General features: G+C 43.1%; 5 protein-coding genes and 1 pseudogene across 6 annotated transcripts; 4 read left to right on the top strand and 2 right to left on the bottom strand.

The window, feature by feature from the left end:
• The first annotated feature begins 109 nt into the window (after positions 1–109).
• LOC135563715 (protein mono-ADP-ribosyltransferase PARP4-like) lies at positions 110–11,632 on the top strand. Its single transcript, XM_065006830.1, has 4 exons — positions 110–172; positions 6,030–6,845; positions 11,355–11,451; positions 11,616–11,632. Exons 1-4 carry the CDS (start codon positions 110–112, stop codon positions 11,630–11,632), a joined length of 993 nt encoding a protein of 330 aa, XP_064862902.1.
• Positions 11,633–19,843: 8,211 nt separating this feature from the next.
• LOC115104811 (neuropeptide FF receptor 1-like) lies at positions 19,844–23,197 on the top strand. Its single transcript, XM_029626141.2, has 3 exons — positions 19,844–20,204; positions 21,668–21,767; positions 22,240–23,197. Exons 1-3 carry the CDS (start codon positions 19,844–19,846, stop codon positions 23,195–23,197), a joined length of 1,419 nt encoding a protein of 472 aa, XP_029482001.2.
• A 15,142-nt stretch (positions 23,198–38,339) lies between these two features.
• Positions 38,340–40,946, top strand: LOC115105858 (bone morphogenetic protein 10-like). 2 transcript variants are annotated; one of them, XM_029628302.2, is made up of 2 exons: positions 38,340–38,698; positions 39,445–40,946. In XM_029628302.2, the coding sequence occupies exons 1-2, from the start codon at positions 38,506–38,508 to the stop codon at positions 40,506–40,508; spliced, it is 1,257 nt and encodes a 418-aa protein (XP_029484162.1). In that variant the 5' UTR covers positions 38,340–38,505; the 3' UTR covers positions 40,509–40,946. The 2 variants fall into 2 exon arrangements, with proteins under 2 accessions (XP_029484162.1, XP_029484161.1); XM_029628301.2 differs by having other exon boundaries at positions 38,340–38,863.
• Positions 40,947–43,896: 2,950 nt separating this feature from the next.
• Positions 43,897–63,428, top strand: LOC115105857 (mothers against decapentaplegic homolog 4-like; annotated as a pseudogene).
• A 646-nt stretch (positions 63,429–64,074) lies between these two features.
• LOC115105856 (transcription factor RFX3-like) lies at positions 64,075–101,079 on the bottom strand. The gene is given in 18 exon segments (XM_029628300.2): positions 64,075–70,369; positions 71,915–71,957; positions 72,102–72,255; positions 72,407–72,615; positions 72,852–73,001; positions 73,156–73,253; positions 73,362–73,516; positions 75,843–75,958; positions 76,349–76,464; positions 77,328–77,452; positions 77,852–77,971; positions 78,745–78,926; positions 79,891–79,965; positions 81,216–81,346; positions 81,349–81,482; positions 82,823–82,914; positions 83,025–83,125; positions 100,933–101,079. Coding segments are annotated over 17 exon segments (2,289 nt in total). The 5' UTR covers positions 83,121–83,125; positions 100,933–101,079; the 3' UTR covers positions 64,075–70,076.
• A 906-nt stretch (positions 101,080–101,985) lies between these two features.
• Positions 101,986–142,028, bottom strand: LOC115105855 (zinc finger protein GLIS3-like). The gene is made up of 10 exons (XM_029628297.2): positions 141,595–142,028; positions 135,405–135,600; positions 134,077–135,244; positions 124,689–124,850; positions 113,185–113,295; positions 112,511–112,652; positions 111,020–111,152; positions 104,125–104,282; positions 102,884–103,066; positions 101,986–102,778 (listed from the first exon to the last, which is right to left on the bottom strand). The coding sequence occupies exons 2-10, from the start codon at positions 135,575–135,577 to the stop codon at positions 102,645–102,647; spliced, it is 2,364 nt and encodes a 787-aa protein (XP_029484157.2). The 5' UTR covers positions 135,578–135,600; positions 141,595–142,028; the 3' UTR covers positions 101,986–102,644.
• Positions 142,029–144,179: the final 2,151 nt, after the last annotated feature.

The raw sequence follows: 144,179 nt of genomic DNA, 5'->3' as shown, positions 1-144,179 counted from the left end.
TTCACATTTATCTGGTGAGGACTTTAAATAATCTATTGGCTAGCTACAGCAGCTAGACAATCTAACTTAATAGATGTCTATTTGTACATTTAAACCTGTTTATTCAATCATGCAGGAGAAGGGCCATCTACAGCCCCCCCTCAGACCACTGCCCTTGTCCCACCGGGCCTCGGTAGCAAGTACCCCCTGCTCTCTCAGCTAAGACAAAGATGTGGATGCCAGTGCAAGAGACCTGGAAAGGAGAACCTTATGATAAGCCTTTGCTCAAATACACCACAGACCTCCCTATTGGTAGGCGCCACTGTAGACTTTGTCCAATAAAACGACCCATCCCCAACCCGACTGATAAGAGTGGTTCAAACATCCAGAGGCCACACTCTGTTTAATCTCAGTGAGGCCAGACTTAGAGAAGCTCACCAGGCAGAGAACCCTCCCTGGTGGTCAGCTGGTTAGGCCAGTGACTCAGACCAGAGCCCACCAAGCAACCCCCCTCTGGAGACCAGAGCCCCCTTGACGTTTTCCTCTCACAGATCCCTTGTTAAGGTGCATGCTGCTGGAGGTGAGGACAGGGGAGGGAGAGGAGATGGTGGCTCCCTATCCCGTTCTCAGGGATCTTTGAGCCTCTGTTCTGATGCACCACCCCTGCTTTCCTCATCCACCGCTATCAGAATAGTTTGAAATGGTATCAGGCCGTGCGCAATGAGAAGACCAAACATCATAAGAAGAAGCTTGAGCAGCTTTGTGATAAAGTAATCCCTATGCTCAGTATTTGCTCAATCCATCCATTTTAAAGGTGTTTTTAAAAAGTTCCAGGCTAACAGGGTATATGAGAGGAAGTGGGGTTGTCAACAAAATCGGAATATTGGCTCTCATAAGCAATATTACTGTTTTCTCTCACTTTTCCCCCCATTATGAGACATCAGAAGGGCCTCATGCTGAAAGAGGTAGGGACTTTATTCTACAACATTTGAGACATAAAAAAAGAATCATAGTCATTCTAATGCAATGTCAATGGTTACTGAATTTATTCCCTTCTATGAATGTGATTCTCTTTTGCAAGATACCCTCTACTAATGATTGTAATTAGGGTTACAAAATTATGGGAAATTTCAATAAATTCCCTGGTTTTCCAGAAATCCCAGTTGGAGGATTCACCCTCCAACCAAGATTTCTGGAAAACTAAGGAATTTATTGAAAGTTCCCATAATTGTGCAACCCTAATTGTAATGACCTATTCCCGGTCCTACCATTTGTTAGCAGGACCCTCTGGTATCCAAGCAAGACCTACCACCACTCTGGATGCTGGGGAGGGGATGTCTGTCTTTAAACCCTGCCCAGGAGTGAAGTTAAAATGGCACCGGAAGAAGTTCACTGACATTTTAAACATGTCCCTGATAGAGTCTAATACCAACATGTTTCAAGCAGACCACCATAGTCCCTGTGCCCAAGAACACAAAGGCAACCTGGTTAAATGACTACAGACCCGTAGCACTCACGTCCGTAGCAATGAAGTGCTTTGAAAGGTTGGTAATGGCTCACATCAACACCATTATCCCATAAACCCTGGTCCCGCTCCAATTTGCATACCACTCAAACAGATCCACAGATGATGCAATCTCTATTGCACTCCACACTGCCCTTTCTCACCTGGACAAAAGGAACACTTATGTGAGAATGCTATTCATCGACTACAGCTCAGCGTTCATCACCAAAGTGCGTTCAACACCATAGTAACCTCAAAGCTCTTCACTAAGCTAAGGATCCTGGGACTAAACACCTCCCTCTGCAACTGGATCCTGGACTTCCTGACGGGCTGCCCCCAGGTGGTGAGGGTGGGTAGCAACACATCTGCCATGCTGATCCTCAACACTGGAGCTCCACAGGGGTGCGTGCTCAGTCCCCTCCTGTACTCCCTGTTCACCCACGACTGCACGACTCCAACACCATCATTATGTTTGCAGACAACACAACAGTGGTAGGCCTGATCACAGACAACGAGACAGCCTATAGGGAGGTCAGAGACCTGGCCGTGTGGTGCCAGAATAACAACCTATCCCTCAACGTAGCCAAGACTAAGGAGATGATTGTGGACTACAGGAAAAGGTGGACCGAGCACGCCCCCCTTGCTCGGCCTCTGACCGCAAGGCACTACAGAGGGTCGTGCGTACGGCCCAGTACATCACAGGGCCTAAGCTGCCTGCCATCCAGGACCTCTACACCAGGCGGTGTCAGAGGAAGGCCCTAAAAAGTGTCAAAGACCCCAGCCACCCTAGTCATAGACTGTTCTCTCTACTACCGCATGGCAAGCGGTACCGGAGTGCCAAGTCTAGGACAAAAAGGCTTCTCAACAGTCACTTTAACTATACATTCATGTACATACTACCTCAATTGGGCCGACCAACCAGTGCTCCCGCACATTGGCTAACCGGGCTATCTGCATTGTATCCCACCACCCACCAACCCCTCTTTTACACTACTGCTACTCTCTGTTCATCATATATGCATAGTCACTTTAACCATATGTACATACTACCTCAATCAGCCTGACTAACCGGTGTCTGCATGTAGCCTCGCTACTTTTATAGCCTCGTTACTATATATAGCCTCGTTACTATATATAGCCTGTCTTTTTACTGTCGTTTTATTTCTTTACTTACCTATTGTTCCCCTAACACCTTTTTTTTGCACTATTGGTTAGAGCCTGTAAGTAAGCATTTCACTGTAAGGTCTACACCTGTTGTATTCGGCGCACGTGACAAATAAACTTTGATTTGAAGAGGAAAAGGAGCCCGTCCCCTGTCACCCAGCTGGGCGAGGAGATGGGGCTGCCAGTCATGGCGCCGGCAGCAGTGCCTCAGACTCCCCAGCATCTAATGCGAGTGTCATGCTCAGCCCACCCTACACCCACTCCTCCCCCACAGATACCAGCGTTCCTCCTTACCCTGCTCCTCTTTCTAGCACATCTCTCAACACCCCAATACTTTCCCCTTCCTTCTCTCTCAGTATGTCTTCCAGTGCCCTTAGCACCCCATTACGCACACTGTTATTCACCTCAAAAGCACCTTGTACCCCGACAACATGGGACTTTTCGCAGGGAGTCAATGCTCCACACCAGGAGCGACATCTCAGGAAATAGGACTACACGTTGTGGGCTGGAGAGCTGTCCACCAGCAGCTAAAGGGACAGTAACTGTGCCAACCCTAAAGACTCTGTAACCATCCCTAAAGCTAGATGTCAAGCAGCTAGATGTCACACTCCATGCCCAGACATGTTCAATGTTATAGAGGATACAGCGAAGCTGATTCTGATATGATAAGGAGCAGTGAAATGAAGAAGACTTCAACACCAAAGAAAATAACTGAGAAATGTTCTCCTGCCATAGCTAAGACTTCCGTATCATCACATGCCAGTCCCACTCTGAAAGAATCTTAAGATTCCACCAGCTGACCCACGACTACAGAAACCAATGAAACCACCAGCCTCACCTGATGTTTCGTCAACTGAGCTAGACCTTGGGACACCGAGCCCAGGCAGTAAGCCAACACTCACCTTCATTTTTTTGATTATTAACCAATGATATTAGGCCAATCTTGGTCATGATTACAGACACCTGTGTCTTTTGACACTATAAAAGAGTCATCCCGCAGTGTTTGTGATTATACCCTGATGAAGACAGCTTGGCTGTCGAAACGTTGGTAATTACATTTTTACATCTGAGCTCCTAGAGTGTGCGGCTCTCTTTTATTTTCAAAAAGTCCTAAGTTGCCATGTAAGTCATCTCCTCAGTCAACTACAGATCAGCAGGAACAAGTCTCCTCAAGATAAGAAAAGTCCTAAAACCAAGACCTCTGATTCACCTAAATTAACACCTGCACAATCTTCATCAGAGAAGCTGACAGACAAAACTGAGTGTCATTTCAATACATCACCTCAGAGTGTTGTCAGTAGGAAGGCAGGCTGGAGGGAGACGGTTGTTACGCACGCCTGTATGAAGAGGGAACGCAACACCCTTCTACAACTCAATTATCTGTGAAATGAAAGAGGTATGGGACTGTAGATGTGAGTAAGAATGACAAAGGCAGAGAGAGTGGTACCGTTTACAAGGAATTTATTCCGTCACACGGTAATATGGGGGAAAGGGGCTGGACGGAACCAAAGCAAAGAAAATAAATCTCAAAGCCCCCTCTGCTACCTTACCTGCCTACCCACTACTTACCTAATTTAGCACCACCTGGTGTCCTAACCAAAATACAGGGGGTGTTCCACCCAGGTCTTACCTAGTGTGCCTAGACAGTGAATATACTATGGGTATATGTATGCCCGCGGGCCTCTTGCCTAAACACTCCCTAGGTGCCTTCCCCCCTGGGAACAAATGAGACAGAATATTAAACAATTTCACAAAAACTAAGAAACAAAAGGACATCAAATAAGCTCTATCTGATAATGCAACAAACTAACACAGTACATTCCAACTGCCTGTATCACTCTCAGAAACAACAAACATAATATGACCATCAGCCATCAGCCTCCTCTCCTCAGCCATCAGCCTCCTCTCTCAGCCATCAGCCTCCTCTCTCAGCCATCAGCCTCCTCTCTCAGCCATCAGCCTCCTCTCTCAGCCATGATCTTTCTGCAATGACCTCCCAGCAATGATCTCTCTACTGAACAACAGAATACTGGCTTTTATAACTGGAGAAGGAGTCTAATGGGATACAGCTGTAACTTGACGAGGGGGCGGGGTCAGCTCCAATTAGTCGTGGAGTCGACCCATCAGCTGCTTGGGGAGAATTCAGGAAGCCGTCTCCTGAAACACACTCAAATACACAAGCTCCAACACAGAAACTGGGGAACTTAACAACGGTCAACCAATAAGAGTTTTCCTCCCAGTGACATTCGTCTTAATACTTAAGGTTCTACAATCACAGCTTGTGAGCTAAAGTCAAAGGAGGACAGTGGGAGGAAAGAGAGACCTTCCCTTCCTAGCCTTAGAGACATGAAGGAGACATGTATAGCCCTTTGACAGCCTGTAGTAGCTAAACTCTCCAGCGGATTGTCTAGGGCTCCGACTGACACACAGAGGCTGTTCCCCTTCCCCTCACCCAAGATTCAGAGTAGAGGTCTTCACGGATCTACCCAGGATCAGAGGATCCAAGAGCCGATCCAGGATCAGAGCTCGTCTATGCGGCCCACCTCCAGCACAACCAACAACCCAGAAAGGAGACCTGCAGCATCAAACCTGTTCGGTGCAGCCCCAATCCTGTTCAGAGCAAAAAAAATGGTTTCTAGACACCGGACAAACCCAGGCCAAATAGCTACCCCCCTCAAAAAAAAAATCCCTGAATTATAGAGGTACTGGTACTCCTTTCCGGGGAAGTGAGGGGAATTTAACAACTACCCCTACCTCTAGGGGCCTGGCAACCTCCCATGACTGTCCATCTCAGAGTAAAGCCTCATATTCTGCCACACTACCACAGGGGGGAAAGAGAGAAAGAGAGAGAGAGGTGTCCACCCTCACCCAGAAGGCTTTAGAAAGAAAACAAGACTGCTAGAGGACAGGAGGACTTTAGAACTAAAGTCAAAATACAATGCACCAACTCAAAAACCCTTTGTGGTAGTGTGGAGAGGCCTGTAATTGTCATCATAGGTACACTTCAACTATGACAGACAAAATGAGAAAAAAAATCCAGAGAATCACATGGTAGGATGAAAATTACAGGCCTCTCTCATCTTTTTAAGTGGGAGAACTTGCACAATTGGTGGCTGACTAAATACTTTTTTGTCCCACTGTATGTCCTCTGTTAACTCCATACTGTAGCTAAAGTACCAGGAGAGAAGACAGGCTTTCAGAATATCAGATCCCCCCCCCCTGCCCCACAGCAGGTACCTCAGGAGCCAGTGTCCCCTCTCCTGTCCCCCTGCTACAGACCTAGCCCCAGTAGTCCAGAGCCCATGGCACTCAATGACATGGATAAGCTATCTGCTTGGTGTGCCACCCACCTCCACCCTTGGCCTCTGCCCTTCACCTGAAGACCCTGGTACATCCTCCACCCCTGGCCTCTGCCCTTCACCTGAAGACCCTGGTACACCCTCCACCCCTGGCCTCTGCCCTTCACCTGAAGACCCTGGTACATCCTCCACCCCTGGCCTCTGCCCTTCACCTGAAGACCCTGGTACAGCCTCCACCCCTGGCCTCTGCCCTTCACCTGAAGACCCTGGTACATCCTCCACCCCTGGCCTCTGCCCTTCACCTGAAGACCCTGGTACATCCTCCACCCCTGGCCTCTGCCCTTCACCTGAAGACCCTGGTACACCCTCCACCCCTGGCCTCTGCCCTTCACCTGAAGACCCTGGTACATCCTCCACCCCTGGCCTCTGCCCTTCACCTGAAGACCCTGGTACAGCCTCCACCCCTGGCCTCTGCCCTTCACCTGAAGACCCCGGTACAGCCTCCACCCCTGGCCTCTGCCCTTCACCCGAAGACCCCGGTACAGCCTCCACCCCTGGCCTCTGCCCTTCACCTGAAGACCCTGGTACAGCCTCCACCCCTGGCCTCTGCCCTTCACCTGAAGACCCCGGTACAGCCTCCACCCCTGGCCTCTGCCCTTCACCTGAAGACCCTGGTACATCCTCCACCCCTGGCCTCTGCCCTTCACCTGAAGACCCTGGTATATCCTCCACCCCTGGCCTCTGCCCTTCACCTGAAGACCCTGGTACAGCCTCCACCCCTGGCCTCTGCCCTTCACCTGAAGACCCTGGTATATCCTCCACCACTGACTCATCTTTTCATTTGGACCCTGGCCAGCCCCCATGGACTGAAGAACTACAACTCCTCCGGCAAAGACTCAGTAGGCCTAAGGGTTCAACCCTTAGTTTCCCAACCACACCCAACTACCCTCCAGACTAGACGACACACACAGGACAGGTGAAAGAAGGCATTTAGTGATTATGCTTGTTTCGCTCACTCTTTTTTCTGCTCTAATGTAGATTTTGTTTTAACCCCGAATGTCCTTACGTTGAAATGAATCATTTGACAGTGTGCTTTCACATTGATCCTCCTCTATACAGAGGGAAGAGACATCTACACAATCAATGGCACCACCACTGAAAAATAATACAAAGATGTGAGTCACACATGCTGCCTTTTAGCTGCACAAAACATGTTTACACACACACACACACACACACACACACACACACACACACACACACACACACACACACACACACACACACACACACACACACACACACACACACACACACACACAGCCACCCCTGGCTGTAAGATATTTCCCTGGTGTAGTACATGCAGACCCACACGGTATAGACTATGAACCCTGTGTTCACCATAGCTTTATTTCATCTTTTGGGGAGTATTGTCTTTGTGAATTCCCAGGTGAGAGAGGTTAGGATGAAGATAAGACTACAACATGCTGCACTGCGGAGCTGCAAGGAGTCAGAAAGCAGCTGTTCAGAGACAGGACTTGCCTGACTAACTGGTGGAAACAGAAGAAGTTCACTTCAACAGGCTGAACATCTGCTCATACACCTGGGTTGCGTTTCTAACCTGTTCTCTGATATGTATTTGGATAGAATAATTGAATAAGTACAGAGTCAAATATGTTTTGTAATTATATATTTTCCACTGGACTGGTTGTTTATCACCTTGAATGTATGCTTTTAATGCTTGTGATACTGCTTTAGTTTGAGATCGGATTTGATCTTGCTTTCATTTTAACAAGCAGTCTGAAGAGTATACTGTTTTATTTCCTGTCCTCAAAATACAGTACACTGGGCATGCTGAATGTGACCACACGAGGGCAGTCTTATGCCAACCTAAAGATGTCATGACCTAGTCATAATGAAACGGGAAAAAGGAAATCAGATGTACAAAACACTGATTTTTTATCATTTCTATGTGAATATTGAACATCAATAAAACTTTTGACTTATTGAGGACCCTAAATCTATGCAACATTCTGTTTAGATTTGTTTGCTTGCATGATAAGTTACCACATGACAAGCTTCTGATGTGCTTTACCCTACAGCACAGACAGACTCTTGTCAGAGGTTCCTTTATTAACCATTCAGTCATGAGTCCACTGCATTTCCTTATGTCAGATAGCGCAATGGACACACACACACCACACGGGTTCTGCTTTGTCTTTATTGAATGTCCAAACCATTCCCTCTGGCCTCTTACAGTTTCTCTCAATCACTTTGGCACATTTTTCAGATGTCAGTGCTATATTTTCAAAACTCAACACAAAGCTCATTACTGATAATGAACCATGTCTTATGTTGAGCGCCTTTGATTGTGCATACATTGGAGTTGAACACATCTTTCACCTCCGAGTCATTCAAGTTTGACATACCATGACAACATTTTGTTAGCAAGAAATCATTTTCATAATGGATCATTTTGAAGTGCTAAATAGGAATAATAAAGGGTAAATACAATTTTCCATACAGTATTTAGCCATGTACCGGTATGTACCAATTTTCCATACAGTATTTAGCCATGTACCGGTATGTACCAATTTTCCATACAGTATTTAGCCATGTACCGGTATGTACCAATTTTCAAGTTGATTGCAAACGAGTTAATTTGAATCCTAAAAGCCCAACAGGGGTACATTTTGACCTTCTGAAATTGTAGGAATTTGTCAAGCCACTAGTTACTGACAAGAAACAATTTACGATGATTTTTGTGTTACTACGGAGGAATGAAAAATCACCTCTCTTGTATATATTAGTGGTGTGCTGCTAAGCGAGAAATGTTGACTCAATGGTTTACTTTGTGATAAAAGCACCACATTTTGCACAGAGGTAGATGTACAGTTGAAGTTGGAAGTTTACATACACCTTAGCCAAATACATTAAAACTCTTGTTTTTCACAATTCCTGACATTTAATCAGAGTAAAAATTCCCTGTCTTTCAGGTTGTCGATATAGGCCTCGTTTTTACTGTGGATATAGATACTTTTGTACCCGTTTCCTTCAGCATCTTCACAAGGTCCTTTGATGTTGTTCTAGGATTGATTTGCATTTTTTGCACCAAAGTACATTCATCTCTAGGAGACAGAACGCGTTTCCTTCCTGAGCGGTATGACATCTTGCGTACTATTGTTTGTACAGATGAACGTGGTAGCTTCAGGCATTTGGAAATTGCTCCCAAGGATGAACCAGACTTGTGGTCTACGATTTTTTTCTGAGGTCTTGGCTGATTTCTTTGGATTTTCCCATGATGTCAAGTAAAGAGGCACTGAGTTTGAAGGTAGGCCTTGAAATACATCCACAGCTACACCTCCAATTGACTCAAGTGATGTCAATTAGCCTATCAGAAGCTTCTAAAGCCATGGCATAATTTTCTGGAATTTTTCAAGCTGTTTAAAGGCACAGTCAACTTAGTGTATGTAAACTTCTGACCCACTGGAATTGTGATACAGTGAATTATAAGTTTAATTATCTGTTTGTAAACAATTGTTGGAAAAATTACTTGTGTCATGCACAAAGTAGATGTCCTAACTGACTTGCCAAAACTATAGTTTGTTAACAAGGTATTTGTGGAGTGGTTGAAAAACAAGTTTTAATTACTCTAACCTAAGTGTATGTAAACTTCCGACTTCAACTGTATGTACCCTGAAAATATATTTATATGGAGCCACCCACGATTTGACCCTTAGGCAGCCACTTTAACAAAATAATTACTTTAAAATGTAAATACATATTTAGATTCCAGTCAATGTCTCTATACCAAGTCTAGAGTCACTTAGGGGTGTACTCACTTTTGTTGCCAGTGCTTTAGACATTAATGGCTGTGTGTTGAGTTATTTTGAGGGATCAGCAAATTTGCACTGTTATACAAGCTGTACACTCACTACTTTACATTGTAGCAAAGTGTCATTTCTTCAGTGTTGTCACATGAAAAGATATACTCAAATATTCACAAAAATGTGAGGGGTGTACTCACTTTTGTGATATACTGTATGTATGCAAAGTTTTGACCATGTTGTGAAAAATGCTAGTCTTCTTTCTCTTGTTATTGTACTGCTAGATATTGCTGCGCTGTTAGAGCTAGAAACATAAGCGTTTTGCTGCACCTGCAAAACTGTGTAGGCAACCCATAAACTTTTATTATATTTTATTTAATAAATCAATCATATATTTCCATACATATATGTTTCATATCAATATAATTAACTTTTTCTCATAATAGCAGAAACAAGTGTCATTAATATTAACAATGGACGATTCCACCCTTTCATTGAAAGTAATGCTGCAGCAATGAGGCACTTTCAGAGCAGGGAAGAGAAAACAAATAAGAAAAAAAAAAAAGTCCGAAAAATTACCACAGTTAACACATTTCTTTTGTAAAAAGACAGTGCCGCTGATAATACTTCAATCATCAGCGAGGCAGAGGACATAAGTCACAAAGGCGACGAGGCCAGAGACAGTCCCAGGCCTAGCTAGAACTTCAATAACCACTAGTATTAGCCTGGCTTGCACTTCAACCAGTAGCATGACGTGGCATATTCTAATCAAGTGAGAGAGACTTTGTCATTTCTTCAAACAATTATCTTAATTTAATATTGATTAATTATTGCCATAATGAGACTGGTCGACCCCACACTCTTGAGTGTTGGACCGAGAGCCTAACCTTTACAGAAAATATTGCGGACACTAAAAATGCTTAGTTATGGCTGGTTCCACCCCACCCATACAGATCGGGGGCATCATAAGCAACTTTGGGTTAATATTGTGGTTATCTGCACCTGGTGTTGTTTTAACTCCCACCCGGCTTAGTCTCCCAGATTCAAGGATGATTTTGAGACAATGAAGGATTTTTCTTCTCCTAAACTATCTCTAATAAAACCTATTCTTGACTATATGCCCAGATTAGCTGCAGGGAGCTAGAGTAGAGACCATAAAAACACAGCATTAGTAGAACAGAAATGTCTTACTATTGTTAAATATATAATTGTTAAATATCAAACAAATCAGCGAAATATGTATTTTTTCTCTCACATTCATTAGTGCCTTTGTTGCATCATCATTAGTAGCGGCTAGCACTAGCAGCAGCGTGTTCAGTCAAGGTGGAGGGATGGAGAACTTTCAGCTAGATGGGGAGACACACCTGCATTGCTATGATGAACCAGGACCATTACCCAGTGAAATTGGGCATCAACTCAGACCTGAGCTCCACAGTAAGTACACAGTTATTTTGTTCCCACTACCTGGTATAAAAAGTAAAAAAAATACTTAATATTTTTCATAAACATTCTTTCCAATTCATCTGATCTCTCCTCTTCTCCATTTTCTCCCTGCCTCTTTTTTCTTCCCTCTCTCTGCAGATTGTTCAGATGCAGTATGATTTCAGCATGTCTGTGTTCCTCCCCGATGAGGTCACTGCCAACATGTCCCTAATGGAGGAGAGCCTGATGGCTGAAAGTTTGTCTAGGACCTCTCCCTCACATTGCCTTCCTAGAGTTGAGCTACTCTGCTTACCTCTGCTCACTGACCAGGGTGAGTATTCATTCATTCAACCTCATCCTGTCTTCATGGTTGTCTTGGTTGTCTTCCTCCTCCTCTACCCCTCTCTTCTAAACCCTTAGGACCAATAAAACTTTAGAGTAAAGTAAAAATAACTATTTCTTAAAAAAATATGATGGAAGATAATATGTGTAAGGTCAGGTGTATATAATGAGTTAATGTCAAAAGTGGAGGGAATCATCTCAGTTTCTAACCTGTCAAGTACATGGTGCCTTCTCCCTCTCTCCAGGTCTATCTGATTGGCGGACACAGACATGATGAAGATCACCAATCAGGCAGCAAAGCACAGCAACCTCATTCACAAGGTGGCACACACACACACACACACACACACACACACACACACACACACACACACACACACACACACACACACACACACACACACACACACACACACACACACACACACACACACACACACACACACACACACACACAGAGAGAGACTTAGCAGGTCCTAAGAGGGGACCAGGAAATAAATATAATATTTATTCATCTAAAGCTATCCCTTTAAATATGGTGTACCTTTAATTAGAATTTTCTCGACAGACTCACTAGAATATATATCGAGAGACAGGTTCAGAATAGGCATCAAGGAAAGAAAGCCATCTAAATACGTGCATATTCGACTCAATTTCAGGACCAATTGCTAGATTAAAAAATGATCTAATCTTGTAGATTACTTAGGGTTAAGAAAGTATGTACGAATCATATATGATCAGGGTGGGAGATCCTCTAAGCACAAAATGAATTGAAGGAATCAAAAAACACTGCGTTTTGATTCATCCTGAAAGTTGCCATATTCAATTGTTCAAGCCATGAAATATTGAAAGGTTAGAAATGTGTACAATAGGGGTTGAATAATAGTCCTATATATATCTACCCTAATCCTCATTAATCACGGAACTGTGATGACAATGGTCCAGTTGTCATGAACCGTGCTCCAGGCTCACGGTTTAATCTGCTGCATGTATGGTCTGCCTTCCATAATGATTCAAATAGGCTACATGTCTCAAATGATTGGTCATCACTGCCGCAAAGTCATAATAATGGCTAAACCCAGCCTATTTCAGCAATTGTTCTTCTTAAAATCTGATTTTAAACCAAACCCTACCCTCAACCACACTGCTAACCTTATGCCTAACCCTAACCTAAATTAAGACCAACGAACACATTTTGGTTTTCATGAGTTGTTACGATATAGCTATTCAAGTCCATTTGAACCTCTAAATAGCCTAATATGATCTACTACTATTATTTCTAGTGACCATCAGGAACAACCACATGGACGTGACAGAGGAAAGAAAGGTGGGTACCGATAGTGAGTTAGTATGCATGTGGGTATTACTGACGGTGGGTACCGATAGTGAGTTAGTATGTATGTGGGTATTACTGACGGTGGGTACCGATAGTGAGTTAGTATGTATGTGGGTATTACTGACGGTGGGTACCGATAGTGAGTTAGTATGTATGTGGGTATTACTGACGGTGGGTACCGATAGTGAGTTAGTATGTATGTGGGTATTACTGACGGTGGGTACCGATAGTGAGTTATTATGTATGTGGGTATTACTGACGGTGGGTACCGATAGTGAGTTATTATGTATGTGGGTATTACTGACGGTGGGTACCGATAGTGAGTTAGTATGTATGTGGGTATTACTGACGGTGGGTACCGATAGTGAGTTATTATGTATGTGGGTATTACTGACGGTGGGTACCGATAGTGAGTTATTATGTATGTGGGTATTACTGACGGTGGGTACCGATAGTGAGTTAGTATGCATGTGGGTATTACTGACGGTGGGTACCGATAGTGAGTTAGTATGTATGTGGGTATTACTGACGGTGGGTACCGATAGTGAGTTAGTATGTATGTGGGTATTACTGACGGTGGGTACCGATAGTGAGTTAGTATGTATGTGGGTATTACTGACGGTGGGTACCGATAGTGAGTTAGTATGTATGTGGGTATTACTGACGGTGGGTACCGATAGTGAGTTATTATGTATGTGGGTATTACTGACGGTGGGTACCGATAGTGAGTTATTATGTATGTGGGTATTACTGACGGTGGGTACCGATAGTGAGTTAGTATGTATGTGGGTATTACTGACGGTGGGTACCGATAGTGAGTTATTATGTATGTGGGTATTACTGACGGTGGGTACCGATAGTGAGTTATTATGTATGTGGGTATTACTGACGGTGGGTACCGATAGTGAGTTATTATGTATGTGGGTATTACTGACGGTGGGTACCGATAGTGAGTTATTATGTATGTGGGTATTACTGACGGTGGGTACCGATAGTGGCTAATATTTGACATGTTTTTTTTTAAAGGAAAAGTCTGGTCATATTTTTAAACATTATACAGTGCGTGAATAAACTCGGTAGGTTAGGTGCTACTATCAGTGTGCTACTATCAGTGCGCTACTATCAGTGCACAGGGATTTCCATAGGCTACAGCCTAGGCTTGTGTCTCCAAATGTCACCCTCGCAAATTATGAAACCATAGTCCTACAATAAAGACACAGCTATTTCTACGTCACTGTGGAAAAGAGACCGAAATACCTGTCATTTTGACATGCTCTTATCAAATTATAAATGACAGTGCATGGAGATTGGTGTTATTTTTATTTGGAAAAAATTAAGTTGAGCTTTTCCACAAGTTGAGCTTGATCCATTTCCCACTTATTCATCATGGTTTCCTGGGCTTAAATGTTATGGAATTCTGAGGGAATTAAGTCAAGGTCAAAATACAGTTTATCTGTAGACACATCTCTGCCACACCTCAATCATAATGATCTCCACCCCAAACGAATAGCTGGCTGGCATGTGCTTTACAACATGCTCAAATTGAAGGTCAGAATAAGGGTAGAGAAAAGGGTGCATAAAAAGGGAATTAAGTTGTGTGCATTACTCAGGTCTGAATTCCCCTTGAAGAATAGCCCACACAACTGTTTTTCTCATTTGGAAACTAATGGCTACATGTATTTGAACAACTTTCATCACCCAGTCATACTATGTATGGCAGTCCGTTCTTAAAACCGGCTGCACGCATGCGCCATCGTGCGCTATCGTGCGTACATTTATTTTGTCCCCCTCTACACCAAACGCGAACACCACACGTAGGTTAAATATCAAAACAAACTCTGAACCAATTACATTAATTTGGGGACGAGCAGTGTGGGTGCAATAATTGAATAACATGGATTTTTATTGTATTTTGCGATGTGTCCGGTCTCGTCAGCATGTTACTGTGCCTTTATGCGTGACGCCTACACTGAAGCTGTTTGTGCAATAGACATTGATATAGGCTATGAGTTGATGATAGGGCGGCAGGTAGCTTAGCAGTTAGAGTGCTGGGCCAGTAACCGAAGGGTTGGTTGCTGATTTGAATAACTGAGATAAGGTGAAGAATCTGTCTATGTGCCTTTGAGTAAGGCACTTAACCCACATTTGCGCCAGGGGTGCAGCACTATTATGGCTGACCCTATAAAACAGCACATTTCACTGCACAGATCTGGTGTATGTGACAATAATATATATATTTCTATATGCACAAAGTATGTAGACACACTATTTCAGCCACACCTGTTGCTAGCAGGTGTATACAATTAAACACACTGCCATGCAATCTCCATAGACAAACATTGGCAGTAGAATGGCTTTACTGAAAAGCTCAGTGACTTTAAACGTAGCATTGTCATAGGATGCCACTTTTCCAACAAGTCAGTTAGTCAAATTCCTGCCCTGCTAGAGCTGCCCCGGTAAACTGTAAGTGCTGTTATTGTGAAGTGGAAACATCTAGGAGCAACGATGGTGAAGTGGTAGGCTACACAAGCTCACAGAACGGGACCTCTGAGCGTCCTCGTTTGCAACACTCACTACCGAGTTACAAACTGCCTCTGGAAACAACGTCAGCACAATAACTGTTTGTTGGGAGCTTCATGAAATGGGTTTCGTTACCTGCCCCAACGCATAGTGCAAACTGTAAAGTTTGGTGAAGGAGGAATAATGTCCTGTTTTTCATGGTTTGGGCTAGGCCCCTTAGTTCCAGTAAAGGGAAATCTTAATGCTAAGGCATACAATAACATTCTAGACAATTATGTGCTTCCAACATTGTGGCAACAGTTTGGGTGTCACGTTCGTCATAGTGAGGAGACCAAGGCGCAGCGTGATTAGAATACATTATTTTTTAAATAAACGAACAACGCTTGACAAACTATACAAAACAAAACAACAAAACTATCGTGCCGCTATGCACGAGTGCTGACACAGACAACTTTACATAGACAATAACCCACAAACTATCCAAGGCATATGGCTACCTAAATATGGTCCCCTATCAGAGACAACGAAAAACAGCTGCCTCTGATTGAGAACCAATCTAGGCAAACATAGACCTAAAAACACCTATACTGGAAAACCCCCATAAACATACTAGACAGGACAAAAACACATATATCACCCTCGTCACACCCTGACCTAACCAAAATAATAAAGAAAACAAAGATAACTAAGGTCAGGGCGTGACATTGGGGAAGGCCCTTTCTTGTTTCAGGATGACAATGCCCCCACGCACAAAGCGAGGTCCATATAGAAATGGTTTGTCGAGATCAGTGTGGAAGAACTTGACTGGCCTGCACATGGCCCTGACCTCAACCCCATCGAACACATTTGGAATGAATTGGAACGTCGATTGTGTGCCAGGCCTAATCGCCCAACATCAGTGCCTGACCTCACTAATGCTATTGTTGCTGAATGGAAGCAAGTCTCTGCAGTAATGTTCCAACATCTAGTGGAAATCATTCACATAAGAGTGGAGGCTGTTATAGCAGCAAAGGGGGGACCATCTCCATATTAATGCCTATGATTTGGAATAAGATGTTCGACGAGCAGCTGTCCACATACTTTTCATGTAGTGTATATACAGTGCCATCGGAAAGTAGTCAGATCCCTTGACTTTTTCTACATTTTGATACTTTACAGCCTTATTCTAAAATTGATTAAATAAATAAAAAATCCTCAGCCATCTACACACAATACCCCATAAGTATTCAGACCCTGTGCTATGAGACTCGGAATTGAGTTCAGGTGCATCCTGTTTCCATTGATCATCCATGAGATGTCTCTACAACTTGATTGGAGTCCACCTGTAGTAAATTCAATTGATTGGACATGATTTGGAAAGGCACACATTTGTCTATATAAGGTCCCACAGTTGACAGTGCATGTCAGAGTAAAAATTGTCTGTAGAGCGCCGAGACAGGATTGTGTCGAATTTTTGCAACATTGAAGGTCCCAAAGAACACAGTGGCCTCCATCATTCTTAAATGGTAAGAAGTTTGGAACCACCAAGCCTCTTCCTAGAGCTAGCCGCCCGGCCAAACTGAGCAATTGGGGGAGAAGGGCCTTGGTCAGGGAGGTGACCAAGAACCCGATGGTCACTCTGACAGAGCTCTTCCAGGAGGACAACCATCTCTGCAGCACTCCACCAATCAGGCCTTTATGGTAGAGTGGCCAGACGGAAGCCATTCCTCAGTAAAAGGCACACAACAGGCTACTTGGAATTTGCCATGAGGCACCTAAAGACTCTCAGACTATGAGAAACAAGATTCTCTGGTCTGATGAACCAAGATTGAACTCTTTGGCCTGATTGCCAAGTGTCTGGAGGAAACCTGGCACCATCCCTATGGTGAAGCATAGTGGTGGCATCATCATGCTGTGGGGATGTTTTTCAGTGGCAGGGACTGGGAGACTAGTCAGGATCGAGGGAAAGATGAACTGAGCAAAGTACAGAGAGATTCTTGATGAAAACCTGCTCCAGAGCGCTCAGGACCTCAAACTGGGGCAAACCTTCCGACCCTAAGCACACAGCCAAGACAACGCAGGTGTGATTTCGGACAAGTCTCCAAATGTCCTTGAGTGGCCCAGCCAGAGCCCGGACTTGAACCCGATCAAACATCTCTGAAGAGACCTGTAAATAGCTGTGCAGCAACACTCCCTATACAACCTGACAGAGCTTTAGAGGCTCTGCAGAGAAGAATGGGAGAAACTCCCCAAATATGGGTGTGCCAAGCTTGTAGCATCATACCCAAGAAAGACTTGAGGCTATAATCGCTGCCAAAGGTGCTTCAACAAAGTACTGAGTAAAGGGTCTGAATACTTATGTGAATGTGATATTTCCATTTTTAATAAATTAACAAAAATTTTCAAAAACCTGTTTCTGCTTTGTCGTTATGGGGTATTATGTGTATATTGATCAGAAATCAATTTTAGAATAAGGCTGTAACCTAACAAAATATGGAAAAAGTCAAGGGGCTGAATACTTTATGTATATATGATCTCATGGTAATCAATTGCCTTGGGTTTCATGGGGAAAGGGGGATCTTAGTTGGATGTAGAAAGGGTTTTAGGCTAAGACTAGCTCTTAAAAGTGCAACCACAAGTAGCAGCAGACTATCACTTGTCATGGGTCATGGCTAGGGTCACAGCTAAGGTAAAAAACTAAATATAGTATCAGTGTTGACTTGTGACCCCTATTGATGCTGACAGTGGAGTAAACCCTGTATGCCTAACTAACACAATTAATTCCTTCTGTGAAGCAATCTTTATAGGCCTACAGTATTCTGACATGGTAGGCTGATTTCATTGTTGGGATTTATTGGTATTGTCAAGTAAAGTAATAATCTAGATCCTAGATTTTCGAAAACACATGAGTATGAGATCTCTAGAATGTCTCCATGTGGAGCACGCGCGACTGCCGCTGTAGCTAGAAAACCAGTTCATTGCGCACGGTGCACGCCTCTTCATTCACCGGATGCGTAGACCGGTATGGATCCGATGTGAGAATGAAACAAACAAGCTAAATAGTATTTGAAGGTCTTTTAGTGCATTGGGAAAAGTTCAGTCGCTTTCTCTGTATCTATTTCATAATTTCGTGTGGGGACTATCTGAGATTTTGTTGTCTTTTTTCTTATTTCACCGCACACGTGGAGGTCTTTAAAAAGGCACGTAAGGTATGGGCTTTCTTCTACAAATCTACGTATTACAATTTGTCTTTATAGGGATTTCTTTCTCAACTGAATGACATTGATAAGATAGAGAGATCGCCTTCACTTTATTTCGGGAAATGTAACGTTAATGAAATAATAAAGAGTATGAAAGAACTCTGTAAGATTCTCGTTATTGGAATGTCAAATTTATATTCGAATAAAATTATTTAGGATGTTTAAAAAAAATCCCATTCCATTTAAAAGTTCAATTGAAATTGACTTGAGATTCATTCCTATCAGAACATCTCTGTGAATACTTGTTTCGATAATGTGTTAATAAATAACCCCAAATAATGATATTGTATATCTTTTATGCATTTTTTAAATTATAACGTGAGAAATAATTAATTTTATAATTTATTGTTTGATTTAAATTAAATGCTTTTGCATGATAGTATAGGGTGTACAAAAAAAGTACAAAACCGCCCTATTTAATAAGGTTTAACATTGGCTGTGTATGTTTAGAAATCTTTATACACATTATAAGCATATCATAAACATGATAGTATAGTTATAAAGAGCATTATCAAAGCTGAATGAATAAGAGATATCAGAACTAACTGGAGTTGTTGAATGTAAAACATCTTTGTTGACAGTGCTTTCAAAGAGGATGAAAGATGTTTGTGACAGTCATTGGTATTACTTATGACAATCTTTGGCATTGGGATATTATCATAATGCCAATGACTGTCACAAACATCTCTCATCCCATTTGAAAAACAGAATATATTCAGGCAAATAGAATGGTTGTTGAGCGCTCCAAGCTGAGTGGTTGTCATAGAGAAGTTCTGATATTCATTAATCGACATTCACCATCTTGCTATACTTACAACAACATTGTCACCTCACTACCCATAATTAATTGTAATGCTTCTTATGCATATCATTGTCGCTTCATGGAGACCGCTAACAAACATACCTTTTTTGGTGGTACTGAAACATACTGTACACAGGATCATGAGGTTCCTACAGTGGATTGGCCTAAACCATACACTGCATTCTCAATTGATCTCCTGGACAACCATATATATCTACCAGAAGTCGATAAAACAAGTCAACAAAAAATATAATTGACCAAAGTGACGAAAGACTAAATGTGATTTAGCTTTTTTTTTTTAAAGACGCCAAATATTTGTAATGATTTACTCCCGTGTAATAAATATGTTATTGTTTTTTGGGGTATTTTTAGCCTGACTGTTCTCCTGGTCTAATAAGAGGAGTTCAAGATGGAGGACACATTGGAACTTCAATTGACCACTACTCATTACATGACCTCTGACCTTATTCTCTCAACAAACCTCACCAACCTGACCGACTGCACCAACACCAACTCCAGCTGCACTGTCTCTAGCGTCAAGCTCTCCCCTTACTACCAACACTCTTTGGCTATAGCAGCCAGCTTTACCCTAGCCTACCTGTTCATCTTCATGCCATGCATGGTGGGTAATTGCCTGGTGTGCCTCATTGTGGTTAAGAACCGTCACATGCGGACAGTTACCAACCTCTTCATCCTCAACCTGGCTATCAGTGACCTGCTGGTGGGCATCTTCTGCATCCCGACTACGCTGGTGGACAACCTCATCACAGGTACAGTAATACCTTATAGAAGCATGGCAAATATCTTGTACATCGAGCTGCCTCACACTACAGAGACAAGTACACCCACTGGACAGGAGGCTAGTATATCGCAGGGCCTTACCTCCAATCCATCTCATTAATGCTGAGTGTCAAGCAGAGGCATAGAGTCCTACCATTTTTAGAGTCTTTTTGGTATGACCTTCCAATCTCAGGGAGGAAACTCTAACCACAAAGCCACTGAGTTGGTTTTACCCTACTGCTATAATGATTCTGTAAATTAATAAAACACGATACTCTGTATTCATTGCTGTTAGCTTTGATGAAAAGAATGATGCAACCTTTAGAAAAAGACAGTTATTTCTATAACTGATTTGCCAGTTTCCTTTAGCTATTGATTACAAACAATTATTAGGATAAACTGATCTTGTGCCTTGAAAGAAACATAATTCTAGCTATCCCCAGTAGTCATTCACATGTATTGTATGAGTCTGTTTCAGCAGGGGTCTTATATATGTCTGAAGTTGCACATGCTCCAGCCTAGCCAGCTCTGCAATGGTTTAGATAAGTTCAATTCATTCTCACAGTAATACATCTTCACACATCTCACAAGCTGAACTGCCAGCCTGTTATTGAATTGTATTATTTTAATTTGTACTATTATTAATAGCAAGCCTTTTTAACATTGTCTTGAAAAAAAAGCCTTTGGTGAACTAACAATCGCACATGACTCTTTTCAAACTTACTAGCTCGGACTTTGCTGATAGCTACTTTATTGAGGAAAATGTACCTACCATGACTGTGCTATGTGGTTGTCCCACCTAGTTATCTTAAGATGAATGCACTAACTGTAAGTCATTCTGGATAAGAGCATCTGCTAAATGACAAAAATGTAAATGTAAATTGGATATTGCAGATTCATGTTTGAATAGTTCAGAACTGAGAGAAAAATAGTAGGTCTGAACATGATGATTTCAGCTGTCTTTCATTTGACAGCCTGATGAATAGCTTTACATTTTTAGACAGTTCTTCACAATCTCTTCATCTCTTCAATACAGACATTAGTTGAGTCCAGGCAGTAAAAGTGCTTTTAGAAAACCCCAAATGTACAAAAGTGGAAATAATCATTGCCATAAAATCACTCATGCGGGAAGTCTTAACTTACAGTAATGACTTTTTCAAAACACACCTTTTGTTGACTACATATTCACGCTGGGTAGGTATAAATACTTGATCCACTCTTGTGCAAAAAGGTATTTTGGCATCTTTCATGCAGGTTTTAAATGTACAGTACTCCTGAAGTTGTTTATTATTTGTGATCAAATCATGTGTACCAAACTAACGCACGTGTACCAAACTAACTCATGTGTACCAAAAATGCCCAAAACACCTGTTCACAGTATGGCTATTGACTCTCATTGACATGTCTGGCAGCTCACCAATAAAGTGGTATTGTTGCTATTGTTGTTTGGCAGGCTGGCCCTTTAGCAATGCAGTGTGTAAGTTAAGTGGCCTGGTACAGGGGATATCAGTGGCTGCATCTGTCTTCACCTTGGTTGCCATCGCCGTGGACAGGTAAGTCCCCCACCTCTTCCCTCCCCCATTGTCTCCTTTAGGAATGCAGGGTACTTGTTAGTATCTGCACATGTGAATTGGAAGGGGAAAGAAACGCTTTCATGTATGCATGTTAAACACTTCGTGTTTTACAGTAAATTGTTTAATCTACAGATTTAGGATCTTAATTTGAGCCGGTTTGCTACAGCAGAAAAATAATCCTGCAGCAACAGGAAATATGAATTATAATTAATCAACATTTTTTGTTGATAGATTTTTCATTAGGGAAAATCAAGTCTGAAATGTTAAAGTAGTAATTACAAACTTTAGAAGCCATTTAACCCTTGAATACACTAGAGGTTTGCATTTCCTGCTCAGCAACAAAATAGTGATCAAATGAAGATCCTACATCTGTATGCGGCAAGAATCCTTAGTGAAATGAATCGCTTCATCACTTCTCACCTATCTCTCCTCTCTCTCTCTCTCCCATTAGATTCCGCTGTATTGTTTACCCCTTTAAGCCCAAGCTAACCCTTCTTGTTGCTAAGGCAACTATAGGGCTGGTGTGGGCTCTTGCACTGGTGATCATGCTTCCGTCGGCTGTGATGCTGACGGTGGATCAAGAGAAGGGTCACTTCATGGTATCCAGTGACAACAAAATCTACCCTCTCTACTACTGCTATGAGACCTGGCCTGACCCTGAGATGAGGAAAGTTTACACCATGGTCCTGTTTACACACATCTACCTGATGCCCTTAGCTCTTATCATGATCATGTATGGCTGCATCGGAGCCAAGCTTTCTGCTACAGCTGTTCTATCCAACAGTGGGCACCCAGATATTAAGTCCCCTATCTCCCAGAGGAAGGTCAAGGTAGTTAAAATGCTAATCGTGGTGGCTCTCCTCTTCATGCTGTCCTGGCTGCCACTCTGGACCCTGATGCTCCTCACAGACTACGCCAGACCTGAAGGGGACCAGCTGGACCTTCTGACAGGCTACATCTTCCCTTTCTCCCACTGGCTGGCCTTCTCCAACTCCAGCATCAACCCCATCATCTATGGCTACTTCAATGAAAACTTTAAGAAGGGCTTCCAGGCTGCCTGTCGTCCTGGATCCTGTTGCAGCGTGGTCCCCCAGGAGCAGGCGGTGAGCAAGGATCATCAGGGGTGCAAGGCCAGAACCACCCGGGACACAGCCCTCAGTGCCAACCCTCTCACCATCCGGGGGGTGAGAAACCGCATCCACACCGACAGCGACCTGACGGGCTGCGTGTGTCTAGAGATGGAGCAGAGGAAGGCAGAGTGCTCGGCTGAGGCAGGAGGCTGGCGGGGCTCAGAGGCAGAGGGAAGTAACAGTAACGGTGGAGTGTCAATAAAAAGGGGTGTTCATGCGGAGGATGTCGATGGACTCTCTCCAATGGGGGTTGCTGTGTGTCAGGCGTGGGAGCATTGAAAGGCAGTGGGGTGGACATCAACAGTGGGGTGGACAACGACAGTGGGGTGGACAACAACAGTGGGGTGGACAACGACAGTGGGGTGGACAACAACAGTGAGGTGGACAACAACAGTGAGGTGGACAACGACAGTGGGGTGGACAACGACAGTGGGGTGGACAACGACAGTGGGGTGGACAACAACAGTGGGGTGGACAACAACAGTGAGGTGGACAACAACAGTGAGGTGGACAACAACAGTGAGGTGGACAACAACAGTGGGGTGGACAATGACAGTGGGGTGGACTACAACAGTGGGGTGGACAACAGTGGGGTGGACAGCAACAGTGGGGTGGACGACAACAACAGTGGGGTGGACAACAGTGGGGTGGACAACAGTGGGGTAGACAACAACAGTGAGGTGGACAACAACAGTGGGGTGGACAACAACAGTGAGGTGGGCAACAACAGTGGGGTGGACAACAGTGGGGTGGACAACAGTGGGGTGGACAACAGTGGGGTGAACAACAACAGTGAGGTGGACAACAACAGTGGGGTGGACAACAACAGTGGGGTGGACAACAACAGTGAGGTGGACAACAACAGTGAGGTGGACAACAACAGTGGGGTGGACAACAACAGTGGGGTGGACAACAGTGGAGTGGACAACAGTGGGGTGGACAACAACAGTGGGGTGGACAACAACAGTGAGGTGGGCAACAACAGTGGGGTGGACAACAGTGGGGTGGACAATGACAGTGGGGTGGACAACAGTGGGGCGGACAACAACAGTGGGGTGGACAACAACAGTGGGGTAGACAACAACAGTGGGGCGGACAACAACAGTGGGGCGGACAACAACAGTGGGGTGGACAACAACAGTGAGGTGGACAACAACAGTGAGGTGGACAACAGTGGGGTGGACAACAACAGTGGGGCGGACAACAACAGTGGGGCGGACAACAACAGTGAGGTGGACAACAACAGTGGGGCGGACAACAACAGTGGGGCGGACAACAACAGTGGGGCGGACAACAACAGTGGGGCGGACAACAACAGTGAGGTGGACAACAACAGTGGGGCGGACAACAACAGTGAGGTGGACAACAACAGTGGGGTGGACAACAGTGGGGTGGACAATGACAGTGGGGTGGACAACAGTGGAGCGGACAACAACAGTGGGGTGGACAACAACAGTGGGGTAGACAACAACAGTGGGGCGGACAACAACAGTGGGGCGGACAACAACAGTGGGGCGGACAACAACAGTGGGGTGGACAACAACAGTGAGGTGGACAACAACAGTGGGGTGGACAACAGTGGGGCGGACAACAACAGTGGGGTGGACAACAACAGTGGGGCGGACAACAACAGTGGGGCGGACAACAACAGTGGGGCGGACAACAACAGTGGGGCGGACAACAACAGTGGGGTGGACAACAACAGTGGGGCGGACAACAACAGTGGGGCGGACAACAACAGTGGGGCGGACAACAACAGTGGGGTGGACAACAACAGTGGGGTGGACAACAACAGTGGGGCGGACAACAACAGTGGGGTGGACAACAACAGTGAGGTGGCAACAACAGTGGGGTGGACAACAGTGGGGTGGACAACAACAGCGAGGTGGACAACAACAGTGGGGTGGACAACAGTGGGGCGGACAACAACAGTGGGGCGGACAACAACAGTGAGTTGGACAACAACAGTGAGGTGGACAACAACAGTGAAGTGGACAACAACAGTGGGGTGGACAACAACAGTGGGGTGGACAACAACAGTGGGGTAGACAACAACAGTGGGGTGGACAAGAACAGTGAGGTTGACAACAACAGTGGGGTGGACAACAACAGTGAGGTGGACAACAACAGTGGGGTGGACAACAGTGGGGCGGACAACAACAGTGGGGTGGACAACAACAGTGAGGTGGACAGCAACAGTGAGGTGGACAACAGTGGGGTGGACAACAACAGTGAGGTGGACAACAACAGTGAGGTGGACAACAACAGTGAGGTGGACAACAGTGGGGTGGACAACAACAGTGGGGTGGACAACAACAGTGGGGTGGACAACAGTGGGGTGAACAACAACAGTGGGGTGGACAACAACAGTGGGGTGGACAACAACAGTGGGGTGGACAACAACAGTGGGGTGAACAACAACAGTGGGGTGGACAACAACAGTGGGGTGGACAACAGTGGGGTGGACAACAACAGTGGGGTGGACAACAACAGTGGGGTGGACAACAACAGTGGGGTGGACAACAGTGGGGTGGACAACAACAGTGAGGTGGACAACAACAGTGGGGTGGACAACAGTGGGGCGGACAACAACAGTGGGGTGGACAACAACAGTGAGGTGGACAACAACAGTGAGGTGGACAACAGTGGGGTGGACAACAACAGTGAGGTGGACAACAACAGTGAGGTGGACAACAACAGTGAGGTGGACAACAGTGGGGTGGACAACAGTGGGGTGGACAACAACAGTGGGGTGGACAACAACAGTGGGGTGGACAACAGTGGGGTGAACAACAACAGTGGGGTGGACAACAACAGTGGGGTGGACAACAACAGTGGGGTGGACAACATCAGTGGGGTGGACAACAACAGTGGGGTGAACAACAACAGTGGGGTGGACAACAGTGGGGTGGACAACAACAGTGGGGTGGACAACAACAGTGGGGTGGACAACAACAGTGGGGTGGACAACAACAGTGGGGTGGACAACAACAGTGGGGTGGACAACAGTGGGGTGGACAACAACAGTGGGGTGGACAACAACAGTGGGGCGGACAACAACAGTGGGGCGGACAACAACAGTGGGGCGGACAACAACAGTGGGGCGGACAACAACAGTGGGGCGGACAACAACAGTGGGGCGGACAACAACAGTGAGGTGGACAACAACAGTGGGGTAGACAACAACAGTGGGGCGGACAACAACAGTGGGGCGGACAACAACAGTGGGGCGGACAACAACAGTGGGGTGGACAACAACAGTGGGTGGACAACAACAGTGGGTGGACAACAACAGTGGGGGGACAACAACAGTGACAACAGTGGGGTGGACAACAGTGGGGTGGACAACAACAGTGAGGTGGACAACAACAGTGGGGTGGACAACAGTGGGGCGGACAACAACAGTGGGGCGGACAACAACAGTGAGTTGGACAACAACAGTGAGGTGGACAACAACAGTGAGGTGGACAACAACAGTGAGGTGGACAACAGTGGGGTGGACAACAACAGTGGGGTGGACAACAACAGTGGGGTGGACAACAACAGTGGGGTGGACAACAACAGTGGGGCGGACAACAACAGTGGAGTGGACAACAACAGTGGGGTGGACAACAACAGTGGGGTGGACAACAGTGGGGTGGACAACAACAGTGGGGTGGACAACAACAGTGGGGTGGACAACAGTGGGGTGAACAACAACAGTGGGGTGGACAACAACAGTGGGGTGGACAACAGTGGGGTGGACAACAACAGTGGGGTGGACAACAACAGTGGGGTGGACAACAGTGGGGTGGACAACAACAGTGGGGTGGACAACAGTGGGGTGGACAACAGTGGGGTGGACAACAACAGTGGGGTGAACAACAACAGTGGGGTGGACAACAACAGTGGGGTGGACAACAGTGGGGTGGACAACAACAGTGGGGTGGACAACAGTGGGGTGGACAACAACAGTGGGGTGGACAACAACAGTGGGGTGGACAACAGTGGGGTGGACAACAACAGTGGGGTGGACAACAGTGGGGTGGACAACAGTGGGGTGGACAACAACAGTGGGGTGGACAACAGTGGGGTGGACAACAGTGGGGTGGACAACAACAGTGGGGTGGACAACAACAGTGGGGTGTATACATGGTGAGGTTGGATAATGAACAGTTTGGGGATAAGAGGGTTTTGTCATGACATTTTACTGTGAAAGAGCTCTTTCCACCTGACTGTAATGCTAGATGTGTCCTATACAGGAGCCCTCAAATCAACTGTCATTACAGAGACCCATCATAATATAATACATGTGAGGGAATAATAAAGTGAACCACCTCCATTTCTGTCCTCCAGCTCAGTTTACTGTCCTCCAGCTCAGTTTACTGTCCTCCAGCTCAGCTTACTGTCCTCCAGCTCAGCTTACTGTCCTCCAGCTCAGCTTACTGTCCTCCAGCTCAGTTTACTGTCCTCCAGCTCAGCTTACTGTCCTCCAGCTCAGCTGACTGTCCTCCAGCTCAGTTTACTGTCCTCCAGCTCAGTTTGCTGTCCTCCAGCTCAGCTTACTGTCCTCCAGCTCAGCTTACTGTCCTCCAGCTCAGCTTACTGTCCTCCAGCTCAGCTTACTGTCCTCCAGCTCAGTTTACTGTCCTCCAGCTCAGCTTACTGTCCTCCAGCTCAGCTTACTGTCCTCCAGCTCAGCTTACTGTCCTCCAGCTCAGCGTACTGTCCTCCAGCTCAGTTTACTGTCCTCCAGCTCAGCTTACTGTCCTCCAGCTCAGCTTACTGTCCTCCAGCTCAGCTTACTGTCCTCCAGCTACAGAGTTGTTCGCTACAGGTTGCTTAGATAAATAATGGTCTAGGGAAATCTTTAGGTAATGTAGGAGGACATTCATATGTTACTACTAACTGGGTATTACTGACATTCATTAACCATTTGAGTTGACCTTATGGCTGATATCCAATACACTACCCCAGAGAGCCAAGAAAGAGTTGGCCACAAAAAAAGACAATGGAGATCACGTTTCACATGCAAATAGCACGTTGTTTGATTTCTTCTGGTCAAGGAATGACATTCCATGATAGCAACATTTCTTTGAGTTAAACTATACAAATTCTGTTCACAATGTTTGCTGTTACTTACTGCATGAATATTGATGTGTTGTGAACCATATATGAGCCTATTCCAGATGGTAGAATGCAGAGCAGATATGATGCCGAGAAAGTAACTGAAATCAACTGGCAACGGTAATGCAATTGTGTGTTTTCTTGGTGTAACCTTACATGCTCTAATACAGGGGTTCTCAAAGTGGGGGCCACAGGCAGTGGAGGCTGCTGAGGGGAGGGCGGCTCATAATATTGGCTGGAATGGAGCAAATGGAATGGCATCAAACACATGAAAACCATGTATTTGATTCAATTCCACCAATTCCGCTCCAGCCATTACCATGAGCCCGTCCTCCCCAATTAAGATGCCGCCAACCTCCTGTGCACAGAGGTACTGCAGGGGGTCCGCGACCAGATCAAATGTTTAGCATTTTATAGATTTTTATATGAATATTACCTACAGCAACAGATTAAACACATTTTAGGGATTAGTGGAATACGTTTAGAGGGTGTAATACTATGCAATGTTGTATTATGAATCTAAAATTTATGTTCTTAATAATATTATGAATCTACAATTTAGGTTCTTAACCCTGGGCAACATAGGCCTGGGAGGCTTACAGGGATGTTGGTATCCACTGTACTCCACCAGTTATAGCATTTTCAACTCAATACTTCTTGTAGTTCTCCAATTTTTGGGGGGACATAAATGCACTGTAATTTAGGCTTTAAAACGGCAACATTTTCTCTCTGCCTCATGGCTACGTGTAGAAATTCAGGATATTTGTTGAAAACTGCTAAATGTTCTCTTCAATGTCAAGAGGTGGGCCTTTCAAATGTTCCTTTACAGGGCCGGAGACTTGTTTTTCTTCTTCCATGCACTGCCAAAGTCAGAGTAATTATTTACTTGAGTTGTATTCTGATTATGAGGGGTCCCTGATGAATTTTCTATCACAAAATGGGTCCCCGGAACCAAAAGGTTTGAGAACCCTTGCACTAACAGGTGGCTTGCAAACTTGAATTATAAACAGGTTGATGTTGGTGTGGACTGTGTATGACTACAGATCAAAGTGTTGCGTTTACAATGTGAAAAAGTTATTTATCTGTGTTTGTGATTGTCAGTATATTTTTGTGTATTTATTTTTGCAGCTTCTACAGAATGTTGCTTTAACTATTGGAGTAGTAAAATAGGGTCACGCTTATTTGGATAGTCCGGATAGCATCTACAGATGGTGATATTATCAACAAACTATCTATTGATAAGCAGCTACTAGCTAAGGTTACGGTTAGTGTTAGGGTTCGTTTTAGAATAAGGGTAAGGGTTAAGGTTAGAGTGACTAGATACTTAGCTGAAATGTACTGATAGTCTGTAAAGCATCTACCAATGTACTATCCAAATAATGTGTAACCTAAAATAGTGCAAGACGATGATATGGTTGTCTATAGTATAGAAGTGATCTTGAGATACGTTTGCATTACCAGATTGCAGTTTGTCGATGGACTGTTCTAGATAAGTATGTTTCGTAGCTTTCAGTTTAAATAAGACTGATATCCACCTCACACAGAGTTTCGAGCTATTTGTAATAATTGTGTCATGTTATATATTGTCCTTAGGTGCTGCTTTGGTTGTTAAGTGGAAATTGTTGTTAAATGGTCTTCTTGTATAAAGTGTTATCAGGTGAAGCTTTGATGGAAATTTGAGTGAAACTATCCAAATGACAAAAACGACTCCCTTTTCTTCTATACTGTACTGCATGAGACAGGCTGTACTGCATGAGACAGGCTGTACTGCATGAGACAGGCTGTACTGCATGAGACAGGCTGTACTGCATGAGACAGGCTGTACTGCATGAGACAGGCTGTACTGCATGAGACAGGCTGTACTGCATGAGACAGGCTGTACTGCATGAGACAGGCTGTACTGCATGAGACAGGCTGTACTGCATGAGACAGGCTGTACTGCATGAGACAGGCTGTACTGCATGAGACAGGCTGTACTGCATGTGGATGTTTTTGTTTCAGAATAGTCCCCATCCTCTCATCGTATTCATCCCATCATTATGTTCCTGTTGATTGCTCGTTAGTGCATGTGGTATGGAGATAGCTCCAATTAGTTCCTTTTCACGTCACATCCCTAAATCAGACACAGAAGGTAATAACTCCCCTGATCAATAATGTATCATAATTGCTTGTTATCTTTGAATAAATTCCACTAAAACATGCACACCCCCATGTTGTGTCTTGTTACTGGGATTAAAAAAACAGTACAGGTGTAATATCTTAATTTTTTTACCAGTTTCTCACAGCAGGAAAATAATCCTACCGCAACAGGACATGTGGATTATTATGTGGATTATAATTAATGGACATTTTTGTCTGACATTTTTAAGTGGAAATTACACATTTTAGAAACCTTTTTAAACCTTGAATACAATACAAGTTTGCAGGGAAAATTCTCTGCGACAATAGTGATCAAATTAAGATAGCCATCTGTACTTCAGTAGTCATCAGTAATAAAAACATTAGTTGTTAACGGGATTTACCATTTCGATCATGTCTATCTAATGTAATTTCTCAACATGTATAAAACATGATGCAGAACGTGTGCGTTTATGTTTAAACATAGATTAATGAGTGACAGTTCGTGTCATTTAAAGACATCCTCCAGCGATTAAAAAAAAAATGTACTGTTGAAAAGTGATATCCCAAGTATAAATACAGTATATTAGTGGTACACACACTAAAGAGGGAAAAAAACAGTTTGGGGCAAAAACAGCCCAGTACATCACTGGGACCAAGCTTCTTGCCATCCAGGACCTGGAATTGTCCAAAATTGACTCAAAGACTCCTGCCACCCCAGTCATAGACTGTTCTCTCTGATACTGCACGACAAACGGTACTGGAGCTCCAAGTCAAGGTCCAAGAGGCTTCTAAACAGCTTCTACCCCCAAGTCAGAAAGGCATTCATGGAGTCTGATGGGGATTTGTGATGTCATCTGCCTCCCCCTGCATGAGGAACAATAAATAAAATAAAATTGTATTTGTTACATGCGCCAAATACAACAGGTGTAGGTAGACCTTACAGTGAAATACTTACTTACAAGCCCTTAACCAACAATGCAGTTTTAAGCAAAATACCTGCTAAGTAAAAAGAGAGTCTTTTTATAGCTTGGCTATATACAGGGAGAACGGCACAGTACAGAGTCAATGTGCGGGGACACAGGTTAGTCGAGGTATTTGAGGTAATATGTACATGTAGGTAGAGTTATAAAAGTAACTATGCATAGATATTAAACAGAGTAGCGGCAGCATAAAAGAGGGGGGCAAATCAAATAGTCTGGGTAGCCATTTTAAGCTGTTCAGGAGTCTTATGACTTGGGGGTAGAAGCTGTTTAGAAGCCTCTTGGACCTTGACTTGGAGCTCCAGTACCGTTTGTCGTGCAGTATCAGAGAGAACAGTCTATGACTGGGGTGGCAGGAGTCTTTGAGTCAATTTTGGACAATTCCAGGTCCTGGATGGCAAGAAGCTTGGTCCCAGTGATGTACTGGGCTGTTTGCACTACCCTCTGTAGTGCCTTGATGTCGGAGGCCAAGCAGTTGCCATACCAGGCAGTGATGCAACCAGTCAGAATGCTCTCGATGGTGTAGCTGTAGAACCTTTTGAGGATCTGAGGATGCATGCCAAATCTTTTCAGTCTCCTGAGGGGGAATAGGTTTTGTCGTGCCCCCTTCACAACTGTCTTGGTGTGCTTGGACCATGTTAGTTTGTTGTTGATGTGGACAACTAGGAACTTGAAGCTCTCAACCTGCTCCACTACAGCCCCGTCTATGAGAATGCTCGGTCCTCCTTTTCCTGTAGTCCACAATTATCTCCTTTGTCTTGATCACGTTGAGGGAGGTTGTTGTCCTGGCACCACATGGCCATTGTCAGGGATCAGTCCTACCACTGTTGTGTAATCGGCAAACTTAATGGTGTTGGAGTCATACCTGGCCATGAAGTCATAAGTGAACAGGGAGTACAGGAGGGGACTGAGCATGCACCCTTGAGGGCCCCCCGTGTTGAGGATCAGCGTGGCAGGTTTGTTGTTACCCACAGTACCCTTACCACCTGGGGGCAGCCCATCAGGAAGTCCAGGATCCAGTTGCAGAGGGAGGTATTTAGTCCTCAGAGGTACAATAGAGAACACAAGTACTATGTCACAAGGATACCTGGGCCACCTATTGAGATGTGCCTTTTGTTTTAAGGAAATCAGGTAATAAATGAGCTGAAAAGGAGACTGAGTAGGACCTTAATAGTGACTGGCTGCCAGTCAGCAGATAATAAAAAGCTAGCGGTGAGATACACTGTGTATCTCTGTGCTTGCCATGTCATCAGGCCTCCCCTAATCACCATAATACATAACAAGGGATCTTGAGGATACCGTTAAATGGGGTACATGTTCCATATTTAGGAGGCAGTCCAGAGTGGATTTCATTTGACTGGTTGACTCTATAGCCATGCGGCCTAGATCCAGTAGATGCTATTTGTGCCGGTAGTTTACTTTGTAATGCGAGGTAGTTTACGTTGTAATGCGAGGTAGTTTATGTTGTAATGTGAGGTAGTTTAAGTTGTAACATGAGGGACATAAGGTAGAGAAAGCTTTGTAATACAGGCCTTGGAGTTTTGAACAAAGTGAGTTCTTTTCGTCAGACTTTAGCTAATGGCTGTCTGTTAGATCATAAGAATTGAAATGTTCCAACTGAGAAGTCCTGTATGTAGAAGGAGAGCATATTTCTTGACCTTAGAGATTATGGTCATAAAATTCATTAGTTTTGTTACAAAGCAAAATGTATGATTTCACTGAAATGTACTTTTGTTGACCATGTGTTTCTGAAAGGGTTTTAAACACAATACATACAACTGAACTTCCACCATACCACCTTGGATATGCATTCAGCATTGGATAACAGAAACAGAGGCAGAGAGCAAAGTGACTTTAGATAATGGACGCTCTGCAATCCTGCCAAAGATAGTACTCTAATGGAAAATAGCCAGCCACTATGAAAATGAATCACTTACATAATGATGAAACGACACTTTTGTCATTACCTATAGCAACACTTCAAGCAGCCATTAACAGCATTGGATCAAAGGAATCAAAACAGGACTTACACAACTACTATTAATAGTATATTATTGTTATGTCACAATGTGTGCTCATAAAAAAATAATGAGGCTTTCATCTACAAACAGAATCCTTTACATCTGAGAGTGTGAAGATGGTTCAATCCTTAACACATGCATTATGGAAGAACCATGGAAAACATGTTGGATTGGTTTATATCACTTAGAATGACTACAGTGCTTATTTATGGGGGATGCTATATTATAAATGATTCTACCAATCTACTACCACTATAGCACAGTGTTTAAACTAAAGTATGCAATCTGTCATTCAATGAGAAATGTTCATACACTAAGAATACAAAACATTAGGAACATCTGCTCTTTCCATGACATAGACTGACCAGGTGAATCCAGGTGAAAGCTATGATCCCTTATTGATGTCACTTGTTAAATCCACTTCAATCCGGGTAGATTAAGGGGAGGAGACGGGTTAAAAATAAAGATTTTTAAGCGCCTTGAGACATGGAATGTGTATGTGTACCATTCAGAGGGTGTAAGTGCCTTTGAACGGGGTATGGTAGTAGGTGCCAGGCGCACCGGTTTGTGTCAAGAACTGCAATACTGCTGGGTTTTTCACGCTCAAAGGTTTCCTATGTGTCTCAAGAATGGTCCACCACCCAAAGGACATCCAGCCAACTTGACACAACCGTGAGAATCATCGAGTCAACATGGGCCAGCATCCCTGTGTCTGTGCACATAGAAAAGAGAGTTGCATGTCATGTAACTTCACCAAATAACTTGTTTTTTGACCCGCTTTTTATTTTATTCGGAGAAGCCCGGACATCTGAGGTCTCTGGTTCAACTGCAAAACGTATTGAAATAGGTGACGTTCTGCTGTAACAAAGTTATTCAGCTCAGTGGTCTTGAGAATCAAGACCCTCTATTGAAACTTGCGCCTGTCAATAGATTTCAACATCTGCAAAGGGCTACATCTACAGGGAACGACCTATGACCCTGAGGCTGTCCTGACTTACCATGCAGAGACAATACGCAGTATAGACTGCAAAATAATTGGAAAAGCAGAATTGTCCCCTCAAAACACACTTCTCATATAAAATTAGATTAATACATGTTTCACTCGCATGTCATTTGATGACATACCTGTAAATAGGTTCATGACAGACATATTCATTAATCTACTTGTTGCAGAAATCCTTGGGTATAATCAGTGTAATAGAAAAAAGAGAAGAGTACAATCAGACTTTGATCCGTTTTCTAACTGCCTGACAGCTCAGACTCATTAAAATGAGAATACGTCGGAGTGCAATGATGTATACTGTAGATGACGTTTTTTTATCCTTAAAAACTTTGCACTCAAAGTCTGTCAATGTTTATAGACAATAAAGTAAATAAAAGATCATACAAAATGTTTGAAACACAACAAAGAATGTAATGATAGCAGTTGTAGTGAATTCATCATACAGTTCAGATGTGACAAACACACCTGATGACATCACTACAGTCTTGGTGACACAGTTGAACCACCCATCGGGAGGCCACTCAGACAATAACAATAGCCCAAGATTGCACAAATCAAATCAAACTGTTGATTACTGTCCCCTGTTATTTAGGCACTTGTACAGCCACTTGTATTATTGTCCCGTTTCGTTAGATAGATGACAACTTGCTTATCATGAACTATTTCTGTCGCATCGTGTTGTCATGACATTTTTCCGAACCTCAGAGGAGACAAACTGATTGAAAAATTGTTCAGTGTTGGAGATAACTGCTAACCTTTGCTAAAGCGTAACCACCATGCCAGTCAGTATTGCGAGGCTTAACAGTACTGTGAAAGCATTCCTCCGTATCAATGCTCAGCCTGACCTCAGAGCCATACAAACATACTTTACGTATTTCTGAGCACTTCCAAGTAGAAGGGTATAATTGCAGACAGCAATTAAGGGTGTTTTCTGATATAGGCGTTTCTTGATATCAAGTTACACCCATTAACTCTCATCTCATCATCCTGTATAGTACACTGCTAAAATAATGGCCATTACAGTCCTATACAGAACCTTTTTGAAGACCATTTAGGGAGAGAGCCCTAACTATTAAGAGTGTACAATACCATTAACGCTAAGAGTGTACAGCATTACCTCATGACCTGGTCCATATGTTCCTGCATGGACATTTCTGCATGTTGCATTGATATACAGTTCCAGTCTAAAGTTTGGACACAACTACTCATTCAAGGGTTTTTCTTTATTTTTACAATTTTCAATATTGTAGAATTATAGTGAAGACATCAAAACTATGAAATAACACATATGGAATCATGTAGTAACCAAGTAACCAATTGGGTTAAGGTCGGGTGACTGTGAAGGCCAGGTCATCTGATGCAGCACTTCATCACTCTCCTTGGTAAAATAGTCCTTACACAGCCTGGAGGTGTGTTTTGGGTCATTGTCCTGTTGAAAAACAAATGATAGTCCTACTAAGCGCAAACCAGATGGGCTGGTGTATCGCTGCAGAATGCTGTGGGAGCCATGCTGGTTAAGTGTGCCTTGAATTCTAAATAAATCACTGACAGTGTCACCAGCAAAGCACCCCCACACCATCACACCTCCTCCTCCATGCTTCACGGTGGGAACCACAGATGTGGATATCATCCGTTTACCTACTCTGCATCACAAAGACACAGCGGTTGGAACCAAAAGGTTCACATTTTGACTCAACAGACCAAAGGACAGATTTCCACCGGTCTAATGTCCATTGCTTGTGTTTCTCGTCCCAAGCAAGTCTCCTCTTCTTATTGGTGTCCTTTAGTAGTGGTTTCTTTGCAGCAATTCAACCATGAAGGCCTGATTCATGCAGTCTCCTCTGAACAGTTGATGGTGAGATGTTACTTGAACTCTGTGAAGCATTAATTTGGGCTGCAATCTGAGGTGCAATTAACACTAATGAACTTCTGCACTAATGAACCCTCTGCAGCTGAGGTAACTCTGGGTCTTCCTTTCCTGTGGCGGTCCTCATGAGAGCCAGTTTCATCATAGCGCTTGATGGTTGACTGACCTTCATGTCTTAAAGTAATGATGGACTGTCATTTCTCTTTGCTTATTTTAACTGTTCTTGCCATAATATGGACTTTACCAAATAGGGCAATCTTCTGTATAACATCCCTACCTTGTCACAACTGATTGGCTCAAATGCATTAAGAAGAAAATAAATTATGCAAATTAACTTATAACAAGGCACACCTGTTAATTGAAATTCCAGGTGACTACCTCGTGAAGCTGGTTGAGAAAATGCCAAGAGTGTGCAAAGCTGTCATCAAAGCAAAGGGTGGCTACTTTGAAGAATCTTAATATAAAATATATTTTTATTTGTTTAACACTTTTTTGGTTACTACATGATTCATATGTGTTATTTCATAGTTTTGATGTCTTCACTATTATTCTAAAAAAAAAAATAGTAAAAATAAAGAAAAACCCTGGAATGAGTAGGTGTGTCCAAACTTTTGACTGGTACTGTAAGTACGGAGGGACTGCACTGAACACTATGAAGGTGTCTGCCCAATGAAATGCCACTGCCCCAGAGGTTGTCGTTATGTAGCACAGCAGGTAGGCTACACCACAGAGGGCTTCATTAAAATCAGCTACGAGATGTCAATCAATAGATAATATCAGTTTATCAAGATGAAGTTGAAGTTTTGTAATTGCTCTTGCAGATTTTAGATGGTGCTTATTAAATTAATTCATTTTTTATCTAATCAAGAAATGTCATGACACATCTAATCAAGAAGTGTATTGACACACTAATGTTTATTGTTGAATATGACAAATACTGATAAGCAGAATTTGTCGGGGCATGAACTCTGCAAGGTGTCAAAAGCATTCCACAGGGATGCTAGCCAATGTTGACTCCAATGCTTCCCATAGTTGTGTCAAGATGGCTGGATGTCCTTTCGATGGTGGACCATTCAAACCGGTGCCCCTGGCACCTACTAGCATATCAAAGGCACTTAAATATGTTGTCTTGCCCATTCACCCTCTAAATGGCAAACATACACAAACCATGTCTCAATTGTCTCAAGGCTTAAAAACATTAACTTGTCTCCTCCCGTTCATCTACACTGATTGAAGTGGATTTAACAAGTGACATCAATAAGGGATCATAGCTTTCACCTGGATTTACCTGGTCAGTCTGTTATTGAAAGAGCATAAATGTTTGGTAGACTCTGTACAGTACTGTACAGTAACCTGAAGAAAGGAGAGCACTGTCATGGATCTATGGTCTCTGGATATACTCTGACCTCTTGTGGGACACCTGCAGCACTGCATTAGATTGTCAATGAGTGTTACGAGTTATGATCCTTTCTGATTCACTTTTCAGCCTGCATCACCCAATGAGATTGAGAGGTTATCCCAGAGGTTACTCTTTCCAAGAAAATGCATTAATGCTGATATCCAGTGCCCTCACTCAGGTGTCATAAATAAATACAACGTTTATCCTAAAGAAACAGATATCACATTGTAGGTTAAAGAGAATTTAAGCTGAAAGTTGTGTGTACAAGTCTCCCATCAGCAATGATCCATGAACAACCAGAGAAAGCACACACGCAAATGAGTAGATAGAAGATGAGTGGAGTTGGAGTTAGTGGTCGTCAGCAGGCTGGCTGGCCCAGAGAGAGGCAGGGTGCGGTAGATAGAAGATGAGTGGAGTTGGAGTTAGTGGTCGTCAGCAGGCTGGCTGGCCCAGAGAGAGGCAGTGTGCGGTAGATAGAAGATGAGTGGAGTTGGAGTTAGTGGTCGTCAGCAGGCTGGCTGGCCCAGAGAGAGGCAGGGTGCGGTAGATAGAAGATGAGTGGAGTTGGAGTTAGTGGTCGTCAGCAGGCTGGCTGGCCCAGAGAGAGGCAGTGTGCGGTAGATAGAAGATGAGTGGAGTTGGAGTTAGTGGTCGTCAGCAGGCTGGCTGGCCCAGAGAGAGGCAGTGTGCGGTAGATAGAAGATGAGTGGAGTTGGAGTTAGTGGTCGTCAGCAGGCTGGCTGGCCCAGAGAGAGGCAGGGTGCGGTAGATAGAAGATGAGTGGAGTTGGAGTTAGTGGTCGTCAGCAGGCTGGCTGGCCCAGAGAGAGGCAGAGCCCAAGTGACATCTCCAACATGTCAGCACAGTGAAGTGGATAACACATCCCGCCCTGCCCTCTGCACCCAATCACAAGATCAACAAGGACAAAGCTGTTTTCCCTCGACCCCCACACCACCCTGTCAGCCCCGAGACAAACTGCCGTTGGATAAGGTAGAACTGTTCCGCAGGTATCCTCTGCTGAGGATCCTATTCTATTTCCATACTTGATACTCATCCTTTGGACCTGAACTCGCCTTTGACTCAGGCAGTCATGGTTACTCCAGTGTTCTCCATACTGGGCTACATCTACTCTCTGAGCCTCCTGCCTCTGCTGCTGCCTGGTTCGAGCCAGGGCAGTCCCATCATGTCACCTGAGGAGTTTCGAAGGGGCCCTGGGGCTAGAGGTCTGGTGGATACCTCCATGTTGGAGCAGAATGAAGACCTGGACATGCAGGACTTTCAGGGTCAGTTTCTGTCCACATTGAACCTCACAGAGCTGGGCCTCCGGCCAAGGCCCCGTGAGGCCCGTAAAGAGCCACCAGAATACATGCTGGAACTGTACAACCGCTTTGCCAACGATCGCACGGCCATGCCCTCTGCCAACATAGTGCGTAGTTTCAAGAATGAAGGTACAACATGTACTTATATTTGTCTGAAGACATTGTTTTTTAAATGTTTAACTATTCATCATTTTGAAAAAATGTATCTTTGGATATATATATTGTTTATTTAGCTAACATTATAAAGCAACTCAAATTAACTTGAGAACAATAGCACTCTATACAATAGCACTCACTTATACAATCTATTGACGAATACAACTTAAAAAGTATATTAAAAATGTACACTGATACTCAGCTGTTCTTTTAGAGAAGTTAAGATTTGACTAACTGTAAATCACTCTCTGTTTGGATAACTGAGATTAACTTTAAATGATTCAAAGTGTTATGGAGTTCGCCTTAAATTTAGACAAGAATGAAATATGATATTTACCCTTAAAGAAACTTTTATTAAATTGTAATTGGATTAACAGTTACTTATTTCCTCTTCTTGAAGTCAAATTACATGATATGATCGCAATTTATTCTAACCATATAAAAAAATAGCTAAATTAAAAGCCTTATTATTGATGCATTATTTAATATAAAATTGATTAAATCCAATTTGAGTCTAAACCCAATTCAGACCTTCATTGATATTTTAATTCCAGATTCCTCCTTCTACAGTGTGACGGTCAGGGGCGTGAGGACACACCCCCTGCTATTCAACATCTCCATCCCCCACCACGAGCACATCCTCACCGCCGAGCTCCGCCTCTACACCCTGGTCCAGAGGGATCGCAGATGCTACGCCGGCCTTGATCGCAAGGTGACCATCTACAAGATCCACGAGGGGGGGCACTGGAGGAAAAAAGAGGGGAGGGACGAAAGAAGGAATGAGCAGGAGACAGACAAAATGGAGGAAATGGAGGTGCTGGCAACCCGGCAAGTCTATGGTAAAGACGATGCCTGGATTACCTTTGACCTGACCCATCAGGTCAACCTTTGGTGTAAGGCAGAGAGCTCCGCCCACCGACTGGAGGTCCACATTGCAAGTCTGGGTTCTGATGGTGGGAAGACCCCCCAGGTCAGAGAAGAGGATGGAAGGAAAGAGTTGGTCGATGTGGATGTTGACATGGGCTCAGATGGTAAACACATGCCAGTGGTGGTTGTGTTCTCAGATGATCAGAACAGAGACCATCGTGAGGAGGACAAGCGGGAGCTCAACCAGTTTACAGAACATGAGAATGACCTGCCGGCTGACCTGGAGTCGAGTCCACAGGTGAATTGGGGGGACCAGGCTGGGAGCGAAGCTAGAAACACTGATGGAGAGGAGCTGGACGAGGAGACTCTCATGCAACTGCACTCCAACCTCATTTATGACACGCCTCCCCGAATCCGCCGCAACACCAAGGGTGACCCCTGTAAGAAGACCCCTCTCTATGTGGAGTTTAAGGACATTGGCTGGGATACTTGGGTCATACAGCCCCTGGGCTATGAAGCTTATGAGTGCAATGGTGTATGCAGCTACCCTATGACCTCTGAGGTCTCGCCTACCAAGCACGCCATTGTCCAGAGTCGGCTGAGCAGTAAGATTCCACAGAAGGCGTCACCAGCCTGCTGTGTTCCCACCAAGCTAGAGCCCATCTCACTCCTTTATGTCGAGGATGGAGGAGTGGTCACCTACATGCACAAGTACGAGGGCATGGTGGTGTCAGAATGCGGCTGTAGATAGTCATAGAACTGACTGTAGGTTCAGGAGAGAGGTATAGAGACTGTGGATTAACGTAGACTGAGTGGTCATCAATTTCACTATCAAGAAGAAAATCAGATCAAAAGTGCCTATTTGAAAATAATACATTTCTGCAAACATTAAGGATACTTGCTTTGTGAGCTATTAGCAGACATATAGTGTAAACCATATTAAGGGCATGAATAATTTCTATATCTATATTTTGCAGCATCAACTACATTGTATGACAAAGATAAACAGTGGAGGCGTAAATAGGAAGATGACAGAGCAAGAGGGTCCTGCCTGTATGTGCATTCAATTATGTACATTTGCCATTTGTAAAAGTACATTTCTTATTATATTGAGATTATATAAATGCTATTTTACAATGCCAGCAATCTAATTTTTTTTTTTAAAATAAAAAGTGAAATGTGAATATCACTTTGTAGTTTGTGATCATACATTTGACTTTCATTTTGGCGATATTGGTATGTACCGTCAGATATGCACAAAACGTTGTTGGTTTAAATGGTTGGTCCTGTATGGCTTTGTTGGTAGAGTATTTATTTTTTATTATTTTTTTACCAGGCAAGTCAGTTAAGAACAAATTCTTATTTTCAATGACAGCCTAGGAACAGTGGGTTAACTGCCTGTTCAGGGGCAGAACGACAGATTTGTACCTTGTCAGCTCAGGGATTTGAACTTGCAACCTTTCAGTTACTAGTCCAACACTCTAACCACTAGGCTACCTTGCCGCCCCCAGTTTGGCGCTTACCAGGTCAGTACACACACAAAATGTTACCCATCCAGCTTCAATTCGCCAGGGCATGGACTTTACAAGGGGTCGAAAGCGTTCCACAGGGATGCTCGCCCATGTTGACTCCAATGCTTCCCACAGTTGTGTCGAATTGGCTGGATGTCCGTTGGGTGGTGGACCATTCTTGATACACACTGGAAACTGTTGAATGTGAAAAACCCAGCGGCGTTGCAGATGTTCACACAAACCGATGCGCCTGGCATCTACTACCACACCCTGTTCTAAGACACTTCAATCTTTTGTCTTGCCCATTCAGCCTCGTCTCAATTGTCTCAAGGCTTAAAAATGCTTCTTTAACCTGTGTCCTCCCCTTCATCTACACTGATTGAAGTGGATTTAATAAGTGTCATCAATAAGGGATCATAGCTTTCACCTGGATTCAGCTGGTCAGTCTATGTCATGGAAAGAGCAGGTGTTCATAATGTTTTGTACACTCAGTGTATATTATTAATGAAAGATAAACTATAACAGATAACTCGTATATATCCTACATGCTAAGACAAAGAGGCGTATTCTAAAGCAGAGCAGAATAAATTGTGTTTGAAGTTCATTACAAATGTGAGTGCTTTCAGGGTTGGGTAGGTTTCTTTCTAAATTGAATACGTTAAAGTTACTATCAACCTGTCCAAAATTGCAGTCAGTAATGTAACGTCTAGATGACCCAAACTCAGTAACGTAATCTGATTACTTTTTTATTATTTTCCCCTTAAGTGGCATTAGAAGAAGACAAAAATTATCCATCAAACACATTTGGTGTGTCATCAGAGGTCTCTGACTTGGGGTCAGACTCGCTCAGGTGGAACAAACTTAAACCTGTATCTTTTTCCAATTCTGAATTGAATGTCATTGAGAAAACAGAAAGGTGTCTTTTTTTATTTAACTAGGCACGTCAGTTAAGAACAAATTCTTATTTACAATGACGGCATACCGTATAGTAAAAAAATAAATAAATCCGCAAACACCCTTTCTGGATTTAAAAGTAATCCAAGAAGTGATCTAGTTTTTCAAAAGTATCTGTAATCAGATTACAATATGTTTGCTGGTAACGTAACTGATTACAGTTACTATTTCTTTGTAATCAGACAACCCTGTGTGCTTCCATGATTGACTAGACATAGCCTAGTGAAATGTGTTAGAGATTACACTTTGTTTGAGGTTCTCCATTAAAGGCATGCAGAAAAAGACAAGAATACAAGTGCACTACAGCAGAAGTGAATCTGAAATTAATATTGCTTTGAATAGAGTGGCATTGTGCAAAAATGGCACGGAACAATGAACTTGCTATATAGACAACCTTTCAAGAGTGTTACGTCAGAGAAGAGAATGTGAAAGCAAAGAAAAACTATACAAAAGTGTCATTACTTTTATTTATTGCAGATCTCGTTTATCTCTGCAATACATCAAACCTCTCCAATTGTAGAAAACAGAAGCAGAAAGGTACAGATGATGCAGAGCCATAGATTAAGTTTGTTTGCTAAATGTTATTTTTCCTGAATACATAATACTGTCCATGTCCATAGAACCAAATGGTTGTTTCAAATCCATTCTATTCACTTATTTGTGGGGTAATCTATTTGCCCCAGTCTGACTCACACTCCCTCCCCACAATCACACTTCCTTCTAAAGCCACATGCCACGCGAGCCGCTTTCTCCCCCCCACCTCAATGTGATGGTGATAAAGAGGTGTCAGGGCCTGGAGACTTGTAGACCATCACTCAGGATGAGACGCCATTCCAAGTGGTGAGCAGTTGGGAAAGGGTGCTGTCAGATTCCTGGGCCCCAACACCAACAATCTCTATGGACGATCCACCCCCCAGACAGCCTCTCTGTATTGGACGTTCTCTCTCTACCCACCGCTGCCTCCCACCTAACCTTGTCTGACATGACCACTCGGCAGCCCTAATCATGGCTTTGTCTACAGGACAGATGGAAAAACACATGTCACATCATTACCCAGTTTCTGTTGTCAGTGGACTGAAGGCGAGACAACCTCTATGCAATAACGCTGAATGACTGAGTCCAGATTTGCACTTCACTGCCATGCATTTGTGAATCACAACTATACTGTACTTACATATGGGGCTGTTTCAGAGATTATTTCAGAGTACTCACTTTATGAATTATGATGGTTATTTATTTTGTCAATTTCATTTGACATTTAATCCTGTGGCAATGAATTATCTTCAGGAAAAATAAACTGTTTTGCAGCATGAAGACATGGTTGGCATATGGTGTTGTTGAACTAAATTCCAGATCAAATCTCCAGAGTGTTGGATATGCACATAGACCTATGGTACATTTACTTTACTTAAAACAAATGACATACCACCCCTGTATCCCACTGCCAGCTTGCCTCTGAAGCTAAGCAGGGTTGGTCCTGGATGGGAGAGCCAGTAGGAGGCTCAATTTTCTCTGAAAATAAAAAGATCCCAATGCCCCAGGTCAGTGATTGGGGACATTTCCCTGAACACATACAAATGATATGAAACCACAACTGATCTCATCAGCCCTAGGGCCAACTTTTAGCCTGGCCACTGAGCTCCAGCAAAGCGCTCACAAAACATGCGCCCCCTGCTGCTGACATGAGTGGCACTGCACTCACTGGAGTCGCAGGGAGTTTATGTTTGTAGTTGGCGCTATAGCATTGTTTACGAGTATATTGCAAACATGTTGGTTTTGTTCAGTCACTGGCACAATTGAAAAACGTAAAATACAGTCGCATAATATCTCATAACGAGAAGATAATCGAGTATTGGCTCGAAATTCGATTCAGAAAACACTGGTTTTGTTGACGACTACCGTTAGCAAGCTTTAGCTGTCGCTAAAGTAACTAGCTATGTGATAATCGGCTGTACTAAACACTGGACACCCAGGTAAGACATGTGTGTATTTTTTAAGTCCGATAAATAGATAGCTATTACTTATTTTTTGCTTGTATGTAGTTTCCACTGACTTACAATTTAACCACACGGGGCACATCATCCTTGGGTTTGTAAACGACTAACGTTAGCATACTTAGCTAGTTGTTAGGAAATGTGTCAAGATGTCATAAAAAAGTAACCTTTATTTAACTATGCAAGCCAGTTAAGAACAAATGCTTTATTTACCGGGAAACAGTGGGTTAACTGCCTTGTTCAGGGGCAGAACGACAGCGTTTTACCTTGTCAGCTCGGGGATTCGATACAGCTACCTTTTGGTTACTGGCCCAACGCTCTGTAATAGTCACTAAGCTACCTGTCGCCCCAAAATGTTAACTTACTACTGATAGGCATTTGGTAGTCTCTTAGACACGATTTGACGCGTTTTATGCAACGTTAATTTGTTTTTGTAGCTAAGTAATATTTTTGTTTCTGTAACTTAAGGTTTTGTAGAAAAGTAGCTAGCTAACGTTTGTCGGCATTATTCATTTGCTGTCAGGCAATGCTTTTCTGCATTGACGTGAAATCACAGAAATAGTAGTTAGTAGTAGAAGTTAGTACAACTAACATTATTTTCTGTCTCCCTTACTGCAGACTGTCCTGGACACCCCGAAGTATGTAGAGTGAACAGGACACATGTCATTCTCACCCTAGCAAAAGGCTTCTGAGATTGTGTTTGACTCATTCCTAGAGTGAGAATTAAGCATATGATTGAACATCAAGTAATAGAGACTGTAGAACGGTGAGAAAGATGTCGATCACAAACACCCCCACAAGCAACGACGCTTGCTTGAGTATCGTGCACAGCCTGATGTGCCACAGACAGGGTGGAGAGAGCGAGACATTCGCCAAGCGAGCCATCGAGAGCCTCATCAAGAAACTGAAGGAGAAGAAAGATGAGCTAGATTCTCTCATCACAGCCATCACCACCAATGGAGCTCACCCCAGCAAGTGTGTCACCATACAGCGCACCTTGGATGGACGGTTGCAGGTAATGGGGTAGCTGAGTAATTTAATATTATTGCACCAAAAAAAGTGTTTATTGGACAAGTTGCAGGTAATGGGGTAGCTGAGTAATTTAATATTATTGCACCAAAAAAAGTGTTTATTGGACAAGTTCAGGTAGTCCCTCCCTGTTTCAGTCCCATTGGTGCCTAATGAATACCAACCTGCTGATAGATAGAAGATATTACACTCACATTACGGGCTGAACTATTTTCTCAGATGACTGCTGTGCTTAGTTCATAACACGTCTTCTCTGTGCTCTCAGGTAGCAGGGCGTAAAGGCTTCCCCCATGTGATCTATGCCACATTGTGGCGGTGGCCTGACCTGCACAAGAATGAACTGAAGCATGTGAAATACTGCCAGTTTGCCTTTGACCACAAAGCTGACAATGTGTGTGTTAACCCATACCACTACGAGAGGGTGGTATCACCAGGGATTGGTGAGTGGGATTTGTTTTCTCCACTCTCTTGAATACTGTTGTTTAACCCCTCTGAATTTTAAGTTTGATCTTATTTGTGTACTTCTCTTCACAGACCTTTCAGGACTGACTCTTTCAAGCTCAGGTAAGGAAGGGTCTTGCCCTGTACTATTAATTTGCAGTTCACAACAGAGGATTCAAATGAAGTTCCCCAAAACGTTGACCCTCTCACCCTCCCTGCCTACCAGGCACACTCATGGTCAAAGATGAGTATGAATTTGAGAACCAGCCATCTCACTCTGGTGCTGATGGCCACCACCAGACCATCCAGCACCAGCCCTCCAGACCAGGGGGTCCCCAGGAGTTGTTCAGCAGCTCGGCTCTGCTCCCTCCCCCTGAGGGCAGCAGCTCAGCCTCTACCTCTGCCTTCTCCAGCCTCGCTGCTGGAGCCTCAAGTGAGATACTGCATTGTGTTGAACCCTCCCCTGTCTTGCAGTTCATTACTCTCCTTAAATGTAACACTTCATTTTGTGGTGAATACGCTCCTGACATAAATACAGGATACAGTGGCTCCCTCATACCCCAGTCAGGGTCATGCTGAGAAGCTTTTTCCTTTTTCTGAGGTGTCCTTCCTAATCACTTTTGTTTGTGTGTCTCTGTATTGTGGAGTGTTTGGGTCTGGGTGTGTGTGTATTTGCATATATGTTTTTCCTACCCACTCACTCTGGCCCGTCCTGCTCCTGCCTCTGTAGCCCAGTCCACTAGCCTTCTGTCAGGGAGCCATAGCACTGAAGGGCTGCAGCAGTTATCCTCAAGGCCAGGCCCAGGGCCTTCACAGGGGCAGAGCGGCTTCTCCCTGGCACAGAGTGCCACATACCATCACAGTAAGCACCCACACTTGGCCCTCCACATTTCATACAATACCAAGTTTGGGGTTGATTCCATTTGCTTCTTGAATTTACCGAATTTAAATGGAATTGACCCAAGCCCACCATTAAATTAAGTTGGCACCTGCATCCAACAGCCTAAAAATAACAGCTTAGCACTCACACTGCCTATGTCACGAACAATCACATAAATTACCTGCACTTTCAAACAATCATTACAGGTAGCACTCACATTCATCTGCCTTCCATAGACCATGACAATGGAAACCTACGATGAGTGTAACAAACATTAGGAACTCTTTCCATGACATTTGCTCCCGAGTGGCACAGTGGTCTAAGGCACTGCATCTCAGTGCAAGAGGCGTCGCTACAGTCCCTGGTTCGAATTCAGGCTGTATCACATCCGGCCGTGATTGGGAGTCCCATAGGGCGGCACACAATTGGCCCAGCGCTGTCCAGGTTTGGCCGTCATTGTAAATAAGAATTGGTTCTTAACCGACTTACCTAGTTAAATAACAAAATACAAAATAATAATAGACTGACCAGGTGAAAGCTATGATCCCTTGTTGATGTCACCTGTTAAATCAATTAGTGTAGATGAAGGGGAGGCGACCGGTTAAAGAAGGATTTTTAAGCCTTGACATGGAGTGTGTGTGCACCATTCAGAGGGTGAACGGGCAAGACAGAAGATTTAAGTGCCTTTGCACGGGGTGTAGTAGTAGGTGCCAGGCGCACCGGTTTGAGTGTGTCAAGAACTGCAACACTGCTGGGGTTTTCACGCTCAACAGTTCCCCGTGTGTATCAAAAAGGGTCCACCACCCAAAGGCCATCCAGCCAACTTGACACTATGCATTGAAGTCAACATGCGCCAGCATCCCTGTGGAACGCTTTCGACACCTTGTAGAGTCCATGCTCTGACGAATTGAGGCTGTTCAGAGAGCAAAAGGGGGGGTGCAACTCAATATTAGGAAGGTGTTCCTAATGTTTTGTACACTCAGTGTACCTCTGCCAGCCCACAAATTCCTGCCCTGTTGCTTTTCACTGTAACCCCATTTACTTCTCAGAATCTGGATGTTCTCTCAAAAAGCTTTTCAGCATTACCACATTGTCTCTCTAGGGGGTTAATTCCTCCTTGGTCAGTTATAGAATTCCTCTCAGCCCTCGGACAGGAGGCCGTTGTTATAGTTGATTAGGTATGTGTTTAGTGTGATTGAGTTATTTTTAGGTCATGGTATTTTCTATCTGTGCTTATGGTCTGATGCAACTGGTGATTGTTCTGATTTCAGATGCCGCCTCAGGTTGGCCGAGAAATGGGAACTTCACCCCCTCAGTGCCTCACCACCAGAATGGGCACCTGCAGCACCATCAACCCATGTCCCACACTCCACACTACTGTGAGTGGCTGTGTTATCCCCCCTCTCTGGGCATATATCTAAGGGTACTGCCAACATCTGAGCCTTACAGATTATATATCCCTCAAAGCAACAAGCTAACCTTGAACTAATGCAGAAATGGAGTTCTTGTAAAAGGAAAGAGCTGTTTCCCAGAAAGGATGTAAATGTGCACATATAATGTCAAATAGTCAATGTTAAGTCATTCAACATTCATTTGTACTCCTTTGATCCGAGCAGTACAAACTACACCAAACAGCACCGTTGTCTTAATTACATGACATTCTCTTCCAGGGATGGTCAACAATGAGATTGCATTCCAGCCCCCCATCTCAAATCATCCGGGTGAGTCTGTGTGAAACGTTACTCTGAGAGTTAGTTCTGTATGTACGGTATGTGTCCCCATTTGATCCGGTATGTGTTGTGAAATAGTACAGAGACCATGTGAATTGAATGTGGTGGTGTTGTTCTGTTCCAGCCCCTGACTACTGGTGCTCCATTGCCTACTTTGAGATGGATGTTCAGGTGGGGGAGACGTTCAAGGTTCCGGCCAGCTGCCCCACGGTGACAGTGGATGGGTACGTGGATCCCTCAGGAGGGGACCGCTTCTGCCTGGGCCAGCTCTGCAACGTCCACAGGACAGAGGCCATCGAGAGAGCTAGGTACTCTACTGTCGTGTCTTTGGCTATGGCGGATTAAGTGATATTATGACATGCTATTCTATAAAATCCTTTCTCTGTAATTAATATTACCTGATTGAGCTAATTATGTAAATGTAATTAACTAGAAAGTCGGGGCACCACAAAATAATATTTATAGAGCTTTTATCTTCTGAATAAACTCTTAAAGACCTAGTAATATTTTACATCAATAGCAGTCAATATTAATCGTCACCTTATTTCAGTCTCATCTGAAAATTGAAAATTCTTGGTTATCTTCACGAATCCTGGCTAACAAGTTGAATCAGCAATATAAAATTGGGTTTAATTATTTATTTACTAAATACCTAACTAATCACACAGAATTACATATACACAGAATGAATCATACCTTGATTACAAATTATATCATGAAGGAAAACGTCCCAAGCGGTTGGAACAGATATGACAGCTGGTAACTCCCAAAAAATGGTCTGGGTTTGAGTGAAAGAGCGGGAAGACTGAGGAACAAAGGGAGAAGCGATGTCTCTATCGTAAATACAGTATTTCATGCATTCTAAATTACCGCCCATTTGGAAAAGGAAAATGCAATAAATATTTACTCTGAGCTGCGCTTCGGTAAGTTGGTGGTAGATGGGAGGCTGTATTGCCCAACCGAGTCCTTTGTCCTTTGAAGAATGTCTCTTGTGGTAAATTGAATACTTTGTAGTAACGTCGTTGTGTGGTAGACGGGATACTCTGTCTGTTCTTTCCTAGCCCACGTTTGCAGCTGCTGTTGCTAACTCAACGGCTAGGAGGTATCACTTCTGTAGTGAATAAGAGTTCAAAGTTCATCCCATTCGCAACCAAAGCTCACGCTGAGGTTGGCTTAGTTCTGTAGTTGACATGTTAGTCCTTTTAACGTATGGACCGTCGTCCTCACATCCTCGGAATAGGAGGTTACATTTTCGTCAAGGCTTTATATAGTGGAGCGAGAAGGATGTGTTTTGAAAAGTTTTATAACCCATGTCTCTTCACAGGGGCGGGCCACTGATTGAGCAGAGCCCTAACCTTATGAAAACCCAAATCTCTCATATGGAAGCTAAAATTACATTTAATCTCTTCACCAATAATTTTATATTCAAACATTTAAATTGAACAACAATTCCATGTGAATCCGATAACTACAATGTGCAGACTTTCCGCTGTAGAGTTTGTCATCCTATCATTGATGAGAATGTCTCAGATGACAACCGAACTGACATCATATTCATTAAGTACCACCGCATATGTTCAATTGGTCAGATTACCAGAATCTAGTTAATTTCCCCCCACCTTCTGATGTTCCCAGAATCTCTATGTTAACCAAGGGGTTTTCAAATGTCACATCAGTAGGGTAGAGAGAAGAAAAACGGGGGAAGAGGTATTTATGACTGTCATAAACCTACCCCCAGGCCAAAGTCATGAACCTACCATATCAAATAGAAAAAAGGAAAGATTTATCGAACAAGTCATGATTTAATGTCTTTGCTAAATGAAATGACTAAGCAGAACATCATTCATAGTTTTGAAAAAATACACTCGCAAAATGTGAAGGCTTTTACATAATTCATTTTTTTTACTGTTTGTCTCCGTCTGCTTCTTTCCTTCCTTCCTGGCTTTAGACTTCACATTGGTAAAGGGGTGCAGCTGGAGTGTAAAGGGGAAGGTGACATGTGGGTGCGTTGCCTTAGCGATCATGCAGAGTTATTACTTGGACAGGGAGGCAGGACGGGCCCCTGGAGACGCAGTGCACAAGATCTACCCCAGCGCCTATATCAAGGTAACAGATTTTATTTCAGTATTATTCTAATGTATTCCATTGAGGTTGTGTACTTATTATTATTTATTAATAATAATATTATTATACTTCTATTCTTATTGTTGTCACAAAGTTGAGAGTTGACTACTTGGGAAGGTTTATTGTTTCAAAACAGGTTAAAATCCATTCAGTTTTAGACTGTTGTTACCTAGGGATTGTTACACAGTATCCAATAATGATGACGCAAAAACAGGTTTTGACATTTTTGCAACTGTATTAAAAATAAACATCACATTTCCATAATTATTCATACCCTTTACTCAGTACTTTGTTGAAGCAAGTCTTAGATATGACGCTACAAGCTTGGCACACCTGTATTTGGGGAGTTTCTCCCATTCTTCTCTGCGGATCCTCTTAAGCGCTGTCAGGTTGGATGGGGAGCGTCGCTGCACAGCTATTTTCAGGTCTCTCCAGAGATGTTAGATCAGTTTCAAGTCTGGGCTCTGGCTGGACCACTCAAGGACATTCAGAGACTTGTCCCGAAGCCACTCCTGCATTGTTTTGGTCATGTGCTTAGGGTCGTTGTCGCATTGAAGGTGAACCTTTGCCCCAGTCTGAGGTCCTGAGCACCCTGGAGCAGGTTTTCATCAATGATCTGTCTCTACTTTGCTCTGTTCATCTTTCCTTCGATCCTGACTAGTCTCCCAGTCCTTGCAGCTGAAAAACATCCCCCACAGCATGATGCTAACACCACCATGCTTCACCGTAGGGATGGTGCTAGGTTTCCTCAAAGCATGACACTTGGCATTCAGGCCGAAGAGTTCCATCTTGGTTTCATTATACCAGAGAATTTTGTTTCTCAAGGTCTGACAGTCCAGCAGGTTCCTTTTGGCAAACTCCAAGCAGGCTGTCATGTGCCTTTTACTGAGGAGTGGCTTCCGTCTGGCTTCCATCTGGCCACTCTACCATAAATTGGTACTGCAGAGATGGTTGTCCTTCTGGAAAGTTCTCCAATCTCCACAGAGGCCACTGTGTTCTTGGGCACCTTCAATGCTGCAGAAATGTTTTGGTACCCTTCCCCAGATCTGTGCCTCGACACAATCCTGTCTCGGCGCTCTACAGACAATTCCTTCGACCTTATTGCTTGGTTTTTGCTCTGACATGCACTGTCAACTGTGGGACCTTTTATAGACAGGTGTGTGCCTTTCCAAATCATGTCCAATCAATTGAATTTACCACAGGTGGACTCCAATGAAGTAGAAACATATCAAAGATGATCAATGAAAACAGGATGCACCTGAGCTCAATTTCGTGTCTCATAGCAAAGGGTCTGAATACTTCTGTAAAATAAGGTATTTCAGTTTTAAGTGTGCAAAAAATCTAAACCTGTTTTCACTCTGTCAATATGGGGTATTGTGTGTAGATTGATGAGGAACATTTAGAATAAGACTGTAATGTAACAATGTGGGAAAAGGCAAGGGGTCTGAATACTTTCTGAATGCACCGTAAGTATACATTTTTTGAGAAATAAGATTGGTCTATTTCAACAATGAAAAGGCTTGGTCTAAACTAAATGATCAATTTGCCATTGTTACGTACAAGGATATACCATGGCATTTAAAATTCTGAAGTGACTACGGTTCCAGATTTTCTGATTGAGATTGAGATTTCTGCTCTGGTGCAGGATTTTTTTTACGCCAGCTTTATAGCTGCAGTTCAGTGCTCCGCTGCGTTTTGGTTGGCGATGAAAGCCTTTGTCTGGTGTAACCTACACACTTCATGTTGTACATAAAGGACATGGTCGACATGTTGCAACGAATGCATTCCATGTCTCATTAGGCTGTTGAGCATAAGTGCAATTTCATGTTGTTTTCTCAGCAGGAGTTAGGCTACATGCAGCTATTTATTTACATGTTGTACACAAAAGACATGTAACTCTGGCTAATGGCTACAATATGACAGCAATTATAAAGATTAGCCTACATCATAACACAAAATGCAGATTGTTTTTTCTCTAATGCAACGTGTAGGGACTGTGTCCTGCATGTGCATCTGCAATATCCGTCACAACAGACAGAGAAGCTTGTAGCCTCCATAATGGCCTTGAATGCTTGTTCAAATCGCTGCAGGGTTTTTATTTCAGCTGTTCAGAAATATGAGGCAGAGACATACAGTAGGCTACATCATCATGGTTCAGAACAGGTAGAGAGAGTAAAGAGAGAAACATGAAGGGAGGGGAAGTGAGCAGCAGCTACGTAGATTTTTTGTTGTTGCGTAAAATAACAAATGCACAGAACGTGATCTGTAGCTTTGAGAAAGTGGTTTCCAGCAGGGCGGGTTGAAAATTTCCTATTCGCTGCCACAGCCTTTTAAATTCTTAAAGGTCAAATGCAGCTGTTTTTATGTCTATCAAATCATTTCTGGGTAACAATTAAATAACTTACTGTGATTTGTTTCAAATCAAAATGGGAAAAAATAAACATAGCTTCTTAGCAAAGAGCAATTTCTCAAGTAAGTGTGTCTGGGAGTGGTCTGAGTGAGTAGGCCAGAACTCCATCCCACCAAACAGACTAAGATTTCAGGCGGTCTTTTCAAAGTGCTCTTACACTTAAAGGGCATTATCATAATTCTCACAATTTCACACTGTTATTCCAACCTCATAGTGTGAAAATATTTATAAAGCGCAGAAAAAACATGTTTTTGACTGCACTGGGCCTTGAATTTATTAAAACAAACCTTTTAATCTTGTTGTTTTGGTTGGCCAATCGAAGCTGCACTACAGTCAGGCTCAATGTGTAGCAAGTGAAGTGAGAGATCTTTAATCAATGCAAGATGGAATTAAAATGAAAAGTGAGCTAAATGAGAGAGATTAGGCCAACAGGTAGGCTGTGGGTGTTTATTTGTAGACTAGGACAGGGAGAAAGAAAGCTCAGAAAAATGTAGTAGCTAGCTGGCTATCTTAGCTAGCTTGTCTACTGTGCAGTCAAGACCAGCACTATCAGATGGGATGATAAATAACCAATGGCAGCTACAAGTCTCTCTTACTCTCTGCTTGCCCTGCTCCCCTGCTTTCCCACACACAGCGGCCCCTCCCCCGCCCACTGAAACAGCAGCCGAGACCCACCATCCTCACCCTCCTGCAGCAATAAGTGCTCAGGTTAAAAAAAAACAAGTGAAAATATATTTAGGCTAGGGGGTGCTGATCTTGTCATACTCATAATCATATCCGTTTTATCACACTTGATACTCATCGGATTTACTTGTGATTGGAAACCCGGACGTGTGTTTTAAATGCTGGTAAAGCATATACGATACCAGTCAAAAGTTTGTACACACCTAGTCATTCAAGGGTTTTTCTTTATTTTTACTATGTTTTACATTGTGGAATAATAGTGAAGACATAACTATGAAATAACACACATGGAATCAGGTAGTAACCAAAAAAGTGTTAATCTCTCTGGGATATGTGGGACGCTAGCGTCCCACCTCGCCAACAGCCAGTGAAAGTGCAGGGCGCCAAATTCAAAACAACAAAAATCTCCTAATTAAAATTCCTCAAGCATACAAGTATTTTACACCATTTTAAAGATACAATTCTCGTTAATCCAGCCACCGTGTCTGATTTCAAAAAGGCTTTACAGCGAAAGCACCACAAATGATTATGTTAGGTCACCACCAACTCACAGAAAAACACAGCCATTTTTTCCAGCCAAAGAGAGGAGTCACAAAAAGCACAAATAGAGATAAAATTGATCACTAACCTCTGATGATCTTCCTCAGTTTACACTCATAGGACTTTGTTCGATAAAGTGCATATTTATATAAAAACAGAATTTTACATTGGCGCGTTACTTTCATTAGTTCTAAATCCCAGTTCCACAATAAATGTTTGATTTGTTCATAATTTATGTCCAAATAGCTTCTTTTGTTAGCGCGTTTGGTAAACAAATCCAAACGTGCGTTTAGGTCCAGCCGAACATCGGACAAAAAGTTCAAAAAGTTATATTACAGCCCGTAGAAACTTGTCAAACTAAGTATAGAATAAATCTTTAGGAAGTTTTTATCATAAATGTTCAATAATATTCCAACCAGAGAATTCCTATGTCTGTAGAAAAGCAATGGAACGAGAGCTAACTCTCTCGTGACCGCGCCTCAGAGCATGTGGCACTCTGCCAGACACCTGGCTCAATCAGCTCTCATTCGCCCCCACCTCACAGTAGAAGCCTGAAACAACATTCTAAAGACTGTTGACATCCTAGTGGAAGCCTTAGGAAGTGCAATATGACCCAATTTACACTGTATATTGGAATAGCAAAGAGTTGAAAAACTACAAACCTCAGATTTCCCACTTCCTGGTTGGATTTTTCTCAGGTTTTCGCCTGCCATATGAGTTCTGTTATACTCAGACATCATTAAAACAATTTTAGAAACTTCAGAGTGTTCTCTATCCAATACTACTAATAATATGCATATATTAGCATCTGGGACAGAGAAGCAGGCAGTTTATTCTGGGCACCTTATTCATCCAAGCTACTCAATACTGCCCCCCTGTCACCAAGAAGTTAAACAAATAAAAACATATTTTATATTTGAGATTCTTCAATGTAGCCACCCTTTTCACACTCTTGGCATTCTCTCAAACAGCTTCATGAGGTAGTCACCTGGAAAGCATTTCAATTAACAGATGTGGCTTGTTAAAAGTTAATTTGTGGATTAATTGTGGTTCATTTCTTTATGCGTTTGAACCAATCAGTTGTGTTGTGACAAGGTAGGGGTGGTATACAGAAGGTAGCCCTATTTGGTAAAAGACCAAGTCCATATTATGGCAGGAACAGCTAAAATAAGCAAAGGGAAACGACAGTCCATCATTACGTTAAGACATGAAGGTCAGTCAATACGGAAAAGTTTAAGATTTTTGAAAGTTTCTTCGGGTGCAGTTGCAAAAACCATCAAGCGCTATGATGAAACTGGCTCTCATGAGGACCGCCACAGGAAAGGAAGACCCAGAGTTACCTCGGCTGCAGAGGATAACTAATGAAGTTACCAGACTCCGAAATTGTAACCGACACATCTCAACATCAACTGTTCAGAGGAGACCGCGTGAATCAGAATTGCTGCAAATAAACACTACTAAAGGACACTGATAAGAAGAAGAGACTTGCTTGGGCCAAGAAACACAAGCAATGGACATTAGACCGTTGGAAATCTGTCCTTTGGTCTGAGTGGTGAAGCAAAGTGGTGGCTACTTTGAAGAATCTCAAATATGAAATATATTTTGATTTGTATAACATTTTTTTTGGTTACTACATGATTCCATATGTGTTATTTCATAGTTTTTGTGTGTTCACTATTATTCCACAATGTAGAAAATAGTAAAAATAAAGAAAAACCCTTGAATGAGTAGGTGTATCCAAACTTTTGACTTGGTACTGTACCTCAAGTGCGCATTACTGCTCTATCACTCAGAGCGCATCGTTGTGTTCGTTCACTCATTCACACACATTGTTCAAAGGTAAACGTTAGGCTTGGGCGGTATCCAGATTTTCATGTAGTCTCATGCCAGGATTTACGATATTACCGGCATAACACACAAAGGGCTTTTAAAAACGCAAGTCCTCATTTACCAGAATGATATCAAAATTAGCACAAACTAATAGCGAAATCACATAGCTAAATGCTAACACGCGAAAACGAACAAACTAATTGCAAAGATGGTCATCCAGCTCAAAGTTATACAAGCGTAGCTATTAGCTACCGAATGTGTGGACATTTACAAGCAAAAGTGAACGAGATAAATTATGCAAATGAACAAAGTTTCTGATGCATGCTTTTCTGAAGAAAGAGCAGCATCTATGCGGAGCAGAGGAGGAGAACAAAAATGCATGTAAGAAGCATAGGGAAAAAATTACTAATCCAGAGCCCTTTGACTTCTGGCAGAAAGCCGTTGTAATATATCTGATGGCAAGCATTATTTAGTATCGCTGATAGACAGAACACTATGGACTCACCAGCTTCCGCTTTCTCCCATTGTGCTATTTACAAACAAACAGGTGACTGGCTCAACTGTTCTGGAGAACTATGGTAAGCGTCATAATGTGACAGGTGAAATGAAGAATGCAATCTGCTTTATCTCCTTACACATTGCACAAGTTGAATGCAGGTATTCACTTTAAAAAGTAGCTACAAATATCCAAATTCATAGAAAAACTTAAAGTAAATCGTTTTGAAGGTATTGAAAACCCATCACATGGCTTTTTCCAAATACCCTGATAGACGGTATACCGCCCAAGCCTTGCAAACAACACCGGCAGATCAAAATGCACATGATTTACTTAATTGTTCCTATTCAATTATCAACAAAATAGACGAATAAATAGCATGGTTGGCTACTACTCCCTGCATTTATTTAGATGAAAGTATGCTAATTCGCTTGTCCCATATATTGTTTCACTTTGGAGAAGAGAAAAGCATTTCTCTCCCAACACTTATGCCACATTTGTGCGATCAAAATAAACAATCTACTTTTATTTGTTATTTTCTAATAATCTGTCGCTTGATGAACATGCCTAGGCGAGAATAAATAATAGCAAACAAGCATGAGCTTGTATCATGACATAACGACAGCAACTGCTTGCTTGCGGAGGACTACAGGAGCGAAGTAGCTACTCTTAGCAAGCAAGAAGCAAACCTACATAAACTACTGGGGAACCCACACTCACCTTCTTTTTCTTCCACCCCAGTAGCCAGACGCTGCTCTGGTCTGGTGAAAGTTTCACTGCCGTGTCGGCTCTCCACAGCCAACTGGCCGGTGCAAGGCAGGGTTCCATGCCAAAAGGGGTCTCCCCTTCCCTGGAGAACAGAGCTGCTCTCGACCCAACCAACCAGCCATGGAGGTTTATCACTCCCCGTGGAAGTTGAAGAAAGCGTCCTCTGGCAACAGGGGTCTCCATGGAGATGTTGAGCCTGGAACTGACACAGACCAGAAACAGCTTTGCCGCCCTGGATCCGGAGGTACCTGCGTCTTCGTCCTCGATTCTGTCTCCCTCTGCAGTGGCTTCTACTTTCGGGTTCAGATCCTCGGAGCTCCCAGCCTCACTAGACCTCGAGGCTGCCTGAGAGACTGACCCATTCAACATCACCAGCTGTCATCATAGGCAGCTCTATGGTGAGAAACATCTTGGTCCCCAAGGCAAAAACCCTGTGCAACCAGGCGCACGAGTACAGGACATAACAAGGCTGCTTCTGACTGTTCTACCACAGATGCCGGGAGCTGACATTGTTGTAGTCCGTGTGGGGTCAAACGACATCAGGTGGGCTAACTCGGAACATTTGAAAATTGATTTTAAAGAACTGATTTTAGCATTAAAAGACCCAAAAAACTGCTAATTTCAGGTCCGGTACCATCGTTGGGCATTACACATCTGGCTAAAAGACGACTGTAGCTCTGCTGGAGTCACTTTTATTGATAACTTTGACACCTTCTTGATACTCTACAGGAATGATGGAGTCCATCTTGGCTCCTGGACTCTGTTCATGCATTTCAAGGCTGTGTTGAAACAATGACTTGTAAATGATCCAAGACCTGCTCAGTTAATCCCTACCATTGTGATAATTAGTCGTCATAATGCTGCATCGAATGTACATGATCTTAGGGGCATTGGAAAACGCAATGTAAGTAATTTAATTTATGTACCCCTAATTGCACCAAATACATCTGTTTATCCTACAGCTATTGTAAGCAATAATCATGAGCCGAAAACCAAAGTGACTATTTGAACTGAGGCGGTGTGCAATAGTAGGAAGACCACTTTATGCAGCTCTCAGCTCTAATGTAAATAACATGAGTAAGTCTACCTCTGATAAGCTTCCCAGTAAAGCATTAAAAACAATCAAACAACCCAGAAAAGTGCTAAAAATTGCCCATATTAACGTATGTAGCCTAAGAAACAAGGTCCATGAAGTCAATAACTTGCTTGTAACAGATGACATTCATATTCTGACTCTCTGAAACTCACTTAGATAATACCTTTGATACAATGGTAGCAATACATGGTTATGCCAACGGGGGCGCTGTTGCAGTCTATATTCAGAACCATATTCCTGTGAAACTTAGATGAGGAATGGAAAAATTGTATGGTTGAGAGGGATGAGGCAAAAGGTATGGCAATTAAGTCTGGCAGCCCAACTGATTGGCAAATGTACTGCAAATTAAGAGACCATGTGACTAAATTAAATGAAAATAAAAATAAACTACACTATGAAACAAAGAAATGTATATAAAGAATGATAGTAAAATGCGTTGGGGCACCTTAAATGGAATCTTGGGGGGAAAAAGCCAACTCGGCTCATTCATTACAAAGCCCACTGATATTGCAAACTACTTTAATGACTTTTTCATTGGCAAGATAAGCAAACTTAGGGATGACAGGCCAGCAACAAACACTGATGAAAGACAAGAATTGTACTTTTGAATTCTGTAAAGTCAGTGTGGAAGAGGTGATTTAAATTAATGTCAGCTTTTGACATTAGTGCAGCCTTTGACATTATTGATCATAGTCTGCTGCTGGAAAAACGGATGTGTTATGGCTTTACACCCCTTGCTATAATGTGGATAAAGAGTTAGACAAGTAACAGAACACAGAGGGTGTTACTTCCAGCCTCTCAAGTATAATCCAGTTAGAATCAGGAATTCCCCAGGGTAACTGTTTAGGCCCTTTGATTTTTCAATTGTTACTAACGACATGCCATTGACTTTGAGTAAAGCCAGAGTGTCTGTGTATAGCGTTGAGTCATCCGCATACATATCAGCTACTACAGCGACTGAAATGACTGCAACACATGACTGCAAAAGAGCTGCAGTTAGTTTCAGAGTGGGTGGCAAGGAATAAGCTAGCCCTAAATATTTCTAAAACTTAAAGCATTGTATTTGGAACAAAACACTCACTAAACCTCAACTAAACCTTGAAATAAATAATGTGGAAATTGAGCAAGTTGAGATTACCATATGGCCTCTGCAAAGTCGACAGGAAATAACTGCATTGAACAACGACTAGCTACGAATTCTGATTCATACACAATGTTTGGAGAAGAGAATACTTGTGCCCTGAGACCCTGAGACGTTTGATTGAGTGAAACAGAGCCGCGAGTGTGTCTGTGGGGAAATGAGAGCAGAGGGAAAATGTCTTGTTCTGATCCAATCGTTGCAGCAGGCTCATCCGATACCCTGACAGAAGAACTAGCCAATAATTGTTTAGAGTGCACAGCGCTTCACACTGAGTGAAAGAGATGTGTGCTGGCAGCTGAAAATGACCTTTTTTCTGAACACAGATAATTACCAAAAATACTCATGTCATAATCGTATTTGTAACATTCTCCATTCTCCGTTTTGTCCGAGTACTCGGCACAGCCCTAATTTTGACAATCTGGATATCTGGAAAAAATGTCATATGATTTGAATAGTGAAGTTATTTCAGATGCCCATCCCTCGTTGAACCCCTATCCCTTCTACCCTATTGTGTGTAGGCCCTAACCCTGCCTTTCCCCCCTGTGATGTGCAGGTGTTTGACCTGCGTCAGTGCCACAGGCAGATGCAGCAGCAGGCAGCCACAGCCCAGGTGGCAGCCGCAGCACAGGCAGCAGCAGTGGCTGGAAACATCCCCGGGCCTGGCTCTGTGGGAGGCATCGCACCCGCCATTAGTGAGTCTCTTTACATACTATTCATCCTTTAACCTGTCTGCCCAGCAATATATCCATTTGTCTTGTCTCAGAGCATCTCAGGACCTCACAGAAATGGGGAAGTGTATGTACTGTCTCAGATATGAAACTCTATATTCCCCCGAGCAGGTGGTGAATAACTGAGTGATTCATTCTGTCTGATGTACAGTGAGGGAAAAAAGTATTTGATCCCTTGCTGATTTTGTATGTTTGCCCACTGACAAAGAAGTGATCAGTCTATAATTTTAATGGTAGGTTTATTTGAACAGTGAGAAACAGAATAACAACAAAAAAATCCAGAAAAACACATGTAAAAATATTATAAATTGATTTGCATTTTAATGAGGGAAATAAGTATTTGACCCCTCTGCAAAACATGACTTAGTACTTGGTGGCAAAACCCTTGTTGGCAATCAGAGGTCAGAAGTTTCTTGTAGTTGGCCACCAGGTTTGCACACATCTCAGGAGGGATTTTGTCCCACTCCTCTTTGCAGATCTTCTCCAAGTCATTAAGGTTTCGAGGCTGACGTTTGGCAACTCGAACCTTCAGCTCCCTCCACAGATTTTCTATGGGATTAAGGTCTGGAGACTGGCTAGGCCACTCCAGGACCTTAATGTGCTTCTTCGTGAGCCACTCCTCTGTTGCCTTGGCCATGTGTTTTGGGTCATTGTCATGCTGGAATACCCATCCATGACCCATTTTCAGTGCCCTGGCTGAGGGAAGGAGGTTCTCACCCAAGATTTGAGGGTACATGGCCCCGTCCATCGTCCCTTTGATGCGGTGAAGTTGTCCTGTCCACAGAAAAACACCCCCAAAGCATAATGTTTCCACCTCCATGTTTGACGGTGGGGATGATGTTCTTGAGGTCATAGGCAGCATTCCTCCTCCGAACACGGTGAGTTGAGTTGATGCCAAAGAGCTCCATTTTGGTCTCATCTGACCACAACACTTTCACCCAGTTGTCCTCTGAATCATTCAGATGTTCATTGGCAAACTTCAGACGGGCATGTATATGTGCTTTCTTGAGCAGGGGGACCTTGCAGGCGCTGCAGGATTTCAGTCCTTCACAGCATAGTGTGTTACCAATTGTTTTCTTGGTGACTATGGTCCCAGCTGCTTTGAGATCATTGACAAGATCCTCCCGTGTAGTTCTGGGCTGATTCCTCACTGTTCTCATGATCATTGCAACTCCACAAGGTGAGATCTTGCATGGAGCCCCAGGCCGAGGGAGATTGACAGTTCTTTTGTGTTTCTTCCATTTGCGAATAATCGCACCAACTGTTGTCACCTTCTCACCAAGCTGCTTGGCGATGGTCTTGTAGCCCATTCCAGCCTTGTGTAGGTCTACAATCTTGTCCCTGACATCCTTGGAGAGCTTTTTGGTCTTGGCCATGGTGGAGAGTTTGGAATCTGATTGATTGCTTCTGTGGACAGGTGTCTTTTATACAGGTAACAAACTGAGATTTGGAGCACTCCCTTTAAGAGTGTGCTCCTAATCTCAGCTCGTTACCTGTATAAAAGACACCTGGGAGCCAGAAATATTTCTGATTGAGAGGGGGTCAAATACTTGTTTCCCTCCATTAAAATGCAAATCAATTCATAACATTTTTGACATGCGTTTTTCTGGATTTTTTGTTATTCTGTCTCTCACTGTTCAAATAAAAGCTACCATTAAAATTATAGACTCAACATTTCTTTGTCAGTGGGCAAACGTACAAAATCAGCAGGGGATCAAATACTTTTTTCCCTCACTGTAGCACTAAACTACAACCTCTAACCACTGAGTGTTTTTAACCCCCATCCTCCAGGTATGTCTGCGGCTGCGGGTATAGGAGTGGACGACCTGCGCAGGCTGTGTATCCTGAGAATGAGCTTTGTGAAGGGCTGGGGGCCTGACTACCCCCGGCAGAGCATCAAGGAGACACCGTGCTGGATTGAGATCCATCTCCACCGGGCCCTGCAGCTACTGGATGAGGTGCTGCACACCATGCCCATCGCTGACCCTCAGCCCTTGGACTGAGTTATAGAACTGCAACACATTCACGAACTGTCCATAGCCAGCCAACCCTTGAACTGACTGATGGACTGCCCATGTCCCGTAGGCTAGTCCATCTTAACTATTTATCATCCCGCTGTCTGCTGTGCTGAATGGGATGAGAGAGCAGAAGAATATATATGATTTATATTTTATACCCGCTGGCATCACAGCCAGCCAGAGTTTCCGCTCTGAAGATACCAGCTCATGAATCCGTTTTCTACTCGCCTCAGAATCAGGATACACAGTCATGACTCATGGATGCTTTTCATTCTCTTTTTTTCTATTCATAAATATCTATTTTCATACCTTCCTATTCATGTCAGTTTATATACTGTATTTTTGAGTTGTCAATGCTAACGACATTAGCTTAAATTAGCACTTTATTGGTTTGCTTTTCATGTGCTTGTTTTCAGTATGTTGTGTCTTGTTGATTGTTTAGAAAATGTATTTCGATATGCAGTGTGAGGGTGGTTTCCAAATTTATATTTGAAAGTAGGTATGTGTGTCTCAGAATATTCAGCTTTTGTAGCAATGAGTGTGATCCAGGCCAGAGCTTTTGGAAGATGGTGTTCACATCACTGACTTAAATTAATATTTCAGATGCCTCAATGTCTAGACAGATGGCGGTTGTACATTTCAGTTTCGGTCAATTTTTATCTCCACCACTATAAGTTCTGTATTCATGACTTGGAAGAATTGACTTAAGGGCTGTGTTATACCAATATCGCAATATTTTTCCCATGGTAAAAATGAAAACATGAAGCAAACCAAACTCTTTGATCCTTTTAAAAACCTGCTCTATGGAAAATATTTTGCTATAGCTTGGAGAGAAAAAATAAATTGAACTCTGGATGACATGTTTGTGTTTTCCTAAAGAAGTGAAATCTGCTTTGTGTTTTGTTTCCTTGCCATGACACTAAGGTGTATTGCGATACTGCTATCGTCCCACCCTGGACTTGTGATAACATTCCTTAGAGATATTGGAGGAAAGTCTGAAGCCATATTGATACCAAATGGACCCATATGAAACGTGTAAATGGGTCATAGCAGTCATGTGAAACTTGTAAATACATGTTTTTAAGACCAGATTCTGCATTTGAGAATATTAGCAATCATGTGGTTCTGGATTACTTGTCAGTTTAGTTATAAATTATATTTTATACTCATTTTGCTACCTAATTATGACCATGTTTTAAAGAAAGTTAGAAAATTATATGTAGGCTAAGGAAACAGTGCTCATTCTTTACCTTAATTTCTACCTATTATTAATGGAAATAAAATGTATTATATTGAATGTGTATAATTTCTGTTTGGTGTTATCACATAGCAAGATTTTTGGACGTTGGTCACATCCTTAAAGGAAAATATCCACTCAATGTCCTTTTGGTATTTTTATATTAGTCCACTGGTAAGACATAACCTGACATGCAAAACATATAGGATTTTCAAGAAGCTAACAAAAACAACTGGGAACTCGAGCTCCGACTGGAAAAAATGTTTTTAACGGTCATCCAATTTGGGAACACTGACCTCTTTCTAGAACTCACTTTCCAACCTGAAGATCACTGACGTCATTATTTCTCAGAGCTCCCAGTTGTCTTGAACACACCACAAGTGTCACTTGTCACATTAAGTTTTGTATCATTTATCTTGAACACTTGACTGCTGACATTCAAAACATTTTGGGACTGTATTGACTGGAATAATGGAAAAAAAGTCCAAAAGATGGTTTGAGTAGATATTTCCTGTAAGCAGCGGGTGGTTGTCCTATTGCCTCTCACCAGAATGTGCCGTTAATTTCCCGACATTTCTACAAGTTGAATCGCCACCGTTCGCCATACAGCAGGTGATCACTAACACGCTCACTGCTTTTATCCGTTCATCTTCTCGGTGTGTCCATTCTCTATGACAACTTAATTGAGATACAACAGCAATGACAATTATTTTCAACAAGAAAAAGTTTATTAATTTAAAAGACAAGCCACAAATTTTAAGAAAACAACACTAAGCTAGCCTGAGCTCAAGTCTGAAATATTCAGAAAACCAAACTACGTGTCTTTAATAGTTCCTATATTTTCATCATTACGACAAACTAAATGTTAATATATGCCTTTATAAATATAAAAGTTTCCCAGTTTTCCTCATCTTTTATGTAAAATACACAATACAAATCACCCTACACTTATTGGTTAGCTCTTGCCAATTTAAGAAGATATAATATACTAGCTAAGAGGTAACTTGAAACAACACACAAAAAGAAAGTCACTTGAGATGTACAGTATGTATTATACACAGGTAACTGCCAAAATAAAGCAAACATTAACATAGTGTCTTAATAGGGCGTTGGGCCACCATGAGCCAGAACAGCTTCAATACACCTTGGCATACAGTGCCTTCAGAAAGTATTCACACCCCTTGGCTTTCTCTACAATGTTGTTACAAAGTGGGATTAGAATGGATTTGTCATGTTTTGTTAATCTACACAAAATAGTCTGTCAAAGCGTAAGAAAAAATCTAACATTTGTAAAAAATAAAAATGTTTACAAAAATAAAACAAATATATCTTGAGAAGTTTTCAACCACCTGAGTCGACACAGAAAACCTTTGGCAGCGATTACAGATGAGTCTTTCTGGGTAAGTCTCTTAAGAGCTTTGCACACCTGGATTGTGCAACATTTGCCCATTATGCTTTAAAAAAAGTCTTCAAACTGTCTGTCAAATTGGTTGTTGATCATTGCTTGTCAACCATTTTCAGATCTTGCCATAGATGTAAGTCAACACTAACTCAGCCATTCAGGAACATTCACTGTCTTCTTGGTAAGCAACTCCAGTGAAGATTTGGCCTGTGTTTAGGTTTATTGTCTTACTGAAATGTGAATTTATCTCCCAGTGTCTGGGGGAAAGCAGACTGAACCAGGTTTTCCTCGAATCAAATCATATATCAAGCTGTATTTATACACAGCACATTTCAGACATGGAATGTAACACAATGTGCTTTACAGGAAAAAAACTAATTAAAATAAAAGCTGAAATATTTACTACACAACAAACATATGATAGGATTTTGCCTATGCTTAGCTCCATTCCGTTCCTATTTATCCTGAAAAACTCCCCAGTCCTTAACGATTACAAGCATACCCATAACATGATGCAGCCACCACTATGCTTGAAAATGAGATGAGTGGTACTCAGTAATGTGTTGTATTTGCCCCAAACATAACACATTGTATTCAGGACAAAAAGTTCATTGCTTTGCCACATTTTTTGCAGCATTATTTTTTTATCTGTACAGGCCTCCTTCTTTTCACTGTCAATTAGGTTAGTATTGTGGAGTAACTACAATGTTGTTGATCCATCAATCTTCTAACTGTTTTAAAGTCACCATTGGCCTGATGGTGAGTTAATTACTTCAAAAGGTGCCCATCTTTGTGAGGAATTGGAAAACCTCCCTAGTCTTTGTGCCTGAATCTTTGTTGGAAATTCTTGTGAGACTTGTTAAGCACATTATTACTCCTGAACTTATTTAGGCTTGCCATACTTGACAAAACATTTGCTTTTCATTTTAAATGAATTTGTAAAAATGTCTAACATTATGGGGGTATTGTGTGTAGGTCAGTGTCAAGAAAATCTCAATTTAATCCATTTTAAACTCAGGCTGTAACACAAAAACATTTGAAAAAAAATCAGGGGTGTGAATACTTTCTGAAAGCACTGTAGATTCTACAAGTGTCTGGAACTCTATCGGAGTGATGCAACACTATCCTTCCATGAGAAATTCCATCATTTGGTGTTTTGTTGATGGTGGAAAACGCTGTCTCAGGCACGGCTCCAGAATCTCCCACAAGTGTTCATTTGAGTTGAGATCTGGTGACAGACAGCCATGGCATATGGTTTACATTGTTTCATGCTCATCAAAACCATTCAGGTGACCACTCATGCCCTGTGGATAGGGGCACAGCCATGCTAGCCAAAACAAGGGCCTGCCCAGCATTTTTATACATGACCCTAAGCATGGTGGAATGTTCATTGCTTAATTTTAAGCAATTCAGGAACCACACCTTTGTAGAACCACCTACTTTTTTAACATACTTTGTATCCCTCATTTACTGAAGTGTTAACATTATCGTGGCAGTTACCTGTATATGAATACAATACATTATCCAAAACGAGGAAAAAGAGAAATCAATGTTTTTTTGGCTGAAATAAAACATCCAAAAAGAACAAAACAAATATTTAAGGAGACAGTAAATAAATATCCTTTCTTCCCATTTTGTCTATATTTACATCTTGGTTACATCTGGGGAGTTTTCAACTAAAAGGTTCCCCCATAAATCCACTGCCAAATGCGTGTGCTTGCATTAGAGCGTGCTACAGCGGGCCACAACTCACTAGACTGTCAAATGGCACTTAAAATAGAACAGGAAAATATTCCAAATCATACTGAATAAAGCAAACATACAGCAATCAGTGAATATCATACAACGAAAGGAAATGATCGTGACAACAATGAAAGTCATAGTACAGTGTTGCTATTGGCAAATATGCCAGTCCAGTTATACTCCAATCTTTGTTAGTTTAGTGATACAGTAAATCTATACAATAGTAGTTCTCTCCTAATGCGCAGTCCAACAGAAAATATCTGGAGCAAGCTCCATCCATTGTAAACTGTCCTGTGTGGTCATTAGTCAGTAACAGTTGACCAGTACTCATAGTTTGGATGAGATCAGGATCAAGGGTAGAAGTGTACGATCCCTCAGGCCCATATCCTCCTCTCACTGTGAGCAGCCATTTTCACCTCACTACCATAAAACGCCTGTCTAAAGAGCCTGTATCTGGAACCATGGAGTCAGACCAGAGACGTAGGCCCCCCTGCTTGGGCAAAATCAAAGGCACTGGGTCTCGTGGATCAGTGAAGCTGCCGTATTCTCACCCCTCCCAACTGACATACGTTGGAAATGGGCTCAATTATCAAGGAACCAAAAAGGGAAGGACCTAATATTTTCAATCTTAAACAAATATAAATGTACGACTTTTTGTGAATGGTCAACTATGAATAAAACACAATTGATGTTAAAACAGGCAGGTTTGATGAGGTTACAGAGTGAATACAGCATTTACTGTCTGGCACATATAAAAAAAAAAAATAGATAAACCAACAGATTCTAGCAGCACAAAAAAGGCATGCAAGACCAAAAAAAGCACTTTCAAGATTCTAAAGCACATCTGTAAGCTGTTTGCACTCCAGGCACAAATGAATACACATTTAATCTTAACATCTTCAGTATTTTCATGACAAAAAGGTCAAAGTCCAAGAGCCATATCTAACGGCATGTTGGGTGACAGTACAGTCATTAAGAAAGATCTTGTCATTTCTGTGAGGTCAGAGTTTGGCATGTAAACAAATGCCCAAAGGCCTTCAATTACCTGTAAGCAAGGTCGATGACCTTCAGTTTAAAGTGAACGCACTCTATCTTCCGCGAAAACTAATGAAAGGCAATATAATTCTACTTGTCCTTTCTCATATACCTGTAAAGAAAATGTAGTTTATCAAATAAATCCACTTCCACTGAAAACATAATTCCAGTCCTTTTGCAGGTACATTTTGTTTCTCAGAAGTTATAATTCCATTTTCAAGACTGGTTTACGCATGGATACATGTGCATAACTTAAGAATCATTTCTCAAATAGTAAAACAAAAGCACTATGAATACTAATAAATGAAGTCGAGGCAAAGCATTGGTGCAGACAGTTCTCCAGATGAGAGTTAAAAAACAGAAAGGTAACTTCAGTAGTATCAACAACAAGATTCTTCCAGTTCAACACAATGTTCCAGTGTGTTCTCCATTTCCTAAAAGCTATCAATAACAGTTCAAGTACAAAATGTGTATCCAGTGTCATCAGAGAAGCTGGTCCCCATGCCCCCACCCATTTCACAGTCAATCAACCAATCACAGAAGAGCTACAAAAGAAACAATCACAGATGACAATCAGATCAACCACATGAAAACAAAACAAACAAAATGAATACATTGTATCATCCTTATATATATATATATATCTTTAAATATCAGAAAATATCTACTTTTGGTCCACTATACAAATATGCACTTTAGAAGGGAGATAATAAGGGGTGATGACGTTGTGGACTAAGAACTGAAGGGGCTGAAATGACTGTATTTTAGTTGTGTGTGGTGTAACAGGCATGTATAATGTTAGTGTGCAGTGTTGAAGGAGTAATACGGTTAGTATGTCAGAACAAGTTTGGTGACTGTGCTGTACGTGTCAACGGGCTGGCAACACTGGTGTGAGGTAGGGTGACTAGTGGGTGTGCTCAAACACATGTTCAGACTCATTCATACACACACAATCAACATCTCAATCAAGTCCTCCCATCTGCACATGCACACACACTTCACCCAATAGCAGAGGCCAAAGCAGGAGCAGGCCTGGAGTGTGGAAAGAGTGAGAGCAGGTACAAACAAACAAAACATTTCATAGAACCAGCACAGAGAACTCAACAAGCACCTCTGAACCTGCATCTCTCCAGCCCTGCAGTAACACTGATGAGCCAGCCCAAATCCAGCCACAAGTCACCAGAGACACAAAGTTGTTGCTGGGACAGTAACGCAGAGGAGCTGTGTTTGTCTCTGTGTGTGTGTGTGTGTGTGTGTGTGTGTGCGCTATCCTTTCCCTCAACCACACAATCAGTCAGGACTACATGGACAGCTGCAGTAAGGGTTATTAAGGCACTACGATGAAGCCGAGGTACATAGAATCCCTGACATTCACTCTGCAACACGGCACTGTTGGGACAGGAAACAGAACACGCAGCACCCTCGCCGTGGTAACTGTGGCGGCCATGATGGCTCTCTTTCGCTCTGCCAGTTTCCTCTGGTTGGTTGGTTTTTGGTCCATTCAGAACTCAAGAAACCTACAAAAGAACACACCTACTGTACTGAGAACATATCAGTAGATAATAAGTCCAACTAATGTAATTTTGTCACACTATCGAGCATCTAAACCCAACCAAACCAAGGCCAAAAGTCAAGCACACCCCACACTATGCATGAAATGTGTAGAAAAGCCAGTGTTGTAGAAGTGGTGTACTACAGCTTGTCTCTCTGTCTCTACAAAGTAACAGCATAAATAACAGAATGTCTTCCTTCATGGGCAGAACTAACTTCATGGCTAAAAGCCATTAGTGCTTATCAGGGGATCATGGCTAAAAGCCATTAGTGCTTATCAGGGGATCATGGCTACAATTATACACTATTCAATAAATCATAGGATGCCAAACAACACATTACAAGCAATAAGCAATCATAATCCACCAAATGTCATATCTCAACAATGCTTCGAAAGATTCATGACTTTAAAAAAATACTTTGTCATTCAACTGAATTCTGTCTGAACATCTGGTAGTGTAAGAGAATAGCACCTGTGTGGTTGTTTAGATATATACTAAACAAGCCAATCTAAGAGAGAACCAGGTGTTTTCTGTCAATCAATGCCGTTGTTCTTCTGGGGCTGGTGGCTTGGATTTGAGCTTTTAAACATCAGGAAATATGTGAATCTCTAAGGAAGGACACCTTCCCTTCTACACAGCTACAGTAGGATCAGCCAGTGTCTCACGCCTGTACAACCCCCCACCTCCCAATCCCCCTCCCTGACCCAGAGGACAGCCACATGACAGACAGAGACAGCCCGTCCACATGACTCCCCAGCAGATCCACATTCCCGTCTAGCTCTACTCATCCACCGCTTGTGTGACGCCAGCTGTGGTCGTGATGTTTTTCACGCTCCCTTACTGGTCAGGGTGGAGGGGGGAGGAGTGTGTCTAGACGAGTGCAGAGAAAACACAGCGTACGACAGAGGGGACCGTGCAGACGTGCGTGACAGAGAGAAGAGAGGTTGCCCGGGGGGGGGGGGGGTCATCTCCCTCTCAGACGGAGGCGTAGGTGTTGCCGGTGGCACTGCAGTGGCGGATGGTGGTGGTGGCGGCGGAGGTGGTGAGGATGTGCTCAGCATGGTTCTGGGGGGGCTGGGGCAGGGAGTGCAGGATGCCCGGCTGGAGCACCCCCACCACGGGGTTACTGCCGTCCTCCAGAGCCCCCACCTGAATCACCTGGATCACCTGGTGCTCATGTTCCACCTCAGCCTTCTCCCGCTTGGCCAGCGGCTCCCCGGACTCCTCCATGTCCTCCTCCAGGTCACTGTCCATCTCACTCACCTCGTCTAGACAGAGGGACAAGGTCAGTCAGACAGATGGGCAGGAAGACCAGAGGTACAGAGTTAAAATAATGATTCTCCAGGATTCTCAGGAGTCCTGCGGGACCATTGTTTTGACAGGAAAGGCTGCACACAAAAAAACAGCTTTTCTTAATAACATTTGAATGTTACATTTAACTAAATCAATGGGTATTAATTGAAGGCGCTGCTCTTTAAGTGACAACCCGTTGAGACCAAGGTAAGAGGAGTTAAGGCTCCTGAAAGCTGAATGACCCACAGCCATGCTGGACGGACATATCTCAAAGATCTTAAGAACTCCATGTACTGTAGACACAGAAACCTACAGAGACTTAGCCTGTAGACACAGAAACCTACAGAGACTTAGCCTGTAGACACAGAAACCTACAGAGACTTAGCCTGTAGACACAGAAACCTACAGAGACTTAGCCTGTAGACACAGAAACCTACAGAGACTTAGCCTGTAGACACAGAAACCTACAGAGACTTAGCCTGTAGACACAGAAACCTACAGAGACTTAGCCTGTAGACACAGAAACCTACAGAGACTTAGCCTGTAGACACATAAACCTACAGAGACTTAGCCTGTAGACGCAGAAACCTACAGAGACTTAGCCTATAGACGCAGAAACCTACAGAGACTTAGCCTGTAGACGCAGAAACCTACAGAGACTTAGCCTGTAGACGCAGAAACCTACAGAGACTTAGCCTGTAGACGCAGAAACCTACAGAGACTTAGCCTGTAGACACAGAAACCTACAGAGACTTAGCCTGTAGACACAGAAACCTACAGAGACTTAGCCTGTAGACACAGAAACCTACAGAGACTTAGCCTGTAGACACAGAAACCTACAGAGACTTAGCCTGTAGACACAGAAACCTACAGAGACTTAGCCTGTAGACACAGAGCCTGTAGACGCAGAAACCTACAGAGACTGAGCCTGTAGACACAGAAACCTACAGAGACTTAGCCTGCCTGTACAGAGACACAGAAACCTACAGAGACTTAGCCTGTAGACACAGAAACCTACAGAGACTTAGCCTGTAGACACAGAAACCTACAGAGACTTAGCCTGTAGACACAGAAACCTACAGAGACTTAGCCTGTAGACACAGAAACCTACAGAGACTTAGCCTGTAGACACAGAAACCTACAGAGACTTAGCCTGTAGACACAGAAACCTACAGAGACTTAGCCTGTAGACACAGAAACCTACAGAGACTTAGCCTGTAGACACAGAAACCTACAGAGACTTAGCCTGTAGACACAGAAACCTACAGAGACTTAGCCTGTAGACACAGAAACCTACAGAGACTTAGCCTGTAGACACAGAAACCTACAGAGACTTAGCCTGTAGACACAGAAACCTACAGAGACTGAGCCTGTAGACACAGAAACCTACAGAGACTTAGCCTGTAGACACAGAAACCTACAGAGACTTAGCCTGTAGACACAGAAACCTACAGAGACAGCCTGTAGACACAGAAACCTACAGAGACTTAGCCTGTAGACACAGTTTGGGGTTGGCTTACCTTTGTCTATGTTAGCAGGTGACATGGCGTTGAGGTCATCGAACTGCAATACAATAAACATCACACAGAAACCATACTGAAACTGAGCCCAAGGGTAATGGGACTGTTACATTTATGTGTGTGTGTCTATATATATATATATATATATATATATATATATAACGTGTTCATTTCTTCTGGCCCTTACTTCTCCCATGACACTGATAGGTGTCTGACCGGTTGCCTGGGCGACGCGGTGTTCCACCAGGTAGAACATGTACTCGTCGTAGAGCAGGCGGATCAGGTGGAACGAGCCAAAACTGGCCGCGCTGCGCAGGGTCAGGTCCCGAATCACCATGGAGCTGAAAAAGAGATGAACAGGAGATCCTCATCAACCACTGCAAAACTTCTAAACTTCTAATAATCAATGAATATGATAAACAATACTTAAATTGGGTAAGAGGGCAAAAACATAGAAATGATTCTATTTCGATGGACGGTACAGTAGCTGACCTGTAGAAGGACCACTTGAGCAGGAACTGTCGTGCCGCCCTGGGGAAGCTGGGCCTGTCCTCGAAGGGCTGTAGGACCTGGGTGACCACGTTGTCCAGCCAGGCAGCCCACTGCTCCAGAGAGCTCTGCTGCTGCAGGGTGGCCTTGAAGTCCTGCTCTAACCTCTGAACCACACCCTCCTCACACTGACACACCCACGACGCCTGCTCCTAAAGAGAGAGACGAGAGAGATGGGACGGGTCAGTGTGGACTTGCAAATACACAGATGCACACACATCCTTTGATGAAATAAACAGCTAATTCAAGCAGAGAGAGGACTAACAGATGAGGACAGATGGCAATACAATGGACAGATGTATCCCTCTAAATAAATACACAGACAATCAAACAAAACCATAGCCAGACCGCCGGAAGGAGGGACGGACAGCCAGAGGGACAGACGGACCTGCACGTTGGCGAAGTCGACGCGGTTGAGGTCGCTGAGCATCTGATTGATCTGGGAGGTGTTCTGCAACACGGCGCGTGCTGCCTGGGCCAGGTGGTTCAGACTAGTGTAGCGACGCAGCGTCTGAGCAAAGGCACTAACAGCGGCAACCTGCAGCCAATCAAACAGCAGCCAATTAGAATCAGACCAAAACTAACAGATAAAACAGGAAAGTCAGGATCAAAGCAAATAATACAAAAATAGGCCATTTTAGTTGATTTGTCAAAATGTGTGTAAGTTGGTGAGCAAGTAGGTGTGTGTTTACCTTGGTCTGGATCATTCTCTGTGGAATGGTGTTCATGGCATTGTTGAGCCAGCCTTCCAGGCTTTTGGCAAAGTTGCGGATGGCTTGAGTCAAGGCACCTAGAGGGACAGATACAAAGCACAGCAGTCTATTTAATGACCAACATTTGAATTCTGATATCCAACTAAGGACGAGTGAGAAAGTGCGCGTGTGTGACAGCCACTCACTGGGGATGGGTCTGAGGACATCAGGGATGAGGATCTCCACTAGGGCCTGGTACATCAGGTGGTCACAGGAACTCATCCACTTGAGCACAGCCTCGTTCCTACAGAGCACCAGCAGTCTGCAGCAGGGCAGACGGCCCTCAATCTCACTCACACCACTGTGGAGACCAGGTTCAAGAGTTACACATACTTTCATATACTGGGTCAGATTCACCTCAATCACACCACTGTGGAGACCAGGTTCAAGAGTTACACATACTCTCATATACTGGGTCAGATTCACCTCAATCTCACTCACACCACTGTGGAGACCAGGTTCAAGAGTTACACATACTCTCATATACTGGGTCAGATTCACCTCAATCTCACTCACACCACTGTGGAGACCAGGTTCAAGAATTACACATACTCTCATATACTGGGTCAGATTCACCTCAATCTCACTCACACCACTGTGGAGACCAGGTTCAAGAGTTACACATACTCTCATATACTGGGTCAGATTCACCTCAATCTCACTCACACCACTGTGGAGACCAGGTTCAAGAGTTACACATACTCTCATATACTGGGTCAGATTCACCTCACTCTCACTGGCCCTACTGTCCGGGGATGGGGTTGACTTTTGACCAGCCACATTACATCTCTCCAATCAAAAGACATCTGTCCATTTGGAAGACATTTGAAACATTTCCTTATCAAAAGGATATTTGAAGCATTCAAGAGGATGAAGAGTTTAGGCTTACTATAATGAAATATGTTTCTACTGGACATATTTCTCTAATGGACATATGTTTTAAGGAAGTTAATGTTATTTATAATAAGATTTACATGGAGAAAATCAGACCTCTCTGAAATGAAAATGGATGGCCCTCCCTTCAGCAAAATATATTTGACCTAAACCCTCCCTGAACTCTTAAAAAAAGTGACCCTCCCCTATACCCCAAATAATAATTAAAACAAAGTGGATAGCAGAGAACATTCTGCCGTTTACCCTCATTTCATGGACAGACAGACAGCCTGAGATATGCGGTTTTAAAAACTGTTCTTCGTCCTGTAAGCATTACATGGCAAACGCAGGAATTGTGGGCTACAGTTTGGGCTACACACAAATATGACCTCTCTATGTAAAGGTGAGACTCTCACGAACATGTTGGTTTTGCTCTAAGATGCACACAAGCCTCAAGATTCGTCTGACGGTCCCCCGCTACCAGTTGAAACAATTTACGGAAGTACAGTGTATATGGAGACAGTTTAGTGCCAAAAATAAGGGATTAAATACATGTAAAAAAAGATTGTTTCCTGATCTTTCTTATCTCTCAGATGTAGGACAGATCCTTCAGAACAAACTTCCTTTAGATTTATTTTGCGGGGGACTATCTGTTGTTCCATGTAGTGAATCTGTTATTCAATGCATTTCTATGGACTAATATCAGTAAGGCCACAAAATGTTAACCATCGAATCGTTTTTGGGATATTTCAAGGGGTCTTAAAATTCAAAATCAAATCGCAAAATGATCCTTGGTATGACCTTAAAACAATTCCACATTGCTTAGTAGTAACAAGGTAATTGGTATGCAAGCTAGTGAATTTTGTGGACTATGCCTAGTCAAAGACTTTCTTTGGAAAAGGCTTTGACTCTCCTCCTGAACTGCCCCCGTAGCCCTACACAGCACAGCCATTGGTTAGACAGCTCACAAAATGTTTTTGATCAGCAAGAGCAGAGCAGAAAGGGGCTCAAGGTTGGAATATCCATTACAGGGTGTAATGCAGCCTAGTTTTATTTACACCATCCCAGCAGCCATCTCACAGATATAACTTTGCTCTATGCTTCTCCGAGCATGGACTTTGTAGCCTATAGGCTATGGATCATTTGATTGAGACCACACTAAATAGCCTATAGGCGTACTTGATATTGGGCGCCCAGCGGAGAATCAGAGGTGAGGGGTGGCATCAGGTATACACTGAGTATACCAAACATTACAAACACCTTCCTAATATTGAGTTGCACCCCACCCCCCTTTTGTCCTCAGAACAGACTCAATTTGTTGGGGCATGGACTCTACAAGGTGTTGAAAGCTTTCCACAGGGATGCCATGTTGACTCCAGTGCTTTCCATAGTTGTGTCAAGTGGGCTGGATGTCCTTTGGGTGGTGGACCATTCTTGATACACACAGAAAACTGATACACACTGAGAAATATTTAAATTTCATCAATTACATATTACCTGACCCTCCCCTGGACTACATACAAAAAATATATACTAAACCTTTCCTTTGACTGAAATGTAAAAAGCATGACCCTCTCCCATTTTCCTCCAGGTAACCATTTTGTAAATCTCGATCCATCCCTAATGGACAATGATTAATGACAACAAGAGAGAGGGAGAGATAACGAGTGAGAGAGAGTGTGTGTGAGAAACGGAGAGAGAGAGAGAAGAGAGGAGAGAGGAGAGAGACAGAGAGAGACAGACAGAGAGCTGACCTGTTTTCTGTGATGGTGGCGCCCTCCACTGAGTCAGAAGGAGAATAGCGCCAGAAAGTCTGCCACAGCTTCTCTATTAGACTGAACTGGAGGTTGACCACCACATCCAGAATGGCCTGCAAGAGACACACGACATGGTCAACATCACACAATGCTCATTCACAGTCATTCTGATTAGCATGGATGATCTGGTGTGCACCCATATACTTACATGTACATATTCTCATTCACCCCTTTAGATTTGTGTGTATTAGGTAGTTGTTGGAGAAGTGTTAGATTACTTGTTAGATACTGCACTGTCGGAACTAGACGCACAAGCATTTTGCTACACTCGCAATAACATCTTCTACCCATGTGTATGTGACCAATAAAATTTGATTTGATTAGTGGAGATGAAGACTTGGAAATATCATACATGCCAAAGAAAGCTCCCATTCATTTGCACATTTAGCATAATACAAAACTTTGATGTGAAATGTTGTTAGAGGTGATGGATAATCTCTGACCTCACAGTGCTCTCTGTAGAGTGACTGGAGAGCTTTGATGTCGTCTGGGCCGACGTTGTCCACGTTGGTCTCTCCCAGGTCCAGCTCCACAAAGTCTGGCAGGGCCCGCGATGTGTCTGTCAGGAGGGACACATGGAAACCAGAGGAACACTTAGGAGACTGCTTACAGAACTCAGCAGAGGAACACTTAGGAGACTGCTTACAGAACTCAGCAGAGGAACACTTAGGAGACTGCTTACAGAACTCAGCAGAGGAACACTTAGGAGACTGCTTACAGAACTCAGCAGAGGAACACTTAGGAGACTGCTTACAGAACTCAGCAGAGGAACACTTAGGAGACTGCTTACAGAACTCAGCAGAGGAACACTTAGGAGACTGCTTACAGAGCTCAGCAGAGGAACACTTAGGAGACTGCTTACAGAGCTCAGCAGAGGAACACTTAGGAGACTGCTTACAGAACTCAGCAGAGGAACACTTAGGAGACTGCTTACAGAGCTCAGCAGAGGAACACTTAGGAGACTGCTTACAGAGCTCAGCAGAGGAACACTTAGGAGACTGCTTACAGAGCTCAGCAGAGGAACACTTAGGAGACTGCTTACAGAGCTCAGCAGAGGAACACTTAGGAGACTGCTTACAGAGCTCAGCAGAGGAACACTTAGGAGACTGCTTACAGAGCTCAGCAGAGGAACACTTAGGAGACTGCTTACAGAACTCAGCAGAGGAACACTTAGGAGACTGCTTACAGAACTCAGCAGAGGAACACTTAGGAGACTGCTTACAGAGCTCAGCAGAGGAACACTTAGGAGACTGCTTACAGAGCTCAGCAGAGGAACACTTAGGAGACTGCTTACAGAACTCAGCAGAGGAACACTTACTATCAAACAAACTGTGTCAATAAATAGACCTTCTGGGAGCCTCAATCGCTATCAATCTATTGACGCTGCAAGTCAGTTAGTAAGCATAAACACTGCTCACTCACCCAGGTACTGCTGGTGGTGCTGGCTCTGTGCGATGACAGTCTGCTCCGCTGCACTGGGGGTGTGCTGGCCTCCGCCTGAGAAGTTCTCCCCAGATACACCATCAACCTTCTGCATCGGCTTAAACCTACAATAACAATGCCTCAGTCAGTACTGTGTGTGTGTGTGTGTGTGTGTGTATGAAAGCCTGTATGTGTGTGTGTGTGTGTGTGTATGAAAGCCTGTATGTGTGTGTATGAAAGCCTGTATGTGTGTGTGTGTGTGTGTGTGTGTGTGTATGAAAGCCTGTATGTGTGTGTATGAAAGCCTGTATGTGTGTGTGTGTGTGTGTGTGTGTGTGTGTGTGTATGAAAGCCTGTATGTGTGTGTATGAAAGACTGTATGTGTGTGTGTGTGTGTGTGTGTGTGTGTGTGTGAAAGCCTGTATATATGTGTGTGTGTGTGTGTGTATGTGTATGAAAGCCTGTATGTGTGTGTGTGTGTGTGTGTGTGTGTATGAAAGCCTCTATGTGTGTGTGTGTTGTACCTCTGTTTCTGTTGGACAGGCTGCTGTCTGAGGGCCATGTACTGCATGTCCTCTTGCAGTCTGTTGAGAGGAGAGTCCGGCTTCAACCGGATCCCATAGTAGTGGTACTTCGAGTTCCCTCTGCAACACACACAGTCAGGAATGATCAGCTAACTGTTCTCAGTACTGAAGAACACTACACCAATCAAAAACATGCTGTAATACCAAACGAGAAATCCTAATGAAGACAGATGGGAAAAAAATAAAGGCCAAGGAGAAGGGAAATACTCAACTGCAGGAGTTCGAGGAGATACACAGAGTAGGACTGGAGATGTAGAGATAGGATAGTAGAAGAGGAGAGAGAGCAGGACTGGAGTTGTAGAGATAGGATAGTAGAAGAGGAGAGAGAGCAGGACTGGAGATGTAGAGATAGGATAGAAGAAGAGGAGAGAGAGCAGGACTGGAGACGTAGAGATAGGATAGAAGAAGAGAAGAGAGAGCAGGACTGGAGACGTAGAGATAGGATAGTAGAAGAGGAGAGAGAGCAGGACTGGAGACGTAGAGATAGGATAGTAGAAGAGGAGAGAGAGTAGGACTGGAGACGTAGAGATAGGATAGTAGAAGAGGAGAGAGAGTAGGACTGGAGACGTAGAGATAGGATGGAAGAAGAGGAGAGAGAGTGGGACTGGAGGACTGGAGACAGAGATAGGATAGTAGAAGAGGAGAGAGAGTAGGACTGGAGATGTAGAGGTAGGATAGTAGAAGAGGAGAGAGAGTAGGACTGGAGATGTAGAGATAGGATAGTAGAGGAGGAGAGAGAGAGTAGGACTGGAGGACTAGAGATGTAGAGATAGGCTAGAAGAAGAGGAGAGAGAGGTCAATACTAGAGCGTGTCTGTTCTCTCAGTAGCTTACCGTGTGCCCAGGCGACGCGTGCGGAGCCCCATGAAGATGGAGCGGATGAGTTTGCCAAAGGAAGCAGCGTTGACCGGGTCCAACTTCTGCTCCTGGCAGTGGCGCAGGTAGTGGTTATAGAGGGTGGAGCGAGGCAGACTCACCCCCTCTGCTGTCTCATAGTTATCCAGTAGCCACTGCAGCTGGGAGGGGGGGTGGGGGTATATGGTGTCAATTACACAAATGTATGTCACTAGCAGATAGTCCAATGTGTCACCCTCCCCCACTTGTCTGTAAAATACCAATCACCCACTGATCTGGCATTAAAAGCACAATTAACTAAAGGAGTGAACATTTTCAATCAGAGCACAGGAGGCATCCCCATCACCACAGAGTGAAAGAGAGCTGGAGATACTAGAAGAGAGAGAGAGAGAGAGAGAGATAGCTGTAGATACTAGAAGAGAGGGAGAGCTGGAGATACTAGAAGAGAGGGAGGAGAGCTAGAGATACTAGAAGAGAGGGAGGAGAGCTAGAGATACTAGAAGAGAGGGAGAGCTGGAGATACTAGAAGAGAGAGAGAGCTGGAGATACTAGTAGAGAGAGAGAGCTGGAGATACTAGTAGAGAGAGAGAGCTGGAGATACTAGTAGAGAGAGAGAGCTGGAGATACTAGTAGAGAGAGAGAGCTGGAGATACTAGTAGAGAGAGAGATCTGGAGATACTAGTAGAGAGAGAGATCTGGAGATACTAGTAGAGAGAGAGCTGGAGATACTAGAAGAGAAGGAGAGCTGGAGATACTAGAAGAGAAGGAGAGCTGGAGATACTAGAAGAGAAGGAGAGCTGGAGATACTAGAAGAGAAGGAGAGCTGGAGATACTAGACGAGAAGGAGAGCTGGAGATACTAGAAGAGAAGGAGAGCTGGAGATACTAGAAGAGAAGGAGAGCTGGAGATACTAGAAGAGAAGGAGAGCTGGAGATACTAGAAGAGAGGGAGAACTGGAGATACTAGAAGAGAGGGAGAGCTGTAGATACTAGAAGAGAGGGAGAGCTGTAGATACTAGAAGAGAGGGAGAGCTGTAGATACTAGAAGAGAGAGAGAGCTGGAGATACTGGAAGAGAGAGAGCACAGCTATGCAGGCAAGGTGAGGCGTTTAGAGTGGTGACTTACATGGCTGTTGAGTAGTGAGCTTCTCTGACTGGATAAACCTTCAGTCTTTTGGAGCGTCTCAATCGCCATTTCAATCTGATAGACCAAGGAGCAAAAAAAATGGAAGGAAAAACAACAAAGGACGAAGTTGCAGTAGAACAATGAAAATACTGACACAGAAAATCTGAAAATCCAGGACAGATCCTAAAGCAAGCATCACCAAAATTACTCCGAAAAGCCCTGCTTTGCGAAGCCAGTTTAAACTTAAATTCAATTTACCGTCTCTGTCTGTACATGGACATAATTCTTCTTTTGAAATTCAAGCAAAACAATGAAAAAAGTTAACACCACAATAATATAAGAAATGATCTCAGAAGCTGTGAAACTACCATATTGTGAAACTACCATATTCAGCCACCGGAAGGTAGCACAGATCCACTGCGGTGGACTGCACTCAAGTCTAAACGCTTTGCTACACAGCAAAGCAGAACCAACAAATATTATGGAGGAGATTACTATTTATTTACACCTCAGCTAAAAAACACAGCACAAGAGGAAATTCTGTTTCACAGTACTGGATGGGTAGATGACTATAGAAAACTGAAGTACTAGCTGAGAAGACCACAGGAAATAGGGAGACAACACAATTACAGACATTCTCAGACACCGACATGAAGTAGCTAAGTGGTGCTATAGTTACTGAAGAAAGGCTTCAGATATGCATTATGACAGGCAGAAGAGAGTGGCCTGGCCGTCAGGGACAGACAGGGACGCACAGGGACAGACAGGGAGGGACAGGGACAGACAGAGGGACAGAGACGGAAAGGGAGAGGGACAGACAGAGGGACAGACAGAGGGACAGACAGAGGGACAGACAGGGACAGAGACGGAAAGGGAGATGGACAGACAGAGGGACAGACAGGGACAGAGACGGAAAGGGAGAGGGACAGACAGAGGGACAGACAGAGGGACAGACAGGGACAGAGACAGAGATGGACAGGGACAGACAGGGACAGAGACAGACAGGGACAGGGACAGACAGGGACAGAGACAGAGACGGACAGGGGCAGACGGGGACAGACAGGGGCAGACAGGGGCAGACAGAGACGGACAGGGACAGACAGAGACGGACAGGGACAGACAGGACGGACGGGGACAGGGAGGGGCAGACAGGGACAGGGAGGGGCAGACAGGGACAGGGAGGGGCAGACAGGGACAGGGAGGGGCAGACAGGGGCAGACAGGGACAGACAGGGAGAGACAGGGAGAGACAGGGAGAGAGAGGGAGGGACAGGGACAGACAGGGAGGGACAGGGAATAGTAAGTAGAGGGGGGCCGTACACTCACAGTGGCCGGGGAGGTTCGGGTGGTCTGGGCTGCTGGGTGGGGGGCAGAGTTATCCATGGTGTTGCCCCCGATGAGGTAGGCCCCAGAGCTGCTGATGATCTGCCCCCCAGCCAGACCCATGGTCAGCCCCCGTTCCCCCCTCCGTTGTTGGCCATGCCATGGGATGACACCACCGTGGACACCTGGGATGAGCTGCCCTGCGTGTCAAAGTAGCTCCCTCCACTGTTCTGGCTGTACAGCTGGGGCTCGGAGTACGAGTATGTCCGTCTGGGCAAAAATAGTGGAGGAAAAAGTTAGACATTTCCCCCCCAGAGCAATAGGTTCAGGATAATTGCCCTTTACATAAAGGCAAGTTTCAATAGAGTGCTAGAGTGCTTATTGGATGTGAATTAGCGGTACCATTCTGAGCCTTCGTGGGCATGCAATATTCCTGTGTTATTGAAAGTGGAGTTTCCATAGTTACTCAAATCACCTGAGGAGTGGCCGTGCTGACAGAGATTTCTGTGTTTGTCGTTTTGACTGCAGTCACTCCATTAACCTGGCCTCTGATATAATGGCACCCTTCAGTGGCTTGACACAACTCCCTTTATGATAGCAGGTCTCAATTCACGTGGACCAGAAACATATTCTCTCTCAACCCTTTATAAGACCTATGCCAGAACTCTGATCGTACGAAAACAAATTGCAGTCAGAGGTCAGTGTAACTGCAGTATGCTGTGTCCAAAATAACACTTTTTATTCTGTGATTACTGTGTCCAAAATAACACTTTTTATTCTGCGATTACTGTGTCCAAAATAACACTTTTTATTCTGCGATTACTGTGTCCAAAATAACACTTTTTATTCTGTGATTACTGTGTCCAAAATAACACTTTTTATTCTGTGATTACTGTGTCCAAAATAACACTTTTTATTCTGTGATTACTGTGTCCAAAATAACACTTTTTATTCTGCGATTACTGTGTCCAAAATAACACTTTTTATTCTGCGATTACTGCGTCCAAAATAAAGCTGACTGCAGTTACTGCACTTTTAAAGTTTGGGGCACTGGCATGATTCTTGTTGACAAATCATCTGAACTGAAGAAATATCCACTGCCCTTTTTCATGTAGAAGACATTACTCTTTTCAGTCTACTTCTGTGGAGGAGACAAGAATGTGGTACTAACACACAGTTAACGGACTCAGATTGTGTGTAAGTGTGTGCTCAGCTCACTTGTTCTGCCCTGAAGTGAGACTGTGTTCAGCTCGCCTGTTAGCCGGGCTGTACCCCTCCCTGAGCCCCTCACTCAGAGACCGCTGTCTGTCTGTGACTATGGGACAGGCACAGCTTGGGCTAGTCAGTAGAGTGTATCCTGTCCCCCAAGCCCAGGAGAAGACTCCGTAGCACTTCTAGATACTCCTGGTCATCTCCAGGTGACTGCACATATTCAAACAGTACTTCACTGTGCTTGTACTGCCCCTGCCATGTTTGTGTGGCAGAAATGCTGCTGTGAAGTGACTTTAGCTGTTGCCATTGACTACAGAGAATACATTAAAGCAACTATGTATAGTGCGACTGCAGCAGAGGGGTGGCAAAAAAATGGGTGAACAACACGAAACACTCACATGTTCCCGTTGGTATAGACGCCACTGTTCTCCTCCACGTACTGCACCTGTTGTGCTGGGTATACATGCTGAACCTGTTGAACAGTCTGGGCCTGCAACAACACAGTGAAGCGTTAGATACAAATCTCACTTTCTCACACACACACACACACACACACACACACACACACACACACACACACACACACACACACACACACACCTGAGAGGACACCTGCTGGGCGGAGCCTGCAGGCTGCACAGGCACAGCGGTGTGGACAGTGGAGGCGGATTCAGCGCCTGCCTCAGGGGTCTGCATGGCGCCTGCAGAAGAGAGAGGACACATTGGTCAACTGGGTACGACCAGAGCCATAGATGGAGGGGACTATAGAAAACCACAAGCTCTGAACTCTGGCCTAGCACCACAGTGGCTAAACAAACTCCACTGCAACGAACTCCACAAGCAACCTTCTTCTCAATTTGGTTTGCATACACAGTACCAGAACAATTCATGAAAAGGTGTGTCTGGGTCTGGGAGTATAAAATCAATATTACATAAATCCTTGATGATTTGCCAATATTATTATTATACAGTAAGGGAAAAAAGTATTTGATCCCCTGCTGATTTTGTACCATTTGCCCACTGACAAAGAAATGTTGAGTCTATAATTTTAATGGTAGGTTTATTTAAAACAGTGAGAAACAGAATAACAACAAAAAAATCCAGAAAAACGCATGTCAAAAATGTTATAAATTGATTTGCATTTTAATGAGGGAAATAAGTATTTGACCCCCTCTCAATCAGAAATATTTCTGGCTCTAAGGTGTCTTTTATACAGGTAACTTGCTGAGATTAGGAGCACACTCTTAAAGGGAGTGCTCCAAATCTCAGTTTGTTACCTGTATAAAAGACACCTGTCCACAGAAGCAATCAATCAGATTCCAAACTCTCCACCATGGCCAAGACCAAAGAGCTCTCCAAGGATGTCAGGGACAAGATTGTAGACCTACACAAGGCTGGAATGGGCTACAAGACCATCGCCAAGCAGCTTGGTGAGAAGGTGACAACAGTTGGTGCGATTATTCACAAATGGAAGAAACACAAAAGAACTGTCAATCTCCCTCGGCCTGGCGCTCCATGTAAGATCTCACCTCGTGGAGTTGCAATGATCATGAGAACGGTGAGGAATCAGCCCAGAACTACACGGGAGGATCTTGTCAATGATCTCAAGGCAGCTGGGACCATAATCACCAACAAAACAATTGTTAACACACTACGCCGTGAAGGACTGAAATCCTGCAGCGCCCGCAAGGTCCCCCTGGCTCAAGAAAGCACATATACATGCCCGTTTGAAGTAGAGGTCGACCGATTATGATTTTTCAATGCCGATACCGATTATTGGAGGACCCAAAAAGCCGATACCGATTATTTGGCCGAATTTTATTTATTTATTTATTTGTAATAATGACAATTACAACAATACTGAATGAACACTTATTTTAACTTAAACTTTTTTTAGCCTCAAGTAAATAATGAAACGTTCAATTTGGTTTAAATAATGCAGAAAACAAAGTGTTGGAGAAGAAAGTAAAAGTGTGAATAAATATGTGCTATGTAAGAAAGCTAACGTTTCAGTTCCTTGCTCAGAACATGAGAACAAATTAAAGCTGGTGGTTCCTTTTAACATGAGTCTTCAATATTCCCAGGTAAGAAGTTTTAGGTTGTAGTTATTACAGGAATTATAGGACTATTTCCCTCCATACCATCTGTATTTCATATACCTTTGACTATTGGATGTTCTTCTAGGCACTTTAGTATTGCCAGTGTAACAGTATAGCTTCCGTCCCTCTCCTCGCTCCTCCCTGGGCTCGAACCAGTAACACAACAAAAACAGCCACCCTCGAAGCAGCGTTACCCAGCGTTACCCATGTAGAGCAAGGGGAACAACTACTAGAAGGCTCAGAGGAGTGACATTTGAAACTCTATTAGCGCGCGCTAACTAGCTAGCCATTTCACTTCGGTTACACCAGCCTCATCTCGGGAGTTGATAGGCTTGAAGTCATAAAGAGCGCAATGCTTGACGCACAACGAAGAGCTGCTGGCAAAACGCACGAAAGTTCTGTTTGAATTAATGTTTACGCGCCTGCTTCTGCCTACCACCGCTTAGTCAGATACTTGTATGCTCAGTCAGATTATATGCAACGCAGGACATGCTAGATAATATCTAGTAATATCATCAACCATGTGTAGTTAACTAGTGATTATGATTGATTGTTTTTTATAAGATAAGTTTAATGCTAGCTAGCAACTTACCTTGGCTTACTGCATTCGCGTAACAGGCAGTCTCCTTGTGGAGTGCAACGAGAGAGAGGCAGGTCGTTATTGCTTTGGACTAGTTAACTGTAAGGTTGCAAGATTGGATCCCCCGAGCTGACAAGGTGAAAATCTGTCGTTCTGCCCCTGAATGAGGCAGTAAACCCACCGTTCCTAGGCAGTCATTGAAAATAAGAATGTGTTCTTAACGGACTTGCCTAGTTAAAATCGGCAAAATCGGCACCCAAAATACCGATTTCCAATTGTTATGAAAACTTGAAAATCGTCCCTAATTAACCGGCCATTCCGATTAATCGATTGATCTCTAGTCTGAAGTTTGCCAATGAACATCTGAATGATTCAGAGGACAACTGGGTGAAAGTGTTGTGGTCAGATGAGGCCAAAACAGAGCTCTTTGCCATCAACTCAACTCACAGTGTTTGGAGGAGGAGGAATGCTGCCTATGACCCCAAGAACACCATCCAACACTAAGTGGACAGGACAACTTCACCGCATCAAAGGGACGATGGACGGGCCATGTACCGTCAAATCTTGGGTGAGAACCTCCTTCCCTCAGCCAGGGCACTGAAAATGGGTCGTGGATGGGTATTCCAGCATGGCAATGACCCAAAACACACGGCCAAGGCAACAAAGGAGTGGCTCACGAAGAAGCACATTAAGGTCCTGGAGTGGCCTAGCCAGTCTCCAGACCTTAATCCCATAGAAAATCTGTGGAGGGAGCTGAAGGTTCGAGTTGCCAAACGTCAGCCTCGAAACCTTAATGACTTGGAGAAGATCTGCAAAGAGGAGTGGGACAAAATCCCTCCTGAGATGTGTGCAAACCTGGTGGCCAACTACAAGAGACATCTGACCTCTGATTGCCAACAAGGGTTTTGCCACCAAGTACTAAGTCATGTTTTGCAGAGGGGTCAAATACTTATTTCCCTTATTAAAATGCATTTTTGACATGTGTTTTTCTGGATTTTTTGTTGTTATTCTGTCTCTCACTGTTCAAATAAACCTACCATTAAAATTATAGACTGATAATTTCTTTGTCATTGGGCAAACGTATAAAATCAGCAGGGGATCAAATACTTTTTTCCTTCACTGTATACTAATGAACAGTGGTGTCATGACGTTGCCCTCTTTGGGTATAGCAAGCCCCATCCCCCTCTCCCTGCCTCCCCCTTGCCTCCTTCAACTAGGCTGGTGTGGTCAGAGAGAGGTCATACATTCCTGAGGAGAAGACCCTGCCACATGGCCACACAGTATAAGAGGCAGAGTACATTTTCATGGAGAAGAAAGGAATTTCTTCCACCTCACAGAACGTGAGGTACGAACAAATTTCATGTTCCGGAGAAAGTATAAAAGATGGGTGAAGAAACCAGCTATGAACTGATCCGTTTGTTACAACTTGGGGAAGCTCATGGGAGACGGTGTGGCCACATTACCATAACGCTGTTTATATAATAGCCTCAGATATGAGGTTTACATCTAATTGTTGTATAAGATGAATGAGTGAGTATGATACTGTTTACACAATTTTACATTGTGATTTTGGACTGTTTAATGAAGGAAACGCCAATTCCCTTTTGAGTTTAACTGAATCAGAGGACCGCCCCTGAGCCCAGTTAGGGTCAGGCATCCTGGGACAGCCCCTTTTCGGCAATTCTGAATAAAACCCAACTGAGAAATTATAACCAGACCATGTTTTTCTCTAATAGGAGAGGACGAAGGTTGTAGACCATTGCTGAATCTTTTAACCATACCACGTGGTTACACTCTTATGACTATCGATACCGACAGAATAAGAACAAGTCTTTGATATTAATTACTAGTCTGCAGCTAGGAATTCGGTATCATTGAACGCGAAGAACGACAACTGCCGAAACATCCATTCTATAACAAATGAATGAATGTCACTCTGAACTATTCCCTCTAAGCAAGAGAGAGAGAGAGAGAGAGAGAGAGCGAGAGATGACGAAACTCTCCAACAGAAAAACTTTTCAACAGCGATCAAGACGACACACTGAGCGTAAATATATATATTGATTGCAATTGTTCCGAATGAGTGATCGTTCATGTGCAAAGGATTAGCATTTCAATTGTTATAATTATCAGCTTTGTGGTGTCTCATCTCAGTTGACCCCCACTTCCCCTTTTGTCTAACAAGCCGCGATGCCGGTTTAGCCCACTAGGGCACATTCCCTTATCACTTCTTGTAACCACATTTACCTTGTTTAATTAATCAGAGGACTATGGATCAGATATGAAAATATCTGAAAGGTTATATTAGGAAATTATAATCTTGTAATCTGAATATTTTTCCTTGGTGGCCCGACTTGCTAGTTAAATACAGTTACATGATTAATCAGTTCATCGCGTAATACTAATTACAGAGAATCTTTGATAAAAACTACAAGTCTTCAATTTAATGATAGTAAAGACACGACAGTGGTCATTCAGATCCTGGAAAGACAGGAAGTAAGCTTCTGTACCAATCATCTATGCACAGATTCAGTCACAGTGCCATAGAAATGGCAGGTAGCCTAGAGGTTAAAAAAAGTGTTGGGCCAGTAACCAGAAGGTTTCTGGTTTAAGTCCCTGAGCCGACTAGGTGAAAAATCTGCTGATGTGCCGTGCCCATTAATTTATTTAACCCTTATTTTACCAGGTAAATTGGTAAAAAACGACCTGAGGAATAGTTATAGGGGAGAGGACGGGGATGAATGAGCCAATTGTAAGCTGGGGATGATTAGGTGACCATGATGGTATGAGGGACAGATTGGGAATTCAGCCAGGACACTGGGGTTAACACACCTACTCTTATGATAAGTGCCATTGGAACTTTTAGTGACCAGAGTCAGGACACCTGTTTAACGTCCCGTCCGAAAGATGGCAAGAAATTCTCCAGAAATCTCAGAGATCAGGTGGTAAACTCAGAATATCCCTGAACAACATCTATTTGCAACCCTACTGGATGGAAACTACAGATGTAATGGCTGTGCTCAATGCATAGCCATTGTAGATCCTTCAAAACACCCCAAAACAGGGGAGGAGATCCCAATCAAAAGGTGTTATCACATGCTCAGGTAGTTATTTATCTTATAACTTGTTATTGTGGTAAAAATGAGGTTGGTAAAACGAAGCGCGAATTAAAAGTAAAAAATCTCAGAGCATCGTAGCACCATCACGTGCAAAAACTTGACATACCCAGTGACGGTCCACTTTTTGAAAGCAAACCACAATATTGTCCCTACGTTATATCGGCATGGAACATGTCACCCTCCCTAGGAGAGAGGGTGACCTCGGCAATTTATTGTTAAAACAAGAGGCTGCCTGGATCATTCTTTTAAAGACCCTTCGATCTGAAGCCATTCTTGTGATTATTGTGATTTTGATATTCATTGTAAATATTTGTAGGCTTATGTAGCCAAATTGTATCTATGACTATATGCTGTCCATTTATGTTTTTTATATGTTCTATTTATATCTGTAAATCAACCAATGACATCAAGCCACACCCGGCCATGATCACAGACACCCGTGTGTCCTCTGAAACTATATAAACTAGTGACCCGCAGTGTTTGTCATTATAACCTGATGAAGACAGCTTGTCTGTCCAAACGTTGGATATTAGATTATTCAATTATTGCATCTGAGCTCCTAGAACGTGCGGCTCTCCTTTTTGTTTTCATGGGTCTGGGATTTGAAAATCAATATCACTCACAGAGACAAAAATCCTCGATGATTTGACAATGACTATAATATGATTATTATAATATACAGGTTGACTAATGAACAGTGATCATTCAGATCCTGGCAAGACAGCAAGTAAGCTTCTGCGCCAATCGTCTATGCACAACATTCACTTTTACATTCACAGTACCATAGAAATGGCAGGTAGCTTAGCGGTTAAAAGTGTTGGGCCAGTAACCAATAAGGTCGCTGGTTCGAGTCCCGGAGCCGACTAGATGAACAATCTGCCAATGTACTCTTGAGTAAGGCACTTAACCCTAATTGCTCCAGTAAGTCACACGGTACTAGGAACCCATCACACTGACTGTACCTGTGATATTATAGCTGCTGTACTCATGCAACAGGCAACTGTGGCCAGCAGTACAGAATGTACTCAGGTCACTAAGGTAGTGTATGAGTCAGTGGTCCAAGCAGCGAGTTCCTGTCTCTGTGTTCATAGCAATAAAATCAAGTTAATATTTAACAGCCCTAATGAGCTGCACTTTCATTCTCTGCTCTCACAAATCTGGATTTCTTTACAACTTCCAACTGTTTTGTATCATTCAGATATCTTTTGATTTATTTATTGCCAAACACATTTAGGTTAATTTTGTGAAAATCTGGTCATGTCCACTGTCAAACCACGTTTTTAAAAAACTTCATTCTCTGCATTAGAACACATCCATAGGTGTCCCAAAATGCAGGGTGTCAGTGATTTAGAATCCACCTTTATTGGCTAACGACCAAACCTTGAACACACAGAGCTATAGTGAGATGAGGACTTGGGCAGAGGGAGACATTCACAGTAACGCTGCATGTAGGCTAATCATAGAACAGCCACCTCTCCTCCTCCTCCTCCATGGTGCCCCCCCCCTTCTCCCTCTTTCCCCCCACCCCCTCTTCTGCTCAACTTAGTTTCCATGACCAAGCCTCTCCTGGTTAATTAAACTGTCTCCTAATAGCTCTGCATCTCTCCAGGGTCTGCCTTGCCTGCACCATCTCGCTCTCTCTCTCTGTTCATCTTTAGTGATATACCGGAGGTTAACAGGTGTTGTGGTCTGAATGCACAGAGATCGACATCATTCCCATTCAACTCAAGAGGCTGGATAGAATAGGTTTTCCCCCCCATCCTTTACTGCTAAAAAACTGAAACAGTTGAGCACTGATTCAGACAGGTGGTTCCATGCTGTTCACAGAAAGAACCAGAGACCTGGCAGAACATTCTGCTGCTGTTGTTCTGCCGTCAGTCACGACTTTCAAACTGAAACCTCTCAGTGGAAGGAACATAGCCTATACTTTTATGGTGCGGCAGGGGTTGAAGTATTCCCCTGGTTTCTGTAATGTATTAGCCAGTTGATACAACCCAAGGCAGAAAGACTTTCAACATGTTGAAGAGCTCTCAGAATCCGGCGAAGATGAAAATCCTATATGACTTCATTCACTTATTGTTCCATCTCTGATTCGTTGATGATTCGTTAATGTCTCTCAGTTAACTTTCCATATGTTCTGCTGATAGCCTGACAACATGGTGTAAAAAGCTCCAAAAGCCCAGGTAACTGACCACAGGGTGGTGCTAGGAATAAAGCAGACAACAGAAACTAACTTGACAGTGACAGTCGGTGCCAGGGAGATGATGCTGACATGGCTAAGTGATAGATCCAGAGGTTACCTGCAGGTCATGCTCTCTCCTCTAGTGTCTACAGGTTCCATTTTTCTTCTGCTCCATGCACTCTGCCAAAGGAGAGCTAAAGTGCAGGGCCCTGTCTGACTATACTACACAAAGCCCACCTGCTCCCTGCAGCCTGCCCCTGACGAGACCCCTGATGATTAGGAGACAAGGAGAGGAATGACTTTCTGGATGTAAACAGGGCACCTGCCGCCCCTTACACCCCCCATCCCTAGGCACTTTGTTCAGCCTGCTCTCACTCCCCTGTGGCCCACTTAAGCGCTGTGCTCCACTGAGCAACTGCATGTTCTACAAAGCCACGTAGAAACAAAGGCCACTGAGGAGGGCAAGACTCGCGTAGCCTCTCCTTCACCCTTCCCGGCTCCTTCACCCAATTTGACTGACAGCTGAGGAAATGGGGAGGGCAAGATGTCATCACATTATCAGAGCCAATAAAGGAGCAACTTGAATGACGTAACCAAATGAATACATTATGTTGAAAGTCTAAAATACTGATGCCTCCTATATTCATTTGAGACTGATAGCAAGTGGATTGTCCAAAACCTAAAAATGTATTGATGAATGTCCTGAAACAACATGTTTTGGGGAAAGGGGTTGTAACACTGTGGAAGAAAGGCAACCCCAAATAAAGAGGCATGCATCATGTTAGACCTATGTGGTAATGAGTAAGTTTCCATGCACACCAATAATCTGGTTTTAAAATGATTATGGTAGTAGACAGAGTATGGCATTAAGCACAATAAGGTGGTTAACATAACTATCTTAAATCGGCGTACGATCATAATCAAAGGAAAGCATGCGCCGTTTAAAACACCTGGTTTTCTGAGCAATTTTTCGAATTAGTAGGACACGTAAACACCTTAAAAATCGGAGTTACGTCAATGTATTATATATGCTCATGTGCTAGCACCACCCGAGCCAGCCTCCCTCTTTCCCTTACAATTATGGAACAGTGATACAGTACACCTTGTCATGTAAAAACACAATGAGATAACAGACAGAGGTGGGCTTATTTAAACATGGGAAGGTCTCCTGTTCGGTCAACAATGTCTGATCCACATGTAGTGTACACAGGCTGCTGTGCATGTAGATAAGAGAACAAAACACACAGTTTATGCTGCTAAGCTATGAAAATGGATGGATGAATAATTGAATGAATCAGCTGCTCTTTAAGTGATTGGAAATGGAACAGGATCCAGGGAACAGGTGGCATGGTCCTATTTTTGCCCTACACCTGACTTCAGGTAAGTGGTAATGTGATCTGATAACTAGCCGTTTCTGACATCCTGTCCTCTGTCCACAGAGGTGCGTGTGTGTGTTGCCTTAAACATCTATGGAGAAGGGAGGAATCGGCTGAATATAAATCAAGAGAGGGAGTCACACACACGACAGTGGTTGCATGTTCTTACGAAATTGGCCTAGCCTATAGCCTATAACTAATGGGTCCTATTTTAACAATGTAGAACAACAATAGTGTCAAAAGACAGACTTTCAGATGTTCATGATTTAGAACTAGAGTCCTCAGATCACAGCAATAACTTCTAAAAATCAAGCTGTGCAAATAGTCATTAAGCTAATTCGTTGTAATTTATTCATTTAAATGAATTGTTTTCCTGATGTTGCTTTTGCCAGTCTGTTCCGTTGCTTTTGCCAGTCTGTTCCGTTCATTTGGAATTGATGCCTGCAGAGGTTTCTTAATGCATCAGGGCACACACAACACATTCAGTGGAATATGACGTAACAGATTTCTTGATGTAGCTTGCAATGCTATAAAAAGGTAAGATTGAAATTATTTTATTTTGAGAAGCTACCCAAATAGGCTTGCACTGCAGTAATGGACAATTTAATATCTAGGTTTTTGGTCACTGGCCTACACACAATAACCCATAATGTCAAAGTGGAATTATGTTTTAGAAATGTTTAAAAATGAAGCAAAAATGAAAATCTGAAATGTCTTGAGTAATTCGTATTCAACCCCTTTGTTGTGGCAAGCCTAAATACGTTCAGGAGTAAACAAGTCACATAACTTGCATAGACACACTGTGTGCAATAATAACAACGTTTAACAAGATTTATGAATGACTACCTCATCTCTGTACCGCACACATACAATTATGTATTGAGCAGTGAATTTCAAAACACAAAGACCAGGGAAGTTTTCCAATGCCTCACAAAGGCATCTATTGGTAGATGGGTAACAAATAAAAAAGCAGACATTGAATACTTCTTTGAGCATGGTGAAGTTATTAATTACACAAGTTATTATCAATACACCCAGTCACTACAAATATATAGGCGTCCTTCATAACTCAGTTGCTGGAGAGGAAGAAAACTACTCAGGGATTTCACCATGAGGCCAATGGTGACTTTAAAACAGTTACAGAGTTTAATGGCTGTGATAGGAGATAACTGAGGATGGATCAACAACATTGTAGTTACTCCACAATACTAACCTAATTGACAGAGTGAAAAGAAGAAGGAAGCCTGTTCAGAATTAAAATACTCCAAAACATGCATCCTGTTTTCAACAAGGCAGCACAAAAGTAATACTGCAAAACATGCATCCTGTTTTCAACAAGGCAGCACAAAAGTAATACTGCAAAACATGCATCCTGTTTTCAACAAGGCAGCACAAAAGTAATACTGCAAAACATGCATCCTGTTTTCAACAAGGCAGCACAAAAGTAATACTGCAAAACATGCATCCTGTTTTCAACAAGGCAGCACAAAAGTAATACTGCAAAACATGCATCCTGTTTTCAACAAGGCAGCACAAAAGTAATACTGCAAAACATGCATCCTGTTTTCAACAAGGCAGCACAAAAGTAATACTGCAAAACATGCATCCTGTTTTCAACAAGGCAGCACAAAAGTAATACTGCAAAACATGCATCCTGTTTTCAACAAGGCAGCACAAAAGTAATACTGCAAAACATGTGGCAAAGAAATTAACTTAATGTCCTGAATACAAAGTGTTATGTTTAGGGCAAATCCAATACACACTACTGAGTATCACTCTCCATATTTTCATTGTGATGGCTGCGTCATGTTATGCGTATGCTTGTCGTCGTTAAGGACTGGGGGAGTTTTTCCGGATAACAAAGAAACGGAATGGAGCTAGGCAAAATCCTAGAGGAAAACCTGGTTTAGTCTGCTTCCACCAGACAGCGGGAGATGAAATCACCTTTCAGGAGGTCAATAATTTAGCAAATTATGTTTTAGATTAAAAACGTGTTTTTGCTTTGTCATTATGGGGTATTGTATGTAGATATTTCCCCTCATTAATACACACAATACCCCATAATGAAAAAGAAAATGTTTGCAGCGATTTTTACAATTCGTGCCAGTCACTGGCAGCAGAGAACTGAAAGGAAAGGTGGCCAAAGGAGGTGTTGGCTTTGGGGATGACCAGTGAGATATACCTACTGGAGCGCGTGCTACAGGTGGGTGTTGTTATCGTGACCAGCGAGCTGAGATAAGGCGGAGCTTTACCTAGCAAAGACTTATAGATGACCTGGAGCCAGTGGGTCTGGCGACGAATACGTAGCGAGGGCCAGCAGATAAGAACATACAGGTCGCAGTGGTGGGTGGAATATTAATCAGAGAGCCAACAAAGAGACCAAAAATAACCCTGAAGAAGCTGCAAAACGCCACAGCGGAGATGGGAGTATCTGTCTATACACTCCACAGAGCTGGGCTTTACAGAAGAGTGGCCAGAAAAAAAGCCATTGCTTACAGAATGAAAATAAGCAAACACGTTTGGTGATCGCCAAAAGGCATGTGGGAGACTCCCCAAACATATGGAAGAAGGTACTCTGGTCAGATGACACTTAAATGGAGCTTTTTGGCCATCAAGGAAAACGCTGTCTGGCGCAAACCCAACACCTCTCATCACCCCAAGAACATGGTGGTGGCAGCATCATGCTGTGGGGATGTTTTTCCTCTGCAGGGACTGGGAAACAGGTCAGAATTGAAGGAATGATGGATGGCGCTAAATACAGGGAAATTCTTGAGGGAAACCTGTTTCAGTCTTCCAGAGATTTGAGACTGGGACTGAGGTTCACCTTCCAGCATGACAATGACCCTAAGCATACTGCTAAAGAAACACTCAACTGGTTGAAGGGGAAACATTTAAATGTCTTGGAATGGCCTAGTCAAAGCCCAGACCTCAATCCAATTGAGAATCTGTGGTATGACTTAAAGATTGCTGTACACCAGTGGAATCCATCCAACTTGAAGGAGCTGGAGCAGTTTTTCCTTGAAGAATGGACAAAAATCCCCATGGCTAAATGTGCCGAGCTTTTGAGACATACCCCAAGTGACTTGCAGGTGTAATTGCTACGAAAGGTGGCTCTACAAAGTATTGACTTTGGGGGGGGGGATAGTTAAACATGTCAAGTTCTATTTCTTTGTCTTATTTATTGTTTGTTTCACACAACAACAAAAAAATTGCATCTTCAAAGTGGTAGGCAAGTTGTGTACATCAAACGATACAAACTCAGTTTTTCACAATTCCTGACATTTAATCCTAGTAAAAAAATTCCTGTCTTGGGTCAGTTAGGATCACCACTTTATTTTAAGAATGTGAAATGTCAGAATAATAGTAGAGAGAATGATTTATTTCAGCTTTTATTTCTTTCATCACATTCACAGTGGGTCAGAAGTTTACATACACTCAATTAGTATTTGGGAGCATTTCCTTTAAATTGTTTAACTTGTGTCAAACGTTTCAGTAGCCTTCCACAAGCTTCCACAATAAATTGGGTGATTTATGGCCCACCCTTTGTGATGGCCACTCCAATACCTTGACTTTGTTGTCCTTAAGCCATTTTTCCAAAACTCTAGAAGTATGCTTGGGGTCATTGTCTATTTGGAAGACCCATTTGCGACCAAGCTTTAACTGATGTCTTGATATGTTGCTTCAATATATCCACATAATTGCCCCTCCTCATGATGCCATCTATGTTGTGAAGTGCACCAGTCCCTCCTGCAGCAAAGCACCCCCACAACATGATGCTGCCACCCCTGTGCTTCATGGTTGGGATGCCTCACCCTTTTTCCTCCAAGTGATGGTCATTATGAGCAAACAGTTCTATTTATGTTTCATCAGTCCAGAGAACATTTCTTCAAAAAGTATGACCTTTGTCCCCATGTGCAGTTGCAAACCATAATCTGGCTTTTTTATTGCAGTTTTGGAGCAGTGGCTTCTTCCTTGCTTGGCGGCCTTTCAGGTTATGTCGATATAGGACTTGTTTTACTGTGGATATAGATACTTTCGTGACTTTTTTCTCCAGCATCTTCACAAGGTCCTTTGCTGTTGTTCTAGGATTGATTTGCACTTTTCACACCAATGTACATTCATCTCTAGGAGAGAGAACGCATCTCCTTCCTGAGCGGTATGACGGCTGCGTGGTCCCATGTTGTTTATACTTGCGTACTATTGTTTGTACAGATGAACGTGGTACCTTCAGGCATTTGGAAATTGCTCTCAAGGATGAACCAGACTTGTGGAGGTCTACAATATTTTTTCTGAGGTCTTGGCTGATTTCTTTTGAGTTTCCCATGATGTCAAGCAAAGAGGCACTGAGTTTGAAGGTAGGCCTTGAAATACATCCACAGGTACACCTCCAATTGACAGATGAAGTCAATTAGCCTATCAGAAGCTTCTAAAGCCATGACATAATTTTCTGGAATTTTCCAAGCTGTTTAAGGCACACTCAACTTAGTGTATGTAAACTTCTGAACCACTGGAATTGTGATACAGTGAAATATAGATTTTGGTCCGAAAGTAACAAAGCCTACAATCAGCAAGGGCATTGAAGATGAAACGTGGCTGGGTCTTTCAGCATGACAATGATCCCAAACACACCGCCCGGGCAACGAAGGAATGGCTTCGTAAGAAGCATTTCAAGGTCATGGAGTGGCCTAGCCAGTCTCCAGATCTCAACCCCATAGAAAATCTTTGGAGGGAGTTGAAAGTCCGTGTTGCCCAGCAACAGCCCCAAAACCTCACTGCTCTAGAGGAGATCTGCATGGAGGAATGGGCCAAAATACCAGCAACAGTGTGTGAAAACCTTTTGAAGACTTACAGAAAACGTTTGACCTCTGTCATTGCCAACAAAGGGTATATAACAAAGTATTGAGATAAACTTTTGTTATTGACCAAATACTTATTTTCCACCATAATTTGCAAATAAATTCATTAAAAGTCCTACAATGTGATTTTCTGGATTTTTTTTCTCTCATTTTGTCTGTCATAGTTGAAGGGTACCTATGATGAAAATTATAGGCCTCTCTCATCTTTTTAAGTGGGAGAACCTGCACAATTGGTGGCTGACTAAATACTTTTTTTGCCCCACTGTATCACACACACACATTATTATTCTGTTTTACAAATTTTCTTCCACATTAGAGCATTTTGTGTCGATTGCTGACACACAAAAAATACAAAAAAATCAATCTACATTTTAATCTAATTTTGTAATAACAAAATGTGGAAAAAGTCAAGGGGTGTGAATACTCTCTGAAGGCACTATAACAGTCATTTCTTGGCTTGTTTGTCAGGGGAAGGTAATGTGAGAGAGCTCACAAACAATTAGGGTCAGGAGACCCACATCTCCACACACACCTGTTCCTCTCCCCTAGCAGGGCCAGAGGGCTGCGGCTGGCTGCAGCGAACTCCCAGTGGACCTGACTGTAAAGAAGGATAATGCAACATAAAGAAACCTGGTGCTTTCCTTCCTCGCAGAGGGGTCCAAACCAATCTATAATGATCATCCAAGAGGACATAAGAGCCTCAAAATCACTAGGAGGAAACTGATAATCTATATAGATCCATGTGTCTCTACACTTTCATTGACAATTTGCTGTGAACAAGTATAAAATAATGTAGCCTATAATTGATCAAGTAAAAAATTGTCTATCGGCAAGGAGTAGCATGAGTATATATGTTTTTTTTTATCTGGGCAGCAGGCCTATACACTGCTCTTGACTGAGCAAACACCAAACTAGCATTCAGTGCAAAGATGACTAGGATATTTCCATGTTGCAGATTAATAAAACGTGTGGTGCACCTTAATGCAAATTGCAGAGGTTTGAGAGAGTAAAAAGGGTGTTCAAAGCCTTTTTAATGATGCGTTGGTGGAGAGAACTGGGATATAGCCCTGATAATTACTACAACGCCACCCAGTCTATTCCAGATACAATAATAATTCCCACTTTAAGAACCTGACTGTCTGCTGCCCCTTTCATTGTCCCGGCGACTCTATACTAGAAGTCGACAGATTAATCGGAATGGCCGATTAATCAGGGCCGATTTCAAGTTTTCATAACAATCGGCACCGATTTCCGATTTTTTTATACCTTTTATTTAGCTAGGCAAGTCAGTTAAGAACACATTCTTATTATCAATGACTGCCTAGGAACTGTGGGTTAACTGCCTTGTTCAGTGGCAGAACGACAGATTTTCACCTTGTCAGCTCAGGGGTTCCAGTTCCAAGCCAAGGTATATTTCTAGCTAGCATTAAACGTATCTTATAAAAAACAATCAATCATAATCACTAGTTATAACTACTAATCCAGTTTAGCAGGCAATATTAACCAGGTGAAATTGTGTCATTTCTCTTGAGTTCCTTGCACGCAGAGTCAGGGTATATGCAACAGTTTGGGCTGCCTGGCTCATTGCGAACTAATTTGCCAGAATTTTACGTAATTATGACATACATTTAAGGTTGTGCAATGTAACAATAATATTTAGACTTAGGGATGCCACCCGTTCGATAAAATACAGAACGGTTTCGTATTTCACTGAAATAATAAACGTTTTGTTTTCGAAACGATAGTTTCCGGATTCGATCATATTAATGACCAAAGGCTCGTATTTCTGTGTGTTATTATGTTATAATTAAGTCTGATTTGATAGAGCAGTCTGACTGATCAGCAGCAGACCCGTAATCATTCATTCAAACAGCACTTTCGTGCGTTTTGCCAGCAGCTCTTCGCAAGCACATCACTATTTATGACTTCAAGCCTATCAGCCTAATGGCTGGTGTAACCAATGTGAAATGGCTAGCTAGTTAGCTGGGTGTGCGCTAATACTGTTTCAAACGTCACTCACTTTTAGATTTGGAGTAGTTATTCCCCTTGCGCTGCAAGGGCCGCGGCTTTAGTGGAGCGATGGGTAACGATGCTTCGAGTGTGGCTGTTGTCGATGTGTTCCTGGTTCGAGCCCAGGTAGGGGCGAGGAGGGGGACGGAAGCTATACTGTTACACTGGCAATACTATAGTGCCTATAAGAACATCCAATAGTCAAAGGTATATGAAATACAAATGGTACAGAGAGAAATAGTCCTATAAATACTATATTAACTACAACCTAAAACCTCTTACCTTGGAATATTGAAGTCTCATGTTAAAGGAACCACCAACTTTCATGTGTTCTCATGTTCTAAGCAAGGAACTTAAACATTAGCTTTTTTACATGGCACATATTACTTTCTTTTCCAACACTTAGTTTTTTCATTATTTAAACCAAATTGAACATGTTTCATTATTTATTTGAGGCTAAATTGATTTTATTGATGTTTTATATTAAGTTAAAATAAGTGTTAATTTAGTTTTGTTGTAATTGTCATTATTACAAATTTTAAAAATTGGCCGATTAATCGGTATCGGCTTTTCTGGCCCCACAACAATTGGCATCGGCGTTGAAAAATCATAATCGGTCGACCTCTACTCTATACTGCTCTCCGTTTTCAAGGAGGGTCTGAGAATGTAGGCCTAACAAAATGACATTTGAAAACCCCAGGTACAATCCCAGTTAGAATTTAATATTCAAAAGTTATGAATCTCGTATTCCGTGCCATGAATGTCTGTGAGAAAAAGAGACATGACTCATTTGCAGTAAGTTTTAGGCCACATTTCCCCTGCTTGGTGGAATCAGTGGGTGCGTTCCTCTGTCCAGCTGTTGCTGACATCTGCCAGATCTTACAACGCCTGGATAGGTATTTTTCCTATCAGCCAACCATATCATATGTTATAGCAATCTGTCAGTCAATGACACAGTCGATGACATAACATGCAACCATTGGCTGATGCATGCATTGAACATCTGAGCAGGGGAACACAGCCAGTGAGTCCAGAACGCAGCTGAAACAGGGTGGTTACACTGCCATTAACCCATCAGTTAGCTACCTACCCAACCCCACAAGTAACTAAAACAAAATAACTTTAAAAAAACACCTGTCATCGTCAGGTTCAGTTTGTTTTTGATCTGCCAAACAGCAGTTATTAGCCTAATGTAACTTGTCAATTAAATACATTTGATAGATGACTGCATTTATTATTTGTGCTTTGTCTTAAAGACAGTATCAACTTCACTCTTCTACCTGCTCACAGCACAATTCCATCTCTCTCTGATACACACACTACAACTGTAGCTAAATGTCAATGTGATAGCTATCGTTTCTTTTACTTTTTGCATCAGCTTAAACAATTCTAACGTTAGCTAGATAGTGCTCTGTGCCATAGCGTAGGCATTTCAAACTGGCTAGCTAGCCATAGCTAGATAGGTTATGACTTATGAAACTAGCTAGCTGGTTAACGGGTAATGGATTGTGACGACACATTGAACTAAAAAAATCTGAAATCAATAACCATTGAAACGTTTAGCTAAAGTAGTTAGCTAGCTAACTTGGCTAGCCACTCTCGCTTAACACAGGGTTAGCTATCGAAGCCTTTGTGGCACCTGCTCCGCAACGCTAGCTACAAAGGAAGCTAGCTGGTTAACCAAGTGTATGCTAGCAAGCAAAGACAAAAGGGAAAAGCTACTGCTAACCTCAATTAGCAATAATTACTGAATGAACATGGTAGCTCGAATTGATTTAAAATGCCAAAGCAAGTAACTACCCATATTTCGTATAATATTACTGAAAATGTGCGGTATCTTGACAGCCATCATACCAGGAAGTTGGCGATGGTCATTGAAACACACAAATCAGACACCTGCTCTGACTGTATGTAGCTAGTTGCTAACTAGCGTTAGCCAAAACAAGCTAGCTGGCGTTAGCTGTCATTGCACGGCCGATGAGCCACAGCAAACTCGGATAGTATATCTAACGTTAGCAAGCTAGCAACATAAAACATTTATTTTGCGTATAAACGTTGTTTATTAGCTTGCTAGTTTAGCTACTTTCGCAAATAAGCACATTGCTTTCTAGCGTTACCTGGAAGGAAACAACATTAACGTTATCTCAGCTAGCTAACCATAATAAAGGAGAGCAGATATGAATTTGCTTATGACAAAAATAGCACGGTAGACATTTTATAAAGTATAACCATTTGGCGTGAATTAGAGAAAACACATGCTGGTATAAATAGTAAGTATAATCAAACCTGGGCTGAGGACTGGTTGATGAGGATGAGGATGGTGTGGTGGTAATGATGGAACGAGAGGTTGTTGTTGTTGGTGGGTTACAGTCGCCAGGACTACGGTGACTATGGCGCTGCCTCACAGGGCAACAGTTGCTATAAAACTCACCGGGCGCAACCTAACCTGAGTATTCTGTAGGAGGAGCTACAATGATGGCGTGTTGGATGGGTGTGCTGCTGAGAAAATAAAAATATCATACAAGAAAACCAGCTTTAGTATTATAAGCGGTATTGCAATTAATTAAGGAGGATGTTATCATAAATATATGGAATCATCAATTTACTCATCCCCTCTGCTGTAGAGCGTGGGACGTCTGGAAACATTGAGGTGGATAGGGGTGTACTGTTCATGTGTAATTTAATCTAATGTATGAAAGTTGCGGATAAAAGTATTGTCATAGAATAGTTCATTATGCGCACATTACAACACGGAAAACAGTATTAATAATTGCATTAGTTCATTGAATCAAGTTGTTTTCCCAAAGCGGGACAACCGTGCACCACTGGGTGGTAAAGAGTGGTTGAGAAAGAAAGGAGGCAACTCCCACTCTCATTGTTGCACACACACACATCTGTGATTTTTAAGACAATCTAAGCTTGAAAGATACAGACAGATCATGTATAAAAAAGATTGTGTTTTAGTGATATACATCATCTCATTAAATGATTAGACTATTAGACAAATGTCTATGTTTTTGAGGGACATTTTATAGTTTCTGTCTAAATAGTGGTCCCTCAATGCCTTTCAATACATAATTGCTTTATTCCATCCAACCAATAAAGGGCCTTTTTTTTAGAGGTTTTTGATTTTTTACTGGGGTTACTTCTGTAATATAAATTACTTTGTCATTAATTAACTATTTCTATTGTTTAGGACCAAATTAAATATGTCAGGGTTTCATCATCTACCAATGCAACTAAATGTAATAAATGACAAGCTTTCTTTTTACCTTACACATTTATGTATAACAGTAGATAGACATGCCTTCTTACAAAAAACTCAAATATTCTCTAGGCTTAATCATACATTTTTTATTAAAAAACAACCAATTCAAGTCAGATTCCTCAACATATTCGCACAAAAATATATTTGATTTATCGAAGGACATTCTGTTTCATGAAATGAATACATATGCTACGAAGAACAACACCCATTTGAAAAAGAACACACATATGCCTTCAATGTGCTTCTTATGGTATTTACATTGTGTAATTCTATAAAAGGGGGGACAATATTTTGATATAACTGTACAAATGCATTCAAATAATGTAAACATAAAAACATCCTCCAAATCTCAATATCATTGGCATCCACAGAACTGCGATTTGTTTTCAGTATACAATCTTTAGGAGGCACTTTCATCGTGGGCTTAGACTCTGAGATCTGATGATACTGACTTGAATGAAGACAACATCTAAAGATGTCAGAATTATCATGACTTGCCATGATGAAAACAATGTTCATTGACTAATATCAGTTAATAAGTGATGTGGACATGTTCATTTTGCCTATTTAATTAAAGCTACTAAATGTCCCCTCTTGTCTACAGTTCTCACCCAAGATGGGCATCACACTCAGGTCAATGTCAAGGAACATGTAGCTGGAGAACAATATAGTTGTTGTACGAGTTGTATTACAGAGTATCTGTTTTAGAAAAGAGGTAGATTTGCTGACGTCACCCCTCAGTGTAGATACAGGAGAGCTGGCTAGGGCAACGGTCCACTGCACTGACATGTAAATAAGCGTCCTCTGACATCACTGGCACTGGGTTAACAAGCAGATCCTGTGATGCACCCTGCAGGTCATATACTGTGGATGCAACAATAACACAGAGAGTCATTATTATAAGATAGATGCAAATGAATGCATGTCGATCCGTAATGTACTGTATTGTCCTTTGTGTCTCTTTATTACCTGTGGGCCCAGACAGAGCTCTTTGGGAGATGTCTAGTCTGTTCTGAGTTGTGAATGTTGGAGAAAGGCTATCATCAAACTCTGGGATCTCCATCAGGTGACAGGAGTTTGTCTGCTTGGTGGATTTATGTGTACCATTATTGTATAATGGAGAGTACACCATCTGGATCTGACCACTAAAACCTGAGGAAAAAAGAACAGGTACTTCTTGTTATTTTAATTTCTGAATAGATGAAGGGGGAGACTGTACTATCTGTTTTCATTCTCTGATGTTTCCCTATTTTCATCTTCATAAATTTTTATTTCTTCAGAAGCAACTTGGCTTTATTTTAATTTAATTTATACATTTGATTTGAACAGGGACAATTTACAACAAAACATAAAAGTCTCAGAAGTGAGAAGTGATGCGTTGCACCAGAGCTAACAGCTCATTTACATAATCTACATCCCCGGGCAGGTGAACAATAAACATGAAAACATTATATACAAACAGGCAACCCACTGGGCACAGATGTCATTCAACGTCTTTTCCACATTGGTTCAACAACACTTTATTTAAATGACGTGGAAACAATGCTGATTCAACAAGTGTGTGCCCAGTGGGAACATACATACATAGACATATTAAAACCAGAGTTCATATCTTTCTCTAAATACGGTATAGATAAAAGTAATAACAGTTAGTTGAAGTTCTATGAACCATTACAATCACCATGGTATCTTATTGAAGAACTATTATTCATCTGATATATAAAAACAACAGAAATGGTGCACAGCGTGCTTGTGTGAACACCTCGTCAACATTAAGTACTGCTGTCCAGTAGGAAAAAAGTGATATCTATTTTAAGCTGTGATTGAGAGTGAAGCTGCTTCTACGTAGAAGAACATCAGCCACCAGCTGCACAACTGATAGAAATAAGCCAAGATCAACCTACAGAATGTCAAACCACCCACACAATTCTTTAATAGACTTTTTCATAATAAAACAAACAATAACTCTCATTGCGGAGTATACATTTCCCAGTGGAATTGTACCATTGTTTTCTTTCCCCAGGCACATTTCCACAGTCAATAAGCAAAGCCCCTTTGTAGGTGCAGGTGTAATTCTATGAAGATCTCTGTGATGCATTATCGAATGTCACTTTTGACATTCCAATGAAGGATATCGCTAACTCAGCACATTAACACGTAATAGATGCAGCGAACATATGAGGTACCTGTAGTTAGTAGGTGTCATTTACCTGGGTGTTGGTCTGTGTTTACTACAGGAGTGTGACTGGGATGATTCAAGGGTGTGCTGGTCTTTAAGGATAAGACAGGATGGTGAGTGTGAGGACTGGAGGGGCCAGGCAGTTGGTGTTGGTGGGACCCGGGGTTGAGTTGGTGGGTATCAACAAACCTGAAATGTTTCAAATATATGATTGAATATTAGGCTGTTAAAATGAGACATAGTCAGCTACAAAAGTATTGGGACAGTCACACATTTGTTGTTGTTTTGGCTCTGTACTCCAGCACTTTGGATTGGAAACGATACAATGACTATGAGGTTAAAGTGCATACTGCCAGCTTTAATTTGAAGGTATTTTCATCCATATTGGGAGAACCATTTAGAAATTAAAGCACTTTTGGTACATGGTCCCCCCTTTTTATTGGACCAAAAGCATTGGGACAAATTCACTTATGTGTATTAAAGTAGTAACACGTTAAGCATTTGGTCCCATATTCATAGAATGCAATGACAACATCAAGCTTGTGACTAAAATAATTGGTTGGATGCATTTTCTATTTGTTTTGGTTGTGTTTCAGATTATTTTGTTCCCAATATAAATTAATGGAAAATATTGTATGGTGTCATTTTGGAGTCACTTTTGTTGTAAATAAGAATATAACATGTTTCTAAACACTTCTACATTAATGTTGATGTTTCCATGATTAGCCTACAGATAATCTTGAATGAATCGTGAATAATGATGAGTGAGAAATTTAGACATACAAATATCATAGTCCCGGTAATCATGGCAACATCCACATTAATGTAGAAGTGTTTAGAAACATATTATGTTCTTATTTACAACAAATGTGACTCCAAAATGACACCATACATTATTTACCATTAATTTATATTGGGCACAAAATAACCTGAAACACAACCAAAAGAAATAGCAAATGCATCCAACCAATTATTTTAGTGTGTCACTGTCCCAATACTTTTGGAGCTCACTATAATTGAATCTGCATACCGACTGCACAATATCATGATGCTGTTAACCCTACTCTCTGCCTCAAACCATTGAAAGCTCTTTTGGTCAAAAGACACACAATATCATGATGCCGTGAACTCCACTCTGCCTCAAACTACTGACAGCTCTTTCAGTCAAAAGACACTGACAAGAAGACGTCTGTTTAAGAGGCAGCTACTTCGTAACTGAGGCATAGTAACATAGCACACTTCCCCGACTTTAAATAACCAATTTGAACTAAGCACAGATAGAAGTTTCTTATTTAGCAGACGGAATGTGAGAGAAATCTTAATGACCTGTTTGTTTTTTTGTTGTTGCCCAGACTGGGAAAAAAAATTATCCCCAAACTAAGCATCAGAAAGTAAGAGATAAGAAAATGCTTCAGAAGGCAAAACAATGAGTTGGTTGAATGCTTTTATTGTGTAGCTGTAAACCTTTTTAATTTTTCTTACTGGCACCAGTGTAATTAAAATAATTGAGGTGTTTACAATGCAATTGATTAAGGGAATAACGATGAACAGGTTGAATGAGTGAATAACGAAATCACATAAAGGCAGTGAAGAAAATGTCAACAGGGATTTTACAATCGATTTAACATCTAGAAAGGTAATAACAGCAATTCTCTTCCCACAGCCTCTGAATGGTATTTTTCAGATTTTATGATTCACTTATTGAATTCCTGAGCCACTCAAGTTGGTGCCTATAGCTTCCACTAATGCAGGCCCTTGAGACCAATGACCAACGCTTTCAATGGCTGATTGTGTACCTAGAATCCTGTGGTGAATGCTGCGGCCTACCGCTGCTACCAGGACAATCAGTGTCAGTGAGAAACCATGAGCATCTGGCTGCCCAAAACGACAGAAAACCCTCCTTCTCCCCGCCTTTGAAGTGCATGGACGAAGTTATGTTTTTTTGTGAGCTGAACAAGCAACAGTGTTGCTGGCCATTCCCAACCTGTAAAACCTCTTCTCAACAACTCTCTTCACAGCTCAGATGCAGCGTGCCACAAAAAGCCTATTGGAGTCTTTCACAATGGGAGAAAATTGTGCTTTATTTTAATCAGATTATTCTAACTATGAGCCTACTGCCATAAAGCCATGACAACCGATGTTTAAGTACTTATTTGTTGCAGATGAGAAAAAAATAGAGAAAAGGGGAGAGGCATTTGAATCAGTCATGGCTACAGGGACTGTGCCAATGGGAACTCAAAATGAATAGAAAATAGCAAGTCGCTTGCCCAACAGATGCAACTGGGCCTGCAGGTTCTCTTCACAGAAAGTAGATGTGAACATGTTTAAAAAACCAAACCACATTAACGGGATGGTTGAGAAATATAACCATCTATTCACCATTGTCTGACACATTGTCAGAGAGTCGGACATTATGCAATCAGTGATGCCATTAAAACACATACAGTGGGGCAAAAAAGTATTTAGTCAGCCACCAATTGTGCAAGTTCTCCCACTTAAAAAGATGAGAGAGGCCTGTATATTTTCATCATAGGTACACTTCAACTATGACAGACAAAATGAGAAGAAAAAAATCCAGAAAATCACATTGTAGGATTTTTAATGAATTTATTTATTATGGTGGAAAATAAGTATTTGGTCAATAACAAAAGTTTATCTCAATACTTTGTTATATACCCTTTGTTGGCAATGACAGAGGTCAAACGTTTTCTGTAAGTCTTCAAAAGGTTTTCACACACTGTTGCTGGTATTTTGGCCCATTCCTCCATGCAGATCTCCTCTAGAGCAGTGATGTTTTGGGGCTGTTGCTGGGCAACATGGACTTTCAACTCCCTCCAAAGATTTTCTATGGGGTTGAGATCTGGAGACTGGCTAGGCCACTCCATGACCTTGAAATGCTTCTTACGAAGCCACTCCTTCGTTGCCCGAGCGGTGTGTTTGGGATCATTGTCATGCTGAAAGACCCAGCCACGTTTCATCTTCAATGCCCTTGCTGATGGAAGGAGGTTTTCACTCAAAATCTCACAATACATGGCCCCATTCATTCTTTCCTTTACACGGATCAGTCGTCCTGGTCCCTTTGCAGAAAAACAGCCCCAAAGCATGATGTTTCCACCCCTATGCTTCACAGTAGGTATGGTGTTCTTTGGATGCAACTCAGCATTCTTTGTCCTCCAAACACGACGAGTTGAGTTTTTACCAAAAAGTTATATTTTGGTTTCATCTGACCATATGACATTCTCCCAATCTTCTTCTGGATCATGCAAATGCTCTCTAGCAAACTTCAGACGGGCCTGGATATGTACTGGCTTAAGCAGGGGGACACGTCTGCCACTGCAGGATTTGAGTCCCTGGCGGCATAGTGTGTTACTGATGGTAGGCTTTGTTACTTTGGTCCCAGCTCTCTGCAGGTCATTCACTAGGTCCCCCCGTGTGGTTCTGGGATTTTTGCTCATCGTTCTTATGATCACTTTGACCCCACGGGGTGAGATCTTGCGTGGAGCCCCAGATCGAGGGAGATTATCAGTGGTCTTGTATGTCTTCCATTTCCTAATAATTGCTTCCACAGTTGATTTCTTCAAACCAAGCTGCTTACCTATTGCAGATTCAGCCTTCCCAGTCTGGTGCAGGTCTACAATTTTGTTTCTGGTGTCCTTTGACAGCTCTTTGGTCTTGGCCATAGTGGAGTTTGGAGTGTGACTGTTTGAGGTTGTGGACAGGTGTCTTTTATACTGATAACAAGTTCAAACAGGTGCCATTAATACAGGTAACGAGTGGAGGACAGAGGAGCGTTTTAAAGTTAATTCTGTGAGAGCCAGACATCTTGCTTGTTTGTAGGTGACCAAATACTTATTTTCCACCATAATTTGCAAATAAATTCATTAAAAATCCTACAATGTGATTTTCTGGAATTTATTTCTAATTTTGTCTGTCATAGTTGAAGTGTACCTATGATTAAAATTACAGGCCTCTCTCATATTTTTAAGTGGGAGAACATGCACAATTGTGGCTGACTAAATACTTTTTTGCCCCACTGTATCTGCCCGTCAATGTCTTAGACACACTGAGACAGAAAAAAAGTATCTGCCAGGAGCCATCAATAGAGTATGTTGAAGGGACTGTAGATTTCAACAGGACTAGGTAAGGTCTGTCACTATATAAAGATATAATTGTCCCCTGCAGAATACCAAGAACGCTGTTAATCGGTAAGGGGAAAGAGCAATGATGTATATAAAGCCTCGATTGCTGAAGCTATGTATTGGTCAGTGAGAGGCTTTGAAGTCCCCTTAAGGAGCAGTAGAATGAATAGAATTCTACAGTATTTTAATAATAATTTTCAAAGACAAAATTATACACTACATGACCAAAAGTATGTGAACACCTCATCGAACATATCATTCCAAAATCATGGGCATTAATATGGAGTTAGCCCCCCTTTGCTGCCTAAACAGCCTCCACTCTTCTGGGAAGACTTTCCACTAGATGTTGGAACATTGCTGCGGGGACTTGCTTCCATTCAGCCACAAGAGCATTAGTGAGGTTGGGTACTGATGTTGGACGATTAGGTCTGAATTGCAGTCGGCATTCCAATTTATCCCAAGGGTGTTTGATGGGGTTGAGGTCAGGGCTCTGTGCAGGCCAGTCAAGTTTTTCGAACACCGACAAACCTTTCTGTATGGGTCTCACTTTGTGCACGGGGGCATTGTCATGCTAAAACAGGAAAGGGCCTTCCCAAACTGTTGGCACAAATTTGGAAGCACATAATTTAGCATGTTGTATGCTGTAGCGTTAAGAATTCCCTTCACTGGAACTAAGGGGCCTAGCCCAAACCATGAAAAACACCCCCAGACCATTATTCCTCCTCCACCAAACTTTACAGTTGGCACCATGCATTGGGGTAGGTAGCATTCTCCTGGCATCCGCAAAACCCAGATTCATCCATCAGACTGCCAGATGGTGAAGCATGATTCATCACTCCAGAGAACATGTTTCCACTGCTCCAGACTCCAATGGCGGCAAGCTAAACACCACTCTAGCTGACGCTTGGCATTGTGCATGGTAATCTTAGGCTTATGTGTGGCTGCTCGGCCATGGAAACCCATTTCATGAAGCTCCTGATGAACAGTTCTTTGCTGAAGTTGCTTTCAGAGGCAGTTTGGAACTCGGTAGTGAGTGTTGCAATCGAGGAGAGATGATTTTTACACTCTACACACTTCAGCAGTAGGCAGTCCTGTTCTGTGAGCTTGTGTGGCCTACAACTTCGCGGCTGAACCGTTGTTGCTCATAGAGGTTTTCACTTCACAATAACAGCATTTACAGTTGTCCAGGGCAGCTCTTGCAAGACAGACATTTTGCGAACTGATTTGTTGGAAAGGTGGCATCCTATGACGGTGCCACGTTGAAAGTCACTGAGCTCTTCAGTAAGGCCATTCTACTGCCAATGTTTGTCTATGGAAATTGCATGACTTTGTGCTCAATTTTACACACCTGTCAGCAACGGGTGTTGCTGAAATAGCCAAATCCACAAATTAAAAAGGGTGTCCACATACTTTTACTTTTGTAAATATAGTACATATATTTAAGTATTTTGTTGTTGTAGTGAGGACAGTAACAGAACATTCCAAAAAATTATACTTTAAGTAAAAAAAAATGTAATATATCTTTTTTATCTTTATGTTTATCTTACATAATATCATTTAAAAGTATGCATTAAGGTGTCTGTAATAAAATAAACGTGGCAAAAACAAATGTTGACATTAAAAATGCATTTCTATAGCTTCCAAAATCTTTTTTACACCGGCGGTGGTGCCAAGATAGAGCTGCGAGGGCTTCAAAACAGCACCCCCTGTCAGTCATCTAGTGTATATATTAGATACTACTTGTTTGATATTACTGCACTGTTGGAGCCAGAAGCACAAGTATTTCGCTACACGCGCAATAACATCAACTAAACATGTGTATGTGACCAATAACATTCGATTTGATTTGATAAATCATTGGGAGTGAGACAGAAAGACAGTTCTTAAGGCAATGACTTCAGAACGTTCATTAGCCAGCACTTGTCATAACTGTGAAACACATGAAATGTAAGTTCTTCAAACTTTACACAAGACCTGGAAAAATGACTGAATTCTCAGTCTTAAGGAAGGAACATTGAATGCAATTATAGACATCCTTGCATGACTCCTTCTCCTATATGTTTATTACAGTGGAGGCTGTTGGGGGGGAGAAAGGCTCATAATAACGTCTGGAATGGAGTAAATGGAATGGTATCAAAAATATGTTTTTCATGTGTTTGATACCATTCCAGTCACTCCGTTCCATCCATTAAACTCCATTCCAGTTATTATTATGAGCCGTCCTCCCCTCAGCAGCATCCACTGGTTTATTATAAATTGATTATTGCATTTATGATGAGAATACTTAATTACAGCGATATAAATATGTGACTAAATATGACTATGATGAATGGTATCCACTTTTCTAGTTCAAGACTGTCTCTTACACTTTTTTACATTTAAAACAGAATTACAGTATATTAGGCACATATAGTTTTAAAATTGAAATGGTCTCACCATAAATGTCTTAGAAAATTATTTCCACATAACCACAACGGCAACACATACTAAGTGACAGAAGTCAGGGAAGTTTAGCATGGACCAGGTTGTGACAGCTGCCTATGAAAATTCATAATCTAACCATAGGAAAAACACAATTTTACGAATAATAATTGTTTATCCTAAATGCAAAAGTTCCATCCCCATATAAATGTAAAACCAGCAACGACAATAAACAAACTCTAGAATTGCCTCACAGCTGAAAAAACATATGTGGTGAACTCAAATAGATTAGTTAAATAAAGGTTAAATAAAAAAATAAAAAGACTAGAAGACTAATAACAGTCTTTATGCTGTGTGGCTGTATACCTATAACTGTCCTGCTGGGGGCGCAGCAGAGCCAGGTGTGAGCTGTTTGAGGAGGGTTGGCCCTGTGGAACAGCTGGAGGGAAAGGGATGGATAGAGACACACAGTGGCTAGACTGCCCACTGGTCAGCAGATCTATCAAACACAGACAACAAAGGAGAGATATGGATACACCGAACAATGCTACACACAGCATTCGGCTATTTCAGCCACACCCGTTGCATAAGCCTCTAACTCAGACTCAAACTAAGGAGTATAAGAACATACACTTCATGACCAAAAGTATGTGGACACCTCGTCAAAAGTATGTGCTCGTCGAACATCTCATTCCAAAATCATGGGCATTAATATGGAGTTGGTTCCCCCCTGCTATAACAGCCTCTACTGTTCTGGGAAGGCTTTAGATGTTGGAACATTGCTGCGGGGACTTGCTTCCATTCAGCCACAAGAGCATTAGTGAGGTCGGACACTGACGTTGGGCGATTAGGCCTGGCTCGCAGTTGGCTTTCCAATTCATCCTAAAGGTGTTTGATGGGGTTGAGGTCAGGGCTCTATGCAGGCCAGTCAAGTTCTTCCACACTGATCTCAACAAAACATTTCTGTATGGACCTCACTTTGTGCACGGGGGCATTGTCATGCTGAAACAGGGAAGGGCCTTCCCAAAACTGTTGAAAAACAGCCCCAGACCATTATTCCTCCTTCACCAAACGTTACAGTTACATCCGCAAAATCCAGGTTTGTCCGCCGGACTGCCAGATCGTGAAGCGTCACTCCAGAGAACGTGTTTCTACTGCTCCAGAGTCCAATGGAGGCGAGCTTTACACCCCTCAGTTCGACGCTTGGCATTGTGCATGGTGATCTTAGGCTTGTGTGCGGCTGCTTGGCCATGAAAACCCATTTCATGACGCTCCCAACGAACAGTTCTTCTTTGGAACTCGTAGTGAGATTGTTGCAACCGAGGACAGACGATTTATACACGCTACTCGCTTCAGCACTCTACGGTTCTGTTCTGTGAGATTGGGTGGCCTACCACTTTGCAGCTGAGTAGTTGTTGACCTAGACTTTCCACTTCACAAACAGCATTTCCAGTTGACCCGGGGCAGCTCTACATTTACATTTCATTTAGTCAGGACGCAGAAATTACAAAGCATTCACCTTAAGAACTGACTTGCATCTAAATCTTTTTGAAAGATGGCATGACTTGTTGAAAGATGGCATCCTATGATGGTGCCACGTTGAAAGTCACTGAGCTCGTCAGTAAGGCCATTCTATTGCCAATGTTTGTCTATTGAGATTGCATGGCTGTGTGCTCAATTTTATACAGCTGTCAACAACGGGTGTGGCTGAAAAAGACGAATCCACTAATTTGAAGGGGTGTCCACATACTTCTGTATGTACAGTGTATGAAACCATGGCCTTCACATTCTAGTAAGGCTATATTTTCCAGAACTACTGTACTAAAGGCACCGTCAATGCATGTGAAAAATGCTTACCTGTGTAGAGATCTAGGGAAGGTATTGGTGATTGGCCCAGCTTGCTGTTAATCATGTCCAGAGGAGAGAGGCTGGGTAGCAGGGGTTGGATGGTTAGACAGTCCGTTAATGCCTCTTGGCTCATGTCAATAGATGACCTCAGCTTAAGACCAATCACATAGAAACAGATGTACAGAGATCAGCATAAATGCAAGCAGAGAATAAAGTAACTTGCTAATGAAAGAAGCTGTGAATGTGGGAGCGCGCATTTGTAAACTGTACTTTTTTAAAAATAGAAACAACTCACCTCCTGTGGCTGGTTGTACAGTATCTATGGTTACATAACCTTAACTCGAAGATAGAGTTAATGAGGATGATTTTTATCAACAGGAACTTTAATAGTCTGAGTATTACAACGCAGCAAAGCAAATCAACTAACTAGAGAATATGTATACAATATTATGTGTAGGCATAGTGTACTGTACGAGTGAATGTGTTTGTGATACAACAGAAGTGTCCCCATCACGTACAGTAAAAGGGGAAACTAAGAGGCAGTGAAAGAGAGAGAGTGAGAGTGTGTCTAAAGAGTCTAAATAGACAATTGAGACTGCAGTCACACTTTGACTGCAAAGTGTGATGGAGCTGATTATCAGGTATAACTGTTAAGAGCAGAGTCCAGGCAGCTCCAAACTGACCTTCTTCCTCAACTGCCTCTCTTTGGAGGAATGGGATTTGATGTGCTTGCGCAGGGAGCTTGGGTCAGTGTAGCGCTTTACACAACCAGGGATCTGACACGCGTACGGCTTCTGCACAAACACACAGACACAAAATGTAAATAGTCACAAAACCAACAACTTTTGGCTTTCAATGTGTGTTTTCAAATCAAATCAAATGTTATTTGTCACATGTGCCGAATACAACAGGTGTAGTAGACCTTACAGTGAAATGCTGACATAAGCCTTAACCACCAATGCAGTTTTAAGAAAAATAAGTGTTAAGCAAAAAATTGCTAAGTAAAAAATTTAAAATAATTAAAGAGCAGCAGTAAAATAACAGTAGCAAGGCTATATAATGGTGTCATGTTCCGACCGTAGTTCTTTTGTTATGTCTTTGTTTTAGTATGGTCAGTGCGTGAGTTGGGTGGGTTGTCTATGTTAGTTTTTCTATGATTTGGTATTTTTGTGTTTGGCCTGGTATGGTTCTCAATCAGAGGCAGCTGTCAATCATTGTCCCTGATTGAGAACCATACTTAGGTAGCCTGTTTTTCACCCTTGAGTTGTGGGTGATTGTTTTCTGTTTTGTGTCTACACCAGACAGGACTGTTTTTGTTTCGTTCATGCTCCTTTGTTATTTTGTTTAGTGTTCTCGTGATAATAAATTATCAACATGGACACTTACCACGCTGCGCATTGGTCTGATCTCTCCTACTCCTCCTCAGAAGAGGAAGAAGAAAATCGCAACAAATGGGGGTACCGGTACAGAGTCAATGTGCAGTGGCACTGGTTAGTCAAGGTAATTGAGGTAATAATACTACCGTTCAAAAGTTTTGGGTCACTTGGAAATGTCTTTGTTTTTGAAAGAAAAGCATTGTTTTTGTCCATTAAAATAACATCACATTGATCAGAGTTACAGTGTAGAAATTGTTAATGTTGACTATTGTAGCTGGAAACAGCTGATTTCTTTATGGAATATCTACATAGGCGTACAGAGGCCCATTATCAGCAACCATCACTCCTGTGTTCCAATGGCATGTTGTGTTAGCTAATCCAAGTTTATCAATTTAAAAGGCTGATTGATCATTAGAAAACCCTTTTGCAATTATGTTAGAATAGCTGAAAACTGTTGTTCTGATTAAAGAAGCAATAAAACTGGCCTTCTTCAGACTAGTGAGTATCTGGAGCATCAGCAACTCCCTTCACAGAACAGCGCAAACTGGCCCTAACCAGAATAAAAAGAGGAATGGGAGGCCCCGGTGCACAACTGAGCAAGAGGACAAGTACATTAGAGCGTCTAGTTTGAGAAACAGACGCCTCACAAGCCCTCTACTGGCAACTTCATTGAATAGTACCCGCAAAACACTCAGTGAAGAGGCAACTCTGGCATGCTGGCCTTCTAGGCAGAGTTCCTCTGTCCAGTGTCTGTTATTTTGCCCATCTTAATCTTTTCTTTTTATTGGCCAGTCTGAGATATGGATTTTTCTTTGCAACTCTGCCTAGGTCAGCATCCTGGAGTCGCCTCTTCACTGTTGACGTTGACATTGGTGATTTGCGGGTACTATTTAATGGATCTGCCAGTTGAGGACTTGTGAGGAGTCTGTTTTTCAAACTAGACACTAATGTACTTGTCCTCTTGCTCAGTTGTGCACCAGGGCATTCCACTCCTCTTTATATTTTGATTACAGACAGTTTGAGCTGTTCAGTGAAGGGAGATCTTCAGTTTCTTGGCAATCTTTCGCATGGAATAGCATGGAATAACTTCTCAGAAGAAGAATAGACTGATGAGTTTCAGAAGAAAGTTCTGTTGCTGGACATTTTGAGCCTGAAATCAAACCCACAAATGCTGATTTATTTATTTTGATTTATTTCACCTTTATTTAACCAGGTAGGCAAGTTGAGAACAAGTTCTCATTTACAATTGCGACCTGGCCAAGATAAAGCAAAGCAGTTTGACACATACAACACAGTTACACATGGAGTAAAACAAACATACAATCAATAATACAGTAGAAAAATAAGTATATATACAATGTGAGCAAATGAGGTGAGATAATGGAGGTAAAGGGGAAAAAAAGGCCATGGTGGCAAAGTAAATTCAATATAGCAAGTAAAACACTGGAATGGTAGATTTGCAGTAGAAGAATGTGCAAAGTAGAGATAGCAATAATGGGGTGCAAAGGAGCAAAATAAATAAATAAATACAGTAGGAGGAGAGGAAGTTGTTTTGGCTAAATTATAGATGGGCTATGTACAGGTGCAGTAATCTGTGAGCTGCTCTGACAGCTGGTGCTTAAAGCTAGTGAGGGAGATAAGTGTTTCCAGTTTCAGAGATTTTTGTAGTTCCTTCCAGTCATTGGCAGCAGGGAACTGGAAGGAGAGGCGGCCAAAGGAAGAATTGGTTTGGGGGTGACCAGAGAGATATACTGTACCTGCTGGAGCGCGTGCTACAGGTGGGTGCTGCTATGGTGACCAGCGAGCTGAGATAAGGGGGGACTTTACCAAGCAAGGTCTTGTAGATAACCTGGAGCCAGTGGGTTTGGCGATGAGTATGAAGCGAGGGCCAGCCAACAAGAGCGTACAGGTCGCAGTGGTGGGTAGTATATGTGGCTTTGGTGACAAAACGGATGGCACTGTGATAGACTGCATCCAATTTATTGAGTAGGGTATTGGAGGTTATGTTGTAAATGACATCGCTGAAGTCGAGGATCGGTAGGATGGTCAGTTTTACAAGGGTATGTTTGGCAGCATGAGTGAAGGATGCTTTGTTGCGAAATAGGAAGCCAATTCTAGATTTAACTTTGGATTGGAGATGTTTGATGTGAGTCTGGAAGGAGAGTTTACAGTCTAACCAGACACCTAGGTATTTGTAGTTGTCCACATATTCTAAGTCAGAACCGTCCAGAGTAGTGATGTTGGACAGGCGGGCAGGTGCAGGCAGCGATCGGTTGAAGAGCATGCATTTAGTTTTACTTGTATTTAAGAGCAATTGGAGGCCACGGAAGGAGAGTTGTATTGCATTGAAGCTCGTCTGGAGGGTTGTTAACACAGTGTCCAAAGAAGGGCCAGAAGTATACAGAATAGTGTCGTCTGCGTAGAGGTGGATCAGAGACTCACCAACAGCAAGAGCGACATCATTGATGTATACAGAGAAGAGAGTCGGTCTAAGAATTGAACCCTGTGGCACCCCCATAGAGACTGCCAGAGGCCTGGACAACAGGCCCTCCGATTTGACACACTGAACTCTATCAGAGAAGTAGTTGATGAACCAGGCGAGGCAATCATTTGAGAAACCAAGGCTGTCGAGTTTGCCGATGAGGATGTGGTGATTGACAGAGTCAAGCCCTGGCCTGGTCAATGAAGATGGCTGCACAGTATTGTATCTTATCGATGGCGGTTAAGATATCGTTTAGGACCTTGAGCGTGGCTGAGGTGCACCCATGACCAGCTCTGAAACCAGATTGCATAGCGGAGAAGGTATGGTGGGATTCGAAATGGTCGGTAATCTGTTTGTTGACTTGGCTTTCGAAGACCTTAGAAAGGCAGGGTAGGATAGATATAGGTCTGTAGCAGTTTGGGTCAAGAGTGTCCCCGCCTTTGAAGAGGGGGATGACCGCAGCTGCTTTCCAATCTTTGGGAATCTCAGACGACACGAAAGAGAGGTTGAACAGGCTAGTAATAGGGATTGCCACAATTTCGGCAGATCATTTTAGAAAGAAAGGGCCCAGATTGTCTAGCTCGTCTGAGTTGTAGGGGTCCAGATTTTGCAGCTCTCTCAGAACATCAGCTGACTGGATTTGGGAGAAGGAGAAATGGGGAAGGCTTGGGCGAGTTACTGTGGGGGGTGCAGTGCTGTTGACCGGGGTAACCAGGTGGAAAGCATGGCCAGCCGTAGAAAAATGCTTATTGAAAATCTCAATTATAGTGGATTTATCGGTGGTGACAGTGTTTCCTATCCTCAGTGCAGTGGGCAGCTGGGAGGAGGTGTTCTTATTCTCCATGGACTTTACAGTGTCCCAGAACCTTTTTGAGTTTGTGTTGCAGGAAGCAAATTTCTGCTTGAAAAAGCTAGCCTTTGCTTTTCTAACTGCCTGTGTATATTGGTTTCTAGCTTCCCTGAAAAGTTGCATATCACGGGGGCTGTTCGATGCTAATGCAGAATGCCATAGGATGTTTTTGTGTTGGTTAAGGGCAGTCAGGTCTGGAGAGAACCAAGGGCTATATCTGTTCCTGGTTCTAAATTTGTTGAATGGGGCATGCTTATTTAAGATGGTGAGGAAGGTATTTAAAAAAATAACCAGGCATCCTCTACTGACTGGATGAGATCAATATCCTTCCAGGATACCCCGGCCAGGTCGATTAGAAAGGCCTGCTCGCTGAAGTGTTTCAGGGAGCGTTTGACAGTGACGAGTGGAGGTTGTTTGACCGCTGACCCATTACGGATGCAGGCAATGAGGCAGTGATCGCTGAGATCTTTGTTGAAAACAGCAGAGGTGTATTTAGAGGGCAAGTTGGTTAGGATGATATCTATGAGGGTGCCCGTGTTTACGGCTTTGGGGTGGTACCTGGTAGGTTCATTGATAATTTGTGTGAGATTGAGGGCATCAAGCTTAGATTGTAGGATGGCTGGGGTTTTAAGGATGTTACAGTTTAGGTCACCTAGCAGCACAAGCTCTGAAGATAGATAGGGGGGCAATCAGTTCACATATGGTGTCCAGAGCACAGCTGGGGGCAGAGGGTGGTCTATAGCTGGCGGCAACGGTGAGAGACTTGTTTTTAGATAGGTGGATTTTTAAAAGTAGAAGTTCAAATTGTTTGGGCACAGACAAGGATAGTAGGACATAACTCTGCAGGCTATCTTTGCAGTAGATTGCAACACCGCCCCCTTTGCCCGATCTATCTGGTCTGAAAATGTTGTAGTTCGGGATGGACATTTCTGAATTTTTTACGGTCTTCCTAAGCCAGGATTCAGACACGGCTAGAACATCCGAGTTGGCAGAGTGTGCTAAAGCAGTGAATAGAACAAACATAGGGAGGAGGCTTCTAATGTTAACATGCATGAAACCAAGGCTATTACGGTTACAGAGGTCATCAAAAGAGAGTGCCTGGGGAATAGGAGTGGCGCTAGGCACTGCAGGGCCTGGATTCACCTCTACATCACCAGAGGAACAGAGGAGGAGTAGGATACGGGTACGGCTAAAAGCTATGAGAATTGGTCGTCTAGAACGTCCGGAACGGGGAGTAAAAGAAGGTTTATGGGGGCGATAAAATAGCTTCAAGGTATAATGTACAGACAAGGGTATGGTAGGATGTGAATACAGTGGAGGTAAACCTAGGTATTGAGTGATGAAGAGAGAGATATTGTCTCTAGAAACATCATTGAAACCTGGTGATGTCATCGCATGTGTGGGTGGTGGAACTGAAAGGTTGGATAAGGTATAATGAGCAGGGCTCTACAGTGAAATAAGCCAATAAACACTAACCAGAACAGCAATGGACAAGGCATATTGACATTAAGGAGAGGCATGCTTAGTCAAGTGATCATAAGGCTCCAGTAAAGGTATCATGAACAAGTACCATGCTGCGCTTTGGTCTACTCCTTCTTCCTCCAACGAAAAGTGTTACAGAACCACCCACCACATCTGGACCAAGCAGCGTGGTAACCAGGAGCAGAGGGTTCTGGACTCCTGGACTTGGGAGGAGATATTGGACGGCAAGGGACCCTGGGCACAGGCTGGGGAATATCGCCACCCCAAGGAAGAACTGGAGGCAGCGAAAGCTGAGCGGCAGCGATATGAGACAAGGCAGCGCAACAGGCACAAGAGGCAGCCCCCCAATTTTTTTTTGCCGGAGTCAGGTGATAGACCTGAGCCAACTCCCCGTGCTTACCAGAAGAAGCGCAGTACTGGTCAGGCACCGTGTTATGCGGTCAAGCGCACGGTGTCGCCAGTACACGCTCATAGCCCGGTGCGCTATAAGCCAGCCCCCCGCAAGTGCCATGCGAGAGTGGGCATCCAGCCAGGGCATGTTGTGCCAGCTCAGCGTGTTTGGTCTCCGGTACGCCGTTTCGGCCCAGGGTATCCTGCGCCGGCGCTGCGTGCTGTGTCTCCGGGGCGCTGGGAGGGTGCAATTTGCCCGGCCAATGTGGGCACCAGATCTCCAGTGCTCACCCACAGCCCGGTTCAACCTGTGCTTGCACCCTGGAGGGTCCGGGCTAAAGTGGTCATCCAGCCTGGGGGAGTGGTGCCACGGCTGCGCACCAGAGCTCCCCCACAGACCGGTCCATCCGGTGCTTCCTCCACGCACCGGGCCTCCTGTAGGTCTCCCCAGACTGGTGGGTCCTGTGGCAGCCCCATGCACCAGGCTGTCTCTCCGTCTCCTCCCTCCAGGTTCGCCCTCCGGTCCGGCGCTGCCAGAGTCGCCCCTCACTCCGGCGCTGCCAGAGTCGCCCCTCACTCCGGCGCTGCCAGAGTCGCCTCACTCCGGCGCTGCCAGAGTCGCGCTCACGCTGCCAGAGTCGCCCTTCACTCCGGCGCTGCCAGAGTCTCCCGTCTATTCGGGGCCCGCTGCAGGGGTCCCCAGTCCGACGTTGGACGGCGAGGGCCTCGGCTCCAAAGGTGCCACTTAAGTGGGCCAAGACTATGGTGGAGTGGGGTCCAGAGCCGCCACCGCGGACAGATGCCCACCCAGACCCTCCTCTATGGGTTTAGGTTTTGCGGCCACAGTCCGCACCTTTGGGGGATCATAAGGGTCCAGTGAGTAGTGAGGTTGGTTGGGGTAACGGCGATTCAGACAGCTAGCCAGGCCATCGGTGTCACGTCCTGACCTTAGTTCCTATTTTATGTCTTTTATGTCTTTTGTTTTAGTTTGGTCAGGGCGTGAGTTGGGGTGGGCATTCTATGTTATGTTCTTGTGTTTATATTTGAAAAGCGTTACAATTGGTAGAAAGCTAGCATAGGATGCAGGTCTGTTTTTAGTCACCTCGTGCCTTTCTGCCGGTAGATTAGTGGGGTTCCGTGTGGTAGAAGGGATCAATCTATCAAAAATAGATATAGTTATAGTGACCGAAGAAAAATTGTCCGATAGACCTATTCAGATAGCAGCCGATAAGACAGCTAACGATTAGCGGGCCGCAGATGGGCGTTCAGGTACGTCGCGACGGAGGGGCCAGTTGGATAACTTCCTCGGGCAGATAACGTCGGTAGTCCAGTCGTGAAGGCCCGGTGGGGCTCCGCATCGGTCCGGATAGGTGATTGTAGCCCAGGAGTGGCTGATGGAACTCTTCAGCTGGCTAGCTCCGGAATAATTTATGTTTGCTCCGGGATCAACGTAAGCCAATAGTCACACGGATAGCAGCTAGCTAGCTGCGAGATCCAGGTGTAAATGTCCAGAGCTTGTGTTGAAATCCGGGGATATGGAGAGAAAAATAGCTTTTCGAGCTAAAGGATAGCCGATGACCACAAACCGTGGTCAGCTGAATACTAACGTTAGCCAGTAAACCTGGCTAGCTTCTGGTTAGCTTCTGGCTTTAATATTATTTTAACGGACAAACAAATGTGCTTTTCTATCAAAAACAAGGACATTTCTAACTGACCCCAAACTTTTGAACAGTAATGTACATGTAGGAAGAGTTAAAGTGACTATGCATGGATAATAAACAGGGAGTAAGAGCAGCGTAAAAGAGGGGGGCAATGCAAATCATCTGGGTAGCCATTTGATTAGCTGTTCAGGAGTCTTATCTTTGACAATTTTAAGGGCATTCCTCTGACATTGCAAGCTATTGAGGTCCTGGATGGCAGGAAGCTTGGCCCCCGTGATGTACTGGGCCGTACGCACAACCCTCTGTAGTGCCTTTGTAATATACAGTTGAAGTCGGAAGTTTACATACACCTTAGACAAATACATTTAAAAAGTTTTTCACAATTCCTGACATTTAATCCTAGTAAAAATTCACTGTCTTAGGTAAGTTAGGATCACCACTTTATTTTAAGAATGTGAAATGTCAGAATAATAGTAGGAAGAATGATTTATTTCAGCTTTTATTTATTTCATCACATTTCCAGTGGATCAGAAGTTTACATACACTCAATTAGTATTTGGTAGCATTGCCTTTAAATTGTTTAACTTGGGTCAAACGTTTTGGGTAGCCTTCCACAAGCTTCCCACAATAAGTTTGGTGAATTTTGGCCCATTCCTCCTGACAGAGCTAGTGTAACTGAGTCAGGTTTGTAGGCCTCCTTGCTCACACACGCTTCTTCAGTTCTGCCCACAAATTTTCTTCAGGATTGAGGTCAGGGCTTTGTGATGGTCACTCCAATACCTTGACTTTGTTGTCCTTAAGCCATTTTGCCACAACTTTGGAAGTATGCTTGGGGTCATTGTCCATTTGGAAGACCCATTTGCTACCAAGCTTTAACTGATGTCTTGAGATGTTGCTGTAATATATCCACATACTTTTCCTCCCTCATGAAGCCATCTATTTTGTGAAGTGCACCAGTCCCTCCTGCAGCAAAGCACCCCCACAACATGATGCTGCCAACATCGTGCTTCACGGTTAGGATGGTGTTCTTCGGCTTGCAAGCCTCCTCCTTTTTCCTCCAAACATAACAATGGTCATTATGACCAAACAGTCCTATTTATGTTTCATCAGACCAGAGGACATTTCTTTGTCCCCATGTGCAGTTGCAAACGGTAGTCCGGATTTTTTATGGCAGTTTTGGAGCAGTGGCTTCGTCCTTGCTGAGCCGCCTTTCAGGTTATGTCGATATAGGACTCATTTTACTGTGGATATAGATACTTTTGTACCTGTTTCCTCCAGCATCTTCACAAGGTCCTTTGCTGTTGTTCTGGGATTTATTTGCACTTTTCGCACCAAAGCATGTTCATCTCTAGGAGACAAACCCCCTCTCTTTCCTGAGCAGTATGACGGCTGCGTGGTCACATGGTTTTTATACTTGCGTACTATTGTTTGTACAGATGAACGTGGTACCTTCAGGCATTTGAAAATTGCTCCCAAGGATGAACCAGACTTGTTGAGGTCTACAATTTGTTTTCTGAGGTCTGGCTGATTTCATTTGATTTTCCCACGATGCCAAGCAAAGAGGCACTGAGTTTGAAACTAGGCCTTGCAATACATTCACAGGTACACTTCCAATTGACTCAAATCAATTAGCCTGTCAGAAGCATTTAAAGCCATGACATCATTTTCTAGAAATTTCCAAGCTGTTTAAAGGCACAGTCAACTTCGTGTTTGTAAACTTCTGAACCACCGGAATTGTGATAGTGAATTATAAGTGAAATAATCTGTCTGTAAACAATTGTTGGAAAAATTACTTGTGTCATGCACAAAGTATTTGTTTGTTAACAAGACATTCGTGGAGTGGTTGAAAAATGAGTTTTAATGACTCCAACCTATGTAAACTTCAACTGTATATTTTTTTATTTAACAAGGCAAGTCAGGTAATTAAGAACAAATTCTTATTTACAATGACAGCCTACCCCAGCCATACCTGACCAACACTGGGTCAATTGTCCACAGCCAGATGTGACTCAGCCTGGATTTGAACCAGGGACTGTATTGACTCCTCTTGCACTGAGATGCAGTGCCTTAGACCGCTGCACCACTCGGGAGCCTTGTGGTTGGAGGCCGAACAGTTGCCATACCAGGCAGTGATGCAACCATGCTCTTGATTGTGCACCAGTATAACTTTTTAAAGTTCTGAGGACCCATGACAAGTCCTTTCAGTCCCCTGAGGGGAAATAGGCTTTGTCGTGGCCGCTTCATGACTGTCTTGGTGTGTTTGGACCATGATAGTTTGTTGGTGATGTGAACACCAAGGAACTTGAAGCTCTCAACCTGCTCCACTACAGCCATGTCAATGAGAATGGGGGTTGTGCTCGTTCTTCCTTTTCCTGTAGTCCACAATTTTCTCCTTTGTTTTGATCACGTTGAGGGAGTGGTTGTCATCCTGGCACCACACGGCCAGGTCTCTGACCTCCTCCCTATAGGCTGTCTCATCGTTGTCGGTGATCAGGCCTACCTCTGTTGTGTCATTGGCAAACTTAATGATGGTGTTGGAGTCGTGCCTGGCCATGTAGTCATGAGTGAACAGGGAGTACAGGAGGGGACTGAGCACGCACCCCTGGGGGCCCCCGTGTTGAGGATGAGCGTGGCGGATGTGTTGTTACCTACCCTTACCACCTGGGGGCAGCCCGTAAAAATTCCAGGATCCAGTTGCAGAGGGAGGCATTTAGTCCCAGGGTCCTTAGCTTAGTGATGAGCTTTGTGGGCACTATGGTGTTAAACCCTGAGCTGTAGTCAATGAATAGAATTCTAATATAGTTGTCCCTTTTGTCAAGGTGGGAAAGAGCAGTGTGGAGTGCAATAGAGATTGCATCATCTATGGATCTGTTGGGGCGGTATGCAAATTGGAGTGGGTCTAGGGTTTCTGGGATAATGGTGTTGATGTGACCCATGACCAGCCTTTCAAAGCACTTCATGGCTACAGATGTGAGTGCTACAGGTCGGTAGTCATTTAGACAGGTTACCTTAGGGCTCTTGGGCACAAGGACCAAGGTGGTCTGTTTGAAACATGTTGGTATAAAAAACTCAGTCAGGGACAGGTTGAAAATGTCAGTGAAGATACATGCCAGTTGGTCCGCGCATGCTCCGAGTACACGTCCTGGTTATCCATCTGGCCCTGCAACCTTGTGAATGTTGACCTGTTTAAAGGTATTACTCACATCAGCTACGGAGAGCGAGATCACACAATGTTTGATGGTTTATCTGAGTGATTTCTTATAAGCTTCCGGGTTAGAGTCCCGATCCTTGAAAGCGGCAGCTCTAACCTTTAGCTCAGTGCGCAAGTTGTCTGTAATCCGTGGCTTCTGGTTGGGGTATGTACGTATGTAATTCATGCAAATTAATTACTTAAAAATCATTTTCTGGATTTTTGTTTTAGATTCCATCTCTCACAGTTGAAGTGTACCTACCTCTACATGCTTTGTAAGTAGGAAAACCTGCAAAATCGGCAGTGTATCAAATACTTGTTCTCCCCACTGTATGTGGTCGTAGTTCATCTATTTTGTTATCCAATGATAACAACGTTGGCTGATAGGACTGATGGTAAAGGCAGATTACCCTCTCGCCATCGGATCTTTACAAGGCAACACGACCTACGTCCCCGATATCGCTGTCTCTTTCTCCTGCGAATGACGGGGATGAGGGTCTTGTCGGGTGTCTGAAGTAAGTCCTTTATATCCGACTTGTTAAAGAAAAAATCTTCTTCCAGTACGAGGTGAATAAGCGCTGTCCTGATATCTAGAAGCTCTTTTCGGTCATAAGAGATGGTGGCAGAAACATTATGTACAAAATAAGTTGCGAAAAAACACACAATTGGTTAGGAGACCGTAAAACGGCAGCCATCTCCTCCGGCGCCATTGTCCCACCATATGTGTGTCTGTCTGAATTATGCCACTCAACTCACCGTGTCCAGGTGTGTGCGCTGATGCTTGGCTCTGTCACTGGAGTTGCTGAAGGCTTTGTGGCAGCCGGGGTGCTGGCATATATAAGGCTTCTCTCCAGTGTGGCTGCGCAGGTGGATCTTCATGTTCTCCAGCCGAGAGAAAGCCTTCTGACAGCCCTCAAACTGCAACCACACACATAGGGCACAGGGACAGGAGTGATAGTGTACAATTAGTATACCTATCATGAAACTATACTGTACATCGTGGGCCACAAATCAATAGTTCAGGCTATCTGGGATACTTGGGATGTCCCAACTCTGACAATACCCCATTGAAATTGACATTTAAAATGGTTAGGGTTAGGTTATGGTTAGGGTAGGGGTTAAGGTTAGGGTTTAGGGTACGGACAACCCAAGGATTGCAGATAGCACTAACCACAAAACAATATCCGGGGAAAAACAACACTGACAAACACTATATAAGAGGTGAGGTTGTCAATGTAACCAGCAGGGTTCAGTATCTGTGTGTAAACAGACCTCAATGTCTGTAAAAACGATCTTGTCTCTAGGGTCTCGTAGGAGCTACATGACAGAGTAACTCATTGTAGAAAAATGCTACCATCAACTGGTAGAAGGGCTAAGGTAGAGAGGTTTGTTCCTTGCCAAAATAACTTGCTCCCTGCCCAGGTCTACTGCACTCGCTGTCACAAGCTATGAGATACAGTAGTAGTGTAGTTAACTCAAGTCGGCAGAACTGAATAGCTCTCCTTTGTGCAGTACTACCCACCTCACTGCAATGACTTCACCCTCAAAACATGTGAATCATCACAGTTTCTTACTGTAAGCCAAGCCTAGCACTTTGCGCTCTCTGCGGTCATGGTGCTTGGAATGTTCTTACTTCAGCATCACAGAGTAAAGTCATGGAACCGTGACCCATTTTATTATTGTTCCTCCAGGACTGGATTCCTTGCATAGATATACCTCTCCCTCAGTCTGAACTGACTAAATACAGTTCCTTTAATATTTGACTCATCGCATTCGTATGGGACATATTTCCCATTCCTTTAATTAATGTAATAACATAGCGCTAACTTCAAACTCAAACTTCAAAGATACTTCTTGCAGGACAGTATCTTCATGAAATTCACATATCTAACGTACAGTACAGGCAAAGCACTACCTACTCCAGAGACACTACACTCGCAAATGTTCTCTCTCGAAGTTGGAAAACAGTAGGCACAAACATACACCCTGCAGAGCAAAACCACAACCACCAGCAGAGTACTGTCATTATGCCAAAACTAAATTCCAGTAAAGCCATTATGACTCCGTCTGATGGGAACCATATGTTCTTAATGTCAAAGGAATGGAGTAAAGGATATATTTTATAAGCCTTAAGTAACTCAAGAGGAATCGAGGGATATATGCCTGAGAATTCTATTAGTGCTCAACCGTCTATTAGGGATAGAAAATTGATTCTGCATGACTGTATCATAGTAAATGTGTGAATTTGGGGGTATTTTCAACAGCATTTTAATGCTTACAGATGGAGTCTCCCATGCAACAATGACGATCTCTCTCCTTGTGGGTGTTTACCATGCCCTGCATGTCTGGGGACATGACCTAACAGCCGTTGTGTATTACAAAAGTGGAGAAAGCCAGTCTTACACAAGTCTTCTTCACACACAGCAGGATATTCTGTCCAAATGTTGTCTAATACAGTGGCATCCTAGGAAAGTACCCTATGACCAGACACTCAAAACAACTGTGTAGAGAAAGGGATCAGCATCGGACCATTCAGACCGGCTAGCATAAGAAAAACACAGGCCACGGAGAATGAGCAGGATAAATAGTCATTCAACCTGGGGATGGGAAAAAAACTAAGAACTAGCATCACACAATAATACTGCCAGGAGCCCAGCAGTGCCCCCCCCTCTAATAAAGCTAATAGTCCCCTTTTAGCTGCTTTGAGAGACAGAGGGTCTGAATAGATAGCAACATGGCTCCTCGGTGGAGCTAAATGCCACAGCCAGCCTCCTGACAGGTCCTGGCAGCCTCCTATGCCCTGGGGAACAATGACCCGCCCACATCGTGCCAGCAGAGTCAGTCTAGTGCCCACAGTAGTGCCTTAGCCTCTCTCTACTCTCTCCAATCTCTCTTCTCCACTCTCTTGACATATACCCTCTCACATCTCCACTCTCTCACATCTCCACCCTCTCTCACATCTCCACCCTCTCACATCTCCACCCTCTCTCTCACATCTCTACTCTCTCTTCTCTCTCTCACATCTCAACTCTCTCACTTCTTCTCGCTGTTCTCTCTCACATCTCACATCTTCACATGGCGTTTTTCATACTCTTATCTACAGCTCAACTCCCATTCTTATCCTCTTCAGACTCTCATGTCTCACTTCACTCTCACATATCATCTCCTCATTCTCAGTCAAATTATCCTCTTGTCTGCTATCATCTTCTTTAAATGTAAAAGTTTAGTGCATGAGATTTTTAGGTCTTAAAAGTAACTGTCCAGTGAAAATCTCACTTTTAAATGTTAATATTCTGTTAACTCAAATAATAATAATAATGTTGACTCATCCTACACTCATATTTGTGGCCAAAGCATGAATTGGAGAAAAAACACTTAAAAAACCCAACCTCAAATTTGTATCTCAAACAGACTGTTTAAAAAATCCTTTCTATTTCCACATAGAACACAATGTCATGATGGCTCATTGGTTGAGATGGCCAATCAGTGGTCTACTCGTGTAAATATTTTTACTGACTGGTCTACACCCACACCATTCTGTTGTTGGGATACACCCACACCGTTCAAACACAGAAAAATCTTCAATTTTTACATACTCAATTGCAATTGTTGGGAAGAAAAACTATTTCACTCATATTGTAATTAATTTTAGGTCATATTTCATAGAACTCCGGAAACACTGGACAGTTACTTTAAAACAAGAGCTAAAAACAGTTACAGAAACTTGAGAAGAAGCTGGGTTGTTAAAATACTTTGAAGTCTGAATCGTTTTTTTTGGTGCCAAGTTATTTCCCTCCTTGCGGTTGTAGAGATGCCGCTAAAAATCTTGGCAAACCAGAAATCTCACCAGGCCTGCATTCTGTGGTGGTGTGGGCAGAACTAGAATTTCAAGCTGTCCATTGTAAGGAACTAAGTGGATTAACACGGAACTACTGGGGTTTCAGTCTGAATGTCTTCTTTCAACTGAACAACTGATATGCTTAAATGCACACTGTGATTACACAAATCAAATCAAATTTTATTTGTCACATACACATGGTTAGCAGATGTTAATGCGAGTGTAGCGAAATGCTTGTGCTTCTAGTTCCGACAATGCAGTGATAACCAACAAGTAATCTAACTAACAATTCCAAAACTACTGTCTTATACACAGTGTAAGGGGATAAGGAATATGTACATAAGGATATATGAATGAGTGATGGTACAGAGCAGCATACAGTAGATGGTATCGAGTACAGTATATACATATGAGATGAGTATGTAGACAAAGTAAACAAAGTGGCATAGTTAAAGTGGCTAGTGACATAAGAATGCAGTCGATGATCTAGAGTACAGTATATACATATGCATATGAGATGAATAGTGTAGGGTAAGTAACATTATATAAGGTAGCATTGTTTAAAGTGGCTAGTGATATATTTACATCATTTCCCATCAATTCCCATTATTAAAGTGGCTGGAGTTGGGTCAGTGTCAATGACAGTGTGTTGGCAGCAGCCACTCAATGTTAGTGATTGCTGTTTAACAGTCTGATGGCCTTGAGATAGAAGCTGTTTTTCAGTCTCTCTGTCCCAGCTTTGATGCACCTGTACTGACCTCGCCTTCTGGATGATAGCGGGGTGAACAGGCAGTGGTTTGGGTGGTTGATGTCCTTGATGATCTTTATGGCCTTCCTGTAACATCGGGTGGTGTAGGTGTCCTGGAGGGCAGGTAGTTTGCCCCGGTGATGCGTTGTGCAGACCTCACTACCCTCTGGAGAGCCTTACGGTTGAGGGCGGAGCAGTTGCCGTACCAGGCGGTGATACAGCCCGCCAGGATGCTCTCGATTGTGCATCTGTAGAAGTTTGTGAGTGCTTTTGGTGACAAGCCGAATTTCTTCAGCCTCCTGAGGTTGAAGAGGCGCTGCTGCGCCTTCTTCACGACGCTGTCAGTGTGAGTGGACCAATTCAGTTTGTCTGTGATGTGTATGCCGAGGAACTTAAAACTTGCTACCCTCTCCACTACTGATCCATCGATGTGGATAGGGGGTGTTCCCTCTGCTGTTTCCTGAAGTCCACAATCATCTCCTTAGTTTTGTTGACGTTGAGTGTGAGGTTATTTTCCTGACACCACACTCCGAGGGCCCTCACCTCCTCCCTGTAGGCCGTCTCGTCATTGTTGGTAATCAAGCCTACCACTGTTGTGTCGTCCGCAAACTTGATGATTGAGTTGGAGGCGTGCATGGCCACGCAGTCGTGGGTGAACAGGGAGTACAGGAGAGGGCTCAGAACGCACCCTTGTGGGGCCCCCGTGTTGAGGATCAGCGGGGAGGAGATGTTGTTGCCTACCCTCACCACCTGTGGGCGGCCCGTCAGGAAGTCCAGTACCCAGTTGCACAGGGCGGGGTCGAGACCCAGGGTCTCGAGCTTGATGACGAGCTTGGAGGGTACTATGGTATTGAATGCCGAGCTGTAGTCGATGAACAGCATTCTCACATAGGTATTCCTCTTGTCCAGGTGGGTTAGGGCAGTGTGCAGTGTGGTTGAGATTGCATCGTCTGTGGACCTATTTGGGCGGTAAGCAAATTGGAGTGGGTCTAGGGTGTCAGGTAGGGTGGAGGTGATATGGTCCTTGACTAGTCTCTCAAAGCACTTCATGATGACGGAAGTGAGTGCTACGGGGCGGTAGTCGTTTAGCTCAGTTACCTTAGCTTTCTTGGGAACAGGAACAATGGTGGCCCTCTTGAAGCATGTGGGAACAGCAGACTGGTATAGGGATTGATTGAATATGTCCGTAAACACACCGGCCAGCTGGTCTGCGCATGCTCTGAGGGCGCGGCTGGGGATGCCGTCTGGGCCTGCAGCCTTGCGAGGGTTAACACGTTTAAATGTCTTACTCACCTCGGCTGCAGTGAAGGAGAGACTGCATGTTTTCGTTGCAGGCAGTGTCAGTGGCACTGTATTGTCCTCAAAGCGGGCAAAAAGTGATTTAGTCTGCCTGGGAGCAAGACATCCTGGTCCGTGACTGGGCTGGGTTTCTTCTTGTAGTCCGTGATTGACTGTAGACCCTGCCACATGCCTCTTGTGTCTGAGCCATTGAATTGAGATTCCACTTTGTCTCTGTACTGACGCTTAGCTTGTTTAATAGCCTTGCGGAGGGAATAGCTGCATTGTTTATATTCGGACATATTACCAGACACCTTGCCCTGATTAAAAGCAGTGGTTCGCGCTTTCAGTTTCACGCGAATGCTGCCATCAATCCACGGTTTCTGGTTTGGGAATGTTTTTATCGTTGCTATGGGAACGACATCTTCGACGCACGTTCTAATGAACTCGCACACCGAATCAGCGTATTCGTCAATATTTCCATCTGACGCAATACGAAACATGTCCCAGTCCACGTGATGGAAGCAGTCTTGGAGTGTGGAGTCAGCTTGGTCTGACCAGCGTTGGACAGACCTCAGCGTGGGAGCCTCTTGTTTAAGTTTCTGCCTGTAGGCAGGGATCAGCAAAATGGAGTCGTGGTCAGCTTTTCCGAAAGGGGGCGGGGCAGGGCCTTATATGCGTCGCGGAAGTTAGAGTAACAATGATCCAAGGTTTTACCACCCCTGGTTGCGCAATCGATATGCTGGTAAAATTTAGGGAGTCTTGTTTTCAGATTAGCTTTGTTAAAATCCCCAGCTACAATGAATGCAGCCTCCGGATAAATGGTTTCCAGTTTGCAAAGAGTTAAATAAAGTTCGTTCAGAGCCATCGATGTGTCTGCTTGGGGGATATATACGGCTGTGATTATAATCGAGGAGAATTCTCTTGGAAGATAATGCGGTCTACATTTGATTGTGAGGAATTCTAAATCAGGTGAACAGAAGGATTTGAGTTCCTGTATGTTTCCTTCATCACACCATGTCTCGTTAGTCATGAGGCATACGCCCCCGCCACTCTTCTTACCAGAAAGATGTTTGTTTCTGTCGGCGCGATGCGTGGTGAAACCCGTTGGCTGCACCGCCTCGGATTGCGTCTTCCCAGTTAGCCATGTTTCTGTGAAGCAGAGAACGTTGCAGTCTCTGATGTCCCTCTGGAATGCTACTCTTGCTCGGATTTCGTCAACCTTGTTGTCAAGAGACTGGACATTGGCAAGAAGAATGCTGGGGAGTGCTGCGCGATGTGCCCTTTTTCGGAGTCTGACCAGAACACCGCCTCGTTTCCCTCTTTTTCGGAGTCGTTTCCTTGGGTCGCTGTTCACAAGTGAACATATTACTCATTTGAACCTGGTGCAGAATAGAACACCAAGAAAATGTACAATTAGATTTTTTACAGTATGAAAGGGAAATGGCATATGAATGAAGGCCTTTTTTTGGTTAACCGTAAGTGACATACTTTGAGGCCCAATCAATCAAAACGGGTAACTCCAGATATACACCAGTCAACATATCGAGAGCTTGGAATGATAATCCACTGGGAACACACTAGTTGAATCAATATTGTTTCCAAGTAATTTCGATGAAATTACATTAAACCAACGTGGAATAGACGTTGAATTGATATCTGTGCCCAGTGGGAAGGGTTTATCTGCATTTTTGCCAAAACTGAGTTATTGACAGACTTGTTCCTTACAATGTTCTCTACCTATACAATATTCTAAATACCCCAATTCATGTTGTTAAGTTAAAAATAATACAAGAATTGGGGTAGATTTATAGGACTACTGTTTGCAACCCTATTCCTGTCAATCATTCCTCACAATAAGCCAGAGCGTAAATCTTGAACAATTGGCTGGCATGGCATCTAAGACCTGGTTCTCTCTCTCTGTGAGAGGCTCTGTTGTCTAAGTCTGGATCCTGTCAGGATCCTGATTTTGATTGCTTAGACTGTTTTTGTTCAATAAGTCTTGGTTTTCTGACTGTTTTTGTCAATAATGTACTGACCATGTTCTACTTTTTTTCAGTAGGACTTTTTTATCTTATGCTGCCGAGTCAAACCTGGGATGATGGGATGGTGTACAATGGATACAGATGTATGATCTTAATTTGAGCCAGTTTGCTACAGTAGGAAAATAATCCTGAAGCAATAGGAAATGTGAATTATTATGTGGATTATAATTAATACATTTTTCGTAAGCATTTTTAAACCAAAAAATACATCGAAAGTTCTCCAGCAACAGGGTGATAAATGTAAGATTCTACCCATAATAACACACAGTTATAGTAACAGTATTCCACTTTTCATGTAGTCTAATTTTGGCTAGCCTAACCACTGATCAAGCAACATTATGGACTAAATGTTGAAATCCTGTTGCTGCAGAATTATTTTGTTGCGACAATACGGGTCAAATGAAGATCCTACATCTGTACGTACAAAATGGCACTCTATTCACTAAATAGGGAATAAGGCACCATTTCTGACACATCCAATGTCTATTCTGTTTTTGGGTAGGGGGTCAGATTACATGGTACACAGACCCATCCGACTACAGCTGCAGCCTCCATAGCAACGGGACTGGTTAGCACTAATATTTATATTTTTTATTTTACCAGGTAAGTTGACTGAGAACACATTCTCATTTACAGCAACGACCTGGGAAATAGTTACAGGGGAGAGGAAGGGGATGAATGTGTCCCTAATCACTGCCCTGGGGGGATTGGAATATTTTTTAGACCAGAGGAAAGAGTGCCTCCTACTGGCCCTCCAACACCACTTCCAGCAGCATCTGGTCTCCCATCCAGGACCAACCCTGCTTAGCTTCAGAAGCAAGCCAGCAGTGGGATGCAGTGTTTTGTGAGTGTTTTGGAGCGAAAGGTCGACCACAGGTATGCATCCAGTTAATAATTGACTAACCAAGAAGCGGCGAAACAAGACAAGGAATGAGAATGGTTGGTCTATTCCTCATCTGAACCTCAAGTATGTTCCCAGTGGGGTTGAGAGTGTGGGGTATCTCTACAATCATCCAGACTGTGATCTTGAGAATGAGTGTGATATTCTCTCCTTGGAAACCTAGTTAACTCTACTCATCCAGCTCGATGATCCTAAAACAGAGCCCAAGCTCATTACTGCAACTAATGTGCATAGATGTTTTGCCGCTATGGCTCCTGAAGTATACCTTTAACTGCATTTACAACACAGTAGAGCTAGGACGATTAACTGAAAATTAACGACACCAATCACTTATCGCAGGCATTTTGCTGATATCGTTCAATGCAATAAGTTTGCTAATATGGGTGATTGTACTAGAATTGATGGCAACAACCATAAAACTAGTCATAGTAGTTCAAAGGATATTAATGTTATAAATGTATTGTTATATCATTATCGCATCAATTCAGGTAATTTAGGGCGAAATATGGATTTTAGTCCATATCGCCCAGCTCTAATATACAGTGTAGTACAACTCATCTGTCAACCGATAGAGACTAGTGAAGAGAACCAAAACGTGGCACATTTAAGAGAACCACCAGCAGCAGCACCTGTCTCGGGGGAATCCAGCCAATTCCCTCATCAGAACCAGGTCCAAGGATACATGGCTTTCAGATGAACTCCATTCAACTGTCTCTCTGCTTGGCCATATAACCAGACCGATCAGAACCGGGCCAGGGGGCATCACCTTCACAGAACCCCAGCCAAGTCTGTACCTGACTTGGCACTAATAAGTCTTATTGGCTACTGACAGGCCTGGTAGAGCAAGAGAGGGAGAGAGAGAGAGCAGGAGGCTTACTGACTGGTACCCTGCCAGATATTAAGCACTGCACTGTCTTTGTGCTGATTTAATAACTACAACTCTCATGTCAATTTTCACAGAGCTGGCTAATTAGCCCATGGCAACAGTTAAAAGGAGAAAGACCAAATTTCTGACCCCAACCTTTAGCCTTCAAATGTACATCAGAGCACACAAAGGCATTAAAGAGGTACAACATGCGTACTTCAAGATGTCTATTTCCCTGGCTGGTTGACTCACAGTAGACAGGAGAGACAGTCAGGAAGGGAACCCCCTGTAACACACTTATGGAAAAAAGGACGTTAACCATTATGCATAAGGGGGATGGTATGTAAAGCTGAGGTAAAATTGGGTTCAGGTAAAGCCAATGGATTCTGAAGTGGATGATTAAACAGATACACACTTGCATTTTAAAGGCAGTTTTGAGGCCTTCACCAGAGATTGATTTGCTATGTACCGTGCACTTGTTGGGCTTCTCTCCAGAGTGGACTCTCATGTGGATGAGGAGTTTGTAGCGGGCATTGAACGGCTTGAACCTGCGTGGACACACCGCCCAGAAGCAGGTGAAGTCTTCGCCCTTCCGCTGGTCCACATGGCGCTTCTCTATGTGCCTAACCAGCTCCTCCTTTTGGTCATACACAGCACTGCAGTCCACCCAGCGGCAGCAGTGCCCCCCACTGTAGTCCTCCAGCTCCCCCTCCTCCAGCATGGGGAAGAGGGACAGGGGATGGGGCACGAGGCTGGTCCCATGCCCAGGGGGAGCTGGGGGGGGCTGAGAGACAGGGCCCTGGGACTGATCCTGGATGTGGCTAGGAGGTCTTTGGAGGTGGCAGTGCTGGTAGTGAGAGTGGTAAGGAGGTGGGAGGCCCTGCGGTGGACTATCTGATCTGATGATGGTGGCCAACTCAAGCTGAAAGTGTAGAGATGGCACCAGGTCATTAGTGTTACTGGCAGCCCTCTGTGGTGTTCTTCCCTCCTCTGGGAGACACTGCTGCTCCACCACCATGTTAGCCATCTGGCTCTCCAGCGTCCTGCCCTGCTCCAGCCTCTGCATGCGGCCACACTCCAATTCAAGTTGGGGGTCACTCAGTGGGGTCAGAGCGAGCGTGGAGGCTGTGAGGCTGAGGAGGCCTGGAGTCTGAGGATAGGGGATACAGCTCCCTCTCACCCCCAGGAAGTGGCCATAGACCTCAGGCTGGAGGGGTGAAAGGGTGTGGTGGGAGGTCGGAGAGCTCCGGGAGCCATTGATGTAAGCCACCAGCGAGGTGGGTGAGGTACGGATGATGGAGTTGAAGTCAAGGCCATAGCCGTCTGACAGAGGTGAGATGGAGAGGGCCCTCTTTTTGGAGTGGGCTGAGTACTGCCGGGGGCTGTTGGCATCTCCCCCAAACAGGTAGGAGGGCAGGGAGGCAAAGTTGGAGATGCTGGTGCCCCCAGACATGGCAGTGCCAGGGGGCAGGCTGAGCAGCTCACCCCCCTTGCTGGCCTGGGTGGAACCCTGTTGTGGGCAGAGTGGAGGAAGGACCCGGTAGCCATAGGGCCACTCCTGTCTGCCACTCAGAACTGAGTGGGTCTCTGCTAGGCTCAGGGTGGTGGATGCCAGGGAGTCTCTGGAGAACAAGGACCTGAAGAAAGGATAGAAGTACAAGGGCACGTCACAAATGAGTAACACAACTGTTTAATATAGTACTGTATGTTGACTTTGTTTAGAGTACAGAAATCAGTGTAATGACAAGAGTATGGTGGTATACCCCCTCACCTAGGTTGGTGCAGAGGTTGACTCACCTGGTATCTGTGTACGGTACCACCAGGCCTTGTGGGGGTTGGGGGTGTGGTACCAGAGGCACAGAGGTGTAGGACTGACTCGTGACAGGAGATACTGGACCCAGGCTCTGGACCACCATGGGACTACTGGTGACCCAGAGGTTAGCACCAGCCTGCTGGCCCAACACCTGCATACTTGGTCCTGAGACAAAGTAACCTGGTAGAGACAAGTTCACCATTAGAGGGTTGAGGGTTCATCACCAAGGTCATATTCTACAGGGACATAGGAAATTAGACCATATGCTTTACAAATCAAAACAGTTAAAAAAAATATGACATTTTATGGGTTGGAGAAACACTTTCTGTGTAAACTTTAACGACTAAAATATGTTTTTATAATATAATATTTGAGAATTAACAATCACCAAAATAAAAGCTAGACAGTCAGCGGGAATTGAACATTTAAAAAACAATGAATTTAGCAGTATTGATTTTGTTATTATGTTTGAGGAAACGAACACAGAATTATTATCCATGGCAAAATGCATAGAATTGCAACATTTTCTCAAAGCTCCATGGCAAAATTTGTAGAATTGCAGGAAATTAGCTTCAAAACTTTTTTTTATTTATCTCAGCTCCATGTTGAAATGTATAGAATTGCAGGAAGTTGGCAAATGCAAAAATTTCTCCACACTAAAATTCAGCCGTGCCGGCCACGTCCATTACCACGCTGTCAACGGTGGGTGCAGCTGGTGGATGGAAGTCAGGCTTAGGAGAGCAGAGATGAATGGACAAAGCACTTTACTTAGGCAATCATAATACAGAACCCAACCGTGTCTCAACACAAAATGCCCAAGGAAACAAAATGAGGCAGCAAAAGTACAAAACCCAAGTACAAAGTACCGGCTGCCACAAAGCACGGGTAATAAAACAAAAACCCGGCGCAAACCAGCCGGAAGCGTGCCAACCTTGCCAACAATAAACAATACCCCACACAGACATGTAGGGAACAGAGGGTTAAATACACATGTAATTAGTAGGAGATGTAAACCAGGTGTGCAGGAAGACAAGACAAAACAAATGGAAAATGAAAGGTGGATCGGCGACGGCTAGAAGGCCGGCGACGTCGACCGCCGAACGCCGCCCGAACAAGGAGAGGAACCGAAGTTGTGACACACGCCTCCTACCACGCTCACCACCTAAGATCCCTTTTTATCCAGAAAAAACCCTGTATTACAAAAATGATATTGAATCAGAAGCCTATATCTGAGCACTCCAGCCTCAACATTGCAGTGTTGTTGCTTGTGCTAAAGTCTTTCAATCAACATTGTTTAACACAGGTTGAAACAAGATTAAAAATAACCACTTTCGTAAGTTAATTAATGATAGAATTAAGCTTTTCTAAGTAAATTATAGACAAGACAACTTGTCTATATAATAGAAAGAAGGTTGTGGAGAACTCTCACTGTGTGTATTTGTAGTGAGCGCTTTAACTACTGCAGTCTTCTACAATGTGGTTGTGGCATTGTCATTTGCATCCAACCAGTCATCATACTGTGTCTTAGGTCTCTCTTTATGTGGTGTTGTGTTGTCTCTCTTGTCGTGATGTGTGTTTTGTCCTATATTTATAATTTAAAAATATATTTTTAATTCCAGCCCGTCCCCGCAGGAGGCCTTTTGCCTTTTCTTAGGCCGTCATTGTAAATAAGAATTTGTTCTTAACTGACTTGCCTAGTTAAATAAAGGTTCAATAAAATAAATAAAAATGTATCTGACACACATTTTTAGTTTTTACTGTCAGTATCTGACTTTGATAGAGATGCAATGAATCCATGGTTCAGGGTCTGTTCATCTCCATCACAGTTCACTTCACCATATTAACACAGCAACCTGTGTTTGCACACCAGGGACCCGTGAGACAGACATCTTCAACAGAAATCAAACACAAAGCTAATGGTTTTTGTCGTGTTCAGTAGACCCTTACGGAAAAACCACATGAATTTCACATGATCGCATGTAAATTGTTCCAGAAACATGTTTTCCTGTGATCACATATGCTCTTATGTGAAGTTAATGTGATACGATTTGAACATGTAAAGCAACGTGATAACATGAAACTACACAATAAAATGTGATCACGTGAAATATTTTCCAAAAACACATGTTTAATCATGTGGTTTTTCTGTAAGGGGAAGCTTATGAATCCTGAAATTCCCCCTAATAAACCTGAACAGAGACACTTTCTGCTTTCTGCTCTGTTCATTACAGATGAGATTTATTTTCTTCTCTTTTTCCTCCTTGGGTCATTTGGGAACAAGCTTTCTGCTTGGTTAATTATCAATAAACAGGCCAGGGACAAAGGAGGTCTGGGGTGGGTTGGAGGTTAGGGTGGGCAGATGATATTGAGGTAAAGTGAAGTATGAAGACATCAATGTACAGTAAATCAGTGCTACTTCGAAGAGAGGGGAGAAGAGAGGGGCTGATTGAACAACTCTGCTTACAACATATCACTGTGAGCCTGTCTTCTGTTCTAGGACATGTGCACACTGGGATCTTTCAGTTGAGAGGAAGAAGAGTTCCTCATCACAGGTCCTGACAGAGCATATCCAAAATATCTAGGTTTTAAATAATAGTTTATGGTAGGAAACCACAAGTGGTTACTTCAATAGGACACTTCAAACTTATTTGGAGTGACATCCTCATTTACAAGTGTATCAGCATTTAACATGCTGAGTGATGACCACTGCTCTAAGGTCATTAAGGTCACACTATATCCTACTGATGGGAAAAAATTGGAGACTGCTCGAGTCCATAACAGTTATCTTACATAGAAGATCAGGACATCCTTATTGGCTGTTTACCCATGTGTCAATGTATTACTCTGTATTTAACGTTGTTTATTACAAGGCTTTCAAGAAATTACCTTTGACACCAGTCAGAGCAGTCAGACGCCAAGCACTGATTAGTGGTAGGAACATTTGCCCTGACATCTGTAAGACACCTAAAACATTTGGCTGTTTCCCATTGGTCAACACCTGCTTGCGGAGGCTCAGGGCAGGAACCAAAGCTTGTCCTGGTGCTGAGGGGTACTTGGGAGTAGTGGAACCCCCCCACCTCTGCCCCTGCTACCCACCGGATATGGGCTCAGGTGGCACAGCATCCCAGGGAGAGGGTGGTGCGTATTGGTATCCTGATGGATGGGGCCTGCTGTCCTGTGATCATGCCCAGGGAAAGGGGCACACAAGAGGGGGAGACCAGGAGGTGACAGCCCTTACCGTTCATGTCTGACCCTGTGTCTTCTTCACAAATAGCATTTGGAGAAAATAATGCCTTGTCCCAAAATGCTCCTCTTCCCAAAAGTAATGATTGAGTCTTGCAGAAGAGGAAGAGCAGCATCTAAATCAGCATCTCTCAGTTGAATGCATTCAGTTGTCCAACTGACTATGTATACCCTTTCCCCCATCTTCGGCCCTTAGTGGTCTGTCCATACGGACAAAGACATCTGAAATGTATCAGTGAGACAGGCATATTTTAAAGTCATGAGTAATAAGGGAGTCACAAACTATAACTGGCATAGGGAAGAATTCACTGTTATCTTCAAAACAATATTTTTATTTTATTGTTATTTAACTAGGCAAGACAAATTCTTAATTTCAATGACGGCCTAGTGGGTTAACTGCCTTGTTCAGGGGCAGAACGGCATATTTTTACCTTGTCAGCTCAGGGATTTGATCTTGCAACCTTTCAGTTACTAGTCCAACACTCTAACCACTAGGCTACCTGCCACCCAGGTGTTGCCATATGTGACTTGTTTCAGGCAACTAGGCATATATCACACGTCACTACTTCACAGGAGAGGCATTTGAATGTAAACTTATTTTTTTTAATCTAAGTGTGTTTTTTATCAGAAATGCTTTCTGGAACATGTGAACTTTCATATGCCTTAATAACAAACTTGTATGCCATCTGTAAATACAAATAACATTGTTAAATTACGAGCCTAGTTTGTTTAGCCACGGAAAAAAGAGAGGAACCTTCCCGCTAGCCATGATCGGCTGAGATAATGAATGGGCTGGACTTGTCAAGAGATGAGTTTGGTTTGGTCTGCCATGTAGCAGGCTTCTGTCTATAACAAAGGGCTGCTCAGTATGTGTAGGTAATAACTGCGAACATGTTGCTCTCCACTTTCTGGAGGACTGAGTTTTGAATTCAGTGGAATGCCTGGTGGAAGAAGAGGATGATACCTATGGAGATGGAGAAAATTCTGGCGTTTGATTGCAAATATGTGGAGGGAGTCGAAAAAGAACAAACAAAAGGCCGTTGTGTCTCCGGATTACATCTTAAAACTAAGGGCAACCATGGCATCAGTGACAAAGGGAGAAGTGTCCATCCATGTATACGGGTAAGATAGTCTAGCTAGCTACATTTTCAGATATTATACATTTCTGATTTAGTCAGAAAATTGTTTTCATTTCAAGTTAAAGCATACTGTTAGCTAGCTAGCTAGCTAACGTTAGCTGGCTGGCTCGCTAGCTAATGTTACATGTATGATCTGTATAGTAATATTATTCATATCTCAAAGCCATTTGCATTGCTAGTTATTGCCTAATGTTAGCTGGCTAGCTAACATTGAATCCGTTTAGTTAGCTACCCGCAGATTCATGCAGGGTAGTAATGTTATGAATTGGGATTATGGTTAATTGTTTAGCTAGCTAGCTACATGTCTAAACAAAAGACTCCACTATGCAAGTAACCATTTCATTACATATCTTTTGTATCCTGTGCATGTGACAAATAACTTTGATTTTATTTGATATAGTATGTGTTTACCAGAGACGGTAATGTGAAGAACATGACCTGCACCAAAATCAAATTAGGATATAAAGTCAACGAGACAGTGTCCAAGTTCTAAAATTCTCTGGTAGAATGCCCTGCTTTTATTTCATCACACTCATAACGGTAAGCTATTTTCTGTAATTGGCTCGCCATTAACTTGTAAATAATGATCTTGTTGTGAGTTTATTTTCTTGTAATATTTTAGACAAATGAGCTAAAGTGAAGACGTTGTCAGCTATATGAAATGGCTTTTATTTGAACTAGCTAGCTAGCTAGCTAGCTAACAAGCTAGAAATTAACCAAAACATTGTTTAGAAAGTTGCTTTTAGTTGCCTGGTTTGCTAGATTGACATATACTAAATATATTTTTAAATGGGTGGGTTTATTGGTGCTGATATACACTAGCTATGCTATTTTGGACCACAAGTCTGTAGTTTTTGTGTTTATACTTTTTCATAACGATAACAACACGTTTGATGTCGGACGACAATAGAATGTTCATGATGTCACTGCATCAACTGTCGATAGACGTAGTATTAACCAGCCTTTAGTCTTTAAATCTTTGGTTGTTTAGTAGATGGCCTCATGTGAATCCTTAAAGTGATGGGTGGGGCTAAGGCTTAAGAGGGTGTGAATAATGCTGAATGGGTGTAGACAAGAAAGAGCTCTCCAGTAGGTTTACCAAAACATTCCAGGTCCATTTTCTCAAAAATTAGGTTACAAGTTTATCAACATTCAAAGCAGAATTACTTTCCCCATTCTCCCTTAACTGTAGTGTTTGATATACCATTTTCTAACTCTGAGTCTCTACTTTTATTCAATGAAAAAAACCATTTCAAATGTTGCTACATAAGACTGTATCAAGCCAACCTGTCACATATAGTCTACTCTACTCTCTCACCTACAAAAGCAAAATATTGCATCTACAATGTAATACACTTATATAAATTCTAAGTTCACATATGATGATTAGGACCAAACTGTTTATGAACAAGGATAATAATACAGGATTTGCGAAATAAGTGTATTCAAGAGGTGATACAGGCCTAATGAATTCACTAATGCACTTTCTGTCCAACACACATGATAGGCTATGGTCAATAAAATCGTACATGTTATTTAATTAAAAACAACTGTATACAAAACCAATTGCAGTTTCAAATTAATGTTGGCTAACGTTACGTAATTTGCAAAATGTGTAATTTGGTAGATTAGAATTTATTAGCAGTCATTTTAAAGAAAAATAATTTACTATTTTATACGTTTGTAGTATTAATACATTACGCAGATTTAACGTTGACAGTAAAGTCAACTAAAGTAAATGACAATGCCAAACCATTGAATTGGAAATACAGCCACTGACATTTTTACTCACCTGAAAAGTATTCACTTAAACTATCTTCTGTGAATTCGCGCGCAGTAGATTGACAAGGTGAAACTGGAAACGGCAAGGTGGCGATGACTTCGATAAAATAATGTATCTAGGTTATACAATAATTTCTCGATATCACCACGCTGTTGTTTCGATATATTATACCTCTCTATGTTCTCTGAGAGTTTGAGAAATTGTGAGGAAGTTAGTGGCACGCGCTCTCCTCTTGTTTGTAGTCTACGTAGACTATTCGTTTTAGTCATCATCTCCAGCAGGGACGTGTATCGGTTACTGTTTTGCCCTTGTGTGTGAGAGATATGATTCCATTTTGAAGAGGGCGTTCTGTAACTGCTCTATGCAAATCCAAAAGCCGTTGGTAGTATTTTACAACTGGGCAAATTATTGACAATTTGCTGAATATTAGGCTACATCATATGATCGATGTGGCCTAGCCTACTTTTCATATTCATGGGAGTTCATTCACAGGTCAGAGCTGGTCAGATGAATATGTTTTATGAAAAAGACAAGTGTCATCTTTCTTTGTCTGTCTGTCTCTCTCTCTCTCGCTGTATCTTTCTGTGTTTGTGTGATAGAGAGAAAGAAAGAATGAATGAATGAAAAAAAGACAGTCCCATAGCGTGGCGCACAATTGGCCCAGTGTCGTCTGGGTTTGGCCGGGGTAGGCCGTCATTGAAAATAAGAATTTGTTCTTTAACTGACTTGCCTAGTTAAATAAAGGTAAAATAAAATAACTTCCTATTTTTTAAGCCTGTTTTATTTAGCTATAAGGAAATTAATTTCTCCGTCTAGAAATATTCCCAGTCCACACTCGTAAAAAAACCCTCTGGGGAAAGGGTTCTACCTGGAACCAAAAGGGTTCTGCCTGGAGCCAAAAAGGGTTATTCAAAGGGTTTTCCTATGGGGACAGCCAAAGAACACTTTTAGGTTCTAGATAGCACCTTTTTTTTAAAGAGTGTACCCCTCCATGGTCATGGCTATAAATGGATACAGCTTTTGTCAAATTAACATAAAATAATTCAAATTTGAGCATTTCTCTAACCTTAACCCTTTTCCTAACCTTAACCTAATTCTCCTAACCTGCTGCGTAAGTTCTGCTAACCTGCTACGAAAAGTCAAATCTGCCAAAAGCTGTATCCCATCTAGTCAAAAACTCCCTCCACACCAACCCCACCAACCTCAGTTCAGGCTCCATTGTTAACTACTTTTCTCCTGGCATCTCAAGTGTTTACCCTGTGGATCTTGCTCCGAGTTGGCATAGCAACAATTGTGTTTACTCTAGGGTGACTTGAAAGTAGTCTGCTTGGTAACCCGTATAGAGGAGGAACCCTCTGGACAGGGGCAACACAGTCAATAATAGTGTCAAGAGAAATGTAAGGGGAATAAACAAATAAATAAATGCATTTTCTATGTTGTCTCAGACAGGGAGCTGGTCAAAAACACTATATTGGGGACATTGACGTATGTGGGTACCATAGATATAGAATAATTTTAGCCAAATCAGTGTGATATCAGGGAGGTTCTGAGATTCTCAGGTGTACAGGCATGTAATAATGCCTTTTATGATCAGTGGGTCATCTTTCAGCCCCCATTCCCTCTCTGATTTAACCTGTTTAAGTGTCAAGAAGAAAATGCAGGTAAAGTAATGAGAGTATTACTGGGGAAATACATGTCGAATGATAACTTATATTGCATTTGCACTGTAACTCTGCATTGTGAATTTTAGGCTGTGTATTAGAGTGGAAGTGAGGCAGAATGGTAATTTGGCCTCATCACTTCGATGTCAACTTTCAGCAAGAAGTCAGTGTGATGAGGATATCTAGTGGAGTGTAGAAGTATGATTAATCCTCAACGAACAGGATTCCACCAGAGTAGGCTGTTGGGAGGAGCTATAGGAGGATGTGCTCATTGTAATGGCAACGATATAGAAAAAATTAAACAGTATCAAACATATGGAAACCACATGTTTGACTCTTTTCCATTTATTCCATTTCAGCCACTACAATGAGCCCATCCACCTATATCTCCTCCCACCAGCCTCCTGTGTATTTCACACGTCCCTTTCCCTATTCTCTCTTGCTGTCAATATGAATTAATTCCCCATTTATCATTTAATAATTAATTGCATATGAATAGTACTGTGTGTAATATTAATCAGCTCACAGGACTGATGTATGCTATGTATGATTTTCTGTTCTGTAACATCCTTGTATGTAAAAAGTTCTCCCTCTTACCAGCAGGGGCTACTGTTAGTACACCAATGAGATGGTTTAGGAGTCTAGTAGTACAGTATTTAAGTGTCCCTTTTGGACAGACATAGCTCTTAAAATACATGAAATGGCAACATTTGCAGCCTGTGGAGGTCAACTATATGATTGGATGTTGTTTACAAGATTATCATGACAATTCTATGTACTTTCAGGGTATGTTTCCTTCAAGCAGCAACCTTCCGTTGATCCCACTGTGATTTGGCCTCTCCTTTCCCTCTCCTTTCCTTGGCTAAGCTAGCTACGGTGGGTTTGTAAATGTCAGAGCGTGGCAGAATATAACAGCAGTAGGGCTGGGGGCAA

This window comes from Oncorhynchus nerka, linkage group LG22 (genome assembly GCF_034236695.1).
Source record: "Oncorhynchus nerka isolate Pitt River linkage group LG22, Oner_Uvic_2.0, whole genome shotgun sequence".
Taxonomy (NCBI): domain Eukaryota; kingdom Metazoa; phylum Chordata; class Actinopteri; order Salmoniformes; family Salmonidae; genus Oncorhynchus; species Oncorhynchus nerka.
Note: the sequence above shows the minus strand (reverse complement) of the source record. Positions and strands in the feature narration are given on the sequence as shown.

Excerpts from the sequence above, each read along its gene's own strand:
- LOC135563715 (XM_065006830.1), top strand. The coding sequence starts at position 110 with ATGCAGGAGAAGGGCCATCTACAGCCCCCCCTCAGACCACTGCCCTTG. Across the intron at positions 173-6,029 it reads CCTTGTCCCACCGGGCCTCG|ACCCTGGTACATCCTCCACC; the intron begins GTAGCAAGTACC and ends CTTCACCTGAAG. Across the intron at positions 6,846-11,354 it reads ACTCCTCCGGCAAAGACTCA|ATTGTTCAGATGCAGTATGA; the intron begins GTAGGCCTAAGG and ends CTCTCTCTGCAG.
- LOC115104811 (XM_029626141.2), top strand. The coding sequence starts at position 19,844 with ATGGAGGACACATTGGAACTTCAATTGACCACTACTCATTACATGACC. Across the intron at positions 20,205-21,667 it reads GGTGGACAACCTCATCACAG|GCTGGCCCTTTAGCAATGCA; the intron begins GTACAGTAATAC and ends GTTGTTTGGCAG. Across the intron at positions 21,768-22,239 it reads GTTGCCATCGCCGTGGACAG|ATTCCGCTGTATTGTTTACC; the intron begins GTAAGTCCCCCA and ends CTCTCCCATTAG.
- LOC115105858 (XM_029628301.2), top strand. The coding sequence starts at position 38,506 with ATGGTTACTCCAGTGTTCTCCATACTGGGCTACATCTACTCTCTGAGC. Across the intron at positions 38,864-39,444 it reads GCGTAGTTTCAAGAATGAAG|ATTCCTCCTTCTACAGTGTG; the intron begins GTACAACATGTA and ends TTTTAATTCCAG.
- LOC115105855 (XM_029628297.2), bottom strand. The coding sequence starts at position 135,577 with ATGCAGGTGTTGGGCCAGCAGGCTGGTGCTAACCTCTGGGTCACCAGT. Across the intron at positions 135,245-135,404 it reads GTACCGTACACAGATACCAG|GTCCTTGTTCTCCAGAGACT; the intron begins GTGAGTCAACCT and ends TCCTTTCTTCAG. Across the intron at positions 112,653-113,184 it reads AGAGGCAGTTGAGGAAGAAG|CTGAGGTCATCTATTGACAT; the intron begins GTCAGTTTGGAG and ends ATTGGTCTTAAG.